This window comes from Salarias fasciatus, chromosome 23, assembly GCF_902148845.1.
Source record: "Salarias fasciatus chromosome 23, fSalaFa1.1, whole genome shotgun sequence".
Taxonomy (NCBI): Eukaryota; Metazoa; Chordata; class Actinopteri; order Blenniiformes; family Blenniidae; genus Salarias; species Salarias fasciatus.
Genome location: NC_043766.1, coordinates 27,632,802 through 27,776,980, shown reverse-complemented (window position 1 = coordinate 27,776,980; position 144,179 = coordinate 27,632,802). Strand labels below are relative to the sequence as shown.

General features: G+C 42.1%; 5 protein-coding genes across 7 annotated transcripts; 2 read left to right on the top strand and 3 right to left on the bottom strand.

Annotated features, from left to right (window-relative positions):
* Positions 1-33,150: 33,150 nt before the first annotated feature.
* hps3 (HPS3 biogenesis of lysosomal organelles complex 2 subunit 1) lies at positions 33,151-50,521 on the top strand. 2 transcript variants are annotated; one of them, XM_030083681.1, is made up of 25 exons: positions 33,151-33,271; positions 34,216-34,388; positions 34,463-34,534; positions 34,705-34,798; positions 35,244-35,317; positions 35,752-35,964; positions 36,110-36,164; positions 38,602-38,684; positions 39,163-39,280; positions 39,620-39,773; positions 39,884-39,966; positions 40,708-40,882; positions 40,986-41,067; positions 41,239-41,396; positions 42,112-42,213; positions 44,362-44,470; positions 44,691-44,953; positions 46,087-46,264; positions 46,430-46,663; positions 46,741-46,938; positions 47,236-47,433; positions 47,731-47,835; positions 48,838-49,044; positions 49,410-49,497; positions 50,234-50,521. In XM_030083681.1, the coding sequence occupies exons 2-25, from the start codon at positions 34,338-34,340 to the stop codon at positions 50,362-50,364; spliced, it is 3,225 nt and encodes a 1,074-aa protein (XP_029939541.1). In that variant the 5' UTR covers positions 33,151-33,271; positions 34,216-34,337; the 3' UTR covers positions 50,365-50,521. The 2 variants fall into 2 exon arrangements, with proteins under 2 accessions (XP_029939541.1, XP_029939542.1); XM_030083682.1 differs by lacking the exon at positions 42,112-42,213.
* A 12,258-nt stretch (positions 50,522-62,779) lies between these two features.
* Positions 62,780-105,163, bottom strand: LOC115381864 (uncharacterized threonine-rich GPI-anchored glycoprotein PJ4664.02-like). 2 transcript variants are annotated; one of them, XM_030083491.1, is made up of 21 exons: positions 105,084-105,163; positions 104,642-104,746; positions 104,369-104,536; positions 104,164-104,283; positions 103,375-103,629; positions 74,710-74,814; positions 74,437-74,604; positions 74,229-74,348; positions 73,438-73,692; positions 73,017-73,121; positions 72,744-72,911; positions 72,536-72,655; positions 71,747-72,001; positions 69,276-69,389; positions 68,635-68,844; positions 68,278-68,382; positions 67,990-68,154; positions 66,959-67,075; positions 66,037-66,234; positions 63,674-63,759; positions 62,780-63,596 (listed from the first exon to the last, which is right to left on the bottom strand). In XM_030083491.1, exons 1-21 carry the CDS (start codon positions 105,148-105,150, stop codon positions 63,516-63,518), a joined length of 3,087 nt encoding a protein of 1,028 aa, XP_029939351.1. In that variant the 5' UTR covers positions 105,151-105,163; the 3' UTR covers positions 62,780-63,515. The 2 variants fall into 2 exon arrangements, with proteins under 2 accessions (XP_029939351.1, XP_029939352.1); XM_030083492.1 differs by lacking the exons at positions 103,375-103,629; positions 104,164-104,283; positions 104,369-104,536; positions 104,642-104,746; positions 105,084-105,163 and adding an exon at positions 75,127-75,236.
* A 15,803-nt stretch (positions 105,164-120,966) lies between these two features.
* Positions 120,967-124,245, bottom strand: LOC115382088 (ly6/PLAUR domain-containing protein 3-like). The gene is made up of 7 exons (XM_030083733.1): positions 123,623-124,245; positions 123,439-123,540; positions 123,182-123,343; positions 122,986-123,108; positions 122,555-122,830; positions 121,450-121,541; positions 120,967-121,371 (listed from the first exon to the last, which is right to left on the bottom strand). Exons 1-7 carry the CDS (start codon positions 123,693-123,695, stop codon positions 121,306-121,308), a joined length of 894 nt encoding a protein of 297 aa, XP_029939593.1. The 5' UTR covers positions 123,696-124,245; the 3' UTR covers positions 120,967-121,305.
* Positions 124,246-124,320: 75 nt separating this feature from the next.
* On the bottom strand, positions 124,321-126,273 carry LOC115381276 (keratin-associated protein 4-4-like). Its single transcript, XM_030082562.1, has 4 exons — positions 126,250-126,273; positions 125,120-125,454; positions 124,994-125,038; positions 124,321-124,756 (listed from the first exon to the last, which is right to left on the bottom strand). Exons 1-4 carry the CDS (start codon positions 126,271-126,273, stop codon positions 124,489-124,491), a joined length of 672 nt encoding a protein of 223 aa, XP_029938422.1. The 3' UTR covers positions 124,321-124,488.
* A 1,893-nt stretch (positions 126,274-128,166) lies between these two features.
* Positions 128,167-139,078, top strand: ttc14 (tetratricopeptide repeat domain 14). The gene is made up of 12 exons (XM_030083487.1): positions 128,167-128,700; positions 129,790-129,917; positions 131,593-131,792; positions 131,906-131,990; positions 133,022-133,151; positions 133,350-133,505; positions 134,632-134,703; positions 134,853-134,972; positions 135,117-135,239; positions 136,039-136,156; positions 137,125-137,231; positions 137,339-139,078. The coding sequence occupies exons 1-12, from the start codon at positions 128,567-128,569 to the stop codon at positions 138,234-138,236; spliced, it is 2,271 nt and encodes a 756-aa protein (XP_029939347.1). The 5' UTR covers positions 128,167-128,566; the 3' UTR covers positions 138,237-139,078.
* The last annotated feature ends 5,101 nt before the right edge of the window (positions 139,079-144,179 follow it).

Genomic DNA, 144,179 nt, shown 5'->3' with positions numbered 1-144,179 from the left:
GTCCTTTCGGTCATGACCCAAAGCTCATGACCATAGGTGAGGGTGGGAACGTAGATTGACCGGTAAATCGAGAGCTTCGCCTTTCGGCTCAGCTCCTTCTTCACCACAACAGACCGATACAACGACCGCATCACTGCAGACGCTGCACCGATCTGTCTGTCAATCTCACGTTCCATCCGTCCCCCAATCGTGAACAAGACCCCAAGATACTTGAACTCCTCCACTTGGGCCAGAGTCTCCACCGACCTGGAGGGGGCAGGCCACCCTTTTCCGGTCGAGGACCATGGCCTCGGATTTGGAGGTGCTGATCCTCATCCCTGTCGCTTCACACTCGGCTGCGAACCACCACTGCATGCTGTAGGTCTGGGTTCATGACGCCAACAGGACAACCATCTGCAAAAATCAAAGATATAAGATTGTGCAACAGACCTTGCTGAAGTGCATTTTATTAGTTTGTGGTTCAGTTATATTTTCACTCTTTATGGATATGTCTGATGTATGTTACATACTGTGTGCTACTGGACACCTGCATTTCCAGTCTGGGATTTGTTAAAGGACTTTTAACTTAACTTAGGTTAGTTTTTGCTACTCTTTTTGATGTCGCACTTTGCAGTTTGCATTGCCTGCAGCCAATTACTTGTTAACAACAACAACAACAACAATAATTTTTGAGACTGCAAATGAAACAAGTAACATGACTGTAACAAGAAGAGGCATAAGGACTGGTGCAAAGTGCACACTTTTCAGAATGAGCTCTGCTCTCCTCTTTCTACTCTTCTAATATCAACTCTCTTGTTCCACTCTGCTCTCCTTTCTCACTGTCTGTATTTCTCTTATTTTTGCAGGGCCTCTTCCACATCTTTACATGATGTCCAGGGAAAAAACTGAAAAATAACAGATATGCAAACTTCTGCATGGTTTTAGGACATTAAATTGAAGGACTCTAAATTTGGCCCTGTGCCATTTGGGTCTCTTCTTTTTTACTAGAATTCTCCTGAACAGTAGTAAGACATAATTCGACACCCTGGTGATCAGGGGCAGACAGTAACAAAGTAAATTTATTTCAAGTACACATTTTAAGGATCTGTACTTGAGATCATTTTTGGGGGAAAGTTATGACTTTTACTGCAATCCATTTGAAGACAAATATTGTACTTTTAACTCCACTACATTTCCATGACGAGTCTCACTACTCGTTACTTTTAAGAATAACTTTGAATTTGATGAGACTGAATGGTGGAAATGAGGCTGCTAATGAACAATGGGAGAGTTTTAGAGATTTTGTGTATGTAAGGAGCTGAAAAGTGAATATTACTGTGAATATGAGCATATGAAGAATGTGGCACACCTGCAAAACACCCACTATTTGTTAGACTCTCAGCTTTTCATTAGAAACTTTGTGATGGATTTTGCCTGCCCTTTTTTTTTTTTTTTTTGGGGGGGGGGGGGGGGGGGGGGGTCCCTTTCTGTTTTTTGTTTTGTTGTGAATGTTTGTTCTTGTTCTTGTTTGAAAAAAATGAAAAAATCTATTTAAATGTGAATTATAAAAAAAGAATAACTTTGAAGTTACCAGATGAAATTTATTTTCTTTTCTAAAATGTGATCCTGTGTGATTTGTCCATGTGGAGTTGCCATACCTGTACCAGACACATCCACCACTTGGAAAAGACGGGCAAATATTAGAAACCTGGTAACACTAAAAATGGCGACAGCAGACACAGATGACAACTTAATACAAGATCACCCAGTCCATGTTTGAGTTCTTCGAAATTAAGAATGATTGTGTCATTTCAAATGTTTGCTATGTTTGCTCGGCTCAAACTTCATGGCCTCCTACATAAACTCAGTGGTCATCCTGAGAAAACATGTGGAGGTAAGATAACACTGTCTAAACATTTGTTGAATTCCAGATGAATATTTTAAATGAAGTCACGGTATTTGTTGTAATTACAGTTTCATCTCACAGTCAGTGAAATGATATTCTATACCCACTACTTATACTGTTGTTTTGGGGCCAGTCCACTGTGAATTAACAAGTTAGTCAACATTAGGTAGCCGACATACCAAGTTAATTACAATAATTAACAATCAAGAGACCACCAGTTTTCAGGTAGTGAAAATCCTGAGTGATTAAATATCTTCACTTTCTTCAATTCAGCATTTCAACTCAATGTGTGATCCGGCATCTTGTCTGATAGTGTTACAAGCTGTTACATTGAGAGCAGAAGTCAATTCGTTGGACTTTAAAATTTCTTTTGGAATTTAAAAGTGGGGTTTCTGACAACATTAACCTTCAGAGTTTGAAATTCATGTTTGATTTGAATAAATGGAGAAAAAAAAAAGGTTTTCAAGTGAGAAAGACAATAGTTGTCCTTTTGTCAGTTCAGTTGTGTTTCAGTAGGCATCTCTCTGGGATTGGCAGCATATTCTTCTAGCTTTTATCTGACAGGTCATTCACCAGGTCACTGTAGTCAGTAGATTGTGTCAGTCATACTTCAGTTGCATTAATTCATTGCTGCAAAATGCAATATTGACATTTGAACAAAAATTTACTTTTACAAAGTACATTGACAAAGAAGGCGTTTTGAAGGTAGTACACAGTGGTTAGTGTTCTTGCCTAACAGCAAGAAGGTACTGGGTTCAAGTACAGGCCGGAGCCTGGGACCTTTCTATGTGGGGTTTGCATGTTCTCCCTGTGTGTGCGTGGGTTCCATCTGGGTACTCTGGCTTCCTCCCACAGTCCAAAAACAGGCATGCCAGGTTAATTTGTCACTCCAAATTCACACCTAACCTCATGTGTACTATTGGATTTTCTTTTTTCCTTCTTATTGAAGGTGAAACAGGAGATCTCAGCTGTTATTGAAGCTGAAACCAGGCAGTCAGTGCCAGCTACTGATCCGGGTACGCAAACCCTGACTTACAGTCAGCCGATTCCACGAATGTTCAAATGAAAACTTCTGCCTAAGCCTTGGGATCTTGCATCCTGAGAGGAACTTCTCAAACAATTCTCATGAAAAGTGGGTTTCACCTTGAACCTCGGAAACTGTGGCATTTTGTTGATTTTATTTTTAAGTCTCATTAACATCTTATGAAGACATTGTCCACCCAGATGCCCTTCACCTTGGGGCTACACTTGATGCTAAAATCTTCAACCCAACAGAAACACCACTATTGAGGCAAGAGTTGTGATGACGAAAATGTTGCACAAGTTTAACACACCTGACTACAACAGTCAAAGCAAGTTCTATTATCAGGTTTAAGGCCAGCTAACAAGTGCAATGGTGTGATTTCATCATGGATACACACAATGACTTCAGAGTTGAGGGAATCTTTAAGAATTTAGACATTATCACTCACGTGCCAGAAGCTTGATGATTTCTACCTTAATATGTACATGGGTGACTTCCTAAGTAAGAAATCCAAAAACATGACTATATATATATATATATAGATAATATATATATATATTATATATATAATATAATATATATATATATAAGTAACACCATTTAGTCTCGGTCAGCATTTCAGAAACTTTTCTAGGCAACATTATTGGAATAGGAGAGTGAGTTGAGATGTGAATTCCTTGGTTGTGCACAGACAGCAGTGGTGTAATGATGTCTGAGAAGGTGGGAAAATCATTTGGGAGAAAATGGAACTCATACTCTCTGCATTATTTCACTTCCTTATGAAAGCCTTAAATATGAAACTTTAAATATAGTCTCAATTTTACTTTTAGAAATCATTTTTAGTTTACTGAGTGCTTTCTTGTGTTCCCACATTTTCGCTTTAAATGGGTCTAATCGGGTGTAGTGATATCCTGTTTCATTGAGGGGGAAGTTGACTGATGTTGCTGTGAAAATGATTTTCTGTGCAACAATCGAAGCTGCTTGATTGTTGCTGATCATATCTTTTTGCATTGGAGTCTATCGAGCGAAAGCCAATGGTGTATGGTGTGATACTGCAAGTTTTTGACACTTCTGCATTTTGGAATCAGTTGCTGCATGTACATCCAAATTTATATACAATCGAGTTTGAAAATTTTGAGAACTGGTTTGGAATGTTTAATAATTCAAGAATATTTGATAGTTCTGATGGACTCTGTACAAGTGGCCTCAGGGAGGAGGATCCAAGGTCCCAGGTCCATCCTATACAATGACTGTCACTCTTCCATTATATCCTGGTCAGCACCAGGAGCACCTTCAGTAGCAAGCTCACACCACCAAAGGACAGTATAGTACCACAAAAAACCTTCATTCCTGTGACTAAAAGACAATCATTGTAATTGTAATAGTGTTTTGTGCTTATCCCTAAATGGTAAATGGACCACAGTCGGTATTTGAACCCAGCACCATCTTGCTGTGGGGCAAGAGTGCTGGCTGCCTCCCATGGTCAAAAAACATGCATGTGAATGTGCATGGTTATCTGTCCTTTTTGTTGGCCCTGTGACAGACTGGCAAACTGTCATGGTGTGCCCTGCCCTCGCCCATATGAAGCTGGGATTGGCTCCAGCCCCCCATGACCATGTAAAGGACAAGTGGCTCAGAAAATGAATGAATGGACTTTATAGTGGCATTTTTTAATTTCACTCCTTTTTTTTCCTGTATGGAACTGTTACATTATAGGTAACACCAACCACCCCCTCCAGCACACCCTGATGGTGCAACGCAGTAACTACAGTGGGGACTGAGCACCACAGGTCCTTTGTCCCCAAGGCCATTAGGATTTTTATCAGTGCAGTGGTGAATAGTAGCCTCGTAAACCAGCCCCGCCCACTCCTCATCCAAGTTTGGATTTTGGAGTTGGGCTCAAAAAAGCACTAAACAAAAAGCTACTGCTTCTCTGTCTACATCTTTGTGTTTTTTTATAGGATCCTAGCTCACTTTTATCCATAATCCATTTCTTCATTTACCTATGTATTCAATGTATGTATTGTGTGTGTATTTTTATAGTGTGAGCTTTGTGACAATTTAATTTCCCTGAGGGGATGAATAAAGTATCTATCTATCTATCTATCTATCTATCTATCTATCTATCTATCTATCTATCTATCTATCTATCTATCTATCTATCTACCTATCTATCTATCTATCTATCTATCTGTGTATGTAGTCTACAGTATAGTATTACTAAATATACCATAGTGGTTAGCCTTATCAGAGGAATGAAGAATCAATGTAGGGATAAGGTGTTGTGCAGAGAAAAGAACCTGCTACTCATGTTGATAAAATGAAGGAGATATTCATCGTCTTCCTGAGGTCATGACCCGAACATGCTCAGCTCAGCATCCGAGGCTACGACGCAGTGGAGACAGGGAAGAACATCAACTTCCTTGGAGTGTGAAGTTCTCACATGGCATGAGATAAATGAGAACACCTCAGCTATCATCAAACGGTCCCAGCAGGGACTGCACTCACTCTGAGAGACTGAAACAAGCCTCTCTCTCCACCATCATCATCAGACCATTTTTAGAGGGGAGTGCTGGAGAGCGTTGTAATATACTGCATCTCCACATGGTACAGGAGCAGCTGCAGGAGCAGGGCACTTAACACTGTCAGGGACTCCTCACGTCCTCACCATAAACTCTGAACTGCTGCCACCAGGTAAATGCTTTCTGGAGCATCTAATGCAGAAACAAGTCTATTAAACAGTTTAATTCCACAAGCTGTTAGAAATAATCACTTGTCACTTTAACAGAACATGTACTTATGCTGCTGTGGCAAACTTGTACTTTACAATCCTGCTGCTGCTCTACTCACTTAAATAAGATTCCCTGATGAAGTCTGTCAATACATCTCGGGGTGTGTATGTGTGTGTGAGCAAGAGGGTGGGTGGGCATGCATTTGATTAAAAAAAAAGATACTTGATAGTTTCTCAGGTGGTTCATACTTTGAAAAGTTTGAGAACAATTGCTTTTTATTGTTGTCAGGGTGGATTTGTTTTTATTAGTCTACTCTACTCTGATATTTAACTTAACACTGATGTGAAAATTTGTTTGATCGAAGCCCAAAACCATGATTAAACATCGCATGTATATACAGTCAGTGCAAATAAACCGCATGAAACACACTCGAATGACTTTTTTCCCACGGTCTGAAGACAGTCCTCCAGGGCGGGATTACTAGAGGTAGATTGGCGCATGCGCTGTTCATTATCCCTCTGGAGGTGGAGGGGTGAACGCCTCCTGATCGGAGTTCATTTACTACGGACCCAGAATCGAGCAGTGGACCACCCGGGAGAGCTTTAGGATTCGTGTGTTTTTCAGACATGCGCAGAACGAAGGTTTTCACTCCAAAATGGTGGAAAGATTCAATGTTCACTTCAAAATGGTGGAATGATCCAGTGTTCACTCCAGAATGGTGAGTGAAAAAAAAGTTTTAACGTCAGGGTTTTTAAAAACCTCGTATACTGTAAGCATCACTGAATGCCAGAATATAGCGGCAGTTATGTTGTTTTGGTAACTCATTGTAAAAAATCCCCGAAACATCATGGCTATGATATACTATGATTATTGTTCCACCATTTTGGAGTGGACACTGATGTTTCCACCATTTGGAGTGAAAACCTTCGTTTTGCGCATGTCTGAACACAGGCGAGTCCAAAAGCTCTCCCGGGTGGCCCAGTGCTCCATTCTGGGTCCGTAGTAAATGAACTCCGATCAGGAGGTGTTCACTCCCCCACCTCCAGAGGACCAATGAACTGGGCATGCGCCAACCTACTTCTTGAAATCCCGCCCTCATGAATGTCAGCAGACCGTGGGAAAAAAGTTATTCAAGCCGTATTAGTGTCATTTAATTCCTATTTCAGGGTCCAGAATGAATGATGTCTTAACAGTGGAACTCGGCCCTTCTCACTCTGAGAATTAAACGAACCCCCTCTGTTCCTAATACAACAAAGCGCATATTAGAAAGAATGAATGAACCCTTCCTCCATTTTGGAGTGAACACTGAATCTGTCCTCCATTTTGGACTGAAAACCGTCCTGCGCATGCCCAGAGGAGACACGGGGTTCACGCCCACCCTTTGTTTGGTACACACGTGCTCAGAGCCAGGCCATGTGTGCCGGTAGGGCGTCGCCATCATGGACATGCGCGATCGAGGTTTCTCTTTCAACATTCGTTTCGGTATCTCACTATGGGACACGCCCCCAGCGCTGTTCCCCAGAAGCAATATTACACTACGCCAGTCCTGACTGGCAGACTGACGTGACGTCGGCTCCGCAGGGAGGGGCCTCCCCCTGCTATAAGAGCCCCGCGTCGACGTCATCTCCTCAGTCTTTCACCTCTTCTCGCTCCCAGAAGCACCTCTCAGATGCGTTTTGTGGCTAGACAGGCTAGCTTTACCGTTCGCAGAGCGAGCTCACACCTCGGTCGCCGAACGCTACCTGTTTTCCACATTAGCAATCTGGGATTAGCAGACGGTCTGTCCCCAAACAGCGGCTGCTATAGCTTGTTGCAAAACTCGCTAGCTACGGAGCTAACTTGTCGGAGTTTTTTACCGCTTCCTCACCATGGACGGGACAAAACCTCCGACCAAGACCTGCACATGCGGAAAGAAGATTTCGGGCGCAGATACCCACGCTGCTTGCAGCGCTTGCCTCGGGCTGCAACATGCCCAGGAAGCGCTCGCACTCCCGGCTTCTTGTGAGCATTGTGCACGTCTTTCGCTGAAGACTCGCCGACGCAGGCTAGCTCGCCAGGCTAGCCTGTCGGAGGTGGACCCTATGTTAGGGGTAACCATCCCCCCGACACAGGTGTCGCTGAGTTCCCGCGAGGACACCATTCCCGCGGGAACGAGCTGGGGCGAACAGCTCGACGCTGTGGCCCCGCTCACCGACCCCGACGACGACGCTATCAGCCTAATGGCCGAGCAGTGCGACTTCGGGGCGGCGGACTTCGAGTCCGGGGACGAGCCCGTCAGCCTCGGCTCCGATGGAGATGAGGAGGACGACGGGCCGTTTAACCCCTCTCCGGCTGCAAAGCCGATGGCGGAAGACAGCACGCGCAGCGGGTCCCCAAACCCGGCCGCCTGCATGGATTTGCACGCCGTCTGCCGCAGAGCAGCTGCAAAGCTTGGCATCGCGTGGCCTGAAACCCCCGCCGAGACCACCACGTCTCGTTATGAGGGAAAAAGGCTCCCGAAGCCAAGCCGCGGCCAGACAACTGCTGCCAGTCTTCCCTGAGTGCCTGGAGGAGGCGACCCGGTCGTGGAGCAATCCACTTACCGCCAAAAACCCCGTCCAGGGAGGGTCGGCGTTAGACTGGGAAACATGAGAGGAGAAAGGTTTTTCCCACCTTCCCCCTGTTGAACCTCTCGTGGCATCTCACCTCCACACCAGCCTGAAATCCACCATGACGGCAGCGGGACCCTCCCTGCCTTCCAAGGCCGAATCTTTTCAGTCTTCCCTGACTGAAAAGGGCTACAAAATGGTGGCGACAACGGTGAGAGCACTGAATGCTTCTTCCTGCTTCTAGCCTACCAGGCTGAATTGCAGGACGAGATGACGTCCTCACCTGCGCCAGACCTGTGGGACGAGCTGTGCGTGGTCACCGACCTCTGCCTCCGTCTTCACAGGAGCGCTGGTTCAGGCTTCGGGACGAGCCATGGCTCTCATGGTTGCCCAGGAGAGAGCCAGGTGGCTGAACCTGTCCAGCCTCTCCCAAAAAGAGAAGGCGAACCTCCTCGACGTGCAGGTGGACCCAAAGGGCCTGTTTGGCCCAGCCGTGGCCACCATGCAGAGACGATGCGAGGAGAAGAAGAAGGAGGGAGAAGCACTCCAACTGTGTCTCCCCAGAAAGATGCCTCCCCCTCCTCCTACTGCACCCAGACAGACTTTGCGCAGGCCGTGGCCAGGTCGGCCTACCGGACCCCAAAACGTCAGTCTCAGCCGACAGGCCGTGTTTCCAAACAAGCCTCCTGAGCTGAAAGGTGCTTGGCTGAAAAAGCCTTCTGCCACCAGTGTGACGTCAGGGGACCAAGCTGGCCCTCCTGCCACTCTGGGGGCCAAAAAGAAGCGCCGCGCCACTAGAGCGCAGCCATCGAGGGGGGAAGACGGGCTCCGCCAGACGCCAACGTCGTCCCTCCCGAGTCATGTTCTGGCTCACATGTTCGAGGCATGTTCCAGCCCACGGAAGAGGCGTGCAGAGGCCATGGAGGCACTCACAGTTCACGGCCCAGTGAAGAGAAGAACACTCGGACCCTGCAGAGAGCTCAGAGGAGCCACAGCGGAGTCCCACATGCACACACCAGTGCACAAGCACACACCAGTGCTCATGTTCTTCAATAAACTTTTCATTAAAGATGTTTCAGAGCGCGCATCCAGGCCTGAGGCCAAGGGCGCAGCCAAAAACATTCAAAATAATGAAAAATCATATATGTGTGGCACAGGACACACCTGTGCAATCGCACAGGGGGCCTTAGAGGGAGCCATTGCTCCATCTATGAGGAAGCAGGCCAGCACACCTGCTGTGGAAAGCAGAGCTGCTGTACCGCTGTCCGCCTCTGTCCAGCATGGCGCTCACACAGAATCCCCGCTCGGCCCGCTAGCGGTCCGAGCCCAGCAGTGGCGGGCATGTGGAGAGCAGCAGATTGGGTAATAAAGACCGTAACCAGAGGTTACAGGCTCCAATTCGCGTCCGCTCCTCCCCGGTTCAACGGGATATTGCAGTCGCTGGCTCGGGGAGAAAAAGCTCGTGTTCTGCAGGAAGAAATCACTTCTCTGCTGATCAAAGGAGCTATTGGAATAGTGCCGCTGGATCAGAGCCAGTACGGTTTCTATTCGAGATATTTTCTGGTCCCAAAGAAGGACGGGGGGTTACGGCCGATTCTGGACCTGCGCTCTCTGAACAAGTACATGAGAAAGTACAAGTTCAGGATGCTGACGCATGCAGTCCTAATCCGCCTCGTGCGTCCAGGCGACTGGTTTGCATCCATAGACCTGAAGGACGCTTACTTTCACATCCCTATTTACCCCCCTCACAGAAAGTATCTCAGGTTCGCCTTTCAAGGCGTAACATACGAATACCAGGTGCTCCCATTCGGGCTTCCTTAAGCCCGCGGGTGTTTGTCAAATGCACCGAGGGCGGCCATCGCCCCCCTGCGGCACAGGGGCGTGCGTGTGGCAACTTACATCGACGACTGGCTTCTCATGGCGCAGTCGTCACACCAGGCCCAGGAGCACGTGAGGCTGCTCACGTCACATCTCACTGGCTTGGGTTTCACAATAAACCGGGAAAAGAGTGTTTGACACCCACTCAGAAAATCCCGTTCATTGGCCTGTCACTGGACTCAGTTGCGTTCACGGCTCACCTGTCGGCGGAGAGAGTGAAAGCCTTTCAGGCTTTGTCTGGCACAATTCCGCAGAGGCGCACTTCTGAGGTTCAGGACGTGTCCTCAGGACTACTAGGACTGATGGCATCAGCACTGGTAGTTCTTCCACTTGGCCACTTGTACATGAGACCGTGTCAGAGATGGGTGACGTCACTGAGGCTGAACCCGGCGCTCCACGGTCGCCGTCACGTTCTTGTTTCCTCCGCGTGCGCTCTGGCGCTGCGCCCATGGAAACGCAAAGGCTTTCTCACTGTAGGCGTTACCATGGGGACGGTCCTGGTGAGGAAAGTGATCACTACAGATGCCTCTCTGTCGGGCTGGGGAGCCACGCACGAGGGCAGGATAGTGAATGGCACATGGGGCACGCAGGTGCGCGGGATGCACATAAACTGCTTGGAGCTCCTGGCTGTCTCTCTGGCACTGAAACACTTTCTGCCTTTCCTGAGAGGGCAGCATGTGCTGGTCAGAACGGACAATACCACGGTGGTGGCATATATCAACAGACAAGGGGGACTGCGCTCGCATCACCTTCACAGTCTGACACACAGACTGATCGTGTGGAGCAGCTCCCACCTGTTATCGCTGAGAGCGACGCACGTCCCCGGCATCCTGAACCGGGGGGCGGATCTGCTCTCCAGAGGGAATCCTCGCTACAGGGAGTGGAAACTCCACAGCGAAATAGTGTCCCAGATATGGCAGAAATATGGACAGGCAGAGGTGGGACCTCTTCGCCTCGGGGGAGAACGCCCAGTGTCCCCTGTATTTCTCCCTGTTGGACCAGAGTGCTCCCCTGGGTCTGGACGCTTTGGCACACGAGTGGCCGCGCGTCTTGCTGTACGCGTTTCCCCCGTTAGAGCTGATCACTCCTACGCTCGCCAGGGTGCGGCAGAGGGGGCTGGCTCTGATTCTGATAGCTCCGCGCTGGCCAGGGAAACACTGGCTGTCGGAGATATTTCAGATGTTGTGCGGTCAACCTTGGCCCCTGCCCCTCCGCAGGGACCTTTTGACGCAGGCACGCGGAGAAATCTTTCATCCTCACCCGGAGCGCATGGCGCTGTGGGCTTGGCCCGTGAAAGGTTTAAACCTGCTGACAGGTGGGCTCCCGCATAACGTCATCGTAAACTATTCAGAGCGCCAGAGCCTCGTCCACCATCGTGCGTATGAGGGAAAATGGCAGGCTTTTGAAAAATGGTGCGTAAGGGCAGGTCTGGTGGCTTTTCAGAGCCCCGTCCCTGCTATCCTGACGTTTCTGCAGGAGCTGCTGGATAACGGTCTGGCTTTCTCCACCGTCAAAGTGTATTTAGCCGCTATATCGGCTTGTCACGTCGGTTTTGGGGATAAGACGGCTGGCCAGCATCCTCTTATCTGTCAGTTCATGAAGGGAGCGCGGCGGCTTCGCCCGGTATCCAGGAGCTTGACTGCGCCCTGGGAATTTATCCTTGGTGCTCGAAGCTGTGTCACGCCCGCCTTTGAGCCACTTCAGCAGGTGGACCTGCGGATGCTCTCCCTGAAAACGGCTTTATTACTCGCGCTGGCATCTGCGAAACGCGTGAGTGATATCCATGCGTTATCGGTGAACCCGGCCTGCATGCAGTTTTTCATGGGGGGAAATAAGGTTTTATTGAAACCTAACCCCGCATTTGTGCCTAAGGTTTTTAACCAGGCAACTTCGTATCGCCCTATCGAGTTGGCGGCGTTTTATCCCCCTCCTTTCGCGACGCAGGAGCACGAGACGCTTAACGCGCTCTGCCCTGTGCGCGCGCTGAGGGCGTATGTTGACAGGACAGCCGGACTCAGGAAGTCCGAGCAGCTGTTTGTGTCATGGGCCGCATCACATCTGGGAGATCCGCTCACTAAGCAGCGTTTATCTCACTGGATCGTGGACGCTATTAGCGTAGCTTATAACAGCAGGGGGTTGCAACCCCCTGCGGGGCTGCGCGCGCATTCCACGCGTGGTGTGGCCGCGTCTTGGGCGCTTTTCCGGGGGGTTTCTGTGGAAGAGATCTGTGCGGCTGCCAGTTGGGCGTCGCCTCACACTTTCACCAGATTCTATAACCTGGATGTTACTGCGCCATCAGTGTCTCATGCTGTGTTAGGCGTGGGTTCTGTACCCACTGTGTCTGCCTGACCGGCTGGACATATGCGCCTGGTCTTCGAGGTAAGCTTGTCTGGCAATACGGGAGTCTCTATATCCCATAGTGAGATACCGAAACGAATGTTGAAAGAGAACTTTAGGTTAAGAAGTTAACCCCGGTTCTCTGAAACATGAGTGAGGTATCTCACCAGACCACCCTCCTTGCCTGGAGCGAGGAAGAGGTGTGCTTACAATGACTGAGGAGATGACGTCGACGCGGGGCTCTTATAGCAGGGGGAGGCCCCTCCCTGCGGAGCCGACGTCACGTCAGTCTGCCAGTCAGGACTGGCGTAGTGTAATATTGCTTCTGGGGAACAGCGCTGGGGGCGTGTCCCATAGTGAGATACCTCACTCATGTTTCAGAGAACCGGGGTTAACTTCTTAACCTAAAGTTTTAGTCCAAAATGGTGGAAAGACTCAGCGTGCACTCCAAAATGGAGGAACAAGTCAATTTATTTCCCATACATGTACACTAGGGGGCAGTGACGACTCGACATGGAAACAAACCTTGGCCAGTAGTTTGGCTTTTGCCAGGTTAAGTAGTTTCTGTCGTGTGTCGACAGCATTTCCCCTCACCCTTTTACACGTGCCACCGAGTCTTGCTGTACATGAAATGTGTGATTCTGAGCTTTCCAGTGAGATGTCACTTGACTAAAATCACAGAAAAAGGCCATTTTCTCACGGTCTGAAGACGGTCCTCCAGGGCGGGGTTACAAGAGGTAGATTAACGCATGCGTGATTTATTCTTCCTCTGGAGGCGGAGGAGTGATCATCTCCTGGTCGGAGTCCATTGACTCCGGATCCGGAATGGACCACTGCACCACCCGGGAGAGCTTTAGGACAGGGAGTGGCCCAAGACAGTTCCTGTTGCTCTTTGAAAAGAATTAAACTATAAAGACTGTTTACACATCAGAGTAACCAACAACATCATTAAATAGAACCACACGCTTAAAAAAAAGACCTTATATAAATCTTATAAATCTTATAAATCATTGAAAGTATTGCTCTCCATTGATTGATTTTTTTCCTCAGCCCTGTAAGTTCTCTGAAAGTCTTGTTTATTTATTTATTATTATTTATTGTCTTTTATGTCTGTTTTATTGCATTTGTGACGAGAGCGTTCTCTCTCTCTCTCTCTCACTCTCTCTCTCTCTCTCTCTCTCTCTCTCTCTCTCTCTCTCTCTCTCTCTCTCTCTGTCTCTCTCTGCTCTGTTTCATGAGCCAATCACAGTCCTCCAGGGCGGGATTACTGGAGGTAGATTGGCGCATGCGCTGTTCATTATCCCTCTGGAGGTGGAGGAGTGAACGCCTCCTGATCGGAGTTCATTTACTACGGACCCAGAATCGAGCACTGGACCACCCAGGAGAGCTTTAGGACCGGGCTGTTTGTTCACACATGCGCAGAACGAGGGTTTTCACTCCAAAATGGTGGAAAGATTCAGCGTTCACTCCAAAATGGTGGAATGAGGATCGATTCCTTCTCTCATCATGTCCAGTAGGGGGAGTCGAGAGTTCTGTCCTTTCTCTCAGACACGTTGTTCAGGGCTGTTTCTCCTCACTGCTTTGAGATGCTTCACTTGTGCTTTTCGTCTTTTTGACTGGGACATTCAGAGGTTTCCATGAATTTGTTGAATGGTACACTGTCTGGGCCCCAAAATATCATCTAAAATTAGAAGAATCTCTTTCCTTCGGGTTTCAGGTCATTCCTCTAGGGCGGGAGTAGAGGAGGTCGTGTGGCGCATGCGTGATTCATTCTTCTTCTGGAGGTGGAGGAGCGAACACCTCCTGGTCGGAGTCCATTAGCTACGGACCCAGAATCAAGCGCAGGACCGCCCGGGAGAGCTTTGAAACAAGAGAAAGACACACTGCAGCACCTGCTGCTCTTCAGAAAGAATAGTAAACAAAATCAAAAGTTTTCACAAGACCAATTGCACTAGAAAAAGGTGTGCACTTAAAAAGAGCCCACTGTATCTGACATAATCAAAGTCAAATTACACATCTCTAGAGGCATTATTGGTTTGTTAAGATTGATTTGTGTTTTATTAAAAAAACTGCAACCCTAGAGACATTCAGTGAATCATATTAAAATGTATGCTATCCAGTTACATGTGTAGCACACTACATAGAGACAGAAAGACTATTCCACCATTTTAGAGTAAACATTGAATCCTTCCACCATTTTGGACTGAAAGCATCCCTTTTGCGCATGTCCGCATGACCGTCTGTCTGCACACGCACAGTGCAAACGGAGCTCCTGTACAAACCACAGTGGCACAGACGCCCGTGTCCTGTAACGGGACCGATCTGACGACAAAACGATAGAAATGTGAAATTATGTCAATTACAAAGATATCAAGAGTGGAAAAGAGGCTTCCAACAGAGGAATGCTTCACACAGAGGCTATATAATAACAGAATAGAGAGGCTGTGACAGCATATTTGCACACACTGAAAGACTGTCTCACAGAATGATCACTTGTACCTGAAAAATAATTTGCATAAAAAGAAAATAAGGTGTGTTTCAAACTATTCTAAACCCTTTTGTGCCTCAGTATCACCCACCCCAGTTCTCTTTCAGTTTCCCCGTCCGGTACACTCAAACTGAACATATTCACTCCAGGACGTCCAGAGCGCGAATGATCTGCGCATGCGCGCAGCAATCCCGCCCTGGTATTGAGATCGTTGCAAAAAATATTGAATTTATCTTTTTACAGTTTGATTGTAGTTTGTTTGGCTACCAGTACAGCACATTCCAAATCAAGACTGGTGCGATGTCCAGCGTTATGTTCAAACTTATATAGAAAATGTACTGTAGTAATCGCTCTCTCTCTCTCTCTCTCTCTCTCTCTCTCTCTCTCTCTCTCTCTGTTTCATGAGCCAATGACAGTCTTCCAGGGCGGGATTACTGGAGATAGATTGGCGCATGCGCTGTTCATTATCCGTCTGGAGGTGGAGGAGTGAACGCCTCCTGATCGGAGTTCATTTACTACGGACCCAGAATCGAGCACTGGACCACCCGGGAGAGCTTTAGGACGCGTCTGGTTTTTCAGACATGCGCAGAACGAAGGTTTTCACTCCAAAATGGTGGAAAGATTCTTCGTTCACTCCAAAATGGTGGAAAGCTGGATTCCTTCTCTCATCGTGTCCAGTAGGGGGCAGTGCTGGTCGAGAAGTTACAACAGACCCAGCACATTCCTCTCTCACAGACATGTTGCTCAGAGATATTTCTCCTCGGTGTTTTCAGATACTCACCTGATTCTTTTTGATTTACAACCAGGACATTCTGAGCTTTCAATTGAAATGATATATGTCACACTGAACCCCAAAATAAGATCCAAATCATAAAAAGGGAGAAGAATCTCTCTCCTTCGGGTTTCACGACAGTCCTCCAGGGCGGGACTAGAAGAAGTAGATTGGCGCATGCGTGATTCATTCTTCTTCTGGATATGGAGGAGTGAACACCTCCTGGTCGGAGTCCATTCGCTACGGACCCAGAATCGATCTCTGGACCACCCGGGAGAGCTTTAGGACAGCGAGTGGTGCAGGACAGCTCCGGCTGCTCACAGTACCTCTGGACAAGAGTTCTGAAAATCCAGTATACAGAATCCTTGAATGTTATATTGTCAACTCTACTCTTTATTTATACTTGTGGAATCATATAAGCAGCAATAATGACATCAAATGCATTCAATTTTGGGCTTGCAGGCGCTCATTCATTCTGTGAGCCACTGCTGCCCCCTGGTGTAGTCGTAAAAGAATGTCTTTTTTTTTTTTTTTTTTTTTTTTTTTTTTTTGCTCGGCCATTTCGGAGTGAATACAAATCTGTCTGCCATTTGGGACCGAAAACCTTGCTCCAGCACATGTCCGAAGGAGCAACGACCTTCCGACGTCCATTATTTTGGACATATGCGCAGCAGAAACTGGATTTCCTGTTCACAAGACAGTGACAGAAGTGTCAGATGTTGTGAGAAACAGTGGTCAACACACCCTGAACCCTTAAAAACATTCCTAAGCTAGTTTTACTCCACACAGAAGCGGCAGGAGTTTAACAACCAACCCCTTTGCAAAGTCATGTTCCTTTTAATGATACTTATCGAGGATAACAAAGTACATTTCTATGGAGCTCTCATTAATAAATCAATTATAAGTTGACAGAACTAACTTCAGTGATGGCATTTGTTTAAATCTAAATCGAAATTGACTGAATAGTAAGATTGTAGATTGTTTTTTCTTCAATTTTTTTTCTTTTTTTAAAACCTGTCCTGTCCAGCATGGAAGCAGCAGAATCGGAGTCTGGCTGCTATTATATACTTGACAGATTTGCTTATCCAAGAGGAGCTTACAAGTGTAAAGCTCCTTTTGTTAACAAGTTTTTTTTATTATTATTTATGTATTACCACCGCCAAGGAGGTTATGTAATCACGTCGGTTTGTTGGTTGGTTTGTTGGTTTGTTGGTTTGTTGGTTGGTTTGTTAGCAACATTACGGAAAAAGTTATGGACGGATTGCAATTAAACTTTGTGGAAAGGTGGGTCTTGGGCTAACTTAGAATCCATTAAATTTTGGTGATGATCCGGATCACTGTCTGGATCCAGGAATTTTTTTTAAAGGACTCTTTATCATTGAGAGATAGGGCAGTCTTTCACATAGTTGGGCAGGCCTGCCAAGAGGGGGGGGGACAAACGCCTGGTTCGCACAGGACGCGCCGCGCGTGGAAGCGGAAGTGCTGCACACCGAGTTTCAGATCGGCAACCCTGTTAACCTATCTGACGGTTCATACAGGAGCGTAGGGGAGCCGAGCATGTAGTGGCTCGCGCCGTGGACCGCAGGCGCTTCGCTCCTCTCTGTTTTCTCTGCAAGCCACGCGCACCGTGGGCCGCGAATTGTAAAGCTGAACAGAGCAGATCGCACCAGACAGGAAGTCGGGAATGGAAAATACGAGAGAATCCGATCAATTTTCAAATTAAAATAAAGTAAAATAACATAAATTATGTTGCTTTTCGGTTTTCCTTTTCAGATTAACACACACACACACACACACACACACACAGACACAGGGAGAGAGGGCGAGAGAGAGAGGTGCCACACGCCGCAGCGCTAAGCTCCGATCACACTCCCGATCACAATGTTGTTTTATTATAAATGGTGTTCTTATGGTTGTTGGTGACTGATTTGAGCTGTGGTGGAGGTCTGCGCTCTCTGAGTGCCAAATTCTAGTTTTATTTATTTTGTGTTGATACATGATATTGCTGGACCTGACAGGGGGACAGAAAGTGAAAGAAACAGAAAGTGAAAGAAACAAACAAGCAGATAACCTCACAACAACAAAAGAGGGGCAGAGAAGAAAGAGAGTGTGAGGACAGACAATCTTTTTTTTTTTTAACTCCAGACAATGGGCTACTGCTGCACCTATTACAGACTTTTTTTTGGAGAATTTAACTGGTAGTAAACTGGGATGTGCAAACTGAGGATTCAAGTACAAAATTACACCAGAGCATCAGGAGAGGCCTATTACAGATCACCATTGGTCTAACCCACCACAAGAAAACGAGGTAACTGAGTCCACAGGTAGAATATAAAGAGCAATTAGAGATCATTGTGTTCATGCAAATGTGATAGAGATAGTGATCATGCATATATGACCTCTGACCCCTGAGAAGACCAGAAGTAGGCCAGAGAAACCCTCAGGGTTCAGATAACCGGCGGCCACCCCAGAGCCCATATCCGATAGCCCATGGCACGCCAGACTGTCTCTCCATGATCAGAGATACATGTCTTTATATGTATGTGATACATAAATAAAGTCAGTCTGACATGCCAGCCGACAGATCCGAGCCACTCCCCCAGTCAGACATCCAGGTGCCAGTTCAGAAGAGGACAGAGGAAAGCCCCGGCCGGGAACCCCGGCGGCCCCGGGAGCCAAGACCTGCAGGAGCAATAGGGTAGGGTCATAACCATACCCAGGAGAACCAGACGGCTACCCGCCCCAGGCCAGTATCCCCCAGAGCACCCAAGCCACGTACCAAGAGATCCAGGGTATCACCCCCCCCACCCCCCCACCTCCCTTGCTTGCTTGCTTGCATAGTGCTCCAGCAAGGGTCAGGGTATCCCGTCCCAGTGCATTGAGCTGACCAGATTATCCAGGTTTTTCCCAGTGCTGGCGACCTTGTGCCAGCTGCTCTCCATCCTCCACAGCAACTCCGTGTTGATGGAGGTCGCCCCCAATGACGTCAAGCTATCGGGTCCGGGGTTTCCCTCGTTGTCGTCTCCAGCCTGCGGCCTTTGGGTTAAACTGAAGAATGGCTCATGTCGGATGTTCTGGGGGAGACGAAGGACATGGCCGAGACAGCGGGTGTGACGTTGTGCGACCAAGGAAGATGCTCGGGGCTGGCCTGTGCGGGCTCTAAGCACTTCATTGGAAACTCACAGGGGCCACCTGATGTTCTTGGTTCTAAGGGTCCTGCTATCACAGCCTTCGATTCTTGCAGCCAGAGTGTCGTTCAGGGGCCTCATTTCTGAGCCATAAAGCAGGATGGACAGTACAGCTAATTTGTAAATCTGGAGATTCATTGTGCGTGAGATGGTCTGGTGCCGCCAAACTGGTTTCCAGATGGACTGCAGAGCAGATGCTGCCAGGGCTTGTCTGCAATCAATCTCTGGTTTTAGGTCCCCCCTGTCTGTCACCATGGACCCCAGGTACACAAAGTTCTTGACAGGCTCTACGATGTCGCTCCCGATTTGCATGGGAGGTGGATCTGGTCCACCTGGTCCACCTGATCTTGTTTGGATGTTGAAATGACATTTTTTCAACTGATATATTTCAGCAAAATTTTTATAAGTCATGATTGTAAAAATACTGATGATTAGTTATAGATATAATGTGTTGAATCCACAGTGAGTTAACGACACAACTTCAACCAATTAGTGCCAATTTTGTTTTGATGTTGAAACAAAGTTTTCATCAACTGACATTATTTCAACTAAATTTCAGATGATATTCTCTCTCAGTGATCAAACATACAAATATAACAATTTATTTTTATTCTCAAATGAATCATCCCAAGTTGGATCGATCTCCACAGCTATGCAGCTGTGCTAATAGGTAACTCCAGGTCTGACACAAATGGCACGATTGAACAGAAATGCATTGCACCCATTGCAAAAATGCTCCAACTGGAGAAGTTTTATAGGAACATCAATGTAACATCATTTCAATGCCTTGTTTCTAGACATCAAATCAATGTCAATTTGTGACAAATATATTTATTAACAGTGCATGATGCAGTCATTTAACATGAGATTGATTCTTTGGTTGGATTGTTTAACAACCATAAGAAGGTCAAAGCTTGTAGGCTCTTTTTGATGGACTTCAAAATGTTGACCAGTCTTCAACATCAAATTGATATCTCGTTGCCCGCTGGGTATACATCGTATAAAGTCTGTTTTTTGTTGTTGTTGTTTTTTTTTTTTTTTGGCGTCTGTTTGGGTTTAATCGATCTAAATTCAATTCACCACAAAATATTTGCATTTTTTAATTATTTGTGTTGCTACATATGGCAGCTAGATTTTCACTGAATGCACTAAAACATGATTCCTGTGTTCTATAAATACAATTTATCATTGTGCTTTGGATATTATGTTGCTTGGGTTCCTTTTTTCTTCTTCTTCTTCCAAAGTACCCCTGGCCCACTGAAGAAAAACAGACCATTTAAGCTTCAAGATCCTCCATAGGACCACATGCATCAAAATGCCTCTGAGGTCCATAACCCATCATTCGTGGCAAACAGGAAATAAAGTGTGCCACAGGTTGGATGTTGATGTTTCACGCAGAACACAAACTTCTGCTTTCTTTTGTCCACACTTGGTCTGCAAAGTAGTTATTCATACAGAAATCCTTGGATTTTCTCTTAAAGATGAAGATCTTTTGTTAAAAAAAAAAAAAAAAAGTTTTGAAGTTGTTAAGTATTTGTAAACTCAAACCATGAGTTTATTTGGGCAAATTTACTTCTTTATTGCTTTGCACTTTATTCATTTTGCATCTGCATTGTTGTTCAGAAATGACCACATCCCTGTTTACTTGAAATATTTAATAATATGAAGTTGAAGTGCCACATGTCCCAGTGCAAACCCAAAAGGCCAGCGGTGACTGAATCATATCACCACATGTCCCTTCTGTTGAAGAAAACACAAATGAATGTATTATGAAATCATTGATGTTAAACTGCTTCTATAACTTTTCTTTTCTATTGTTCTTTATAAATTCACTCATGAAAGTTGAGTCTCAGGATTCATCTGCTGCTATTGTAACAAGTTTCAAACAAAATCGTCTTTTCAAAATGTCATTCAGTCTGTTCATCATTGGTATCAGAGACTTCTTAGTTCCTGATTCTACATTTGAACAGTTTTCTCAGTTGTTGAAAATGTCACATAAGGCCGTGGCTCATCTCTTGCAGTTGATGCCTGCTCAGCATGTTCCATATTCTCACTGCTGTTCAGTCTTGGCTTAACTTTAACAACAGCTGATCTTTGCCCACATGTTGCTATTTCCTTTCTATCTCACTTGGTCATCAGGTTGAAATTCTGATTGTGTGTTCCTTGATCATGGTTAAATTTTGGCACAGACTAATATGAGGTGTGCTGCGGAAATGCTCCCCTCTAGTGGTGGAGTGTAGAACACAAACAATCTCTGGTGAAGCTCTCCTCCACTCATCTCCTGTTTTAAATTCATCTAATTGTTTCTCCACATAATATTGAATAATATTGAATATTGCTTGGTTTTGTGGGCCTCTAATAAGCTCAGGTGCTTTCCTCCTGATTACCTAACTGCACCTGAATATGCTACAACACGTGGAATAATGATTCCTTTTGTTCTTGTTGTTGCAAATGGCAACTTGTGGGAGCATGTGTCCTTTGGTGGATGTTCCCTGTTTGTCCCTTCCTTCTTCTTTTTTTTCTTAACTCCATCCATCCTTTTCATTGGCATCCACACTGTTCAATCAACTTCCTTGTCTTTCACTGTCTTTGCTGCTGACAGGACTACTGTATGGCTCTCTGGATTAAAATCTTGTTGTCCTATAGCTTGTTTCTTTGACTTTTAACTGGACGACCTATTTTTACTCAGTCTGTTGATGCACTGATCAGTTCAGTTCAGTTCAGTTTATTCATTTGTCCCTTGGAGGGCGATTCAATGTGCAGTAAGTTCACGTTCATACATAACATAAATATACAAGACAACATAAAAGCATAACAAACCTCGGTGCATAATCAGCTCCAGTACAAATAAAAAGCAGATCAGCAAGGTGGACCCATAAAACCCATAAAATGCATCTTGCTTCTGTTGTTTAGGCTGGTGATCCTCTCTATGATCATGTGTCTGCACACATGAAGGACCTGTGCCTCTCACAGGTCAAATCTTTATCAGCATAAATTGAGATTGGGTTTGTTGGAAGGTTTTAACGGAGCTGTCTCCTATAGGTCTTATTTAACCCAGCTCCACTAAACACTGATGAAACAAAGTTCCCTGATGACCCCAGAGATGTCTCAGTAATCTCTCTTACCTGGTAAAGGTTTTAGTTTCCTGTTAATTGATTATCTTTCCATAAATCACATGCTTCTTTAATCTGTTCAAATTTGGATACAGAAAGCCTCAATCTGTTATAGCCAGAAAAAACATGTTTGCAGTATTACTTAACATGAAATCATTTACAATCTCCAACGCTGAATCATTGATTACAGGTAAGAGTAGTGAGAGTTCCATTATGTTATTCTTCTTGTCATCGCTAGAAGTGGCTCAGTACTCCTCGAAATATCTGACTCCAGTATTCTGCAACATCACTGTTTGTTGGTGATGTTGCAAAAGAAATGTAAACAAACAATACTTTTAAACAGCTTGTCTATTTTTCCAAACCTTATGTGAATATTTTAGTTTTATTCTGTATTCTGTACTTTCATATCGTCTTAAATGACCAAAAAAAAAAAAAAAAATACATATCTATCTCTATATATATATATGTATATATATATGTATATATATATATATATATATATATATATATATATATATATATATATATGTATGTATGTATATATATATATATATATATACATAATATATATATATATATATATATATATATATATAGTATATATATATATATATATATATATATATATATATATATATCCATCCATCCATCCATCCATTTTCTACCGCTTATCCGGGGCCGGGTCGCGGGGGCAGCAGTCTCAGCAGGGATGCCCAGACTTCCCTGTCCCCAGACACTTCCTCCAGCTCCTCTGGGAGGATCCCAAGGCGTTCCCAGGCCAGCCGAGAGACATAGTCTCTCCAGCGTGTCCTGGTCTCCTCCCAGTGGGACATGCCCGGAACACCTCCCTAGGGAGGCGTCCAGGAGGCATCCTAAACAGATGTCCGAGCCACCTCAGCTGGTTCCTCTCGATGTGGAGGAGTAGCGGCTCTACTCCGAGCTCCTCCCTGGTGACTGAGCTCCTCACCCTATCTCTAAGGGAGCGCCCAGCCACCCTACGGAGGAAGCTCATTTCGGCCGCTTGTATCCAGGATCTTGTCCTTTCGGTCATGACCCAAAGCTCATGACCATAGGTGAGGGTGGGAACGTAGATTGACCGGTAAATCGAGAGCTTCGCCTTTCGGCTCAGCTCCTTCTTCACCACGACGGACCGATACAACGACTACATCACTGCAGCCGCTGCACTGATCCGCCTGTCAATCTCACGCTCCATCCGTCCCCCACTCGTGAACAAGACCCCAAGATACTTGAACTCCTCCACTTGGGCTAGGGTCTCTCCACCAACCTGGAGGGGGCAAGCCACCTTCCTCCGGTCGAGGACCATGGCCTCGGATTTGGAGGTGCTGATCCTCATCCCTGCCGCTTCACACTCGGCTGCGAACCGCCCCAGTGCATGCTGTAGGTCCGGGTTCGATGAAGCCAACAGGACAACATCATCTGCAAAAAGCAGAGATGAAATCCTGTGGTTCCCGAACCAGACCCCCTCCGGCCCCTGGCTGCACCTAGAAATTCTGTCCATGAAGATTATGAACAGAACCGGTGACAAAGGGCAGCCCTGCCGGAGTCCAACATGCACCGGGAACAGGTCCGACTTACTGCCGGCAATGCGGACCAGACTCCTACTCCGGTCATACAAAGACCGGACGGCCCTTAACAAGGGGCCCCGGACTCCGTATTCCCGGAGCACCCCCGACAAGACACCACGAGGGACACGGTCGAATGCCTTCTCCAAATCCACAAAACACATGTGGACTGGTTGGGCAAACTCCCACGAACCCTCGAGCACCCTATGGAGGGTATAGAGCTGGTCCACTGTTCCACGACCAGGACGAAAACCGCATTGTTCCTCCTGGATCCGAGGTTCGACTATCGGTCGGATCCTCCTCTCCAGTACCCTGGAATAGACTTTCCCGGGGAGGCTGAGGAGTGTAATCCCCCTATAGTTGGAGTACACCCTCCGGTCCCCCTTTTTAAACAGGGGGACCACCACCCCGGTCTGCCAATCCAGAGGCACCGTCCCCGACCGCCACGCGATGTTGCAGAGACGTGTCAACCAAGACAGTCCCTGCACATCCAGAGACTTAAGGTACTCAGGCCGAATCTCGTCCACCCCCGGTGCCTTGCCACCGAGGAGCTTGCCAACCACCTCAGTGACTTCAGCTTGGGTGATGGACGAGTCCACCTCTGAGACCTCAGCCTCTGCTTCCTCCACGGAAGACGTGGCGATGGGATTGAGGAGGTCCTCAAAGTATTCCTTCCACCGTCCGACAATATCCCCAGTTGAGGTCAGCAGCTCCCCACCTCCACTGTAAACAGTGTTGGCGGAGACCTGCTTTCCCCTCCTGAGGCGCCGGACGGTTTGCCAGAATTTCTTCGAGGCTGACCGATAGTCCTCCTCCATGGCCTCCCCGAACTCCTCCCAGACCCGAGTTTTTGCCTCCACAACTGCTCGGGCTGCAGTTCGCTTGGCCTGCCGGTACCCGTCAGCTGCTTCGGGAGTCCCATGAGCCAGCAAGGCTCGATAGGACTCCTTCTTCAGCTTGACAGCAGCCCTTACTTCCGGTGTCCACCACCGGGTTCGGGGGTTGCCGCCACGACAGGCACCGGAGACCTTACGACCACAGCTCCGAGCAGCTGCTTCGACAATGGAGGTGGAGAACATGGTCCACTCGGACTCAATGTCCCCAGCCTCCCTCGGGACATGAGAGAAGCTCTCCCGGAGGTGGGAGTTGAAAGGCATGCTGACAGAGGGTTCCGCCAGACGTTCCCAGCAGACCCTCACAACACGTTTGGGTCTGCCAAGTCTGTCCGGTTTCCTCCTCCGCCAGCGAATCCAACTCACCACCAGGTGGTGATCGGTCGACAGCTCTGCCCCTCTCTTCACCCGAGTGTCCAAAACACGCGGCCGGAGGTCAGATGACACGACAACAAAGTCGATCATCGACCTCCGACCTAGGGTGTCCTGGTGCCAAGTGCACTTACGGACACCCCTGTGCTCGAACATGATGTTCGTTATGGACAAACTGTGACTAGCACAGAAGTCCAATAACAGAACACCACTCGGGTTCAGATCGGGGAGGCCGTGCGATCCAATCACCCCCTTCCAGGTCTCACTGTCGCTCCCCACGTGGGCGTTGAAGTCCCCCAGTAGAACAATGGAGTCCCCAGTTGGAGCACTGTCCAGCACCCCTCCCAGGGACTCCAAGAAGGCCGGGTACTCTACACTGCTGTTCGGCCCGTAAGCCGAGACAACAGTGAGGCACCTATCCCCGACCCGAAGGCGCAGGGATGCAACCCTCTCGTTCACTGGGGTGAACTCCAACACATGGTGGCTGAGCTGTGGGGCTATAAGCAAACCCACACCAGCCCGCCGCCTCTCACCGCGGGCAACGCCAGAAAAGTGGAGAGTCCAGCCCTTCTCGAGAGGTTGGGTTCCAGAGCCCAGGCTATGTGTGGAGGTGAGCCCGACTATATCTAGCCGGTACCTCTCAACCTCCCTCACAAGCTCAGGCTCCTTCCCCGCCAACGAGGTGACATTCCATGTCCCTGGAGCCAGTCTCTGTGTCTGGGGATCGGGTCGCCGGGCACCCTGCCGTCGGCTGCCACCCAATCCACACTGCACCCGGCCCCTACGGTTCCCTCGGTGGGTGGTGAGCCCACCGGAGGTCAGGCCCACGTCGTCCCTTCGGGCTGAGCCCGGCCGGGCCCCGTGGGCAAAGACCCGGCCACCAGGCGCTCGCTTACGAGCCCCAACCCCAGGCCTGGCTCCAGGGTGGGGCCCCGGCTGCGCCATACCGGGCGACGTAACGACCTTTGTTCTTTTTCTAATCATAGGGGGTTTGAACTGCTCTCAGTCTGGCCCGTCACCCAGGACCTGTTTGCCATGGGAGACCCTACTAGGGGGCATAAAGCCCCCCGGCAACATAGCTCCTGGGATCATACGGGCTCTCAAACTCCCCCACCACGTCAAGGTGGCAGTTCTAGGGGGAGATATATATATATATATATATATATATATATATATATATATATATATATATATATATATATATATATATATATATATATGAACTGAATGAACTGAACTGAACTAAATCCAGATTATACTTGTGCGTGATGTGGCTAAATGAAACATCCCCAAGTCACAGTATGAAGATAAACAATATGAAAAAAATCGTAAAATCAGTTTCATGAAGGGGTAACCCCCAAAAAACTTGCCCTAAAATGACTCAGGTGTTTGGTTTAGGGAGTCATTAATTTATTGCATGGTTTAAATATATGGGTAGAATTTTCTTTATATTCTAGTTCAATGACTCAGCACATGTTTTGTGGCAAGTGATGAATGGACAACAGAAACTTTTAAAAGGGCTGTGTTTGTACGGTACAACACATATTTTGCTGATGCCCAGTGTTCAGTGACATGTTGGCAAAGTGTAAGTATGCCTGTCATTTGTAATATTATTGAAAGGAAATATTTAGTTTTGTGTTTAATGTGCTTCGCTTTTGCCTCTTATACATTTACCTTTTATATTTTTTATACTCATGTAACTTACATTTGATGGGTTCTACTTTATGGTAAGATAACTTAGGGCCACGTTTAAACAGTCAGCTATTTTCAAAAAACAGATATTTCCTCCTCTACCCTTTCATAAAGAATTTCAATCAAACAAACGTGCTTAATTTTTTTTTTTTTTATAAAAGCTACTATGAGTCTGTCAAACCTCTAGGTAGCAGAGTGATGAGAAGCATGAAGTCGTAGCCACTCAATATCTTAGAAAACTGTTAATCTCTGTCTATCCCATTGTACATTCAAATTCAAAGATGGACTTTTTCTCCACTTTGGTCAGAGTTTTCAGAGATAATCATTTTCAGTGACTTGTTGCTTCGATTGTGTGAATGAAAGATCCAAATGCACTTTTGTTGTGTTTTCTTTGCTGCATGAAGTCAAAGGTTTGTTCATGACATATGAGACAGGAAGAAAGGAGGACTCAGGCCTTGAAACATGCAGCTGTTTGGTCCTCTGGTACAAGAACACATCCCTCCTTATCATATGAGGAGAAACAATAACTCATTATGTTCTAAATAAGACTCAAGGTCTGGCCAACTCCTCCACTGGCAGACAGGCCTAGACAACTGTTCTGTTTTTTGGCTGAGATACTCTCTGTGGGATCTTTGCAATCATGAAGTTTCATGGGTGTACACAGTTGAAAAAAGACTTCAAGGTCCTCGTTTGGAGTGGTGATTTGACTTATAATTACCTCCACCAGGGAGGTTATGTAATCACGTCGGTTTGTTGGTTTGTTGGTTTGTTGGTTGGTTTGTTTTTTAGCAACATTACGGAAAAAGTAATGGACGCATTGCAATGAAACTTTGTGGAAAGGTGCGTCTTGGGCTAACTTAGAATCCATTAAATTTTGGTGATGATCCGGATCACTGTCTGGATCCAGGAATTTTTTAAAGGATTCTTTATCATTGAGCGATAGGGCAGTCTTTCACATAGTTGGGCAGGCCCGCCAAGAGGGGGGGACAAACGGATCTGTTGTCCCGGGCCCAGGGGAGAACGCACTGGACGCAGAAGCGCTGCACACGGAGTTTCTGATCGCCTCTCATGTTAACCTATCTGACTGCCCGCACACAACGCCCAGGGAAGCGCCGCACGTGCCGCGGCTCGCGCTCTGCAGCGCGCCCGCTCCGCTTCGTTCTATTTTTCACGTGAGCCGCGAGCGCCGACAGCGCCATCTGTCAAGCTGGATCAAGCAGATCGGACCAGACAGGAAGTCGGAAACAGAAAAGGCAAGAGAATCCGGTCAATTTTCAAAATAAAATAAATTAAACTACGATTAGTTACGGACGGTGTTGCTCGTCCGTCTATAATTTGTCACTTTGGTCTAATCACAAGAGAGATGGACACACACACAAACAGATATACGCACGTACGCACCCAATCAAACAAACAAAAACACATAAATACACACACACACACACACACACACACACACACACACACACACACACACACACACACACACACACACACACACACACACACACACACAAGCGCACTCAGCGACAGAGATTCACATGATGCAGAAAAAAAGAGGACAGGAGGAGATAAAGTCTCTCCACAGGTCACCAAAACACACACATCCATACTGGCAGATTGTAGAGTATGGTTGTTGGTGACTGATTTTAGCTGTGGCGGAGGTCTGCGCTCTCTGAGTGCCAAATTCTAGTTTAGATTCTAACCAGATTCCAGTTTCATGCAAGTGATGACTGTATTTTCAAATCAGCCAGAAATTCAAATACAAGTTTAGAGCTTTAAAAACACATGAATATTTGGCAAATACTGAATAGCTCCCTGGCCCATGCCATCTCCTGGGCATGGTCATGGCCTTCTGGCTGAGTTTTCTGGGCAACTCTTGGGCTCTTGGGGCCCTGGGCCCTCTGCTCTGCCCACCCTGGCTGTCCGGTGCCCGGTGGGGATGGTGTCTGTCAGTCTTGGTCCTGTCCTCTATTCTTCTGGACCAGTGAATGGACATCTTCCTGGTTTGATGGCTGGGACCTGAGCTCTGATATTGCTGCAGATCGTCTAGGTCCTGAGGGCCTCGATTGCCTGCTTTTGATCTTCTCAGGGACATGAACATTTTTGCATGATCATGCTGATCTTTAATCACTCTGCACACTTCATATTCTGCATGTGGGCTCAGTCACCTTGTTGTCTTGTGGGGTGTTAGACTAATGGCTGTCTGTCTTATGTCTCTCCTGCTGCTCTGGTTTGTAAATTTGATTTATGTATCCTCAGCTTGCACGTCCTGGACCAGCTATGTTTCCCAACAAAATTCTGTACGATGTCCTTTGCTGTATCTCTGTGCAGGTGTTGTAGCCCGTCTCTCAGGCAGCTGAGTTCCTCATCCTGTCACAAAGAGTGATGCCCGATACTGTGCGGAGCAGAGAAAACCAGTTTTAGCCACTTGTATCTGTGATCTCATTCTTTTGGCCAGGACCCAAAGTTTACACCGGTATTGTAGGGGTGTAGACCAAGCGGTAAGCAGAGAACGTTGCTTTACAGCTGAGCTCCTTCCTCACAACAGTCTGGTACAGTGACAGCTTTACTGCGGCTGAATGTGTCAATCTCTGGCTGATCTAACCATCCCTCCTCCCATCAGACAAGATTGAGACTCCTACGTACTTAAACTCCTCCTCCATTTGGGGAAGGTGTTGACCCCCCCGGAGAGGGCATACCATCCTAACCACTTCACATTTAGCAGCAAACTGTTCCAGGGAATGCAGGAGACCCTCATGCAACTGCAACAGGAGGATAATATCATCCACAAAACGTGGAGATGTCATCCTCCGATAGCCCACATGATACCCTCCTGGCCTCTGTTGCGCCTCAACACACTGTCCACTGTTAACAATACATGTATTTGTATTGAACTGTTTCGGTACGAGATGCTCGGTTCGGTACAGGGCTGTGCATGAGTGAGTTCATGGGCCGGAAGTTTCTTTTTTGGCTCACAGGCAGGACGTTGCATGTGTGTACGTGAGCATAATGGCTACTGAGTGACTGTGTGAAGCCAACAGGCTGTAGTGGAGTGCAGTAAAACTGAAGAGGGCTTCATGCTGGAACTGTTATTGCTGCACTTTACTTGTTAAAAAGTTTTTTTCAAAGCTCTTTACAAGGAATTTATTTTCTTGATAATATTTTAAACATTTGTTGTTTATTTGAGAATTTTATTCAACTTATTAGCAGGTAGCACGTTACATTTATTTCATTTTCCTGTTTGTATTAAAGAGTAAGTTGTTCCAGTATTTTGTTGTTTACAAATAATAAACACCCAAATGAACAACAAGAAAATTCAGGTTTCGCATTTTGTTCCCGTACGGTATCGGGACCGAACCATGAGCTCAGAACCGAGGTATGTATTGAACCGAGATTTTTGTGTATCGTTACACCCCTAGTCCATGAAAATCATGAACAGAAGCTGTGACAAGGTGCAACCTTATCCGATGACCAAGTTCGTCTGAAAATAGTAAATAATAATATATTAATAAGTTATTGAAGTAAATTAGAGTATGGGACAGAGGGAGAAGTCAGAATGATATTAATGCATATACAGAATGTGGAAGATAAAAGCAAGATAAAGAGAAAATAAGGTGTAAGCATGTTGAATTAAACACTATAACAATAAAGACCCTTCAGGATCTCACGATATTGTGATCCTAACAGGAACAGAGAGGAACTGCTAATCCATCTCTGGTTTGACGAATCAGATCACTGAATTTGTGATAATAGATGAGTGAATTTGTGAATTTGACAGGAAATCAAACTTGTCCGACAACAATCCATTCATCGTGTTTTTTTTTAACTAAAATACATCTTTAACTTAAGTTCGGAAAAATGAACAAAAACAGAAGTACTGTTGCCACAATGAGTATCTTCTGGTTTGTCATTTGAAGATAAATCTAAAGCTATCTTGTAGATCTAATTAAAGTTGTGTTCCTTTTTCTCTCTCAAGTGGGAAAAAAGGCACAAAAATATCAGAAGGATCTGAAGCCGCGATATTGTCACTTAAATCAGTTAAAAGCACCTGACTTTGTATTGGACTGTTTTCATTTGTTTCTCTGATGTCGAGTGTCACAAGTAGTATTTCTCACGGGTGACCAGCAGATGTTCCCATCGAGCTCTCATCTTAAATTTCTTCAATAATTAAGCCTTTCTTTTGTAGAGGCCAAATCTTCACGTCTGAAAAGACAGAGAAGTTTCACTGCACAGTTAGTGCTTCTTAGTATGTTTTTATTTTAAGATCATCATCAAATCTGATATTGCTCAGTCACAGTGAAAACAGGCATATTTGAGTCACCTACTTTTTTCTCAGAAGTAAGTCAACACATTGTATGAGTGATTTGGGAGTTTGTATACCTCCTCAGGAAATCCAATGACAAATATTTGTTAAAATTCAGGTGCTGTTTTGGTCTGTGTTTCATTTAGTTCACAAATTGATTTAATGTCTCCACAAAGTTGCTCCGAGAGCATACTGTAGTATTCAACTTTTCTCACAAATTTTTTTTTTTTTTTTAAATGTTGGATCTTGTGCAGTTTACAACTATTCAAATAATTTAGAAAGTAAAGAATAACTCATTACCAGGTAATTTTCAAAAATTGTTCTGTAACAGAGAAAATGGTTATGCAGTTTAAAACTCATAAGATCTGCTGCAGTTTATAAAGCTTCGTGTCACAAATTGATGCGTAAAAATGTGGAACAAATTATGTGTTCAGACAAGACATTTTGTAAAATGTGTTTCAATTAAAAAAAAACGTTATAAACAGCTGATTCTAGCAAGGTACATGATTTGGTGATGACTTGAGTATTGTTTTTTTATGGTGCTGTTTGAATGATGTGTCTTTTAACTGTTGACATTATATTATATTGTAGCACTCTAATATATTGAAAGAGACTATAATTAATAAGATATACTATTTTGTAAATCAGCATAATTAGCATAACTTCAGTGATGTGAAAGGGTAGGAATAAATAAGTACATCTTCCTACTCCTTTTCTGGCATGTGAACAACATGGTCATACATGGTGTCAATTGCTTTATATTGTTTGTTTGATGGATGATCTGTTGTATTTACATATTCTTTGACAGTTCACTTGGTTTTTACATGTTTGAAATAAAGTTGCTAAACTAAACTAAGCCAAACTACACTAAGCTAAACTAAACCAAACTGAACTGAACTGAACTAAACTAAACTAAACTAAACTAAACTAAACTAAACTAAACTAAATGTCGTTGATTACGTTAATAATTTACTTTTAGACTAGACACTTGGGGCTCAGAAATATGGTGCTTCTATCACTAAGTGAAAGATTGTCTCAGCAATCTGCTCCACTAAACAGCTGCCTTTGCACCCAGTAAAACTTCAACAGTTAGATGGCCTCATACCTAACATTCAACAAGAATGTACTGGCATTTGTATTTATTTTTTATAAATTGCATTGTATCAAACCATGTAGAGTAGAAGCCGTACAAAGAAGTCTGAAACAAAACTTTTGTAACCATCTATTCATCAAAATACTTGAAAATCTAAAAGAGAATGTCATGACTTACAAAAAAATCATGATGTCCATTTATGACTGCACTCCTTTTTTCATAAACATAACACAAAAACTGTTAAAAAAAAGTTGCTTCTATCAAAAAAAAATCCTCTTGCAACAAGCACATGCATTTCACATTAATTAAGTTAGAAAAAAAAGAACAGAAAAAATGGGGAAGTTACCCTATATGTGCCAGATGAAGTCAAAGTGTTGTGGGAGCCTGTTATTGAAGGTGCTTTCACAACCAGTACTGTTTGTTCCCTTCAGGGACCTTCTGGGAAAGTCCACTTCGTTTGTGTGAAAGCTCACTTGAACTCCGATCTGGGTCAAACAAGCGATTTCAAACCAGATTTGATCACTGCCATATGATGAAAATAACAACTGGCTAGAGCATAGCCTGCTGGAAACAGGAACTCTTGTCTTTATGCTTCAATCACACTGAAACTTCATGTGAGTTCACAGACAGGCCCTCAAGTCGAGTCACAGTGACAGAGCTGTTTGGGTGGTGCCTGGGTGGGCAGGAAGTGGCACGTGCTTCTAATCGCTCATGTGAGGGCCCATTCAGTGTTGCTTACAACTTTAAATCTTACATCCTTTCTGCTATCCCTTTTCCTTATTGGTATTAGAGTGTATATATTGTATGTCTGAATATTCATTGCACTATTTCTGATATCTATCTATCTATCTATCTATCTATCTATCTATCTATCTATCTATCTATCTATCTATCTGTCTGTCTGTCTGTCTATCTATCTATCTATCTATCTATCTATCTATCTATCTATCTATCTATCTATCTATCTATCTAATGTTTACCTTTAATTCAAAGTTTTAAAAAAAAATTGAAACTACATTCGAAGACCACTGTCTTCACTTTATGATAGCTTGACAGCCAATCAAAAGGCAGAACACAACACAAGCCGGCCCTTTCAGCCAATCATAGGACAGAACACAACACAACACAAGCCGGCCCTGTCAGCCAATCACAAGGCAGAATACAACATAGGGCGGTGCTATCAGCCAATCAGCGTCCAGAGGGGGCGGGCACTACGTTTGTTGTAGGAATCATTCACTTCCTACTCCGACTGGTCGAATCAATAAACCGTATCAGCGACAGTCGAGCAGAAAAAGGAGAGAAAACGGAACTTCTCCCGCTGACACAGGTACTTCTCAAAACAGTGTGTATTGTATGGATTAAATCTGTTTTGTTTTGTTTTTATCTGTGATTAAAATGAGAGTAAACATGCCGGGAACGCGTCTGTGGTGGAGTGAAACAGCAGGAGCTGCTCATGTGATATCGATTAAAAGGACCACAGCCCTGTTTCTGCTCCTCGGATACAGCATCCAATCAAGCGGTTTTTACGAGGCAATCTGTTTCACAAGCACCGCTGTTTTCCTATTTCCCCCCAAAACCGTCTGTATCCGTACTTTCACTTTTCTGCGGGAGAAAGTGTCACAGGAAAGTTTAGAGTTAAAAGATTTAGCGGAAGACCCACAACACGAAGTAAAAGTTCGCTGGATACACTCACACATGCAAATAAAGCTCCTGCTGTTTTTATAATTAGTTTTTATAATGCGTTTTAAATATCGAACAGGGCTGTCCAAGGTGAGTGTTTGCTCACTAGTACAAAAAAACTAAAGCTGTAGTTGATTTATTTATCACACGCAAATGATGTCAGATGCTGATATCAAAAAGTATTTTAAACAGTATATGATCCAAAATTCTCATGCATGGAAGAAACTGGGAGATAAGTGCTTGAGAGAACTCTCCCTACAGCAAAATATCATATGATATGACTGTATTATATTGTTTTTTTTTTTTTTTTGGTGCATAAAATGTGCAGAATTGTCCTGCAAGTAACAATCAAGTCAACTTTAGATAGGTTTCACATGAGCAGTTGGTTCTACTTTTCCCATTTATTTTTATATCTGCCCATTTGCCCTGTGTAGTACAATGAATAAAAATAAAAACATTCCATACAAGTAAGAAAATATGAAATAAAACGCAAAATGATGTCGATGCATTGAAAATATTATCCACCAACAGTTTGGGTGCTTGGTGATTTTTTTTTAATGTATTTGTTGCAAAATGTGATTTTACTTGCAGCATCAACATGTTTTCAGTCTCCTGGGAACTCAGATGAAGGAGTGGAGTGGAGAGGAGCATGCAGCTGTAAACAGTGACATTGCTGGACTGAGTCCTCTTGTTTCAAACACCAAGCAGCGAACATGGTGCATGTTTACAACTGCCATCCTTTTGCCTCCCAGCAGATTGTGCAGGTATGTTTCATCATTTGGGCTTCAATGACTATTTGAAATCTTGATGTGATCACAGGATCTTTCCCTCTGTACAGGTGGGGCAGGAGCCTGGACTGGTCTGCTGTGGAGGCGGAGCTCTGTTTGTGGTTGCGACTGGAGGATGCAAGGTTAGACTAAAGGAATGGGAGATTTTGTTGACACAGTTTGTTTCCATTTCCACTTTATGCAACTTTTTCACCTGTCAGCAGTGCAAGCCATCTCATTGTAGCTAAATCCTCAGCATACTGTGATGTTATTCAGTTTTTGCATTATGCTGTTTGTGTTGCTCTAAATGAAGGTGGAGTCCTACAGTCTGGAGCGAGAAGGCTGCCCTCTCATCTGCCGCTTTGCCACCATGGGCACTGTGAAGAGCATTCAGCATAGCAAGATAGGTGACCACACCTCGTCTTGACTTCAGCCAGCAAACGATCGAAGCTGATCCTCACTTTCAGGAGTTTTTGTAGCAGAGAGAGAATCATCCCAGAGTACTTTAATCAAAAGGAATGCTTAACCATAACAAATTCATCATGTAATGTGTCAGAAAAGAATGTCGAGATTTAGTTATGTCTGAAAGATGTAGAAGAGTGAAAGTGTTCTGTGATGGAGGACCCTCTTGCATCCAACCTGTCAAAGACAAGCTGAGAAGAAGCAGCAGGTTCCATAGAAACAGTAGAAACTATGAGCGTCACACTTGTATGTTCTCTGAAAGCCATGTCAAATTTTTAAAACAATAGCACTACTACTGCTAGTGAGTAAAATATGGGCATCAGAAAGAAAAATAATAATTAAAAAAAAAAAGATTTAATGGCTGCCTTCTTGGTGTTTCTGCACCTCCAGGGGATTACCTGGTGACCATTGAGGAAAAGAACAGCGCCACCTACCTGCGAGCCTACACCAACTGGAGATATCAGGTACAGACGGATAAGTTACAAGATTTTATTTGAAAACCGATGAAACAAGTGTCTCCTCACAAAGAAAGTCCATAATCTTCACTGCTACATAACACGTCAGAGCTGTGTGACTGAAAAGAGCCGTTTCAAACTGAATTCAGATCAGAGGCCCTGCAGTCCAAACTAATCTGAAATGTGCCAGAAATGAAAACACAATAAAACATAGAAATATCCACAATTCAAATTGTTCCCTTTTGTTTCAGTGCATAAAGAGACAAGTACACTGTGAACATGTCTGCATTTATTAAACCCTCATGCCTTTGCAGCTCATCCTGCAGACAGAATTAAAGCCTCTAGCAGCCGTTTGTAAACCATGTTTGACACGACTGCTGCATTACGTGTAAATCGAATAACCAATTTTTAACGTATGTAATGAATCGGTTCTTTGTGTTCAGGCAGAGGAGAAGTCTCGCGTCGGGGTGCGTTTGTTGGGCCATCTTCTGCGTGGGGCGTCTGTGGGGGGTGGAGTTCAGATGGAGATCATTGAGATCCCGCTGTCAGAGCGTCCTGTTGCTGTGGCCTGCTGCCCCATAACAGGTGACCTTCTGGTGGGCTGCGAGAACACCCTGGTTCTGTTTACGCTGAAGACCCAGAACCAGCAGAACCTGGTAGGAAGCTTCAACTAAGTCACATTGTTCTACTTTATAAAAAAAAAAAAAAAACTCTACAGTTTCTCCAAAAAGCATAAGGATTAATTTTGCTGAAATATGAATTATAGTCCTTTGCTTTTTTTGTCTCCCTGGAAAAACACAGAGTCAGCAGAACCTGCAAAGCTCCTGGTCCAGCACTCAGCAGAACTCCAGTCAAGGTAATGAACATAAGTCTAAACCCGCTTTACATGATCTGCCAAATGGTTAACCTATTCACCAACCACAAGGTGCTTCACTGTCTTACGCAAGGACATGTCGATTAATTAATCAATAACTTACTGGTAGAACTATTTCTTAGAGTGATTGTTAATCTTCTCATACATTACACGTTGCTTTCACCAGTATTCATTTGTTTTAGAAGTCCATACAGCACAGTGTTCTGCAGTACAAGGTGAAGTTGACTGTTACCGGTTTTATCCAGTTGTAATCCTGTGGCTCTGGTGGATTTTTGTGAACTGTGAGTGGGAAGGATGCCCTGATTGAAGATTGTGACGTTACTTTAGAAAATACGCACAGTGACTGCAGTATGTTTCAGGAAGCTGTGAATGACGGAGCGAGTGTCATCTGAAATGGAAATACTTGTTTCATGTTGACAAATCTGTACTGTAGCCAGTTAAAAATGCAGCAGTAACTTAATTTTTATGAGAGATTGTTCGGTCAGTCACAATGTTCAGTTACTTTTCAGTCTTATGAAAGACACCAGTATAGAATTTTCTGAGCTGGAAAATTTTAATTTTCACTTTCTGCACTCACTCTGGCAACTCTTATTCCTTACACAGTGTTTCACAAGATCAAAAACTAATAGTGGAATTTATAGATGTGGGGTCACCAGAAATTTATGGTTTCAACATAAGATAATGGCCTGAAACAGTCTGCTAAACAACAATGCTTCTGAGTCAAGGCTGCAGGAGGAACGAAGATATCATGTCTCCTTGTAGTGAAAGTTTGGTGAGCTCTACTCTCCTGGAGGTAATAATGATAGAGTGCTTGAACGCCCCCTGGTGGACGACTTGCACATGTACGCTCACATTAGATGTCAATCTGTCAGACTTCTGCAACATTTATGACTAAAAGGCCCATTTTAGCAAATTATCCACCAAATGAAGTTTTTATGGAGCTGCCAAAAAAAAATCAAAACATCTCAGGAAAAAAATATTTGCATAAAAAAAACCTACTAACTTGTTTCTTACATTTTACATAGATGTATTAGTGTTGAATCAAATAACAGTGTATTTAAAACAAAAAAAGGCTGATCTCACAGGCTTGAGATGTTTGATAAAATGTGTGCTTTTGCAGTTTGATTAAAGGGGAAAACTTCTCCATCACGTGGATCTGTTGAACAATGTTTATCCCGTCCCCATTGTTGGTGGCTCGGGTTCAAGCCCTCTCATCATATTGGCTTTTTTACATGCTGTCAACAGAATAAAGGAGCAATTTCTTGTCCTTGTAGTTAAAGTTGTCCCGTGTAAACATTACCCGTTTGTGAATCTCAAACCAATAATCAGGAATTGCTTGGCAGTCCTTAAAGACATGACATCCCCACATCTCCAGCATGCATCAACACCCCCGATACCTTTTCTGAGCTGGTGTGAGGGGGAAAAAAACACATTATGTTTTTACAGAAAAACTCACACCATTCATTCCATTCATTTGTTCCAGTTTTATCTGACATGTTTGTTCCCCGTTCTCTTCTGAAGTACTAAACGTCCCCTCTCTTTCCCACTTCTCTTTCACATAGTTTGTGCTCTCCCCTTCAGGCCACTGCATGCTGACCCTGACTTAATTAAAGATGTAAATGTTTGGATTTTTCAGCGTCAGGCACTTTAGTGTTCTCTGTAAAATAGTTTGTAATTTGTAGTGTGGGTACCCTATAGAAATCTTCAGGACCCAGTCTGTTTGTGCTTTAGATTTTCAAATCTCTGGAGTGCCCCCTTGTGGACAAATATATAATTATTAGTTAAGCCTTTTGAGATCCATTTCTTAAACCTGTTTTCATAATGTTCATAATTGTTTTGAGAAAATTCTAAATCATATGCATGAGATCATGAAATTTTATAATGATCTCCAATATGACAAAGCTTGATTGCCTGGTTAGAAGTTGAAAGCGTCACTTGTGAATCGAGTTTGTCTAGTTTGGAACCAGTGATTAAAATCAATTGTTTTAGCCAGTTCTTAATGAATTTAACATTTTAACTGTCTTTTCCTTTAAATAGATTTTGCTATTTTTATCTGTTTTTAACAACAGTTTAAACATTTTTTTGGTATGCACATAAAATAAAATTGAAAGGAAAATGTTTATTCACATCGTATCATCTGAAAGTTTCACAGATCCACTAGAGAGGAGCTGAAGAGCCAGACCTCTGGTTCAAACCACATCAAATCAATAACATGATCACAACCACAAATTATGTACATACATATTTTCATGTTAGATTGTCAAAGCTAGACAGTGTTTTAAGCATCTTGATGCTTTGAACTCAATTAAATCAGATGAATTTTGACTTTAACGAGAAAAAAAACAGCCACTCAAAATTGACTTGGTCAAAAGCATGTTACATTATTTTATGTTTTTACTCAAACCTTTTCTACTCGTAGGTCAGACTTCAAGTCAGCATCTTTCCATCCTGGATTTTGAACGTTGCGTCATCTTTCATCTTCCAAAGATGACTCCCAAACAGGTAGCGGCGATCAATGGTTTTCCACCCTGGTTATTCAGACACGGCTCTGTTGCTTATTTCTGTTGTCATTGCTTTGTTGAACTACATGAGCTGAGCCAGCTGTGAAAAGCCTCTCGTGTTGACAGCGAACAGCCTGTAGAACCTGGTAGAACCAGTAATTCTCATCCCTCCTTAAAACAATCCCCCCATTCTGATGGTGCTGCGGTGTTTCAAGTCAGTTGAAGATGTTTGAAGCTTTTACATCGCATCTTACTGGGATTATAGTTAATGGATCCTACTTTTTTTTTGACTTAACTGCGATTAATCACTTTTCTTTCATGATTCTGTGGTTTTGAATTTCACCTTCTTTTCTTCCAGAAATTATGCAGAATGTGTTAATAAACTAATCTCTGAAGAGGAAAAAACAAGAGATGAAGATTTGCTTTTGAATCTGAAAATCACAGCACTGAAATGTCTAATTGTGACTGTTGTCCACCAGGTGGCGCTGTGTGGAGGCTATGTGGCTGTGCAAGCAGAGCTGGAGGTTCTGGTACTAAAACTGGAAACTGTGTCTGAACTTAAAACCCTGGAAGAATCATCGGACACCAACAAGAGTGGTAACAACACGCTAAACCGTGACATTCTCCTCTTTTAAACTTTATTCATCGCTCAGACGTGCTGTCAGGATGGGTTTGAGTTCTGGTTTTGATTTGTGCAGATCAAACAGATCACTCTGCACTTCAGATTCCACAGCTGGAATCAAGACCTTTTTATGAATCATTTGCTAAACAGAGACTTTATTCTGTAGCTTAGCCAAACATGGGTTAACTTTCAGGTAGTGTTGAAGATCTCGCAGCTTTTAGAAGAGAAGATTCAATGTGTTTCAACAATACGATCCAAGAGGATCTACTTTATTTTGACATGGTTTTTTTTCTTTTTTTCTTCTGTATTTGCAGCAGATTGCGTCGACGAACAAATCGACTTTCTTCTCATTCCAAGACACCAGGAGTTGCTCGGCGATCGAGCCAAAGACTGCGACCTTCCTGTCAGCATTGAAAAGACCGGGCTGGAGGACAGGCGGCAGTACTCCCTGTCTTACGTCCTCTTCAGGTGTGTGTATGTGTGTATATGTGTGTGTGTGTGTTTTCATGTAGATCTCCAGAGCGGGAATCCTTCTGCCAGTTTGAGTGCAGTTGACCAGTTTCCTATCTCTCATGCAGACGTTTTTCTCCTGAGTTCTTCCAAGGCTGCAGCGTGGAGGAGACGCAGCTTCACTCCCTGCAGCTCTACCCGCTGTACACCAGTGAGTGACACACACACTACAGTCAGAGGGGCTGTTTTCAGTGTGTGCTGCAGGCACGGGGAGAAGGATGTGCTGCGTGACATGAAAAAGACACAGAGACTTTACAAATGTAGAAAAGCATGAAGTTTTCTGCAAATAAATTAACAAATCAAATTAACTGTGTTAAGACAGAATTAAATCAGTTATGCCCAGTGCATGTTTGAGGAGAGTTCAGAGAAAAGGCTGTTTCCATTTAGTGAAGTGATCCAAAGATGATTATCTTTAGTTTCAGCCTAATTTGAAAAAAAGCTCTCCACCCTCTGAACTTCAAATCAGCAAACAAGTTTTTTTTTTTTTAAATTTTCCTCTATTTTTGCCAACTTCACTTGAAAGGAAATGTGGTGAAGTGCAGACAGAGGAGTGAGTCTGAATCCATCAGTTGACTGTCAGCTGCCACTGAACGTTTCCCTCATATTAAATGACATGGTGCACCAGTGCTTCTGACCGAGAAACTAACTCTTTCCCGAGAACAAAAACCTGAACGATTTGTAGTTTTTAGACAACACGTTGAACAAATTTCACCTTTGTCAAGTCTTTCAGAGGCCATTGCTGTTGTCGTTGTTGTTTTCATGCTTGTAGCAATGAGAGGTCAATTTCCACCTGAGTGTTTTACTCCATTAAGTAATATTTTTGACTTTGAATTTTCTCTAATATTTCATTGCTGAACGACTATCTTACTTTTCTCTTCCCGTCGCTCTGCAGGTAACCAGTCGGTGTCGGCGGACGACCCGGCCTGTATGTTCTGTTTCTTCTCTCTCCCCACCGCCGGCTACCTCTACAGCCTGAAGGGCGGCGTCGAGCCGCTCTCAACCTATCAGTATCCAGAGAAGGTGCTGGAGGCGGTGCTGACCGACCATCTGCTGCACGTCATAACCAAGTATGTTTGCTGTCTTGATGCAGACGTCGTCAAGTCTTTTCCAACCCTCATGTTGGGATTTTGCAGCACCTGTAATAGCTGCTCGCTGTTGTGTGTCTGGTAGGAGTGCACTGCAGTGCTTCACCGTTCGCTGTGCAGCAGTCGCAGCCAGGATTGAAGACCCCTACATTGACACAACCATGAGGGTACGGACTTGACATTTTACAAGGAATTCCTGACATTCAAGCTTCTTTTGTTTCTCGTCGTCATTTTTTTGATGTGCTTTCATTAGGATGTCCAGTATGTGTCAATCCTGAACGCCATGGACTGCAGCGGTGCAGTTATTCCTGTTTAATGTACATCTGTGTGTTTGTAAGGCGTGTCCGCCCGGCAACCTGGAGGTGTGTGCGCTCAGGATGCAGTTGTTCATCGGCCTGCGGTCGGTGTGCGTCTATGGCCGCCACGTTATCCTGCTGTCCACTGCTGACACAGAGGTGCCAGACGAGCCAGAGCGCAGCACACAGCGGAGAGGCCTGTAAGACACACACACACACACACACACACACACACACACACACACACACACACACACACACACACACACACACACGCAGCTGTGATTGTGGCTACAGTCGTGTGCCAGCCTCGAGTCCTCTCTGACGTAATTTGCTTGTTTATCGAGTGTCCCTGTGTGTGAGCCAGAGTGTGTGTGTCTGCACTCGTCATGGGACGATATTAAAACTTTATGTCACTCTTATCGGGGCCAAAATTATTATCAATAGTATCACGATGCTCAAAGCAAACTTGCAACTTTGAAACTGTCAACAAAACAGACTGGAATTACTTTATAGAACATTTTTGAGAAAATAATTGTTTTATTGCGTTTTTCTCATCAGTGACTTTTTTTTAAAAGAGTAAATAACATGAATTGTACCTTAACTAAAAAGTCTAATTTCCACTGTGGTGTAAAATATATGAACTACCTTTTTGGACTCCCTCGAATTAAAATCAGGACAAACACAAACAGTATAAATTAACTCAAACAACACTGTTTTGACAGGACTGCACTTCAGCGTGTGAGCACTAAAGCTTTCTGAACTCGCACATACCGTACGAGGATACTGGCAATTGTTTCAATAACGATTATCCCTGCAGTCACCTGAGTACTCGCAGGAGAGTTTTGTGAGTGCTGCTGATGTGCGTACAGATGTCTACAAACCGCCTGTTCACTGTGTGTGTTGTTATTTTAGCGATATGAAAGAGCACAACACGCTGACTGGTATTTTCCTTGCGGTGGGAATCGATCCCGCCACATCGCCAGCTCTGGAGAGTCTTCTGTCGCGCCCCTTCCTGTAAGACAATCCCAAACCCCCCACCCCCCAGACCCCGTCCACCCCAGTCTATGTTAGCACTTTCTGGTCAAGCTACTGCGCCAACGCCTTAGCAAATACTCGCCATGATGCATGGACCAAAATTTAATGGAAAAAAATAGAGCTGCCTGATTTCTGGTCACATTAATGTGATAACAAAATCACAAATGAACGAATGAGTGAGTTTTACATTCATGTATAAAATGAATACTGTTGACTGCGGTCTCCTCAGTGTCTCTTGTTTCAGGGACTGGAGTTAGTAACAGTTTTATGTGCATCTTCTGTGAACTGCAACTTTTCCCAGTAATCACCTCAGTTTTTAATGGTCAATCACACATTTTTTGCTGTCCCCCAAAATGAAGGCTTTAATTACTCAGATTTCCCTTGTCATTCAAGATAATCCCAGAAAAAAATCTTTTAAATCATGCTTTACTTCTTATCCACAAGAAAAAACAAAAGCCTGTGAATGGTTTTAGTTTGAGTTGACTGAATGTAGCTTGATCTGAAAGTGACAACACTTTGTGTTTTAGCACCTAAACCTAGTTAATCACAACCTGCCTAACTGCCCTGTGTGTGTGTGTGTGTGTGTGTGTGTGTGTGTGTGTGTGTGCGTGTGTGTGTGTGTGTGTGTGTGTGTGTGTGTGTGTTGTTTGCTCACAAACTAATCACGTTCAGACTGAATAACAGGTGTATAAAAGTCAGGCTGCTGTTGTTGAGTTAGATACGCACTCACTGAGCCTTCCATTGAGTTGTTGTGTAATCTAATGTGATCCAGTTCTACAATAATATCTGCCTTTACAGATATTAAAGACTCCATCTTGAAGTTATTGGGCTTTTAATTTACCTTTGTCTTAAAAACAATCACCCACAGTTCAGACGGCGTTGAACTGGACTGCATTATGTGTCGGGAGGCCGAATGTACGAAGCACCTCGCTGAGCGGTCGCCAGTGTGACGCTGTGTCAGTCTCCTCAGAAACAGCTTGGCGATATTTACACCGAAGAAATAATTTGGATGAGTGTGCTGGAGAATGAAGCGTCAGTGGATCGCACAGGATCGGGACAGCGAACTAATAATTAAAGAACAAAACCTTAAAAAGTTTTTTTTATGTATGTTGGTGGGGCTCAAACAAGTAAGACCTCTTTATTCTGCATAACTTTATGAATAAATTAATTGAAGCAACGGTCCTACTAAAGTCAGATAACCTGACATGCAGTAAGTGTATGGATTTATTTATTTGCACAGTTAATGTGTGTTGTTTGTTTTAATTCATACATTAATCTCATGTTCTGTTTTTCTTTCTCTCTGACTTTTCTTTAGTTCTTGTGATATTTTCATTTCTTGTAATATTGTGTGCCGTTGTTTAGTTGACAGGACCGTGTAAAGTTGTTTCACTTCACGTTATCCAGCCAGATGTTCCATCCAGTGCACGGCTGTAGCAATCAAAAGCAGGCGACACATCGTTTCACTGGAGGGACAATGCTCATGAAAAGTAGAGATTTTTGGAATGTTTCACTTTCTTTCCCAACCTTCACTTGACACTTCTCATGTGTGAAATTCTCCACTATCCTTTATGGTTATCGTCAGTTTCTTCATAAACAGATTTGCAGTGGTTGTGTGAAGTGCTTATATATACACTGTACACTGAGCATGACTAAACATGACTGACTCAAGTGTGGTTTTAGTGGTCACAAGTCATTTCACAATCGCTGTTGTCGATATTACCGATTGATTGATTGGTTTTTGTTTTTTTTTCCCAGCATTTGTCAAATATCTCTACAATGTGTCAAACTGAAATGTTAAACAACAACCTGGCTTTGAAATGGAGTTTTCCATCAAGGGTTAACCTGTTCACTAACTGTTTACTAACCTTTTTTAGAAGTTTATTATTTCACAGCTGCTGTTTTATCTGTCACGACACTCAAGAAGCTGTTAAGTTACAGAAATATGATGATCCTGTAGCACCCGGTATCATCGCAGTGAACATCCGGAACACTCAGTAAAGTCCAGTAAACTGTTCGTTTACGAGAACGATGAAATAGTTCCATCTGGAAGGATGTTCAAGAAAGAGCTGCAGCCGTTTCTCTCACTGTGCTGTTATTGTCACCTCTCTGTGCTTCGTTTGACCTCAGGGGCAGGAAGTGGACGATGTCCTCTGCCAAAGAAACCAGTCCAGCGGGACACGGCTGGAACATCTATGTGGTGGACACGGTGTCCCCCTTCACGCTCTACCAGGAGATGGTAATAGGACACACCCGGTCACACCGACTGTCCCGGAAATATACTAAAAATATAATTGCATTTTGTTTTGGCTGGTGCATTTTTCTATCAAGACTTGAGTTTTGTTGTTCTGAAGGTTTTTGTCTTTTTTTTTTTTTTTTTTTAAGTAGGAGATCATGTTTAATCGATCCAGTGACTGTTGATGAGTTTGTCAGTGAACTTCTTTTTCCGTGTGCGTCAGGATGAATACAGTCAGCGCTACGTAGAGACCAACCCGCAGGCCCAAAGCCACCGCCACCTCCTCAGTGAAGCCCACCTCCTCCTGCGAGCCTCCTTAGTTCAGATGTCCAGACAGCAACAGGACCGCGGAGGGGAAGCCGCCGCGCCGCCGCAGAGGGACGCCGACGGACCGCCAGATAATGATTGTTCTGCGGAGACGACCAGACAAGAACTGGATGAAGCGTTCAGGCACAACTGCGCCCTGCTGGGAGACAGTTTCAGCAGGTAGCACACAAACAGCATGTTTCTCTGTGATGATTTCATTAAGCTTCACGTTTGTGAACAGCTCGTTCATTTAGCCCTGGAAGGAAAGTGGAGGCAGAAAACCACAGCTTTACTAGATTAATCCATTCATAGAATTTTACCTTAAACTGCTGCTGAAGAAATAATGAGAATGTAATGAGGCAGCACCACAACAAAACACATAGCTCAACGCAACACAGTAAGAACATACATATTAAGAAGACACACAAACAATTATGTGTACTTAAGCCTTGCTTTAACCTGTATTTATTTCATGAATGTGTTCTTCTTTGTGTCGATATCGTTTCATTGGGTGGATTCGACCCACAGGTGACTAGTCCCTCTCCTATATGATCCGTCGTAAAGCACATGTGAAACCAGGACTTTATCCTCCCTCTACATATTAACACTATTAAGTCACTTAAGACTCGTCTGTTTATTCAGCAGGCAGAAATGACAGATTGAAAAAGGCCTTTAATGTTTTTCCGAACCTTTGCGTGGAAAAACACGCATCTTTCTTTTGTTCTTAGTGCTATCACTTTGAGTTTCACTTTATATTAATACCATAATGCATTTACATTACTGTATTTAAAATAATTAATTGTGCAGTTAAGACTGTTATTGTCTTGCGCACATTTCCCTGCAGTATTCTATTGTCATTATATATTTATTGCTATTTACCTTTTTTTTTTTTTTCTCAAGCCAGTTTCAAATTCAGTTAGACGTTGCAGATCTGTTCAAAATTTAAACACTCCGTCTGTATCGACCGACTCCGTCTGGTTGAAATACGATGGGATTGAAAGAGTGGTCCTACCCAGTGAATAGTCTGACCAGTCCATGTAAACGGTACATCTGATTGCTTACCGCTTCGATATTGTAGTTGTTAGCGCTACTTAACGTGACGCTTCATGCCTGATGTTTTGTGAAAAATGCAGGCGAGAACGCCACTCTTCAGCAGGTGACTTCACTTCCTGGTCGGACTCGGAGTGTTTCCACTAAATGAAGCAAACCTGCACATCAGTTTGATAGTTTTATTCAGTGCATGTCTGGGTCAGATTGAAAATAAAATGTGATTTGGTTTCAGTGCTCTCTGTCTTTTGTTTTTGCGCTGGAAGGGGCAGTCAGAAGGATTGCCACCTGGCTCTGCCGTACTACCGGATGTCCGGCCTGTCCATCACAGAGATCATGTCCAGGAACCGGCCACATCCAAGCAGTCCTCATTCCTTCGGCCCCGGCTTCCTGTTTTATCTGAAGCACTTCCTGTTGGAAGAAACTGACCAGACTCTCAGTCAGGTACCCAAAAAAACATCACAACCAGCGACAGCTTTACGTTGTATTTGTGTCATGAATGTCTCTTCCCTTTCAGCTTTTTCCTGAACTTGTCTGGTTCATTTGATGAAAACGAGTAAAAGAAAAACTTTGCAAAATAATCCAACACACAACTTTGTGCGCCTGCAGGAAGCGGCCGATGAGATCGTCCACATTTTCAGCCAATCAGAGCCCTCGATGCTGGTCAGCGTGTGCGCCAGCCCCGCCATGTCCCACGTCAGCCCCGACCGGACGCTGCAGATCTTGCAGCGCCTGGAGGACACGGCCAGCGTGTCGGTGCCCATGACCATCGCCATGGCGACCATGGTGCTGCGCCTGGACGACCTGCCGCAGTACACACAGCTGATGGAGAGACACGCTGAGGTGACTGTGCAGTTCGTTTAGCGTTAAGCATCTGTACTGCTGAAGCTGTGCTGACCTCCGGTCTCCTCGCCGTTCAGATGATGCTCGTGTACGGCTTCATCGAGGAGCCGAGGCTGCTCCTGCACGGCGGAGGAGGTGGCCACAACACACACGTCCGTCCCACAGCTTTGTCCCGGCAGCTGGCGAGCTCCCAGCCGGGCCTGCTGGTGGCTGCCATGGTCGCTTTACACGAGAACAACAAAGTTCAGCTGGAGCAGGCGGATCACCTGTTCAAGGTGTGCAAACGTCACCCAGTCAGTCCACTCGTCTCAACCTCCAGTGGAGACAGTGTTTATCAGACCTTGACTATGCTGTGTGTGTGTGTGTGTGTGTGTGTGTGTGTGTGTGTGTGTGTGTGTGTGTGTGTGTGTGTGTGTGTGTGTATGTGTATGTGTATGTGTATGTGTATGTGTATGTGTATGTGTGTGTGTGTGTGTGTGTGTGTGTGTGTGTGTGTGTGTGTGTGTGTGTCTGTGTGTGTGTGTGTGTCCGTGTCCGTGTCCGTGTCTGTGTCTGTGTGTGTGTGTGAGTAGGAGCTGAGCTGTGCGAACAGCTTGCAGGTGGATTTCTGGGAGGCGATGCTCATGGCGTCCTCACAGGACGCCGTCATCCAGGAGCTGTTGTTCCGCCTGTCGTCCGTTTACATCGACCGTCTGACCAACTCGGACACACACTCCAGTCTGACTCAAACCACTCCAAGACGCAGGTCGCTGAAGAGCGCCGACGATCTGGTGAGGCGAAGCAAAGCACGGCACAGCCATCTGCACAAGACGCCAGAACGTTCACGTCTGATTTTTAACATATCATCCAAGAAAAGTTTGAAACTGCAACAATTATTTAAAGAAAAAACACCACAGAAATTAAAATTTAATGAGAGGCTTTACCAAACATCCATTCATCCTCTGTAGCAACTTTGACCAAATCAAGACCAGTCACTCATTCCAGCTGACCTGAGCTAAAGTCTATCAGTGCTTCTTCTTTTTTTGGCATGTCTTCAGAGCCATAATCCACAGCTTGGTGTGTTTCAGATCAGCTCCTGCTCTCACTACGGCGCTCTGTACCCGTGGCTCACTCTTCTCAGTGCTGCTCACACTACCAGCCCACAACACCAGGAGGCGCTGCACAAACTGCAGGTTTGTTTTCAAGTGATTGTTTTAGCATGAATCAACCATTCAAGAATGAGAAGTCTGCTTTTCGCTGTGTAGAAAAATGTAAAGAGCATAATTGGCCCTCTTCTATATCATGGAATGTCGCTCTCCCATTTTAACGAGAAGTTGATGGCTTGAAGTTTGTTCCTGGACTTTCTGTGGGGAGTTTGCATATTCACCATGGTGGATTTCTCCCACTTTTCTTACAAATTTCTTCTTACACCATGATGTTTCTCTCCCAAAACTCCAGCTGTTGGTTTCTTCACCTACAAGATGTTTAACATCAAATTCAAAATTGTTTAATATTTCTCAGTTGCGGAAACATAGAATTGCCACAATACAGAAATATAATTCTGAGCTGTTTTTCACATTAATCACACAAAGTTTTGCTGTTGCTATTGGTTATTTTATTGTAATAATAGTATTAAAATTTTGTAATTTTGCCGAGAGCCGAGAGGCCAGCCGAGGCATAATGACAACATTTTTAATATTTACTATTTCTCTTGGGAGAGACTATGTCTCTCGGCTGGCCTGGGAACGCCTTGGGATCCTCCTGGAAGAGCTGGAGGAAGTGTCTGGGGACAGGGAAGTCTGGGCATCTCTGCTTAGACTGCCGCTCCCGCGACCCGGTCCCGGATAAGCAGTGGAAAATGGATGGATAGATGTTGTCATTATAATAAGTAAACCATGTGGTGAAAATGATAATCAGCTCAGAAATGCTTCTACTGACTTCTGAGGTTTGCGTCTTATTGCAACATGTTTTTGTTTGTTTTGTTTTTTTACATTCAACATGGCAACCCAAACCTTTTAGCATTCAGTGTTGCGCTGTACATTAAAGTGTTTTTGTTGTTGTCAGTTCTTGCTGCTCCTCTGGTATTTACATGTTCAAGATCAATATTAGATGGAATGCCTTGCTCAATTACATGAAGGAGGGTTTCAGGAGACTCTGAGGTGGTGTAAATGAGGTTGTGCCCCCTGTGTCTGCAGTCTCTGCTGTGTGGTCCGTCGCTCTCCGTGGGGTCCGTGGTGCCGCTGTTGGAGCGCCTGTCGGAGGAAACCATGTGGGGCTTCAGCCTGCACCTCCTCTGCACCACCCGGAGGGGGCAGTACGGCAGCAGCATCGAGAAGCTGCTGGACCGGTGTCCCCAGGCCATCATCGCTTTCGCCAATCACCAGTTACAAGACGAACACATGGTGAGATCCTCACTCCCTCTGGACGGTTTGAACCGCAGGGGTCAAACATATGGCTCACGCCCCGAAACTGGCTCAGCAGAGGCTCCGTCATGGTCTGCATGCTCACACTACAAAGTGTGACAATTACTACAAAACACAACTGTTTAATTGAAAAAAAAAAAAAAAAAAGCACTCTTAATATCGGCTTCATGTTATAAATGGCTTCTGCTGTTGTGTAAAAATATGTTCATTTAACAGTTATTCTGCTCCCATTTTACTGGTCCCGTCTACTCACGAATGAATTAGTTTCTATTTGTACCCTGAACTAAGATGACTTTGTATTGTTTGTGCTGTATTTTTATTCTCTTTCTATCACATGTTTTCAGCCGTTATGGTGGCAGAAGCTGCTCCCAGAGCTTTGTAAACGCACCAGAGCTTCCCCGGATAACAGCATCCTATTAGCTGCCCTCAAAGGTATGAACACGACCCACAGTTTCCCGCATCGCACCTTCAAACTCTGTCTCTCAGTGTGATTTCAAACCTCGGGGGTATTGAAGACAAACTGTGCACTTTTTATTTTTTCTGGATCGTTCTCATTACTTAATCTCTTGAGATTCTGCACAGAACTAATCGGCCTATTAAATTTGATTTAAAAGTAAATATAAAAGCACAGTTTTATTTCTGCATCTGGATCTCACTCAAAATTATGTCACTTATTCCTCTGTATATTATTTAACATTAACTTTATGTATTAAAAAGGATTCAAGAATATTCAAACTACAAATAGCTAGTAAAACAAGGTACAATAGAAAAAGTAAAGAGATTAAATATTTACTTTTTTGAATATAAACTGAATTTGATAAATAATGATTGGAAACATCATGATTTTGTCCAATACATGTTGATTTAAAGGTATAATGGACGATTTTCTCGAAAAAGTCAAAGCCAAACGTCTGTTACTCGCTTTTTGAAAACGCGCACACGCCAGACCATCCTACCTGCTCTGCTGCTCCTACAGGCGTGCTTGACGGCGTGACGCAAGCATTTCTCCAGCGTGATTGACATGTCGTAGGACCAATAGTTGAGACTCGCATCACGCCATTCACTGGCTAAAACATCGTCCATTATACCTTTAAGTGTTTATTTCTAATGAAGCTGGGAGCATCAGGACGTCATGTGGTGATTTCTTCTCGTTGGGTTTAATCCACAGAGACGCTGGTGGTGGTTGCCATGGAGATGAGCCCAGCAGAGTTCCTGGAGCTCATACCCGACGACGGCGCGGCTTCCTACTTCCTGCCTCACCTCATGACTTGCACTCAGAGACACCTGCTCGCCAACTGAGCACTTTTAAATTGTATTTATTGTTTTTCGTCTTACTGAGCAACTTGATGTTGATTTTACCCAGAGGGCCATCCGGCGTGATTCAGCTTCCACTGACCTCAGGCAATCATTTTATTCATTTTATTAAAGCGTCATGACAATAAAGAAACAAACCATGGCTCTTGTGTTGTGTGTTTTTTTTTTTACTTAGGTAAAATTCATTCAGTTCTTCTCATTTGGTTTGAGATTTTTCTTTTAATACAAAATAATCGGTTGAAATGTCAGAGTATTTAATTTATTCCTCATAAGACTTTGTCACCTGTCATTGCAACTATGCAAATTTGCACGTTTTGTTTTTAATGTGTTTTAAATGTGTTCACAATCATTTCAATGTCTCACTGTCAAAACTGACGATATTTAACACTTTCTCATTCCCTGACCAGATTTTTTCTCTCCATTATCTTGCTGTGTCGCCACTTTGCAGGAGGAGGGAATGCATGGATGCTATCAGACACACTCATAATCCACACATTCAGAACATTCGCAAGATCAACATTGATTTCAATTCACATAGGGATAATTGAATATATCATCTATTAACCACATTCAAGTGTTTGGAGTGTGTGAGGTACCCCGGGTACAGGAAGAACATGCAAACTACACGATAAAAGTCCTTGAGCCCAGAGGAAGCTGCTCACCCCAACACGGCTGTCTGGCCTGTTTTCATGCAGTTTGCCTTTTTCTGTTGCTGCCATCAAAATCTAACTGAGCTAATTTTCTGGGAGGCTGGGAAAACATTTCATTCAGCAGCTGATAAATTTTTTTTTGTTCTTTTGGGAATAAAATATGAAATTTGCAATCCCGTTGCATTCCGATCTCTTTAGGGATGTGAGTGAGGTTCAAGGTGTTTTGCCACGTGATACATATCCTGATTGGTGCAGAAAGTGAAGGGTTTCTTTCATGTTTTTGTTGATATATCCAAGAAAAAAATCGCAATAAATAAGTTTTAAATGTTGGATTGAAGTAATATTTATTCATGAATGCTGTTTTGAAAGTGAGTGTTTTAGGTAAAAGTAGTGTATCATTTTGAAAGTTATGAAGTGGGCTGTAAAGTAAAGGCCATGAAGGTTGACCAACAGGAAATAAACACCACTGTAACATGGCGTGACTGTGACACATGAGCTGGGCTGTGAACACTGTCCATTTGGATGAGTCCACTTCATAATTCAATATGAATCACAGCAGCAGCACAAAGACAGCTGCTAAGTGGAGACAATGGGACGGCTGGTGCTTAAGCAGGCGACATGGAAACAAAAGCTCTGAAGCATTATTTACTGGTAATTAAAATCAAAACAAAGGCGAGGCAGCAACAAAGCATAAGTCTATTGTTGCATGGAAAGTCCCATGTACGTTATTGTCAGAAAGATAAAGGTGTGTCTGTTGTGCAATCCTGTAAACATAATAACAGTTTGCGAGTCGTTTTCTGAAGATAAAATCAAAGTCAAGTGAATACTAACCTGCAGTACAAACATGTTTATGAATGACATGGGCCAAACAGTCAAAGTTTATTTACAAGGAAGCAATATCAAAATACAAACATAGGTTCTTTAGTAATGAAAGAGGTCACTGTGGACAGGCAAATCAAAGTCTATCCTAACAAGAAGCCTTGGATGACTAAAGAGGTGCAGTCTCTGCTCAGGGAGAGGAACACCGCCTTCAGCTCGGGGGACAGAGAGCTCAACAGTGCAGCCAGAGCTAACCTGAGGAGGGGAATCAGAGTGGCTGAGGCAGCATACAAGAGGAGGATTGAGGACTGCTTCATGAACAACGACTCCAGACAGGTCTGGCGGGGGGTCCAGCCTATTACCAACTACAGCCCCGGGATGAACACCAGGTGAGGAGCATACTGGCGACGGTGAATCCAAGGAAAGCTGCGGGCCCTGACGGCGTCTCTGGACAGGTGCTTCAGTGCTGTGCGGCTCAGTTGGCGGAGATCTTCACCAAGATCTTTAACCAGTCCCTGAGTCAGGCCACTGTCCCCCCCTGCCTGAAGTCCTCCATCATTGTCCCCCTCCCCAAGACAAGAATCATCAGCAGTCTAAATGACTACCGCCCAGTAGCATTAACATCCATCATCACTAAATGCTTTGAGAAACTGGTCCGGTCCCACTTCACCTCCATCCTTCATCCCAGCTTAGACCCTCTTCAGTTGGTGTACAGGGCGAACAGGTCCACACAGGACGCTGTAACAACAGTCGTTCACACTGCTCTGTCCCACCTAGAGCATGAGGGGACCTATGTTTGCCTGCTCTTTGTGGACTTCAGCTCCGCGTTTAACACAATGTTACCAAACAGACTGGTGTCGAAGCTGAACCACCTGGGACTATCTGACTCTGTTTGCTGGTGGATCAAAGGCTACGTTCACACTGCAGGGCTTAATGGTCAATTCAGATTTTTTTTTGTGAAATCCGATTTTTTTGCGAGTTCCTTCACATTTACAATAAAATGCGACTTGTATGTGATCTCCCGTCTGAACGGAATACCAGTCAGAAGTGTCCCGCATGCGCAGAAGAAGACATAACGACGTCACGCAGCAGCGCGCTTCAGTGTTTGTGGAACTCACAAACAACATACAGAATCTGTAGCTTTTCAAGCGTCGATGATTTATTTAAGAACTGATCAAACACGCATTCTTACAATTGAACATTGAGCAATCATTTGAGCGCAGTGCTTCTAATCAGCCGCGCCGCACTCCAAGTGGCCTGGGTCGCATTTGAAAAAAATCGGATCTGTGTCGTTCAGACTGTCATGAAAAGATCCGATACAGGTCGCATAGGGGCAAAAAAAATCGGATTTGGGTCACTTCAGCCTGCAGTGTGAACGTAGTCAAAGACTTCCTGACGGGTCGTTCTCAGAGGGTGAGAGTCGGCTCCAATGTCTCTTCAGCCATCAGCCTCAGCACTGGCTCTCCTCAGGGCTGTGTGCTGAACCCCCTGCTCTACACTCTCTACACGCCCAACTGCACATCCACACACCCCAGCAACAGCATCATAAAGTTTGCTGACGACGCCACCGTTGTGGGGCTCATCTCTGGAGGGGATGAGTCTGCATACCGGGGCGAGGTGGAGAGGCTGTCTGCGTGGTGTTCAGAGAACAACCTGATCCTGAACACCAAGAAGACAAAGGATATGATCGTGGACTTCAGGAGGAAGAAGGAAACGGATCTATCTTCCCTCTTCATCGGTGAAAATTGCGTGGAGAGGGTCTCGAGCTGCACATGGGCGTGCACATGCAAGAGGACCTGATCTGGAGTGCCAACACCACAGACATCATTAAAAAGGCACAGCAGAGACCCTATTTCTTAAGGACTCTAAGAAACAACTCCCTCAGACAGGATCTGCTTGTGTCTTTTTACAGGTGCTCCATACAGAGCAACCTCACGTACTGTTTCTGTAGCTGGTACTTCAGCTGCATAGCAGCAAACAGGAAGGGGATCATCAGCACAGCTGAGAAGAGTTCTCACTGCCTCAGAAGAGCACAGAAGCATAATAAAGGACAAAACCCACCCTGGACACGCACTTTTTGAACTGTTGCCCTCAGGCAGACGCTTTTGAACATTAAAAACCAAAACAAACAGACTAAAAAACTGCTTCTATGCAAGAGCCATCATTACGCTAAACACGTCCTGATGCAGCTGTGCCATCAATGTAAATTTTGGCAATTTTGAGTTGGTCATTGCATGAGTGATGTAAATACTTTATTTTATTATTATTATTAGGTTTTGTGTGTGTGTGTGTGCGTGTGTGTGCGTGTGTGTGTGTGTGTGTGTGTGTGTGTGTGTGTGTGTGTGTGTGTGTGTGTGTGTGTGACATGTCTCTGACATAGCAGCACATGCTTCAGCTCAACAGGTGGTCTCTCTCTGCCACACCTTTTGTCATTTCAGGATGGAACCTCCCACCAGCAGGGGAACTCCAAAGAAAACACAAACCGAAAATGTAATGACAGGTGTCTTCAGTGTATGAATGTGTGCACTCCATTGAAACAGTGGAAATAAATGAATTGTAAAGCAAATAACATGTGTGAAATGAAAATTTTGGGGTGTGGCTGTAACTTAACCAGGAAGAGAGATGAGTGAAATGTTTGGGGTGTGGCTGTCCGCAGCTTAAAAAGAAATAGAGTGAATGTCTTCAGCCTCGTGCTTAATGTGTGGCCTTGGCTGTCAAAATCGCCATGAAGCCGATTCTTCTCCTGACTCTCCTCTGGACCCTCTCAAGTTCAGGTAATTTGATTCCTTCATACAATTCAGTGTCTTTATAGAGTCTGAAGCCTTTAATTCATCTTTAATATTACACTGATTTTACCGTTTGGATTTCAAAGCTGTTGCGCTGATTGCTTCTCTCCTCACAGTTGGAGCACTCCAGTGTTTGAACTGCACGGGGACAACCTGTGTAACCCCAGAATCTGTCGCATGCCCCCCGGGGACCATGTGTATCACAGCTTCGGTACGAGGTACTTGTTCTTCACTTTGTGATGTGATATTTCTCAAAAAAGCACATGCACCTCAAAATTATGTGTAGTTCCTCTCAGTGGTAATAAAAGACTAATTAACTATATTTTACCTCTGTAGTATTTTCAGTTTTAGGAATTACAGCAACAGAATTCATCAAGAGCTGTGCTCCAGCATCCCTGTGTCCAGCTCCAGGAAATCAGATATTTTCAGCCAGTGTGAATGGTTCAGGGATTCTAATACCTGCCCTGTGCTGTGACACAGACAACTGCAACTCGGACATTCTGCCTGGTTAGTACACATGGAAAATTTTCACATTTAACATAACAATAAGTTATTTCTCCGTGTGTGTGTGTGTGTGTGTGTGTGTGTGTGTGTGTGTGTGTGTGTGTGTGGTTTGTTGGTGTTTTTTTTTTTTTTATCATGGAGTTATCTTTGCTGAAATTACACTTAAGTATTTCTCTTTCAGTGTCAAAACCTCAGCCAAGTAATCTTCACCGGTGTTTCAGTTGTTTCGCTGGTTCTGGATGCTCCAGTACACTTCTGTGTCTGGGATCGGAGGACAAGTGTTTTCAAGGAACCGGTAACACATTTTTATTATTTCCACCACGGAGGTTATGTTTTTGGTCGGGTTTGTTTAACTCAAAAAGCTATGGAACGACACATTTTGACAAACTTAACAAGGTTGTTTGCCTTGGAATTTCCAAGGCAAACAACCAAGTTGGTAAAATTTTTATATTTATGATGATATTCATCAAGATAATTCAGAAAAGGAATGTGCTCCAAAAGAAAAAATGAATGGCTAAACTTAAAAATGAAACAATTTAGTCCATTTTTATTTGTTTCATATTTTGCAAAAGAAAAACATTTTTTTCTTTCACAGTGGAAAGTGGTTCCATCGCTACACCCGTTTTTGGTTGTATGTCTGGAAACATGTGTGAAGCTGCTCCAACCCTGGAAAGACTGCTTTCACCAACATTAGGGCCGCTTATCCGAGGACCCACCTGTTGTCAGGGCGATTTATGCAACACCATCAACACAGCAACCATTGTAACCCCACCCATGGCAACTACACCCTCTGCAGATATGTCACCTTTCAACACAAACACTGTAACGCCACCTGTAAGAACTACACCCTCCGCAAATATGACACCTTTCAACACAACCACTGCAACCCCACCTGTAAGAACTACACCGTCTGCAAATATGACACCTTTCAACACAATAACTGTAACCCCACCCATGGCAACTACACCGCCTGCAAATATGTCACCTTTCAACACAAACACTGTAACCCCACCTGTAAGAACTACACCCTCTGCAAATACGACACCTTTCAACACAATAACTGCAACCCCACCCATGGCAACTACACCGCCTGCAAATATGTCACCTTTCAACACAAACACTGTAACCCCACCTGTAAGAACTACACCGTCTGCAAATATGACACCTTTCAACACAACCACTGTAACCCCACCTGTAAGAACTACACCCTCTGCAAATATGACACCTTTCAACACAACAACTGCAACCCCACCCATGGCAACTACACCCTCCGCAAATATGTCACCTTTCAACACAACCCCTGTAACCCCACCTGTAAGAACTACACCCTCTGCAAATACGACACCTTTCAACACAATAACTGCAACCCCACCCATGACAACTACACCCTCCGCAAATATGTCACCTTTCAACACAACCCCTGTAACCCCACCTGTAAGAACTACACCCTCTGCAAATACGACACCTTTCAACACAATAACTGCAACCCCACCCATGGCAACTACACCGCCTGCAAATATGTCACCTTTCAACACAAACACTGTAACCCCACCTGTAAGAACTACACCCTCTGCAAATATGACACCTTTCAACACAACCACTGCAACCCCACCCATGGCAACTACACCCCCCGCAAATATGACACCTTTCAACACAACCACTGCAACCCCACCCATGGCAACTACACCCCCCGCAAATATGACACCTTTCAACACAACCACTGCAACCCCACCCATGGCAACTACACCCTCTGCAAATATGTCACCTTTCAACACAACCACTGTAACCCCACCTGTAAGAACTGCACCGTCTGCAAATATGCCACCTTTCAACACAACCACTGCAACCCCACCCATGGCATCTACACCGTCTGCAAATATGACACCTTTCAACACAACCACTGCAACCCCACCCATGGCATCTGCACCGTCTGCAAATATGACACCTTTCAACACAACCACTGCAACCCCACCCATGGCAACTACACCCTCCGCAAATATGTCACCTTTCAACACAACCACTGTAACCCCACCTGTAAGAACTACACCCTCCGCAAATATGTCACCTTTCAACACAACCACTGTAACCCCACCTGTAAGAACTACACCCTCCGCAAATATGTCACCTTTCAACACAACCCCTGTAACCCCACCTGTAAGAACTACACCCTCTGCAAATACGACACCTTTCAACACAATAACTGCAACCCCACCCATGGCAACTACACCGTCTGCAAATATGACACCTTTCAACACAACCACTGCAACCCCACCCATGGCAACTACACCCTCCGCAAATATGTCACCTTTCAACACAACCCCTGTAACCCCACCTGTAAGAACTACACCCTCTGCAAATACGACACCTTTCAACACAATAACTGCAACCCCACCCATGGCAACTACACCGCCTGCAAATATGTCACCTTTCAACACAAACACTGTAACCCCACCTGTAAGAACTACACCCTCTGCAAATATGACACCTTTCAACACAACCACTGCAACCCCACCCATGGCAACTACACCCCCCGCAAATATGACACCTTTCAACACAACCACTGCAACCCCACCCATGGCAACTACACCCTCTGCAAATATGTCACCTTTCAACACAACAACTACAACCCCACCCATGGCATCTACACCGTCTGCAAATATGACACCTTTCAACACAACCACTGCAACCCCACCCATGGCATCTACACCGTCTGCAAATATGACACCTTTCAACACAACCACTGCAACCCCACCCATGGCAACTACACCCTCCGCAAATATGTCACCTTTCAACACAACCACTGTAACCCCACCTGTAAGAACTGCACCGTCTGCAAATATGCCACCTTTCAACACAACCACTGCAACCCCACCTGTAAGAACTACACCCTCCGCAAATATGACACCTTTCAACACAACCACTGTAACCCCACACATGGCAACTACACCCTCTGCAAATATGACACCTTTTAACACAACCACTGTGTCCCCACCTGTAAGAACTACACCCTCTGCAACTGCAGAACTGACATCTTCTGCTCCTAATTCAGCTACTACACCTAGGCTTTCACCAGGTGAGATCAGATTTGGATATCTATTTACTCTCCATATCTCTCTCTCTCTCGTTCTCTAGCGATTATTCACAGAATTTCTATATTTCTGTACTCAAGGGTGATAGTCATTCACATTTTGAATTGCGTGTTTAAAACTGTAATATTTCTATTTCAAGGCTGTTCAAAGCCCATCGTGTAAAGCATTTCTTACCAGAGTGTCTTACCTGGGAATCAAATGAAGACAAAGAAATAATTTCTTTTCTTAACTTTTTGTATTTTCTTTCAAAAAAGTCCCACATAGACACACTCAATACAGAGTCTATGTCACATACAGTTTTCAAATAAAAAAACAAAGTGCCATGCGGACTCACTTGTCTAAAACTTTTCTAATGTTAAACAAAACGCTCCAACACTGTGGCAATGAAACTAATGCTAATAGAGAGGAAACAACTTCCAAGTATCAAGAGGAATAAAATATATCAGGTCGCTCACTTATGCTACTTTAACAAAAATAAATAGTGTCACCTTTAGCAAAACAATCACACTAATCATAATTTCAAATAACAACACGCAAGTGACACTGTTGTAAAAGTTGTTGTAACAAAAGTCTATCAGCTATTTTTTTTCTTTGAGGCATTTGCTAACCGTAACCCTAATTCTGTGAGTAGTCTTGATATTAAAAATGTATATTTTGTCAGCCCTGCATTAATTAATCAGCGTTTTGAATTCCTGACAGACCTCGAACCAGTCTTGGGCCTACGGATAAGGATAGCTGCCTTTCAGGGCATCAGAAATGCAACAATCATTGATGCTGTGGTGAAGGTGTGTAAAACAGTAAGTTTACTCATGAAGTCATTAACAGAAAAACTGTTAATCTCTCTTTCATCTCAATTCTTGATCTCAATCTAGTTTTTGAAAGACCAGATTCTGAATGGGACAATCCACACGGTCAATGTCACCTCCATTAGAGAAGACGGATCCACCTCATAGAAGAACCACGTTGAAGGAAACAGGGTGTGTGCTTGGTACTGTTAGTAATAATATAGTATAAACTGTTACCAGGTAACAGCCGGATAGTTCCAGCTTCCTGCCACCTTTTATAAGAAGAGGTCATTTAATGTGGACAAACACAGACAAGACTTTACTCACATAAATTACAGCTATGACTTGTATTGCTAACCTTAAAGACATGAAGTTAATGAAACTGTATGACTCCATAAATGTTATTTTGATCAGCAGAGAACATTAGAAAAAAAATCTCTTGGCTGTAAAGGTTGCAGACCCCTGTAAAATAAATTTATGCGAGGCACCCAACTATGATGTTTTGTTGTTGTTGTTGTTCTTCTTGTTGTTGTTGTTGTTGTTGTTGTTGTTAATGGAGGTTGTTTTATTTTATTTATTTACCATTATTATTAAGATTAATTATTATTATTATTATTATTATTATTATTATTATTATTATTATTATTATTATTATTATTATTATTATTGTTGTTGTTGTTGTTATTACTATTATTTATATTCATTATCTCAGGTCTCAGATCTACCCCACCTTCTGTAGATTTATCACTTCATTTTGTTTCCCCCTCCAATGCAATAGAATAATCATCTATTGTTCAGCTTGAACTTGGAAAAACTATTATTTATGAGGATCTTTAGTGTCGATTTACTAAAAGAACAGAATTGTACGCAAATAAAGACAGAGAAGTCTGTGAAAAAAAGCAGCAGAGGATGAAAAACTTTGACAGTAGAATAAAAGGGGAACATGTATTTGCACTACTTATCATAGAATAATGTGAGTATTTTTAATTTGTCAGAAACTGCAGTGTCAGATATCTGACCAGAAGAAAGTGATATGCTTTTGTCAACTTTTGGGCTGAATCCTTTCTCCTTCTTTACCAGCTGCCCTTCCTTCTTATTTTGGAATTTTAATATTTACTTTTCATATTTTAATTTTAAAGCTAGGGTTGGCAATCTTGGAAAACTAGCGTTAGCATGTAGCATCTCCCCAAGGCTCCTCCTAGCTAGCTTCGCCCAGCTCCCACCCCATTGGAGGAGCTCCCGTTGGGAGCGGAGACGCGGAGACGTTCGCGGCGCGCGGCACTTCCGCGCCCAGTGCGTTCCTGGCGTAACCTGTCCTCAGCGCTTCGTTTCTTCGTTTTTCTTTATTTGCACTACACCAAGTTATGGCGCACTCAACGGTAAGTAAACCCCCAAACATTCGTCTCCGCCATTCTGCAACGACTCTTCGTCCTTCTACGCGCGTACTGAACCAGGGTCAGTGCACGCCAATGGCATGTACGCGCAGGGGGCAGGTCGAACGGTGAAGGGATTTAATTGGTTTAAAAAAAGGTGTCCCCTCAAGACTATTGGTTGCTGTTTTTCCCGTTTTACTCCGGCTGTAGATAGCGGATATTTTCCAAACTACTTTAAAAACATGCTATGAGTTGCTTCCCATCGGGTCATAAAGATCATTTTAACCAGTATTTAAAAAAAATGTATCTCATTCAAATCGCCAACCCTAGCTTTAATATTTACTTTCTATTAGAGCAATCCATGTCTTCTCTTTTTAACAGCTCGCTGCTGGGGTTATGGGAACTAATCTTGTCAATAATTAGCTCAGCCCCAGGATGCTACATGCAGAGGGAACTAATCAACATTACTAAAAAGACTGACATGGGTGTTGAGTTTCTCTGCTTTCCCTGTTTCAGTTACTGTTTGCATCCTGTTGTCGGTTCCTTGTTCCCAACCTGCTTCAGTGACCTCCACCACTAATTTCTCTGTCATTTAATAATTAGAGTGCTGTGTCAAGCCTTTTTGAGTCCTGAAACCATGTCAGATGAATGTAGCTCACTCTGAATGTCACACACTTTGTGTGGAATCCATAGATCGTAAATATAATGGATAGAGCTTCCGTGACGTCACCCATAGAGTTACATAATCCTGTTCTGAAGATTTCGGAGAGTAAAGCAGGATGTCTCCATATCGAACATTTGAAACCGGATGTAAATGTGATTGGTCCAGCCTGTCATGTGACCGCCTCAAATGGACAGAGGAGGCGCTGTGATAGGGCAATTTATGCAAAACTTTAACTCGTAATATAAAATCAACACATGATTTATGTGAAAATCAGAGTTTGGTGAAAACATGTTCTGAAACTGGGCGCTTTATATGTTTATTTGCACTCTGAAAATCGGCATTTTTGAATGGGTTTCAATGAGACCGGGGCTCTTTTTGAAACCAGCATCATCGCCCCCTGTTGGAATAACCCCGGAATTACATCTTTTTTGCACTTCCGCATTATCTTCATGGTTTATGTGTGGAGGTTGGCACCTGGTAGAGTCTTCGTGTGGAGTTTGCATAAATCGCCCTATCATGGCGCCTCCTCTGTTCACGTGATGCGGTCACGTGACAGGCTGGACCAATCACATTTACATCTGGTTTCAAATGTTCAATGTGGAGACGTCCTGCTGAACTCACTGAAGTCTTCAGAACGGGATTTTGAAATGCTATGGGTAACGTCAGGAAAGCTGTAACCACTGTATTTACCATCTGTGGGTCAGACATTACCTCCTGCTCTTCTCTTGCTCAGTGATACTAGTCTAACTCAGTGGTTCTCAAATGGGGGTGCTGGTATCCTAGGGGTACTCGAAGATATGCCATTGGGTACAAGAGATTTTTTTCATAATAGCAGCAATTTAAAAATTCTTAAAAAAGTATATTTATTAAGTAAAACCTCAGTAACGTCATCAACTGAATTCCATATTAATTAAACACTTCCATTTCATGCCCATAAACCCATAATTTCCCCCATGAACCGACCTTGCATCATACAAATATTCACAAACAGGTGCATGAATCCAGATGGTTCTTTATTAAAATCCCAAAAAGGTGCACATTAAGGTGATTACTTCTACATGTAGAAATCTTTATCTGTAATTGAATCGCCTATTTGTTTTAGTTGAAAGTTATTTTTCATCTTTTTTCAAATTGTTCAAGAAGCACCACTGCAAATGAGCTTAAAATTCAGTGCATCATAAACTAATAACCTCATGTTGCATTTTATTTCTTTATCTGCTTCTTCAACCAAAAAACTTTTGCCTTGATGAATGAAAAAAAAATGTTCGAGGTAAAACACTTGAAAAAGGTTGAGAGCCACTAACTCATGCCACTGCCATCAAGTGTCCAAATACTTGAACTACAACCTTATTGATGACTATTGCAACATCTCTCCACAAATCGTGCTCAGTACTGTCCAAGGAACATCACAAAGCTACGATTTTTTGTTTTATATAAGATAAGATTCAGTTTGTGAAACATTTGGAGATATTGATTCTGGTGACTTCCCATTACATCGCCTGATCGTCTGCAGCATGAGGCCTTCTTCATTGTTTTCATTGTTCAAATAGTAGTGAGATTTTAAAATGATGAAAATAAAGCATAACCATGAGGAATTCACCAATTTATATCTGAACAGTTCACCAGTCTATCTCAAGATGAACACGGATGGACAGATACACTCACATGCCAAAAGAGTTGAGACATTGAGCTAAATGTCTATAAAACCAGAAAGCAATGATTTTCAGGGCTCATGTGCTCAAATTTTATTCCCAAAAGAACACAAACACCATATCAGTTGTTACATAACACATGTTTTCCCATTCCAGAAAAATGATGAATCAGTATGTTTACCAGTGGTTTACCTTTTTTTTTTTTTACACGAGCACCTCTGCTTGTGTGAAATATAAAATTGCATTAATTCAAAACAAGAAACAACAAAACGACAACAGAAAAAAAAACATCTTTGAATAAACAACAAAAAAAAAAAATTAATGTGAGATATAGTTTAATCTTATCTGTCAAAGCCTCAAACCTGGTCTGAAGAATCAAACAGCCCTGAAACAAAGTTTCAAAAGGAAAGAAGATTTAAGAAGGAATGAGGCTCCATGCCACCAAAACCACAACAGTAAAAAGACGTGGCTCACTGGTTAAAAACAGGCCAGTCAGAGGCATCTCACAGCAATCTGGGGTCGACGCTGTTCAGTGTGGAGTTTCCATGTTCTTCCTGGATACAGACGTCCTCACACATTCCAAGCACATGAATGTGAGGTTAATGTGTGATATCTTAAATTACCCATATTTGCATGAATCGATAGGAATCAACATTAACATTTGATAAATCTAAATCCTTAATCAGAGGGTGTTTTTAAACAAACTTAAATGATGAGGATCACTGCTCGCAAATGATGCACATTTTTTTCTCTGCATCATGTTCCATTACTGATGGTACGAAGCACACATCCTGTTTCCTTTAATCTGGTTCCTCTATGTGGTGGATCCGTCTTCTTTAATGGATGTCACGTTGACTGTGTGGACTGTCCCATTCAGAATCTGCTCTTTCAAAAACTAGAGTGAGGATAAAGGCAGACATTAAAAGGTTTTCCTTCTGTTGACTTCATCGGTAAGCAGATTGTTTTACATACCTTCGTTACAGCATCTATGATAGTTGTATCGTTGATCCCTTGAAAAGCAGCTACCCTTATCCGTAGGCCCAAATGTGGTTCAAAATCTGTAGGGAATTAGAAACATCACATAAACCTCAGTGCTCAAATGTACTCTCTGAGCCAAGTGGACGGAAGTATAAATTTAAGACCAAGTTGTTATTACCTAAAATAAATACTTTCTCAGGGACCCACAGTGGTGCAGCAGCAAGATTCAAACCAGTGAACCTCTAATTACAAAATGGCTTCTCCAAGCTCTGGTCCACCACTGGAGAAGCTCCCAAAGATGAATCTCACTATCTTTTAGTTGTTTGGGTGGTCACACCACTTATATATCAAATCATATAGATGTGACAGTATGACACTGGAAAGCTGCTATATGTACCCCCCGAAAAACCTCTGTGACTAATATATTTAGCTGAGAGAGCAAGAAAAATTATGCCAGAAGAAGATACAGTGCAAAATTTGAAATAGATTAGTAGAAAGACTTTACGCTGTCTGAGAAACTTGTGTGACTGGAGAGCATCAGGTAAACTGTTAGTGTGATGAAGAATATAAAGACGGTTCACCGTGGACTTAAATTACGATGGTCATATACAAATATACAATCATATACAAAAAATGCATATACATTTTACACAGTGGCGTATTTACCTAACACTGGGCCCTCATGCAGAATTGTTATATGTACCCCCAATGCCAGAAATGATACATTTTTCAAAAAAAAAAAAAAAAAAAAAAACACTCTCAGATGAAGGTAAAAAAAAAAACGCCCATGAAAGTCAAATATCTGTCAGTCATTAGAAATGGTCTTGTGTGGAAAAAAAGAGAAGAAAAAATAAAAGAGGTTGAGCATTACAGCTCAGCTTCCTAACACAATGTGGCGACGGCGCACCAGAACAACAGATTAAAAGCTCTTGATCATTTAAATACACAACAGCTCTGCTTGCCTCTGCTTATCTTACAGCTGCACCTTCCTGGCTTTTCTCTCTGCAAACTCGTCTATCAGGGTCCGGGCGGCATGAGGCTGAGCCAGTGTCTGCCAGGGAGAATCTGGTCTCCTGAGTACAGGAACTACTTGTGATACAGCTTAACTGCTACTAAGTAAATAAAATGTGCGGAAACGATCGTTCAGTTCTTCTCTTTTACTGAAAAACGCTGCATGGCATCACTGAACATATTACCACGTCCTGTCGGCTTTTTCTCATGACATGCAGAGACAACCTGCACTTCAGGGGCCCTTCTTCTTCTGTGGTGTCTGTGTAATATAAGGCCTAACATGCAAAAAGCACACCTAGTGGCATGAAGTGCAAATGCAGTTATGGCCCCATTAGGTAGGTTCCCGACGTGTCAGTGTAAATTATACGGGGGATTTCAAGTTGTGTCGCTGATATCCGCCGTCTGCTGCCTGCTCACTGTTCGTCGCAGGCCGTACTTTTTGACATGTGAGTTTTCCAACAATATCATCGTGGCCGTTTATATTCCTCCCTCTGCTGACCCTCCATCTGCCTGCGACACCATCCACTCTGCAACAGCTCGGCCACAGACTCAACACCCGAGTTCCTTCGTCATCATCGTCATCTCGGGTGACTTCAACCACGTCACTATGGCCTCTGCACTCAGCACCATCATACATTATATGAGCTGCCCCACCAGAGGTCCAAGCATCGTGTGGATGTCCAGTGTAGTGTGGGGCATGGGTCTGTGGCTACAAACACACAAGTGTAACTCGTGGACCCCACAGCAGTCAGTGTTTCTAGTGAAGCTGAAGAATCCTGGGCTCAGTCGTCCCAGACCTGCCTTGTTAATTTGCTGGGTTGCAATCATGGTTGAGTGGTTTATTCCATGTCTTGTAAGAGAGGATTAATTATTTTTTTAACCTAGATATTCAAGAGTTACAGCACAGGGCTGTAGGAGATAATCAGTGGGGAGGGCAGTCGTCTCTCAATCGGAAGGTTGTTAGTTCGATTTCTGTCTCCCCCTGTCTGCATGTTGAAGTGTCCTTGGGCAACACACTGAACCCTACATCGCCCCCAGTGGATAGACGCCACATGGCAGCCACCTCCACTGGTGTGTGAATGTGAGTGTGAATGGGTGAATGTGATATTGCAGTGTAAAGCGCTTTGGGCTCTGTCAGTGCAGGGTAAAAAGCACTATATAAGTGTAGTCCATTTAGCATAATGCAAGGATCTTTGTTTATCAAACATTTGGTTTTTCAAAATATTCACTTTTTAATGTGTATTTCTTAGTCCCTCTCATCCTCTGTCTATCTCTATGTCTCTTCGAGTGTTGGAAAACACTAAAATAAAGTATGGAGTAGGTTAATTTTCACAACTGGCACATACCTGGAGTTGGAGTTGTTGGAGTTGTGATGGTTGTTGAAGTTGTTGACTTGTCATCATTGCACATGTCGAAGTCACAACAGGTCAGTTCGCTGGCAAGATAGTACTTTCTCCCAAACAGCAGGTCCTGAAAATCTAGTCCCGCTCCACAAGCGTTTGCAGATATACAGCCAGCCACTGGACTGGGAGCCTCTGCATTCTCTGTGGAAGACACCAGGAACAGCGTTTGAAGGAAATATTGAGAATTCTTTCTGAAAAGAAACATAGATTGTGACATGCTATCGTAATGGAGCCTCCAGGTTTGAGAGCGTTGGGTTGTTCACCCACTAATAGGGAACGTGAGCTGGGTTTAGACTGTCGTAAGACAGGTTAGTTTTACCCTACTGATGATGTGTTGTTGCAATAGTAATCCTGCTCTGGACTGCTGGACTCTGACTGACTTGCTCCAACAAATTTCATTCGACATATGCCACTTTGCAACATAGAAATTACAAAATTAAAACTGATTTTCTAAGGACAGAGTGGTTTTCTTCATTTTGTGTATTTTTACTGTAAATAAAAATACAACTGTTAGTTTGGGAGACACAAATGGATATGTAGAACTTACTAATTGCAATCTATTGCTCTCTGAATTCTTCACTGGGAACATACGACCATGGTGATTTATCACAACTGTGCATCAGAATAACATTTGAGATTAATAAGAGTGTCGTAATTCTAACAAAGGAAAACTGTCTGCTGAAACATTTCTCTTGATAAAATTATTTTAAATTTAAAAATCTCAAAAAAATATTTTTTGACAAACACACACACACACACAGAGAGAGAGAGAGAGAGAGAGAGAGAGAGAGAGAGAGAGAGAGAGAGAGAGAGAGAGAGAGAGAGAGAGAGAGAGAGAGAGGAAGATAATGATAGAAAGTCTTACCCATTCCATAAAAACACCTGTCGTGACCTCCTCTACACTGCATTACACTGGAGCAGTTTCCATCACCAGGCCCACAAAAGAAACAAAGCAGTCCATTTTCTGTCTGATTGACTCCCACTGAAATTGAATTGATTGGAATAATTTACACAAAAACATCAATCTAAAAGGTTCAGTTCAGAATTTCATTCTCTTTGAGAATTTCAATTTGGGGAAATAAGCAAAACCACATTGTCTGTTATAACTGCTGCTATGGGATAGTTAGAGTATGTTTCTAATACTTTAGGATGTTTTTATATGATGTTTGACAGATTCTGGATGTTTCACAGATTGCAGGTGTCTCAACTTTGGTTCCAATTTTGATGTGAATGAACATTTTCAAAATTCTCAAATTATTTGACATGAAAACATATCTGGCATCAGGAGGGAACATGTGGGCGCCCTCGGACCGACAGCCCCGCACTCTCATTCAGTAATCATGGGCAGTCAGAAGCACTGAATTGTAATTTGCACTCAGGTTGGTTGCTTGTTGTATACTTATCACAACATCATGGCACATATTCCAGCTATCAGTGTGACTGTACTTTTTTTTTTTTTTTTTTTTTTTTTTACAGTGTTTACTGGAATGTAATCTGGTTCTTTATTCAGACTTTTTCTCAGACTGTGTCTCAGACTATTTCACCTCAGCACTAGCTGTGCCATGTTTTATGGTTGGCTTTGTGTGGAAATTCCTATCTGGGCTATACTGCCGCTGTCTTGGCCACGGCTTTTGTGGTTTTGTTGATCCACCCCCTCCGTCACCTCCAACATCTATCAAAAGCTGCATGAATATAGTTTAATTTTACATGGACTGCACATAAAACAAGTTTGGCACATGCTCAGTATGTACAAAAGCTGTTCACGGGACATCTTTTTTTTTTTAATTATCACAAAGATATATTCAATGTCAGTGAATAACAGTTATCAGTGATTAGGATTTATCATGCCAGACAGATTTTTCATGTTGATGCATCACTACTTATTTACATACATACCAAACAGTGGAGATAATCTGTTGCAGTTATCAGTGTTGCAGCACTGGGTATATACAACTGTAGTTGATGAACCCACACTGGCTCCAAATAATTCATTTCCAGTGGTTGGACACAGGGAGGAGCCTGCACAGCCTCTGTCGACGACTTGAAGGCGCTCTCCCATGGCTTAACCCACAGAGAACATAGTGTTAAAAAATACTACCACTCAAGAAATCTTAAGAAAATTACTTCATATTACACACAAACAATAATGTGAATAAAAATGCCATCATATGATGGGATGAATACATTGAGAAGAAGCAGCTGCGAAACACATGGTCTCTGAGGGACATGCGGAAGATTCATCAGAAAGACAGTCTTCATCTGTGCAGTGCAAACACTGAAGAGGTTGAACTGCAATGAGAAGAAAAACAGTCAGTGAAGCAAAATTTCATCCCAAACATTACGTCAATATCCAGTGGTGAGATAGTCGAGAATGTAATGTGAAGAACGACACTGAAGTCACTGATCATGACTTTGAATGTCAAACTATGAGTGTGAAGAATTCAGCATCACAGAATTGTTGATAGGCTGACATTGTTATCTTGTAGTCTTATCTTCTTGTAGTATGAGTTTAATCAGTTACTGTGGTTCATCAAATCTTACCTGGGAAAGTGGATGTCACATTTGTTATAGGTGGGGTCAGAGGAGTTGTTGTGTTGAAAGCATTGCACAAATTGCCCAGACAACAGGTCGGTCCACTGATAAAAACCCCAATGCCATCCAGAAATGGTAGCTCTACTTGAACTTCTACAGCTTCACATAAATTTTGAGAAATACAGCCAGCAACTTGAACTTCACTGGAACCATTTGACACTGCAAAAGAAAAGAAAAAAAAGAAAAGAAAAAAGTCTATTATTTCATTTTAAAAGCATCAAAAATATCGCAATGTCCTGCAGTGAGCTGCTGACATCGCAGTTGATTTTCTTATAACACACCTGTCCAGTACAATCTGATCTCCTCAAATACAATACACTCCTAAACAAAATTATTTTAATCTAATGTGATCTAATTTTATCTTCCCTAACTGATCCTCATCCAATTTAATCACTCTAATGGACAGAGAGCACCACTGAATGTTGTTATCATGGAAAACAATGTCCTCCAAAAGAGGAATAGGAAGACGTCTGAAGTTATTTCTTTTGTTTGGACCACATCATTTTGATTAATTTTATAGCTGAAACCATATATGCATTTTTTTTTAGAATTGAACTGGAATTCTAAAATTAAAATTAATGAAGTCTTACCGATCCCAATAAAACACATGCCCTCCACTCCTTGACATGAGAGTTCCCCAGAGCAGTCTCCACCAGGGACACAAACATAACACGTCCGATCATTAGCTGACACAGTGTCCGGCCCTGAAACACAAATGATTGGAATCATTTAGCTCAAGATAGAAAAAAAAAAAAAAAAACTATTTGCGATAGTTCTTTTATGTGTCATTGTTTTGTAGTTCACTTATTTTTTTATCTTTGGTAAGTGAGACATGTCAGTTCTGTGCACTGCTCATCTCAATTAACAGAATTTTCTTTTTTTTCAATGAAAGAGTCCCGGATGTGCTGAAACATAATTCTATTCAAAGAGCTCTGCCTGATCGGCCAGCCAATCAGGAGCATGGGGGATAAATGGACAATGTCAAGCTTTTTGAGGGTTTTTTTGTTTGTGTGTCTGTTTGTCTTTGCAGAGGCTGTGAGAAGAACCCAGGTGATTTGTTACTTTGATCCTGCTGTTGAGTGAAATGAAGATTTCACTGCACACTCTCTAAAGTACAACATTTCTCTCATTCAAAGTTTTTTTTAACTGGTTCAGTAAAAATATTCGTCAGAAGCAAGTGGACAAGATGATTTAGAGGATTTAGAGGAGTGGTGCTACAGAAATATTTGACAAACAAGAATCACAAGAAAAGAGGGCGTGCCGTGCACAGGAAGTCGTTCAACTGGATAGTCACTGCTGGATTTGTATAAAGAGATACTGAAGTAGTCTAAGCCATGGAGTAGGAGACTGGTGTGACAAGCCCAGTGGGTGCCTGGGTAATGAGAAACAGTCTTTCATGAAAAAAAAGTATGTTCACCCTTTACAGCACCACCTTTATGGTCCTATTTTGTCTTCAAGGCTTTTTTAAAATGTTGCAGAATGTTGAAAAATGCAGATGTTGCCCTGAAGTAACAATACAGGTGTGATGGACTGGACAATGAGCAACTTATCCAATAACAAACTTGTGTGTATGTCTGTGCTCGTACATGTGTATGAGCAAACAGTGAAATGGAAGAAAATGAAGATGTAGCTTCTGTTCCCGTGCCCAGCATTCCAATACTCAAAATGAATCAGGAACAGAACCAGATCCTCTGAGCCGCTTGTAGGTCATCTCAGCTCAAAGATGAAAACTGCCCCAATCAGTGAGAAGCTTGTTCTAGATCAGGGGTGTCCAAACTTCGTTCAATACCCAAGCAACAGGATCAGAAATTGTTCTTTGACAAGTGGTCCATAAATGTCCTTCCTATAGTTGCACTTGCTGAGAAAGTAATCAGTCAACTGGTACTTTATTGGAGCAGCAGAATATCAGGGGTCAGTCTAATGTCTGATGCTGAGCAGAAGAAAAACAGACGAGGATGATGCAGACAGTCAGGAATACAAGAGGAAATAAAGCCACCCATGTCCCCCGTCCCGTGGGAGTCAGAGAGTACCTTTAAGATATGGTTAGATTTGCTGGGGCAGGTGTGGTTTAGTGGAGGGAGCAGTCATCTCACAATCGGAAGGTTGTTAATTCGATTCCTGTCTCCTCCTGTCTGCATGTCGCAACCCCCAGCTATGGGTAAACTAGCACCACTGCCTTGTGGTCATCACGGGAGTGACAAAGGCTAAGGGAGACCCCTCCGACAGAAAAATCCGGAATGGAGTCCCGAAGGCGGTTGGTCGTCGCATTGCAGCACCTTCCAGCAACTCCTGTAGCCATGTTCGTACCAACTGCATGGGCCAGTCCCTTCCGTTGGACACGACCAGCGAGGCTGAGAAGGGGGATCTGTCGACTGGGCATCTCAGTTCCTCCTTAACTTTGCCCTGGCTTCAAAACCCATGGTCTTTTGAGATTGATGGAGCCAAAAAAAAAAAAAAAAAACGAATTTGCTGGACTCCCTCATTGAAGTTTGTACCGTGACTTCGTTGACTACCATAACTCCATGTACCGTGACAAAACCAGATCTAAGAAGTGTTGCGATTGGCTTGTGTTCCACCTTAGTGATGTGATGACTGTGATTATCTGGTTGTTATTCAAGAGAGATCATATCGACAAAAAAAAAAAAAAAAAAAAGCGCACAGAGAGTGAAGGTTCAGACATTCGTGTTAGTTAGTGTAACAGAGGAAAGAACATGGAGCACAAGAACGGTCATCCAACTCCTGTTATGTCTGGAGGACAGAACACCAGGAGAGGAGAACCTGCAACGCCTCTCCCAGTCCCTGGTGTGGCCTGGATGCCACAGCCCACTGGATTATCATGGCTTAAAACAAAGGAGTGAGACTTTTTCAATTTTTAAATTGTACCAATGTGAGAAGCTTTCTCTTTATGAGAAGGTGTAATATAGTAAATATCAGTACATATTAGTTATTAACCGTGAGAGGAAAATGAATATTGTGCATCAGTATTAGGCTTTTTTTTTCATATAGGTGCAGCACTGCTTATTTATCGACTTGTGATATCAGGTGAGTCGTCTCCTCCTACCTGATGGCGCCTCAGTTGTAGCAGCTGATGTCGGGGTCGTGGTTCTCACATTTGAAGAGGGAGTAACTGCTGCAGTTGTTGTCATAGCAGTTGTTGTTGTGAAAGCGTTACACAAATCACCCTCACAACAGGTCGGTCCACTTGTAAAATTCCCAATGTTTTGTAAAAATGGTAACCTTTTGACAACTGATGCAGCTTCACATGTGTTCCTAGAAATACAGCCAGCAACTTGAATGGCTCTGGAACCATTGAGAACTGTGGAAGGGGAAAAAAAGCTTTTGTTGAGTTTGCAAGTATGACACTGTTTTTCCAGAAATATTTTCCTTTTAAAAGATGTGGACTTTAAATGAAAACCTGTGTTGCAGTGTAACGTCTGCATGAATGTCCAGCAATAAGCTGCACACTCTCTAAGCTGACTGAACACACCTATCCAAGAAAATCTGATCCACCCAATACGTGTTGCAGTGTTAACGAAAACTTTCTAACCTAAACTAATTTATTCTAATCTTAATCTTATCCAATCCATTCTAGTGCAATTCAGTCGACTCTAAAGGATGGAGATATTTTGCCATTATTATGGAAAGCAATTTGAAGATCTTAAAAAAAAAAGTTCTATCAGATGATTTCTATAGTTTGAACACAATAGTTCTATTAAGTTAACAACTAAGCCCAAGATGTTCCAAAGTGACGACATTTACTCAAACACTAGCTTGTATTTTTACACCACAATGAGATTTAAAATCTGTGACTTTCAGTAGCCATATTTTAAATTACAACATCAAATCTTACCAATTCCATTAAAGCAAAAGTCCTCAACCCCTCGACACGGCTGTGGGAAGGAACAATATCGGCCTGGGAAACAGCTGAGACACTCTCGACCATTAGGTAGAGCTAATTGAATGTTCGGTGCTGAAAAACAAAAAAGAAGTCATATGATTTTAGATTATCTTTTTTTTTTTGTAAACCTGAAATAGATATTTCATGCATTTGTGCGTACCAGGCAGGGCTTCTGAGTTGCAGTCATCAGTGTTGCAGCACCGGGCAGATACGAGTGCACTTGCTAAACCCACATTGACTGAAAATGTTCGATTCCCAGTAGTTGGACACAGCGAGGACGGTGCACAGCCCCTGAAGATTGGTTGTGATGAATTTTGCCCAAAAATGACTGCAGAGTAACAGTTACCATGTACGCAAACAACACGTAAGTTTATGCTGCATTATGGAAAAACATGTAATTTATTAAAACTTTATTTGATGCTGAAGTGATTACCTAAAGCAGCAGTAGCTGTGATACACATGGTCTCTGAGGAACATGTGACAGATTGTGTCGGTAAACAGGCTGAATCTGTGCAGCTCAAACACTGAAGTGCTCCAACTGTGAGAACAAAAACAGACAGTGAAACAAAATTTCATTTCAAACATTGAGTCAAAATCCAGAGGTGAGATGGTCCACAACACGAGAAAATCCTTCTGAACCTCAGGTAAGAAACCCATACCTATTAGAACAGCACATAAAAGCTGAGTCATTCACAAAAAAATACAGCTGGTTTTATTGATTTGGTTACATTTTTTAACTATTAACCGTGAGAGGAAAATGAATATTGTGCATCAGTATTAGGCTTTTTTTTTCATATAGGTGCAGCACTGCTTATTTATCGACTTGTGATATCAGGTGAGTCGTCTCCTCCTACCTGATGGCGCCTCAGTTGTAGCAGCTGATGTCGGGGTCGTGGTTCTCACATTTGAAGAGGGAGTAACTGCTGCAGTTGTTGTCATAGCAGTTGTTGTTGTGAAAGCATTACACAAATCACCCTCACAACAGGTCGGTCCACTTGTAAAATTCCCAATGTTTTGTAAAAATGGTAACCTTTTGACAACTGATGCAGCTTCACATGTGTTCCTAGAAATACAGCCAGCAACTTGAATGAGTCTGGAACCATCGAACACTGTGGAAGGAAAAAAAAGCTTTTGTTGAGTTTGAAAGTATGACACTGTTTTTCCAGAAATATTTTCCTTTTAAAAGAAGACGTAGACTTTAAATGAAAACCTGTGTTGCAGTGTAACGTCTGCATGAATGTCCAGCAATAAGCTGCACACTATCTAAGCTGACTGAACACACCTATCCAAGAAAATCTGATCCACCCAATACGTGTTGCAGTGTTAACGAAAACATTCTAACCTAAACTAATTTATTCTAATCTTAATCTTATCCAATCCATTCTAGTGTAATTCAGTCGACTCTAAAGGATGGAGATATTTTGCCGTTATTATGGAAAGCAATTTGAAGATCTTCCAAAAAAAAGTTCTATCAGATGATTTCTATAGTTTGAACACAATAGTTCTATTAAGTTAACAACTAAGCCCAAGATGTTCCAAAGTGACGACATTTACTCAAACACTAGCTTGTATTTTTACACCACAATGAGATTTGAAATCTGTGACTTTCAGTAGCCATATTTTATATTACAACATCAAGTCTTACCAATTCCATTAAAGCAAAAGTCCTCAACCCCTCGGCACGGCTGTGGGAAGGAACAATAGCGGCCTGGGAAACAGCTGAGACACTCTCGACCATTAGGTGGAGCTGATTGAATGTTCGGTGCTGAAAAACAAAAAAGAAGTCATATGATTTTAGATTATCTTTTTTTTTTTGTAAACCTGAAATAGATATTTCATGCATTTGTGCGTACCAGGCAGGGCTTCTGAGTTGCAGTCATCAGTGTTGCAGCACCGGGCAGATACGAGTGCACTTGCTAAACCCACATTGACTGAAAATGTTCGATTCCCAGTAGTTGGACACAGCGAGGACGGTGCACAGCCCCTGAAGATTGGTTGTGATGGATTTTGCCCAAAAATGGCTGCAGAGTAACAGTTACCATGTACGCAAACAACACGTAAGTTTATGCTGCATTATGGAAAAACATGTAATTTATTAAAACTTTATTTGATGCTGAAGTGATTACCTAAAGCAGCAGTAGCTGTGATACACATGGTCTCTGAGGAACATGTGACAGATTGTGTCGGTAAACAGGCTGAATCTGTGCAGCTCAAACACTGAAGTGCTCCAACTGTGAGAACAAAAACAGACAGTGAAACAAAATTTCATTTCAAACATTGAGTCAAAATCCAGAGGTGAGATGGTCCACAACACGAGAAAATCCTTCTGAACCTCAGGTAAGAAAACCATACCATACCTATTAGAACAGCACATAAAAGCTGAGTCGTTAACAAAAAAATACAGCTGGTTTTATTGATTTGGTTGCATTTTTGTCTTTCAACTCATCTGAAGCATGGCTCAGAATAAAGTGACTCTTGTTGATTTTAAATCAGAAGTTTCAGACTCTGTAAAGACATTGAATTGTATGAAGGAGTCAAATTACCTGAACTTGAGAGGGTCCAGAGGAGAGTCAGGAGAAGAATCAGCTTCATGGTGATGGACGAGTTCATACTGCTGGTTAGTTTTCACTTCACTTTTGATTTTATCATGAGGTGCCCATTGTTCTCTTGTTTATAGGATTCCCGGACAGACACACCCCTCGGCTCTTTGACGTGCCTGAAACTTTCCATGCAACAACAGATTTAATCGATGGCGCTGCCTTTACCTGTACTACCACATAAAATGAAGAATTTAACCCACAATAGTTTGTATGGAGTCTGCATGTTATCTGCGTGTGTTCGTGGGTTCCCTCCAGGTCCTCCGGCTTCCTCCCACCGTCCAAAAACATGCATGTTGGGTTAACTGGTCACCCTAAGGTGTGAATGTGAGAGTGAATGGTTGTGTGTCTCTATGTGTTCGCCCTGCGACAGACTGGTGAACTGTCCAAAACCCCACCCTCACCCAAAGTAACTGGGATTGGGTCCAACCCCTCCCCCCCCCCCCCCACCCCCCGTAACCCTGAAAAGGACGAAGCCGCTTAGAAAATGGATAGATAGATGGATGGATGGATGGACTCAAAACGCATTTTTAAATCAGCGACTGTTTCAACTCTAAATTATTCTAAATTTTTCTCAAATTTGACTGACTCACAGAACAAAAATTCATTTGCAACATTCAATAATCATAGAAATATACACATCATTTTTTTTTACATCGGTGAACGAAGAAATTACTATTTCACTTGTTATGTAGGGACCTTTTGAAACAGTCATATTGATCCTAAAATGCATCGTAATGCTGTCTGATAGCATCACATGTTTAGGATGTAAAGAGTGAGAAAAGTCATTATATGTGACATGTAGTGACAACAGAACTTCGCTACTCTGCTGTATTAAGTTACAGTGACTAACATTTCAGTTAGCTTGTTATATTTGCCCTTCAGAAAGCTGCAGTGCCGCTGTCTCTCTGTCCTACTCACTGAGCCACATAGCCTCGGTATCTCCCATTGTCTTCAGCAAAGACTGGTTTACTGTTCAGAAATCTTTACAGAACAGGACTCAAGTTGATGATCGATCAAGTCTGAAGACATTTAGTCTGATTGAATGTTGAAACATGGGGTCAGTGGGAGACAGAATGGCCCTGACATTTTTAGTGAACTCCTGTTTACTGTTGGAGGCAGGTCTGGGCACCTGGACTATTTTAGGTCTCAGACAGGAACATGAAGTCGTCATACTGTGAATAACAACACCCTCATTCAGCTTACTATTAGAAGGACGTGTCAGCTGTCACTGAAAGCAGTGAAAACAACAGAAAAATCAACAGAGGAAGCATTACTGTAGTCAGAAGGAGGAATAATTCTGATTAAAGTTCATAACCTGCATGCATTCTTAATTATGAGTCAGCCCTCATGTGTTGACATCTCACTGCCTCAAGCAAAATGTTGTCTGCTGCCATTACAGTAAAATGTTGATCACTTAACAAACTGGTTCTCCTGCTTGTTTTTGTCACAACGATAATTCCTGTGGCATCAAACATTTTTAACGATTCGTTGAACATGTTCTCAATGTACTGCAACAAACACTTGCAATTTTATTTTCATTCGCACATTTTTACAATAACATTGAGAAGTTGAACACACAAACACAAACTAACAGGCCTAGTTTTGTCATGGTGTGAATTTTTCTGTTTTCTGTGTCATTTTGTTTTTCAGAATCTCATTTCAGGCTCCTCGGTGTCTCTTCTGCACGCGAGTGTGTGATTGTCTTTCTCTGGTAGTTGCAGCTACTTTTGTGTGCCTGGTTGACCGATTCGGCCATGTTTCAGTGCTGGTTGCTCCCCTGTGATCTATGTGCTCCTCGTGCTCCAGGCTCGCTGCTGCTGCTGTTGTTAAAACCTCTGTTTGTTTTGTTCTTCTGTCAATCTTGAAATATAACACATGACATTAAACACAACAATTCAAGTACTGATGCTTGGTGATAATATTGAGGATGTGAAGATTATATGCATTGTGTGTGTGTGTGTGTGTGTGTGTGTGTGTGTGTGTGTGTGTGTGTGTGTGTGTGTGTGTGTGTGCGCACTTAATGGAAGAATTGTTGAAGAATTTGTTATTGAGGTTTGCTTTAGAGGAAAAAGTCATTAGCATAGAATAGACTTAATTTATCTCACCATGGACAAATGCACAATTACAAAGGCTCATAAAACACACAGGGGGTGCAAAACAGTGTGCAAATAAAGAATAAGAATAGGTAATAGTGCAAATATTAATAATAATAATAATAATAATAAGATGATAGAATAATCTAACAGAAGAAAAGAACCAACTTTATATACAGCATAAATCTAAAACATACCAGGAGTTTTAATATATATACAAATATGGACAAGTATGTTTTAGTGTAACAGAATGAGTGTATAATAAAGTGACCATGATTGATAATGGGGGTTATAAAGTGACCATGATCACAAGTTTTACGTCCAGAGTTATTGCACATATCCTACACAGTAGAGTTGCATAGTCTGACAGCGGTGGGAATGAGAGTCCTGCTGTCGCGCTCTTTCTTGTAGTGAGGGAGTCTCAGTCAGCCACTGAAGGAGCTGCTGAGCTCCTCTACCGTCTGGTGCAGGAGGTGAGAGCTGTTGTGTTGTCCATAATGGATGTGAGCTTGGCCAACATCCTCCTCTCCCCCACACCCTCCACAGGGTCCAGTGGGCAGCAGCCCAGGACAGAGCTGGCCCTCCTGATTAGCTTGTTGAGGCTCTTCCTGTTCAAGAAAAGGTGAAGACCGTTTCCTAGTTCAACAGAATCTACAACTTCACCCGTCCTCATTCAGGTATTGTTGATCAGTAAATCTCATGACTATACATTTAAAAAAAAATTGAAATAAGTGCACTTATGTTCTGTAAAAGCTGTAAAAAAAATTTGGGGGGATGGCTAGAATCAAGGCAGGTTGCTTGACAGTAAACAGACTAAGAACATAACTAATTCATCTGCTTTTCTATTCTTCCTTTATTCTTGAAAATTTCAGTTTTAGTCTATTTATCCTAGTATTCACTCCCCCAAAACCTACTGTAAGTCACTATTGTCTAAGTTATTTTTGCAAGGTATGCCAAGGAACCACACTCGTTAAACTAGCCGACAGATTTGCCGCTGTAACTTGACATGCAGCATAAAAATGCATTTTAGGCGGGTTCTATCCATGTGTTGTTTCTGTAATATTTTTCAAATGAATATAAAAATTATTCCAAATATATTTTAATTTACATGATTTTTTTGCTCCTGCTTTGATCATAGAATCATCAGGCATTAATACCACCTTGCTTTTTATTTATCCAGTCTCACGGTGAAGGAGAAAAACTTGAAGGCCAATTTCTTGGTGGGCAAGTCTTTAGAGATACAGCTAATGCGCCAGCCTGTAGCAGAACTAGAGCGAAGGCCTCAGGGTCGCCTCAGGGCACACAAGGTCATAGGGCCCCATTTCGTGATGTGTTCACATTTAATCGTAAATAAATTATTATAATAAAATGTGCAGTGTGTGCGAGAAGGTATACGCATATGAGTGTGGGCTCCAATATGCCAATTCTTACATTACGACTGTCCATGAATGCATCAGAGCTGTAAGCCAGCGCTGATTGGCTGTGCGGCATGAACGAGTTCTTTCCTTGCACTTGATCTGAACTCTTTGGAGGGAAGTTAAACAGTAAAGTTGGGGAAGGAAAAACACCAATCTGGCGCATTCAAGAGAAAAGCAAAAGAGAGAAAAGAGAAGTTGGTTGCTTCTTGTCATCAACTAACCTCTTACTTTTCATCAACACCGCACCATGGCCGCGAGAGCCCAACAACGCCGGTCGCGGTGACTGAAGAGGAGGCTATGCTAGCCGCTAGCGGTAGGAGAAAGTGGTAGGCAGGTTTGCCGCCATGAAGCAGAGGAAGGCAGACCTTTTAAAGACTACCACAGCATGTACAAAGTTCTGAACATTGTTTTCCATGTTGCCTGGATTGTTTTGTTCGAGGATGTTCAAGGAATATGGAGGAATCAACTGAACTGCGGGCACCAGCACAGAGAGAGCCACTGGTGAGTCAGTGAAACCTTCAAAAATATTATCTTTATCAGAATGCCGTGGTCTTGAACCTCTGCTGAAGTGTCTTGTGTTGCTCTCAACTATAAGCGCGAAAACCATATATTTTCTATGTAAATCGGCCGCACTCGCCGCGCTACTCGCATCCGGTGTGAACGCAGCAGAGACCGCCCTCTGCTGAGTCTATTATTTTTTTTAAATTATACGTGAATTCCAAAAGATATAGATAGCTGTTTCAATATCTATCTGAATAGATTGTGTAATTTTAGACCAGCTGTGTTCATTTTATTTTTAAGCTGTATCAAAGATGGTACAGATTTAGCCTGTGACTTTTTATCTGAGCTTTCAGCACCATGGACAGCGGACGCTCTGAGATTGACACCTGTCAGGCTGAATTTGTGTGTGTGTGTGTGTGTGTGTGCGTGTGTGTGTGTGTTGGGGGGGGGGGGGGGGGGGGGGGGGGGAATGTGTATTTGTTCTTCAGAACAAGTTTTTTTTAACTGGTTTGTGACTTTATTCTGCTTTCTGAGGCATAGGCTATAGGTTTGCTTGGCTCAATACAAATGAGCATTAGTGTGTTGTTTGACAGCAGGATGAGGTATTGTTTGAATGGTAAAATGACTATCATAAGGGCCGGTTGAGAATGCTCTGCCTCCTCTGTACTGAGACCTAAGCTCCGCCTCTGCCACCAGCCATCAGATTCAACCCGGTGACCTTCAACCCCTCTGCTGCTTCTGGTGAATGGCAGTTTGGAGGGTGGAGGAGCCAGAGGGTGGAGAATCAGGTGCAGGAGCCAGCCTCCAGACCGTCGGGACTCCAAGCATCTCGGCAGCCCAGGTGCAAGAAATGACTGTCTGGAGTTTTACAGACACTACAAGGTCTTATGCAGTGGAAGGAGGGAAATATGAGGGCTGTACTAATTCATTTTAAAATTAAGAATCCAGTCAGAAAAAATATTTAAATACAACAATCAATGTGAATAATGTCTGAAATGCCAAACAAACAAACAAACAAATAAACAAACAAACAAACAAACTGCTCCTTAATCAAACGACAATGGATGTGAGTTACAGTGATGTTTATTGAAGTAGGCAGTATGTGTAAAGGCCTTTGTATGATTCCGTGTCACAGCTACACAGAACCTCCACCATCGACGCAGCCCCCTACGCCGCCCCTACGCTAGGGCTTGACACGCATCTCCCGAAAATCCTAACCATGCGTCATGTCGATACGTGGTGACGTGAACGTCGAGGGCTGTGATTGGTCCGCTTTCACGTTGTTTATAGAATGAAGTAGAACAATATACTCACCCCGAATACTTTTCTGATACGAACAGTGATTTGGGAGAAATTTAGATCCAAAATCGAGCGGCGGACATCCGTATACGGCTAGCAGACGGGGCATGGGTAATGACGCCACTCCTAAAACAGCTTTAATCGTCCAAAAACTCTAGATCGTCTAGATATCTGTGTCAAGATAACTATGTGTATAGATCTATGTCTAGGTAAAGCCGGAGCTACGGAAGCCGTATTGTTGTTGTGACTGCTGATTGCGAAACAAAGACACAGCCACGCCCGCCCAGCGACTTGGTGGTGAAATTGCAGAGGAGGGCGTTCCCTTGACGCAGAAGCAAGATATGCTCAGTGACGGCGTAGGGTTGCCGGCGTAGGCGTCGCCGTGATGGAGAACCGTAAATCAGGCTTCAGAGTACCGTTTCCATGCCAGGCCAATAACACCCGTTTCTAATGGCTTGTGCCTGTCTGTCGACACATTCCTGTTAAGATGTGAGCCGTGGTGTCACCGTTTCAGTCACACTGCTCTCCCACATATCCTGCTCCCCCTGGTGGTCAAACAAAGAAATGATATATGGCTTCAACAGACTCAAAAACATATGGATTTTCTTTTCATTGGGATCTTAACAGATTGCATTTCTTTTAACTCAACACACTCATTTGGAGATTAAATATATTCGACTTGTTAACAATTCACATTTCAGCTGTGATCTGGATTTGAGCTGTATTTGGCCACTGCCAAAAAGGGACTGAATGAACGGCTTTAGCTTCAAAAACAAAAAGACATTCTCACACTTTGAACCATCAAAACAAGAAATAAAATCAAACATCAACAAAGAGACTCAATTTGCTTGGTGGATGGCCAGGAAATAAAGTAAATCAAATATTAGATACTGCAGATTGACAGCCTGCAATGACACAGCTGATCAATTAGTTGCATTAATAATGGGAAAAGGACAAAAAGGAGAGAGTGTGGACTATGAAAAGTTTTGCAGCACAATTTGTGTGATTTCAGCACCATGGACAGTGAACGACAGTGCCATATATTTATCAGTAAATAGTGAACTGTTAATAATCTAATACCACAACTGTCGATTGGCTATTCAGCACCATGGTCAGCGCCTTGGGGTTTACCAACACTTTGCTCAAACCTGGTCAGATAAAGGCTAACAAGTCAAGCAGACTAAATCAATGAAGTGGAAAACAAAGGACAGAAGCTCAATGACATTCAGCCATGATACCACGATACATCTTAATGGCCTAATCAAGTCACACATGATCAACCCAGTACAACAAACAACAGTCCAAGCAACATGTGTGGCCTGTCGTTAATGCAATAACCAAGCAGACAGGCAGTCCACAACACACAATGCAATGAAAACAATGCTATTTAAGAAAAAGGCCTGGCAGCCAGCATCTATGACCAGCTTAGCCTATGTTATCACAAATATTGAATATGGAATACCTTACTGATGTTTGATCCAGCAGTGGGTAGTTTGAATCCGATCCACAGTCTTCCTCTCCTTCATGCTTCCAAACCTTTCAGCCACCTTGTGCTTATTAATGACATTGTCCCTCTCTATGGATAGCAAAGTGAGGTTTGAGAGTCTAGCCTCGTTCATGCATGCCCGACATGTCACATTACCCATTAATCTTATTTTGGATTTTTTTTATTTCCTTTTTTTTTTTTTTTTTTTTTAAAGTGGTTCATTTTTTATTTTGATGTGTGTGAATATTATAAATTGCTATCTGGCAACCAGATTCTGGTTAATTATCAATAATACATCAATTAAAATTGGATGTCTTTAATTTATTTTTGTGACTGAAATCCACTGTGTGACCAGCTGAACTTTAAGGTTCACGTGGCCTCAGTTTCTTGATCTTGTCGTTATGCCCTCTACAACATCAGGAAGATCAGACCCTTCCTGACCCCAACAGGCCACACAACTTCTGGTTCAGGCTCTCTTTTCTGGCAACTCTTTTCTGGCAGGTCTCCCTGCATGTACAGTCAAACCTCTGTTGATGAACGAGAATGCAGCAGCACGTCTGGTCTTCAACCAACCCATAAGAGCTCATGTCACTCCCCTGGTCATCTCGCTTCATTGGCTTCCAGTTGCAGCCAGAATTAAATTCAAAACTCTCCTCCTGGCTTACAAAACATTTATAAAAACGGCTCCAGCCTCCCTGGATTCCCTGATCCAGGTCTACTCTTCTTCACGCCCACTTCACTCTGTGTGTGAGAGACGCCTGGTGCTTCCAGCCCAGCACGGCTCTAAATCTCTTGCCAGACTCTTCTCCTCTGTTGTTCCCAAATGGTGGAACAAACTACCAAACTCTGCGTTCTGCTGAGCCCCTTCCTACTTTTAAGAGACAATTGAAGACTCAATTGTTCAGTGAACACCTAGGCACTTAATCCAACTCCACCTTAGGGGTAGAATAAGTCAGGTGGTCCAAAACTCAGCACTTATTTAGCACTGACTAAGTTGACAAAAAAAAAAAAAGGGGGGGGGTGGTTTACACTTCTGGAACTTGATGGCAACTCCTTTGCCCAATCGCACTTGAAGCAGTTTTGTACTTACTAAAGGTTTTTCCTTATGTCTGAATTCTTGCTTGTGTTGTGCGTCGTTTTGGACAAAAGCGTCTGATAAATGAAATTGTAGAATTGTAGTGTTCTGAGGCAGCCAATAGGTGAAGGTCATACAGTGAGCGTTCCACTTACCACTTTTTTGTGCTGACTGCTTCACTGACTGACAGTAATAAAACATTTAGCTTATTGATCAAATGTTGGTCAAATATTGAAAATGGATTAATAACTTTGAATAGCAGACGAAACCAGAGGAGCAGGACAGGAGAGGTTGGGGGAGGGAGGTGACCGGTGTGGAGGTGTAGGGTTAATGGTGCGAGGGAATGGTGCAGGTGTGGGGGAGTGATGCGGCAGCTCGGTGTGTGTGTGTGTGTGTGTGTGTGTGTGTGTGTGTGTGTGCGTGTGTGCGTGTGTGCGTGTGTGTGCGTGTGTGCGTGTGTGTGTGCTTCAAAGTTTACTGTCATTGCGCTGTTGTGCTGTAGCTTATGCATAATGCTTTTATTTTATCAGACCTTGAAAATATATTATTTAAAGATGTAAAGATTTTAAAACGACTTTTTATGAACAATTTAATGCACACCAAAATAAATGTATATATTTATGCTAGAGGCGGTTCCTGTTGGGCTTTTTGAGTAGCTTGATTCCACAGAGATGGTTACTTTTTTCTATTGCAAGATCTGGTAACACTGACTCAGTATCATTGAAGGTAACCTGTGAGAATGGACACTTGTATTTTCCTATATGCAATACACACTGCATTGTGAGAGTGGGATTAGCCCCTCTTGTGCCCCAAAACGGTGCCCTCCTCTCCTTCATGGCGGCAAACCTGCCTACCACTTTCTCCTACCGCTAGCGGCTAGCATAGCCTCGTCTTCAGTCACCGCGACCGGCGTTGTTGGGCTCTCGCGGCCATGGTGCGGTGTTGATGAAAAGTAAGACGTTAGTTGATGACAAGAAGCAACCAACTTCTCTTTTCTCTCTTTTGCTTTTCTCTTGAATGCGCCAGATTGGTGTTTTTCCTTCCCCATTTTTGCTGTTTAAAACAGAACTATGCAAGATTTGCTTGAGCGCTCCCCCTACTGGTCTCCTGTGAAAAAACTCACTGTCGTAAATGTTCTCCGCATTTGAGATGCTTTCAGCTCAGTGCAGCGAACTCACTTGCGCTCACGTCTACGAGAGGAGGTGCCACTCCTCTTTATTTTTCAGTTACCACACGGAAATTAGAACCAATCAACACATCATGCAAAGATCGTCTATTGCAACACAATTACAGATATCGTACTCAAACAGCTTTTATACTTGTAATCCCGTATGAGTGCCGTAAAGCAGGTTTGTTCTCGCGAGATGTTGTCGGGTCCGCTCCTCTGAAATTGCAAGCGCTGTTTTCAGGACTCAGACCCCGGGGAGAGTGAAGGGACAGGCGAATCACCGTGACAAGTCTTTGTTTACCCCCACAGGGATTCTGAAACACATTTATTGAGGTAAAAAAGTTGCAAAGTTCTGCTTTAACTTCTCTCCAAAGAGTTCAGATCAAGTGCAAAGAAAAAAGTCGTTAATGCCGCACAGCCAATCAGCGCTGGCTACAGCTCTGATGCATTCATGGACAGTCGTAATGTAAGAATTGGCATATTGGAGCCCACACTCATATGCAGTGGTGGAAAGTAAATATTTAAGTACTTAAGTATTTTTTGTGTATCTGTACTTTACTTGAGTAAAAAAAAATGAAGGGGTACTTTTACTTTTACTTCACTACATTTTAGAGCAAGTATCTGTACTTTTTACTTCACTACATTTAGATTTATGGCTGTGTTACACGCTACTTTTCAATTTTCTGTAAATCGACTGTTTTTTTTTTCTTTTTGTATGCGGCAAGCACGCAAAAATGAAAGTGAAACTGTACGCACCACCGTAAACGAGCGGTAGAGGCAGCAAATGAGTAGGAGCTTTAGCTCCCGTGAAGCAGTATCCTGCTAGCAGAAGAGATTGGCAAATGGGAAATTGTGTGGCACAACGGACGAAATCAGCCTGGAGGATGAGCGCAGCCCCAGCAGCAACGACAGACACAATGAAGAGTCCGTGGAAAATGAGTACGCTCACCCGTGGCCCTGCTTGAAGGAGCTATTCCTATGTCTGGGGAGGAAAATTGACTCTTGGCGGTTTCAGTGCTGTCTTTGCTTGCCTCGAAAAACTGAGCTGCTGGCTTTCAAAAACTCGCCATCAAATCTGAAAAAGCACGTTCAGGTGAGATTTTCCTTCATCCTTTTTTACATTATTGTTCTATCCACTCTGAGTTATGGTATTACCCTAAGGTTCAAGATCAGCTGACCGGTGAAAGATCTTTACATTTAGTTTTGGGCCTTTCATAAGTCCAATAATTTGCTTTCATTTTTAAAACTCTATTTATTGGTCAAAGCAGAGCATAGAAAACAATTCATGATCAACTAAACTTGCACACTAATGGCCAATGGTTTAGTGTGATAAATCAATGGTCATGATTTGAGATAAATAATTCACGAATAATAAATAAACAACTGAAATTATTATACTTTGTGTGTTTAACGTAATTTGCCCTCAACGTTCCAATGTAAGTCACAATTTATACTACTTAACAATAACTATACTTGTAATATAGTACATGAAATGTCTTTGAGCAGTAAATTTAATCGATAATATTGTTTGCAATATCTATCTTGCAGGTTTATTCCAGTCGAGCTCTCGTTCCTGACTTAATATGTTGCCGTTATGACCCCAGCCGGGAAGGATCTCAGCATATTGCAGACTGAAGCAGGTGTGCACGTGGGATGGCTGGTACCAACCATTACAGTTCTTACCCAGAAGCCTGAGTGCCTCCAGCTGTCATCAAAGCTGTGTCAGCCCCTGATCAAGGCACTCCAGGCTTTGATTGAGCAGAGATTTTCAGAAATATTAGCTGATCCTGAAATGATCGCTGCTACTATCCTGCTCCCAAAGTTCTGAACATCATGGACAAGTAATAAGGATGTGCTGAAAGCAGGATTTTTTTTTTTGTTTTTTTTTTAACAATTGCCGTTTAGCCACTTTCTTTAATATGAGTTATTATAAGATGCTAAGTCACTAAATCATTGCAAATGTATGTTTTTTGTATAGGTTTGGACTACATCAAGATATATTTGGACCAGGTACCAACACAAAGGTTTGGCAACAGCTCTCCATCATCAGATGATGAGGACTTCTTTTGCTCCATGAAGGCCAACGTCCAGGAAAGTACAAAGCAGCTAAATGCCTACCTAACCAGCGCAAGCACAGCATTCAACGTTTTAAAGTCGTTCCCCATTGTGTGCAGTCTGTCTCTCGAGTTAAACACACCTTTACCTGCATCTGCAGCATGCGAGAGACTGTTCAGCTGGATTGATCTTCTCTCCTAAAAGAGCACGTCTCCATTCCAAAAACTTTGAAAATCAACTTCTTTTGAAGTTGAACCACAAACACCTGTAAAATACTTGCCAAGAGAATTGTCTGTCTTGTTAAATATTATGCCAGAATTGTAAATAATAAACAATTTTTGAGCTTGTAAAGCTTTTGTTTACAATGCTCTGTTCTAAATGAATTTGAGCAGATAGTGTTTTGCCTGGTTCTTATTTGAATATTTACTACATTCACAATTCACCTTCAATATTTTCCATTTTTGCATTTTTTTCATCGGAAATAAATACTTTTACTTTTTACTTGCAAAGTAAATTTTAAAGCAAGTTCTTTTGTACTTTTACTGAAGTAAGTTATTCCTTGGGTACTTAAGTATATTTTTGCCCCAGTATCTGTACTTTTACTTAAAGGTAGGGTAGACGATGTTGTACAAAAGCACTTTCAGTCATACTGAGTGAAATGCTCCTTGCCCCCTGGGAGAAGTCAATACATTATGTGGACGGAAAAAGGTGTGGAAAAAATCTGACAACTGTAGCGGCCAAAGGACAGTAAAAACTCCGACCAATCGTAAGGCACGGACCGCTCTTAAGGAACCAATCAAATCCCTTCGCCGTTCTACCAGCCCCCTGCGCGTACATTTCAATGGCGTGCACTGGCCCTGGTTCAGAGTGCGCGCGCGTTGCCAAGGCGCTCTCGCCGCTCGCGGCCCACGTGAAAAATAGAAGGAAGCGGAGCGGGCGCGCTGCGCTCCTAAGCGCGTTGTGTGCGGGCAGTCAGAAAGGTTAATAACATTGGAGGCGATCACAAACTGCGAGTGGCGCTCGTGCGCACGCGGCGCTTCCGCATCCAGTGCGTTCGCTGCCAATGGGAGTTCCTCCAATGGGGTGGGAGCTGGGCGGAGCCTTGGGAGATGCTACATTCGTGCTACATGCTAGTTTTCCAAGATTGCAGACCCGAGCTTTAAGTAAAAAAAAATGAGTACTTCTTCCACCGCTGCTCATATGCATATACCTTCTCGCACACACTGCACATTTTACTATAATAATTTAATTACGATTAAATGTGAACACATCACGAAACGGGGCCCTATGACCTTGTGGGCCCTGGGGCAACCGCCCCCTTGCCCTCACTCTGGCTCTGCTACAGCAAGCAAAGCATGGCACTTTACAACCAATAACTTAATATTGCACATACCCAAAGTCAAATTTCAAACTGAAAAAACGTCAATGGCACTGATTTTGTTCAATAAAATTTAAATCAAGATTATATGCCTCTTTTTAATTGGCAACCCTCTGATATAATTTTCACCAGTAACCTTTTCCCACAGGTCAACAATAAACTTCAAAATAAAATAACATTAATAAACTGATTAACTAATTTTTTTTCTCTTCACACACAAGGTCACATACTTTCTACATGCACTTTTTAACAAACTCCCTCGCTGAATTTAAATTCCAGAGTACGTCAGAGAATTCTCTCATTCGATTGACTCTGTCTTTCAGAATTAAGAAACAAATCATATTATATTTCTTCATCAAAAATAAATTACTTATATTTCATTGAGAAATTGTCAAATATGTTTAAGAAAAGCCTTGTATTGCCAACAGAGTAATGAAAGTATGTGTGTTGGAGATCATCACATGTGTATTTATTATTTCCAGTGTCTATAATATAAGTCTCCAGTGTCTTGAATTTCCCTTGGGGTTAATAAACCATCAATCAATCAATCTATCTATCTATCTATCTATCTATCTATCTATCTATCTATCTATCTATCTATCTATTTATCTATCTATCTATCTATCTATCTATCTATCTATCAGTTTGAACTACAGTACCATAAACCCAGAGTTTCCCCCATACTGTGATGGTTTGACCCGACCAGGCATCATACACATGTTCATAAATAGGTGCATGAATCCAGATGGTTCTCTATTAAAATCCCTAAACAGTGCACTTTAAGGTGGTGATTACTTCTACATGTAGAAATCTTTATCTATAATTGAATCACCTATTTGGTTTAGCTTGTAGTTATTTTTATATGTTTTTCCAAATTGTTCAAGGAGCACCACTGGAAATTAGCTTAAAATTCAGTGAATCATAAACTAATAGCATTTTTGTTGTGTTTTATTTCCTTACCTGTTTCTTCAACCAAAAAAGTCCTGTACGGAACCCCGGACATGACATGGTAAAAAAATAAATAAATTGTGGTCAGTAAATAATAAATCGTGCGCACGAATTATTGTTCCCACAAAATAGGAAGTTTCATTCACTACAGTGAAGTTATTTGAATTTCATTATTCACAAAAGCCATTCAAACTTGATCCTTTTTTTAATATCAGTGTTTTTCAATTTGATAGGAGACAAATGAAGGTTGTAGGGATTATGGTGGCACTGCAGTGAACCAGTGGTGGTATTACTTTTTTCTTTTTTTTTTTTTTGTGGTATTTGTCTTCACTGTTGCAGCATCTTGTAAATTGCAGACGTCCCTGATCCCCGCAGCACTACCGGCTGCTCATAGGAATCTTTTCTTTCTGCTACTTTATAGACAGATACTTTTAATAAAAATGAGCTTGTAGCATATCGCCCACCTCACAACGATGGGATGGAGGCGCCTTTTGTGTGTTACTGACGTTTTGTTAAAGAGTTATTGAGACCGAAAGTCCGTATCTGTCAATATGCTACCAACTTTACTGGACTGTTCAGTATATGAACCTAATTCGTGGCCACGAATTAGTAATTCGTGCGCACGATTTATTATTTCATGGGAACGAATAAGTAATTTGTGCTCACAATTTATTATTTAGTGGGAACGAATTAGTTTTGTTTTTTGTTTTTTTGTTTTTTTAAGTTCACGGGTACATCACTGGAAAAAGGTTGACAGCCACTAACTCATGCCACTGCCATCAAGTGTCCAAATGCTTGAACTACAATCTTATTGATGACTATTTGTAACATCTCTCCACAAATTATGCTCTATACTGTCCAAGGAACATCATAAAGCTAAGATTTTTGGTTTTATATAAGATTCAGTTTGTGAAACATTTGGAGATATTGATTCTGCTGCCTTCTTTATTGTTTTTATTGTTCTAATAGTAGTGAGATTTAAAAATGATGAAAATAAAGCATAACCATGAGGAATTTTAGTTTGAAAGAGATTCAAGATTAAAAGTGTCCAACAATTTTTAAAAAATGTGAAAATTCGAGTCCAGTGATTACCTACAATATTGAGTAGTATTGTTAAAAAAACAAAGAAAAAGAGCTGGAGGTGATGGAGCTGGAGGGATGTGCCTCCCTGCACACCTTTTTTTGTGTGTGGACATGAGTAAAAATATAAAGTGCTTTGGACACTGCTCAAGTGGAGAAAAAATGATATATTTAAGTAAAAATGATTCACCAATTTATACCTGAACAGCTCACCAGTCTATCTCAGGACGTACACGGATGGACAGATACACTCACATGCCAAAAGAGTTGAGACATTGAGCTAAATGTCTATAAAATCAGAAAGCAATGATTTTCAGGTCTCATGTGCTCAAATTTTATTCCCAAAAAAACACCAACACCATATCAGTTGTTACATAACGCATGTTTTCCCATTCCAGAAAAATGATGAATCAGCATGTTTACCAGTGGTTTATACATGAGCACCTCTGCTTGTGTGAAATATTTCATTGCATTAATTCAAAACAAAACAAAACAAACAAAAAAAAAAAACCATCTTTGAATTAGGGATGCACGATAATTATCGGTCCAATAAATTATCGGCCGATTTGGGGCAAAAATGAAGTCATTTTTATCGTTTTGATAATTAATTTAATCCAATAAATTAAACCGATAAATTAGTGAACGCTTGGGCTTTGGGGGTGTTTTTGATGAGTACATAACTATATAACAAGGTTAAAACATACAAAAAGTGAATTTTGCATGATACAGCCCCTTTAATTTATTTCATAGTTGGAAAATATTTCACTTCTTTTTTTGGCAGACAAACAGTTCTCAGTTCTGTGGAACCCTTTTCTTAAAGGATGCAATTTTTGCTTAAGTTGGGATTTGATGTCATTATATTTGACACACTGAGTTTTGAGAAGTTTGACAGCCTGTGTAAACAATTACAGGAGATTTTATTTAGATTTGGAAAAAATAGACTCATTGTAACTGTTTGATATTTTCGCAAAAAAAATAAATGAAGAGTCTGTATTGTTGTTTGCTGTTATAGTCAGGCCAGAGCTACTAAAGTATTACTTTTTTCATCACTGCATCTTAAATGTTTTTATTCTCCTTGGTACACAAACTTCATATTATTTTAAGATTATATTGAATATAAAAATCTGAATTTATCGGTTATCGGTATCGGTATCAGCCATGAGAAGTAGTTAATTATCGGTTATTGGTATCGGTTAAAATTTTCCATATCGTGCATCCCTACTCTGAATAAACAAACAAAAAAAATTCATGTCAAATATAGTTTAATCTTATCTGTCAAAGCCTCAAACCTGGTCTGGAGAATCAAACAGCCCTGAAGAAAAGTTTCAAAAGGAAAGAAGATTTAAGAAGGAACGAGGGTCCATGCCACCAAAACCACAACAGTAAAAAGACGTGGCTCACTGGTTAAAAACAGGCCAGTCAGAGGCATCTCACAGCAATCTGGGGTCGACGCTGTTCAGTGTGGAGTTTCCATGTTCTTCCTGGATACAGACGTCCTCACACATTCCAAGCACATGAATGTGAGGTTAATGTGCGATATCTTAAGTTACCCATATTTGCATGAATCGATGGGAATCAATATTAACATTTGCTAAATCTAAACCCTTAAACAGAAGGTGTTTTTAAACAAACTTAAATGATGAGGATCACTGCTCGCAAATGATGCACATTTTTTTCTCTGCATCATGTTCCATTACTGACGGTACCAAGCACACATCCTGTTTCCTTTAACCTGGTTCCTCTATGTGGTGGATCCGTCTTCTTTAATGGATGTCACGTTGACTGTGTGGACTGTCCCATTCAGAATCTGCTCTTTCAAAAACTAGAGTGGGGATAAAGGCAGACATTAAAAGGTTTTCCTTCTGTTGACTTCATCAGTAAACAGATTATTTTACATACCTTCGTTACAGCATCAATGATAGTTGTATCGTTGATCCCTTGAAAGGCAGCTACCTTTATCCGTAGGCCCAAATGTGGTTCAAAGTCTGTAGGGAATTAGAAACATCACATAAACCTCAGTGCTCAAATGTACTCTCTGAGCCAAGTGGACGGAAGTTTAAATTTAAGACCAAGTTGTTATTACCTAAAATAAATACTTTCTCAGGGACCCACAGTGGTGCAGCAGCAAGATTCAAACCAGTGAACCTCTACAAATTGACTTCTCCAATCTCTGGTCCACCACTGGAGAAGCTCCCAAAGATGAGTCTCACTATCTTTTAGTTGTTTGTGTGGTCACACCAGATTACATTGATGTGATAGTATTAGTACAGAAAGCTACATAATATCCCAAAAAAACCTCTGTGACTAATGTATTTGGCTGAGAGAGCAAGAAAAATTATGCCAGAAGAAGATACAGTGCAAAATTTGAAATAGATTCGCAGAAAGACTTTACACTGTCTGAGACACTTGTGTGACTGGAGAACATCAAGTAAACTGTTAGTGTGATGAAGAATGCAAAGACGGTTCATCGTGGACTAAAATTACGATGGTCATATACAAATATACAATCATCTACAAAAAATGCATGTACATTTTCCAGCCTTGATTGTGTGAGTAAGTAAACTAAATTTAAACCATTGCTTCTCCTGGAGCGTCTGCTGCAGGTGGTAATAGGAGGTCTTCCTGGACTCTTCAAGCACTTATTGAGGGCTGAGTAGAAGGAGAACCAACCATCGGTGTAATCCCACTCATATTACCATTGGAATTTCGTCACTTCCGGTTTCGCAACCCTGTGTCACTGGAGGGAACACTGCTGAGCTGTGCTGCTGATGGACTTTTTTGCTGTTTGGATTAATTTTCTTGCTGTTGGATTAATCCTACTTACAATGATCTGTCACGAGAATATTGCGACCTGCCCCTGGCCTGGATGCACAGACAATGCCACCAAAAAAGGGCCCGGCACCGGAGGAGTTTGAGGAAATTAAAAACTCCTCGACTTCCTTAGCGGTAGCGTGAGTGCGATCAGAGCGCAACAGGAACAGCTCCTGGAGCTGTTGGAGGAAGTCAAACAACTACGCCTCCAAAACGCCGAGAAGGAGAGGAGGATTGTGGATCTGGAGCGGCGCGTGGATGAGCTGGAGCAGTATTCCCGTGTTAATGATGTGGTCGTCACTGGCATTAAGATCCGGCCACGCTCGTACGCTCGGGCTGTGGCCGAGCAGAGCGGGGAGCCGAGTGACCTGGAGGCGAGCTCGGTGGAGCAACAGGTGGCTGCCTATCTCCAAAATAAGGGGATAGAGCTGGACCTGGAGCACATCGAGGCTTGTCATCCCCTGCCCACCAAGACCGGGAGACCGCCCGCCATAATAATGAGATTCACAAATCGAAAGAAAAAAACAGCTCTTCTCAAACAAGGACGCAAATTGAAAGGAACAGACGTTTTCATCAATGAACACTTGACACGACGGAATTCGGACATCGCACGGAAAGCTCGACAACTAAAGAAACAAGGCAAGATTCAGCATACATGGATTGACAACTGCAAAATCTTCATCAAACTGAACGGGACGCCAGAGGATGCCAAAGTTTTGGTGGTCAAAAACATCGAGGACCTGGACAAATATTGAGGTAACTGAACTCAGTTATTCAACATACTCAACACTACTTCTATAGTACGGCCTATAATGGACATGGACATGGTGCACACTATTAACGTTGACGAACAAATGGAATTGGAAACCGACGAATATCATGAAAACGCTATATATGATGCAGAAAGAGACCCGGACAATAATTTCCTTGTTTCTCTTACCAATAACTGCAACTATTTTACACATGAACAATTTGAGAACAACGTAAAACCAGATACCAAACTATCAATCATACACTTCAACTCTAGAAGTTTGTACGCAAACTTTGAGCCGATCAAACAGTACCTAGAAACTTTTTCTGAACCATTTAAAATTATTGCTGTAACTGAAACCTGGATTAACTGCGAAAAAGGTGCACCCTTTAGTCTTGATGGATACGAATTAACACATATGGATAAAGTAAATAAAGCTGGAGGGGGGGTTGCTATGTTCATTCATAAATCTATTAAATTTAAAGTTGTACCAAGCATGACGCTCGCCATAGATGGTTTAATGGAATGTCTAACAGTGGAAATACTTAATGATAAAAGGAAAAATACAATTATCAGTTGCATGTACAGGATGCCTGGATCATGTATAGTTACATTTAATGATTATATCGAAACATTGTTTTCCACTGTCAGCCCTAAACCATTGTTCGTCTGCGGGGATTTTAACATTGATTTGTTGAATCCCTCAAAGATTAAAACTATTGATGACTTCACTGATACTATGTACACTTTCAGCCTCTATCCAGCTATAACAAAACCGAGTAGAATAACCGCACACAGTGCGACAATTATTGACAATATCTTTACTAACATTATAGAAAACAAAATCACTAGTGGCCTGCTTGTTTGTGATATCACTGACCATCTACCTGTGTTCACTGTATATGACTACTATTTAAAAAAACCAGAAATCCAAGAGACAACTTTCTCCAAAAGACTGATAACTCAAGAATCTATACACTCCTTAAATTCTAGTCTTGCATATCAAGATTGGACTACAGTCCTCAGTGAACCAAATGTGGACATTGCATATAATACATTTCTGGATTTATTTACCTCCCTGTATGATAAACACTGTCCGTTGATCAACTATTCCATGAAAAAAAAAAAATTGAAAAGTCCTTGGCTCACAAAAGGTATAATCAAGGCATGTAAGAAAAAGAATAAACTTTATAGAAATTTTATTAAACTGAAAACTAATGAAGCTGAGCAACAGTATAAACAGTACAAAAATAAATTAACCGACATCATAAGAAGTAGCAAACAATTGTATTATAGAAATAAACTGTATGAAAACAAAAATAATATGAAAGGGACCTGGGATACACTCAATAGTTTAATTAAACAAGGATCATTTAAGTCATCTTATCCGGAATATTTTATCAACGGAAATGGTGAAAATTATAACATGAGGGATGTTGTAAATAAATTCAATCGGTTCTTTGTAAATGTTGGCCCTGAATTGTCAGCACAAATTCCTGACCAAGGAAGTGATGACTATGGTGCATATATTAAACATAATTCCATGTCTTTTTTTCTGTCTGCTACAAATGAGCAAGAAGTTATGAAAACTGTTCACAAGTGTAAAAGTAAGTCATCTGTTGATTGTCACAATATTAGTATGATGATAATAAAACAGGTTATTTTGAATATTGTCAAACCCTTGACCTACATCTTTAACTTGTCATTTCAAACTGGTTGTTTTCCAGAAAAAATGAAAATCGCAAAAGTAATCCCTCTATATAAACAGGGAAATAAACACCACTTTACAAACTATAGACCAATCTCACTGTTGCCACAGTTTTCAAAAATCCTGGAAAAACTTTTCAATTCTCGCTTAGAATCATTTCTTGGAAAACATCATATAATAAATGAAGGGCAGTATGGATTCAGATCTAAAAGGACAACATCAATGGCAATAATTGAAGCACTTGAAGAAATCACATCTGCACTCAACCAGAAACTGCATGCAATTGGCATTTTTATCGATTTAAAAAAAGCATTTGACACTATTAATCATACTCTATTACTTAATAAATTATATAAATATGGAATCAGAGGTATGGCGGGAGACTGGATTAAAAGTTACCTGACTGGAAGAGCACAGTATGTCCAAATGGGACAGTTTGAATCGGATGTGTTTGGAATTGCTTGTGGTGTGCCCCAGGGGTCTGTCTTGGGACCCAAACTGTTCAATATTTATATAAATGATATCTTTAATGTATCTCAGACTCTGAAACTCATCCTTTTTGCCGTTGATACAAATATATTCTATTGTAATGACAATTATAATGAATTAATAACTGTAGTAAATAAAGAACTCAAAGCGATAAAGAAATGGATGGATATAAATAAGTTATCTTTAAATATTGAAAAAAACCAAGGCAATGATGTTTGGGAATCTACAAAGGAATTCAGAGATGCAACCTTCGGTTGATAATGTACCTATTGAATTTGTTTGTGAAACTAAATTTTTGGGTGTTGTAATTGACAACAAGTTGTCATGGAAACCACACATCAAACACATTAAAACTAAAATTTCAAAAAGTCTCTCAATTATAAACAAAGCAAAACCTTACCTGGATGTGAATGCACTTCGCACACTTTACTATTCTTTAATCTTTCCTGACCTGACATACTGTGTTGAAGTATGGGGAAACACCTACCAGAGCACAATTAATCCTCTTGTTCTGTTACAAAAACGAGCTGTGCGTATTATTCACAAGGTGGGTTTTTTAGAACACACACATAATTTGTTTACTCAGTCAAAGTTGTTTAAATTCAATGATCTCGTAAAATATAACACATCAATCATTCTCTTTAAAGCTTTCAATAAATTATTGCCATCCAATCTTCAACGCTTCTTTATAATTCGAGAGCAAACACATGATTTGAGAGGTTATGCTAATTTCACATTACCCAGAATTCGAACTACTCGTAAAAGTTTTTGTGTGTCTGTGTGTGGGGTGAAACTCTGGAACAGTTTGGACTTACAGCACAAGCAATGCCAAAGTATTAATAGATTTAAACTGTATTATAAACACCAGATCTGGTCTAAATATAGGTACAGCATCTTGTAACTCACCTTGTTATTTACAGTTACTGATCATTGTGTTATTCTTCACCATAATGTACGTTCTCCTACTGTCGCTTACATGTCGTCCATTATCCATGTTGGTTTATCGTCTATATTAGTGTTCCATTACCTTCAATTGTATTCTGTCCTTCACCTTGCTCAATTCTGGTATTTGTCCATTCCAGTATCTGTCCATTCTGCTATTAGTCCGTTATCATTCCTGCTATTTGTCCATTCTGCTATTCTGTCCGTCATAATAGCTGGTTTTTGTTAATTACCATTGTCGGTATTGTCTAATTGTTATTGTCTATTGTTTACTGTATATTGTCTTGTAGCATAACCATGTGCTCATAGTGTTTCCATTGTTGAGCTTGGGGGTAGGATTAAATAAGATTTCTTCCTCCTACTCCCTTTTTTCAGGCATTCTGTGTTTATGTTATTATATTGGAATATTTTTGTTTTGTTTTGCAGTGTTAATCGCCTGAAATGAATGAAATAAAAAAAAAAAAAAAGACCATCACGGACAGCGTCTGCCGTCCCACTCACTAAACTGCTCACTGTTCGTCGCAGGCCGTACTGTTTGACATGTGAGTTTTCTAACAATATCATCGTGGCCGTTTATATTCCTCCCTCTGCTGACCCTCCATCTGCCTACGACAATATCCACTCTGTAACAGCTTGGCCACAGACTCAACACCCGAGTTCCTTCGTCATCATCGTCATCTCGGGTGATTTCATCCACGTCACTATGGCCTCTGCACTCAGCACCATCATACATTATATGAGCTGCCCCACCAGAGGTCCAAGCATCGTGTGGATGTCCAGTGTAGTGTGGGGCATGGGTCTGTGGCTACAAACACACAAGTGTAACTCGTGGACCCCACAGCAGTCAGTGTTTCTAGTGAAGCTGAAGAATCCTGGGCTCAGTTGTCCCAGCCCTGCCTTGTTAATTTGCTGGGTTGCAATCGTGGTTGAGTGGTTTATTCCATGTCTTGTAAGACAGGATTAATTATTTTTTTAACCTAGATATTCAAGAGTTACAGCACAGGGCTGTCGGAGATAATCAGTGGGGAGAGCAGTCGTCTCTCAATCGGAAGGTTGTTAGTTCGATTTCTGTCTCCCCCTGTCTGCATGTCGAAGTGTCCTTGGGCAACACACTGAACCCTACATCGCCCCCAGTGGATAAACGCCACATGGCAGCCACCTCCACTGGTGTGTGAATGTGAGTGTGAATGGGTGAATGTGATATTGCAGTGTAAAGCGCTTTGGGCTCTGTCAGTGCAGGGTAAAAAGCGCTATATAATTGTAGTCCATTTAGCATAATGCAAGGATCTTTGTTTATCAAACATTTGGTTTTTCAAAATATTCACTTTTTAATGTGTATTTCTTAGTCCCTCTCATCCTCTGTCTATCTCTATGTCTCTTCGAGTGTTGGAAAACACTAAAATAAAATATGGAGTAGGTTAATTTTCACAACTGGCACATACCTGGAGTTGGAGTTGTTGGAGTTGTTATGTTTGTTGGAGTTGTTGGAGTTGTTATGTTTGTTGAAGTTGTTAGGTTTGTTGGAGTTGATGTGGTTGCTGGAGTTGTTATGGTTGTTGAAGTTATGTTTGTTGGAGTTGTTGAAGTTGTTATGTTTGCTGGAGTTGTTATGTTTGCTGGAGTTGTTATGTTTGTTGGAGTTGTTGTGTTTGTTGGAGTTGTTATGGTTGTTGAAGTTGTTGACTTGGCATCATTGCACATGTTGAAGTCACAACAGGTCACTTCACCAGCAAAATAGTCATTTATCCCAAACAGCAGGCCCTCAAGATCTGGTCCAGCTCCACAAGCGTTTGCAGATATACAACCAGCCACTGGACTGGGGACATCTCCATTCCCTGTGGAAGACACCAGTGACAGTGTTTGAAGGAAATATTGAGAAATTCTTTCTGAAAAGGAACATGGATTGTGACATGCTATCGTAATGGAGCTTCCAGGTTTGAGAGCTGACGCCCCTGCTTGACTGTGGGAATCTGACTGACTTGCTCCAACAAATTTCATTCCACATATGCCACTTTGCAACATCGAAATTACAAAATTAAAACTGATTTTGTAAGGACAGAGTGGTTTTCTTCATTTTGTGTATTTTTACTGCAAATTAAAATACAACTTTTAGTTTGGGAGACACAAAAGGAATTGCAGAAAGAACTTAGTAATCGTAATCCATTGCTCTCTGAATTCTTCACTGGGAACATACCACCATGGTGATTTATCAAAACTGTGCATCAGAATAACATTTGGGATGAATAAGAGTGTCGTAATTCTAAGAAAAGAAAACTGTCTGCTTAAACATTTCTCTTGATAAAAATTTTTCTGTAAATTTGAAAATCTAAAAAAATATTTTCACACAGACACATACACACACACACACACACACACACACACACACACACACACACACACACACACACACACACACAGGAAGAAAATGATAGAAAGTCTTACTCATTCCATGAAAACACCTGTCTTGATCTCCTTTGCACCGTATTACACCGTTTCCACCATCAGGTTCAAAAACGAAACACAGCAGTCCATTTTCTGTCTGATTGTTTGGCGCTGAAAATGAATTGATTGGAATGATTTACACAAAAACATCAATCTAAAAGATTCAGTTCATAATTTCATTGTCTTTGAGAATTTCAATTTGGGGAAATAAGCAAAACCACATTGTCTGTTATAAATGCTGCTATGGGATAGTTAGAGTATGTTTCTAATACTTTTGGATGTTTTTATATGACGTTTGACAGATTCTGGACATTTCACAGATTGCAGCTGTCTCAACTACTTTTCAGATTTTGATGTAAATGAACATTTTAAAAAGTCTCACATTTTTGAAGTGAGACATGAAAACATATCTGACATCAGGAGGGAGCATATGGGCTCCCCCAGATCGACAGCTCCGCATTCTCATTCAGTAATCATGGGCAGTCAGAATCACTGAATTGTGATTCTGACTCATTAGTTTGGTCGAATGTCATATACTTATCACAGCATCATGGCACATGTGCCAGCTATCAGTATTTAAGTAAATTTACTTTTTACTTAAATGTTCACTGAAATTTATTCAGGTTCTTTGTTCAGATGTTTTCTCAGACTCTGTCTCAAACCTTTTCACCTCAGCAATATGCTGTGCCATGTTTTTGTTTGACTTTGTTTTTTTTGTCTTTTTTTCAAGGTAAGCTCTTTATTTATTTATTTATTTTTAATTCTTACTAAGATATATTCAATATCAGTAAATAACAGTTATCAATGATTAGCACTTATCATGCCAGACACATTTTTTTATGTCGATGTACTTATTTACATACCAAACAGCTGAAATTCTGCGTTGCAGTTATCGGTGTCGCAGCACAGGACAGCTACGACTACACTTGATGAACCCACACTGGCCGAAAATATTTGACTTCCAGTGGTTGGACACAGGGAGGAGCTTGCACAGCCTCTGGTGATCCTTTGACCTTCAGTAACTATTTAACCCACAGAAAACACAGTGGGGGGGGATGTCACCACTTAAAAAAATCACACCTTACTTCATATTACACACAAAAAATAACGTAAATTAAAAATGCCATCATATGATGGGATGAATACATGGAGAAGTAGCAGCTGCGAAACACATGGTGTCTGAGGGACATCTGAGAAATTCAGTGGTAAAACACTGAAGAGGTTGAACTGCAATGAGAAGAAAAACAATCAGTGAAGCAACATTTCATTCCAAACATTACGTCAATATCCAGTGGTGAGATAGTCGAGAATGTAATGTGAAGAAGGACACTGACGTCACTGATCATGACTGTTAGTGTCAAACTATGAGTGTGAAGAATTCAGCATCACAGAATTGTTGATAGGCTGACATTGTTATCTTGTAGTCTTATCTTCTTGTAGTATGAGTTTAATCAGTTACTGTGGTTCATCAAATCTTACCTGGGAAAGTGGATGTCACATTTGTTATAGGTGGGGTCAGAGGAGTTGTTGTGTTGAAAGCATTGCACAAATTGCCCAGACAACAGGTCGGTCCACTGATAAAAACCCCAATGTCATCCAGAAATGGTAGCTCTACTTGAGCTTCTACAGCTTCACATACACTTTGAGAAATACAGCCAGCAACTTGAACTTCATTGAAACCATTGAACACTGCAAAAGAAAAGAAAAAAGTGTATTTAAAAGCATCAAAAACATTTATTTTCAACACTCTGCATTCAAGAGTAACATGACTTGTGATGGAAACCTGATAGTATCTACATGAATGTCCTGCAGTGAGCTGCTGACATTGCAGTTGATTTTCTTATAACACACCAGTCCAGAACAATCTAATCTCCTCAAATACAATACACTCCTAAACAACTTTATTTTAATCTAATGTGATGTAATTTTATCTTCCCGAACGGATCCTCATCCAATTTAATCACTCTATGGACAGAGAGCACCACTGACTGTTATTATGGAAAGCAATGTCTTCCAAAACAGGAATAAGAAGAAGTCTGAAGTTATTTCTATTGTTTGGACAACATAATTTCTATTAATATTATAGCTGAAAACATATATGCATTTGTTATAATTTTACTGAAATCAAAATTAATGAAGTCTTACCGATCCCATTAAAACACATGTCCTCCACTCCTTGACATGAGAGTTCCCCAGAGCAGTCTCCACCAGGGACACAAACATAACACGTCCGATCATTAGCTGACACAGTGTCCGGCCCTGAAACACAAATGATTGGAATCATTTAGCTCAAGATAGAAAAAAAAAAAAAAAACTATTTGCGATAGTTCTTTTATGTGTCATTGATTTGTAGTTCACTTATTTGTTTATCTTTGGTAAGTGAGACATGTCAGTTCTGTGCACTGCTCATCTCAATTCATAGAATTTTTTTTTTTTTTTTTTTTTTTTTTTCAATGAAAGAGTCCCGGATGTGCTGAAACATAATTCTATTCAAAGAGCTCTGCCCGATCGGCCAGCCAATCAGGAGCATGGGGGATAAATGGACAATGTGAAGCTTTTTGAGGGTTTTTTTGTTTGTGTGTCTGTTTGTCTTTGCAGAGGCTGTGAGAAGAACCCAGTTGATTTGTTACTTTGATGCTGCTGTTGAGTGAAATGAAGATTTCACTGCACACTCTCTAAAGTACAACATTTCTCTCATTCAAAGTTTTCAAACTGGTGCAGTAAATATGCATCAGAAGCAAGTGGACAAGAGGATTTAGAGGATTTAGAGGAGTGGTGCTACAGAAACATTTGACAAACAAGAATCACAAGAAAAGAGGGCGTGCACAGGAAGTCGTTCAACTGGATAGTCACTGCTGGATTTGTATAAAGAGATACTGAAGTAGTCTAAGCCATGAAGCAGGAGACTGGTGTGACAAGCCCAGTGGGTGCCTGGGTAATCAGAAACAGTCTTTCATTAAAAAAAAAAGAAAAAAAAGTATGTTAACCCTTTACAGCACCACCTTTATGGTCCTATTTTGTCTTCAAGTTTAAAAAAAAAAAAAAAAAAACATTGCAGAATGTTGGAAAATGCAGATGTTGCCTTGAAGTAACAATACAGGTGTGATGGACTGGACAATGAGCAACTTATCCAATAACAAGCATGCGTGTATGTCTGTGCTCGTACATGTGTATGAGCAAACAGTGAAATCGAGGAAAATGAAGATGTAGCTTCTGTACCAGTGCCTGGTATCCACACCAGTCCAGATGGAGAACCGTCACCAGTAACAACTGCAGTAAACATGCAGAACGGAGGGAAGCCTCCCAAGATCAATAGAACTTCTATCTCTCCATCAAAACTTTAAGCTGCTTTTTTGATAAGATACCACTGAATTAACTTCAAATCTGTATTTTAGTCAATGTGACCCCAACAAACACCCAAACCTCACAACACCTCACTGTATGGATTATCAGCCACCATGAATTATCGTAAAGCCAGCCGAGTGTCCACTCGGTAGCTGACACCATGAATCTGAATATGTGGGAAACCACCAAGAAAGCCCAGCACTCCAATTCTCAAAATGAATCAGGAACAGGATCAATCAGATCCTCTGAGCCACTGGTAGGTCATCTCAGCTCAAAGATGAAAACTGCCCGGATCAGTGAGGAGCTTGCTATAGATCAGGGGCGTCCAAATTTGGTTCAATACCCAAGCAACAGGATCAGAAGTTGTTCTTGAAGTGGTCCATAAATGTCCCTCCCATAGTTGCACTTGCTGAGAAAGTAATCAGTCAACTGGTACTTTATTGGAGCAGCAGAATATCAGAGGTCGGTCTAATGTCTGATGCTGAGCAGAAGAAAACACACGAGGATCATCACCGAGGAGAAACCACTTTTCATTTGTTGAAATGATGTGATAAAATGTCAATCAACTTTTTCAGTCAGGAAAAAAGCCACACATGTCCCCCGTCCCGTGGGAGTCAGAGGGTACATTTAAAATTTGGGTGGATTTGCTGGACTCCCTCATTGCAGCCGTTACAAAAAACAAAACCAGAGCCGTTGAAAAAACCAGATCTAAGGAGTGTTGCGATTGGCTTGTGTTCCACGTTAGTGACGTGATGACTGTGATCATCTGGTTGTTGTTCAAGAGAGATCAAAACGACCAAAATAAAAAATAAAAAAAGACAGAGAGAGTGAAGGTTCAGACGTTCATAGAACATGGAGCACAAGAACGGTCATCCAACTCCTGTTATGTCTGGAGGACAGAACACCAGGAGAGGAGAACCTGCAACGCCTCTCCCAGTCCCTGGTGTGGCCTGGATGCCACAGCCCACTGGATTATCATGGCTTAAAACAAAGGAGTGAGACTTTTTCAATTTTCAAATTGTACCAATGTGAGAAGCTTTCTCTTTATGAGAAGGTGTAATATAGTAAATATCAGTACATATTAGTTATTAATCGTGAGAGGAAAATGAATATTGTTCATCAGTATTAGGCTTTTTTTTTCATATAGGTGCAGCACTGATTATTTATCAACTTGTGATATCAGGTGAGTCGTCTCCTCCTACCTGATGGCGCCTCAGTTGTAGCAGCTGATGTCGGGGTCGTGGTTCTCACATTTGAAGAGGGAGTAACTGCTGTAGTTGTTGTCATAGCAGTTGTTGTTGTGAAAGCGTTACACAAATCACCCTCACAACAGGTCGGTCCACTTGTAAAATTCCCAATGTTTTGTAAAAATGGTAACCTTTTGACAACTGATGCAGCTTCACATGTGTTCCTAGAAATACAGCCAGCAACTTGAATGGCTCTGGAACCATTGAGAACTGTGGAAGGAAAAAAAAGCTTTTGTTGAGTTTGAAAGTATGACACTGTTTTTCCAGAAATATTTTCCTTTTGAAAGAAGATGTAGACTTTAAATGAAAACCTGTGTTGCAGTGTAACGTCTGCCTGAATGTCCAGCAATAAGCTGCACACTCTAAGCTGACTGAACACACCTATCCAAGAAAATCTGATCCACCCAATACGTGTTGCAGTGTTAACGAAAACATTCTAACCTAACCTTATTTATTCTAAGCTTAATCTTATCCAATCCATTCTAGTGTAATTCAATCTACTCTAAATGATGGAGATATTTTACCGTTATTATGGAAAGCAATTTGAAGATCTTCAAAAAAAAAGTTCTATCAGATGATTTCTATAGTTTGAACACAATAGTTCTATGAAGTTAACAACTAAGCCCAAGATGTTCCAAAGTGACGACATTTACTCAAACACTAGCTTGTATTTTTACACCACAATGAGATTTGAAATCTGTGAATTTCAGTAGCCATATTTTAGATTACAACATCAAGTCTTACCAAATCCATTAAAGCAAAAGTCCTCAACCCCTCGGCACGGCTGTGGGACGGAACAGTCCCGGCCTGGGAAACAGCTGAGACACTCTCGACCATTAGATGGAGCTGACTGAATGCTCGGTGCTGAAAAACAAAAAAAGGAGTCATGTTATTTTATATTATCTTTTTTTTTTTACCTGAAATAGATATTTCATGCATTTGTGCGTACCAGGCAGGGCTTCTGAGTTGCAGTCATCAGTGTTGCAGCACTGGGCAGATACGAGTGCACTTGCTGAACCCACATTGACTGAAAATGTTCGATTCCCAGTAGTTGGACACAGCGAGGACGGTGCACAGCCCCTGAAGATTGGTTGTGATGAATTTTGCCCAAAAATGGCTGCAGAGTAACAGTTACCATGTACGCAAACAACACGTAAGTTTATGCTGCATTATGGAAAAACATGTCATTTATTAAAACTTTATTTGACGCTGAAGTGATTACCTAAAGCAGCAGTAGCTGTGATACACATGGTCTCTGAGGAACATGTGACAGATTGTGTCGGTAAACAGGCTGAATCTGTGCAGCTCAAACACTGAAGTGCTCCAACTGTGAGAACAAAAACAGACAGTGAAACAAAATTTCATTTCAAACATTGAGTCAAAATCCAGAGGTGAGATGGTCCACAACACGAGAAAATCCTTCTGAACCTCAGGTAAGAAACCCATACCTATTAGAACAGCACATAAAAGCTGAGTCATTCACAAAAAAATACAGCTGGTTTTATTGATTTGGTTGCATTTTTGACTGACTCCACATCTTGAGACCCTGCTTTGTGTTGTTCTCTAACATCTGAAGTATGGCTCAGAATAAAGTGACTCTTGTTGATTTTAAATCAGGAGTTTCAGACTCTATAAAGACATTGAATTGTATGGAGTCAAATTACCTGAACTTGAGAGGGTCCAGAGGAGAGTCAGGAGAAGAACCAGCTTCATGGTGATGGACGAGTTCATACTGCTGGTTAGTTTTCACTTCACTTTTGATTTTGTGTTCGGGAAATGAGTTGCCCATTTTTCTGATGTTTACAGCATTCCAGGACAGACACACCCCTCAGCTCTTTGACGTGCCTGAAACTTTCCATACAACAACAGATTTAATTGATGGCGCTGCCTTTACCTGTACTACCACATAATTATCAATGAAGAATTTAATCCAAGGGACTAAAAATCCATTTTCAAATCAGTGACTGTTTTTAAAGTAAGTTATTCCAAATTTTTTCTAAAATTTGACTGTTTCACAGAACAAAAAACTAAATTGCAAGATTTGATAGTCACAGAAATATACACATCATTTTTTTAACATCGGTGAAAGAAGAATGAACGGGCCCTTTTGAAATAATCATACTGATCCTAAAACGCATTGTAATGCTGTCTGATAGCGTCACATGTTTAGGATGCAAAGAGAGAGAAAAGTCTTTATATATGACACGTCGTGACAACAGAACTACTCTGCTCTGCTGTATTGAATTGAATATTGAAACATGGGGTCAGTGGGAGACAGAGTGGCCCTGACATTTTCAGTGAACTCCTGTTTATTGTTGGAGGCAGGTCTGGGCACCTGGACTATTTTAGGCCTCAGACAGCAACGTGAAGTCGTCATACTGTGAATAACAACACCCTCATTCAGCTTACTATTAGAAGGACGAGGCCGTGTGCCAGCTGTCACTGAAAGCAGTGAAAACAACAGAAAACTCAACATCGGAAGCATTACTGTAGTCAGAAGGAGGAATAATTCTGACTGAAAGCCAGAAACCAGGAACCAGGTCAGTAACCTGCATGTGTTCTTAATTATGAATCAGCAATCGCGTGTTGACATCTCACTGCCTCAAGCAAAATGTTGTCTGCTGCCATTACAGTAAAACGATGATCACTTGACAAACTGGTTCTTCCGCTGGTTTTCGTCACGATGATAATTCTCTTCAGTTCAATGTTTATTTCTGCAATGTGGTCATTTCAGCATACTTTTAGAAAGGGAAAAACCCAACCTTCCTCAGGAGGAGGCAGTGCAAAGGAACACTCCCTTTGAACAGGAAAAACCTTTGCAGAAAAGTGGAAAATTTCCTAGAAACTAATTACCATTGAGAAACATGAATGTTTTTAATGATTCATTGAATGTGTTCTGGATGTATTGCAACAAACACGTGCAATTTTATTTTCACCCGCACATTTATACAATAACATTGAGAAGTTGAACACACAGGTAACAGGCCTGGTGTTGTCATGGTGTGAATTTTTCTGTTTCCTGTGTCATTTTGTTCTTCAGAATCTCGTTTCAGGCTCCTCGGCGTCTCTTCTGCGTGTCTTCCTCTGGTAGTTGCAGCTACTTTTGTGTGCCTGGTTGACCGATTCGGCCATGTTTCAGTGCTGGTTGCTCCCCTGTGATCTATGTGCTCCTTGTGCTCCAGGCTCGCTGCTGCTGCTGTTGTTAAAACCTTTGCTTGTGTGTGTGTGTGTGTGTGTGTGTGTGTGTGTGTGTGTGTGTGTGTGTGTGTGTGTGTGTGTGTGTGTGTGTGTGTGTGTGTGTGTGTGTGTGTGTGTGTGCTTCAAAGTTTACTGTCATTGTGCTGTAGCTTATGCATAATGCTTTTATTTTCTCACACCTTGAAAATCTGTTATTTAACAATGATCTAAAGTTTTTAAAATGAGTGTTTATGGACAATTTACTGCAAAATAAATATATATTCATACTAGAGGCGGTTCAGCTGTTGGGCTTTTTTGGGGGACTTGTTTCCACAGAGATGGTTGCTTGATACTGAAAATAAAAACGTTAAGCCTGATTTACGGTTCTCCGTCACAGCGACACCATATCTACGCCGGCTTACCTAGACATAGATCTATAGACATAGTTGTCTATACATAGAAATCTGGACATAGATATCTAGACACACGGGCACTTCTTACCAAACATATATCTGCATATATGACATATCTCACGACACCGGGCTGTCGTGGAGGAGTGGCGTGAGCGGACCATGATGAAATATTGGTGAAACTAATGAGCTAATGAATTAATGAACTAATGAATTTTGGACGATTAAAGCCGTTTTAGGAGCGGCGTTATTACCCATGCCCCATCTGCTAGCCGTGTACGGATGTCCGCCGCTCGATTTTGGAACTAAATTTCTTTCAAAGCACTGTTTGGATCAGAAAAGCATTCGGGCTGAGTATATTGTTCTACTTCATTCTATAAACAACGTGAAAGCTGACCAATCACAGCCCTCAACGTTCACGTCACCACGCGTCGCCACAACACGTTGTTAGAATAGGTGCATTCGACATGAGAAAGCCAGAGGCAGACCTTTAAGACTTTTGAGCCACCCCACCCAGATTTGGCCCGGCGTCACTGATACGTAGGACCTACGTAGGGCATCGAAAACTCGGGAGACCCAAACGAGATCGGTCACAGAAGTAGCCGCTGTGAGCTGCTGGAGAGCAACTCACCGCGGCTACCTGGCCCACCTCTCTGTTTCATCCAGGCAGGGGATTGGACCCGAGCCCACTCGTGGGGGGGGGGGGGGGGGGGGGTGGGGCGGAGAGAGTAACGGAGCAACACAAAAACAGCATCCACAGATCAGAGGCGCTGTTCTACCATGTCCAACGACGTATGATCATTAACCACATTGCTAAAAAGCACAAATAGTAAAAAAAAACAAATGATAAAATAAGCAGCTCTCACCTTTAGTAGAGCTAGAGTCTCCTCTTTTTTTGAATTTTGAATAGCACAACACTTCATATTGATTTGACCCAACCAGCCGAGTTTGCTTTTGTTTTTTAAGGGCATAATAGACTGAAAACTTAATTTTTTTTTTGACTGCGGGTTCGAGGCGGTCTGCCCCCCCAACCCCTTCATGCCTGGTCCGCACTTGCAGCAGCATGCACACTTCACATGACAGAAGCCGAAACGTAACTTAAAATTATTGTTTTTTAAATTTTATTTATTTCAGTTAACTGAATATGAATTAAGACAACGTGACACACACAAAAGAAATTATGAATTCTTTTGCTTTTAATAAGAAAAAAATTACCCCTCTGACAGCCGGGGGGGGGGGCAAGGAGGCACAGACCCCCCTAATTGACCCCCTGACGCCGTGCCTGTAAACACCCCCCACGGTGGGAGTCATGAGAAACACAAACATGGAGAACATAGGGTTGTCCGAGTTGGAGGCAGACATATAACTCTGCCCCACGGCTGCGTCGTCTGCTTCGTCTAGCTCCGTCTACCTCTGGCTTTGCCATCGTGAACGCACCTGATGTTTGGGAGGTGTGCGTCAAGCCCTAGCGTAAGGGCTGCGTAGGGTGCTGTGTCGACAGCATAGGTGCTGCTTTGCTGCAACGCAGGAGCATACAAAGGCCTTTACTATCGCCACCGACAGTCACAGATTCTGATGGGTGACAGGTTTTGGTGTAGCACCTGTCTTTATCAATTCTCAACTCAACTCAACTCAATTTCTGTAGCACTTTAAAAACAGCGACTGCTGGCACAAAGTGCTGTACAAAGTCATGTAAATGCATAAGTGCAAGATAAAATGCTATAAGAACACGGCAAACAAAAACAAAAGAACAAAAAGACATTCAATAAAGTAAAAAAAAAAGCTGAATTTAAAACATGGACAAAGTTGTGTACCAACATTGATATTTAATTAAAAAAAAATCTTCCTCCAGATATAACAATGAATTTTTTCACATGGAACCTATGGAACAACAATAAACTGATTAACTAATATTTTTTTCTCTTCACACACAACGTCACAAGTTTTCATCATACACTTTTTTAACGAACTCTCTCACTGAATTTAAATTCCAGAGTACAACTCTCTCATTCAAGACAATCTGTCTTTCAGAATTAAGAAACCAGTAATATTGTATTTCTTCATCAAAAATAAATGACTTACATATCATTGAGAATTCATCAGATCTGTTTAAGAAAAGCCTTGCATTGCTAGCTGAGCAATGAAAGTATGTGTGGATGATGGAGGATTTATGGAGATCATCACATATGTATTATTTCCAGTGTCTATAATATAAGTCTCCAGTGTCTTGAATTTCCCTTGGGGTTAATAAACTATCTATCTATCTATCTATCTATCTATCTATCTATCTATCTATCTATCCACATTTTCAATTATATTCCCTCTACACCAGATAAATGTGACTGACCTTAAAAGAAAAAAAAACAAAGAAAGATAAAGGTTAGACCACAATTTGTTTGGAAGAAACAAACAGCGTCAGTGAATCACATTGCTGAGCCAATCATAGCCTGAACACACACCTGAGCCAACCTGAGCCTCAGACTCTGATGGAGCTCAGCTGCTTTCCTGTTTGGAGGAAGACCTTCACCTCAGGGAAGTCAGGAGGAGACGTTCACACTGCGAGTTTTTAAAGCAGTGAAGACAATGAAGACAAGGTGAATTTCAGGGAAAGGAGCAGAGGGAGGCTTTTTGGACAGGCATAGCTGAACGACAAAGAAGAAACTGAAAAAAGATGGACTCCAGGAAATCAGGGAAGATGAAGCCGCGCATGAAGTCGGCAGCTGTGTTTGTCATCAGAGAAAACATTGAGATGAAGAGATTTTCTTCAGAAGAGACACTGCAGGTGGTGACAATGTCCGAGAGGCAGGAACAACACTGCGTTTACAAGGTGTGTTCACCACAGATCTGATTCCATCAGCCTAAACGTGATCAGTCAGTGATCATTCCACATTTCATTAAGTCTTCTATTTTCTGTTGAGGTTTCAATTTATTATATTTATAGTCTTACAGGAAGACTAGACCCAATAAACAGAAGATCAATACCTCCCTAAATTTCTGTATTGTGTACATAAGTTGTTCACACACAACTTTCCATAACTTAGATTGATTTTTTTTAAAAAACAAAAGATATAACATGTACCTGTAAACCTCACCTATAATCCAACTAATCGTGCTTTATTCAAGAATATTTTTTACCTCTATCACTCGTCCATTTCTGTGTTTGTCTTACCTCTTTACAGTTGAAATAAGACTGATAAGAAATGTAGTTTGTATTTTCTTAAATTTTATAAAGATCAACATTTGACCCCAAAAAATATGGAAATTCCACCATATTTTACTTTTCAGAGCAAATTTACAGCAGACACCTGTTCCTTATGCAGTTATTTTCCACCCTTGTGTGTTCTTCCACAATAAACCGCCTCTTCCTCCACCTTCTGAAATGGGGGAACCAGGATCACCCTCTAGCCCCTGTTAGCTGGGAGGATTCAGAGCAGCAGGCCGTTGGCGGTAAGGGCAGCGTCCAGGGAGACCTTCAGCAGTGCTCTCTCAGTGTCAGCTCCTCGGAGAAGGTTGAGATAGAGATGAAGGTGAGTGATGTGAATTACAGCAGACGAGCCACTCCTTTGGTGTGGACTGTTCTTCACACTGTTCCTGTGTCATTTAACATGGCAATGGTAATTTTCTTAGTTAAACTGCTGTTGGTTTTAGGAAGCAGCCCTCATTGCACTGAAGCTTTGTCCTGTGTTTCTACTCTCACACTCAGGGTAAACCTGGCATGTCAGTGACTGGCCCTCTCGTGGAGTCTGTGCTTTCTCGCCTCTGTCTCTTTCTGTCTGTCTGCAGCGCCGGAGCTGGGATTCCTGCCTCTGACATATTCCTTTCCTGGTGTTTCTTATGTCCTCTAAAGCGAAAAGAAAGCTGCTGCCTTGGAGTCTGGGGCTAGTCTTAATGTTTTATTTGAGTATAAAGTACCTGAGATGCTGTAACTGCTACTGTATTGGGCGCTGGGGGGGGGGAAATAAGAATATAAAAATTAGTCATGACATGCTGTTTGGGAAAAGACATTGGTTATAAAATTGTACTTTTTGGTAAACTGCATTAACGTTTCTTTCCTTTTTATCCATGCAGATTTTGTCACCAATCAAAATCCAAACAGATGACCTGGTTGAGATAAAGTCCAGTGATTCTTCTGTCTTGTCGCCGGTATTTCTCCTGTTTTTCCGTTGTTATATACTGGTTTAAATACTAATAAACTCCATAAAGCAGAAGTTGTTCAGGGAAACAAGCTTCGCCGTAGTGAAGATATGCGTATGTGGTGCATGTGTGTGAAACCACATTTTGATATTATTTTATTATTAATGTTCTGATGTCACAGTATTATTATTTATAGTTTATGCATCCATTGTTGTGGAATAGAAGTATTTTGTGTTTATAAAATGGGGTCCTGTGTTATTGTGGGTGAGAGATTGAGAGATGGAAAGCGGAAGCCACTGTGCCCGCCCCGATGCGCTCCGCGGACAGACTTCCGGTCCCAGCCTCAGATGTGATTTGGGGAACGGCATGAGTGCGCCTGTGATTCTTTCTCTCAGGTTCTACCTCTGTTCCACAGAAAAAAACAATTCTTTTTGTTCTTGTGGTCACCAAGCCTGGGGCCCGTAACACATACGTATAAAAGAATTAGAAAAAAAAAAAAAAAAAGAAGATTTTGCTTATTAATATCTGATTGGGAAAATATAATTTTGTTTTCTGCTCAGTTTACATTCAAGTAGTCATTTGTTTATTGTTTGAAGGAGGGGTCACTTTCAAATATCTAACAAAATGGGCCTTCAAGGATGTTGCAATCTTTTTATGTGCTCACATTTGTGAAATTACCCAGTAATTTGTATTTGACAAATTGACTCAAAATATCTGAAGGTATCGTGACAAACCTTTTGCATTACCTGCTGAAGGTTTTTTTTTTTCTGTTTGTGCAGTTCATTGCAAAAATAATTTCTACTCCTGAGCAAAATTACTGACAAGACCAACTGATTAACTACCCATCAGGTATTGAACTGTGTGTCTTTATACTGAACTGTTTATTCAGGCGTCCTCAAACAAACGGAACCGTCTCAGATGGAGGCGGCTGATTCCCCAGAAGTCCAGACTGGTGGTTAAAGACGTGCTGTGTCTCCCCAGAGGTCAAGACCTGTCACAGCTGGAGAGGTGAGTGTCTGGAAGGCCTCGTGTCTTTAAAACCAGGAACATGATTTACTGCAGTGATGAAGCTGTGAGTAGTGTAATTGGTGAGGGTTAGGGTTAGATGAGGGTTTTTTGTTTTGTTTTTTGACACCCACACAGTCCGGACAGCCTTTAATACAGAAGAAAACAAATAATTCAGAAACAAGTGAACCCAATTAAGCTAAATAACAAAACTAAATGCAGCAGCCCAGAAGAAAACAAATATTGTTTCCTCTTTTTAAAAAAAAGACACACAAACAAAACACACACAGTGGATCCTCAAAGTGGGAATTTCATCTTTGTTGTGGAATTTTTGGTGAATCAGAGCCAAAGATGATGAGTCAAGGTGTAGACGCTGCACAAGGAGGAATTATTGAGGACGGCAGAGGAAGCACACACAAATCAACTGATTGAGAGCAAGGCTGCTGCCCCGGGGAGAATCCAACCCGACTCTGGCATGACTTCCGGCCACGCCAGGTCATATAGCTAGATCTCACGAGACTAGCAGACGCTGTTTCCAAGTGACTTCAGACAAAACGGAGCGGCCTTCACACTGTGTTCCTGAGAACTTTGAAAACAAAGCATTATTCCATATCAATCTTTCTAAACTGTAAAGTTGCCAATATCTTTGCGCAAGGAAGGAAATCAAGACCATAAGTGTTACAGAAGCACACATACCACTTTTATTGCTCTGACGCTATACTACATTTACAAAACGGAGATGATCACCCTCCAACTTCTTCCCTCCGTCAAGGACTTGTACAGCAGTGGGTTGGAGCTGCTGTTCTTTTGTTGTGCAAATGTTGTTTGTTATTTACAGAGGAGCTGACTGACATGCACCTCAAACATTGACAACAACTGGCACAGCTGTATTAATTCAAATTAAAATGTTATTTACATCAAAACTAGGAGGAAAGTGTTTCCAGCTTTGGACAGAACGAGAACAAACAGATCTGACTGTGGCAGACAGATAATTAGATTTGCACCGAGTTTCTAAAGATGAAAAAGCAGTTGATGATTGGTTTTGATGTCCTGCTGATGGTGAAAGTTAAAGTAAATATCGCTACCTGTTATTTCAGACACATCAGTCGTCAGAGTGAAGAGGAAGGACCGGTGGAAGTGATTGGACTCTCGGCCCGCATCACTCTGGACTCCAGCTGGTCAGCCGGTCAGATGTGGAGCCGCCTCGGGATGCTCTTCCAGGAACAGTTCGTCAGACGGGACGGAGAGAGGTTCTCCTTCACGTATCTACAGGTACGTGGTACGGCGTCTCACTCCTTCGTCAGACATACACCAGTTCAGGCTGCTTTCAAACGAAGCGCTACTTGTGTTGATGGAATTTAAAACCACATTGGCCGCAGAGTCAGATGAATGTGTGTGGCTGTGTGTCTTCTGAGGCGGGCGTTGCAGTGTGTGCAGGGCTCCAGAGTGCTGTTTGTTCCAGACGCTCCTGCAGAGGGCTGGACGGGAGAGCAGGTGCTCAGGATCTGTGAACATGGTCTTCTCTACATCCTGAGCCACCATGACTATTTGCAGGTATTGTAGGATGACTCCACTTTGCCTTTTTTTGATTACTGTACTTGTTGTTATATGTATCCAAACAATTATGATTCTTTCCATTTGTTAACAGGAATATATAGTCTTTCTAATTCAAATCAAATGTTTGAACCTCCTCATACATGAATGTAGTATGTAATGTCTTCCTATGCTGTCTGATGTCTTTCTGCAGTTGTTGAAAGTCTTTTTGCTTTTTTTTTTCACTTTGTCAGCCACACGTTTTAAGTAAATCCACTGTTGGAAATTATTTGTTTATGTCATTGTCCTGTCACGTTGTAGTGAGATTCTTTGATAACAGTTTCATTCTGCAACTTTTATTCATTATTCCAAACAGACCGTAACTGCACTGTTTATAGACTTGATTGTATCTTTTCTGCTTGGGCCTGTTTTTTGTTTGACTTTTTAAATATTTCCGAAACACTGTTCCAGCCAGCCTTCTGCTTTCTTGTTGGTATGACACTTAAAGCCTTATATCGGCATACATTTCAGAGGTTTGTGGTTTAAATGCCATTGGGATGCATTATATCAACGTTGTTTGCCTGAAAACAGACTTAAGTTAACAATATTGATCTTCCCACAGCCGGAAACTATGAGATCAACAAATGAAATACGTGTGATGAAACGGCAAGTATCTCTCTCCTGTGAGGACACATTAACTGATTTATTGAGAGATGCAATGAGTGTGTGTGTGTGTGTTCAATTATCAGGACTAAAGTTTGTCAGAGGAGGTGGATGAAGATGAAAGAAGATGGAAGCGGTCCACAGGGTCAGGCTCATCCCTCCTCTGGTCTGGTAAAGCTATCTCGGTCTCAGTGGATTTTATTCATGCTAAATTCAGTCGGTTGACCTCCACTTTAACTGTTTCAGTCATGGACCGTGGGATTAAAGCTGTATCTCTCATAGTTACTCCACCTGGACGCCTTCCTGACGCAGTTCATACAAGATAACGAGGATCCAGGGGAAATAAAGTACGTCCGGGGGAAGAAAGCTGATTCACTCAAGAGTGCTCTGGAGATAATCAGGAGGCCAGACTTCTGCTTCAGCAGCGCCCTCAATGTTCGGTTTGTTGGGGAGAACGCCGAAGGCCCGGAAGAGTCTCTCATAGAGTTCTTCAGGTTCTGCTTCCTTCATCTGACATTGTGGCTCAAGTACATTTATAGTATTTGTAACTATGGCTGTCTTTACCTCTAAGGCCAGACTTCATACGTTATCACTGACAAATGAACAGTAATGAGAATACCAGAACAGTAATGAGAATACCAGACTCTAGAAGCGATCTTTATCTTAGCTTATTATGCGAGAAGCTGCTCAATTCCCTTTACATTTCATCACTGACTAGTCATTAGCTGTATTTCCACTGCAGGAAACTTTCCCAAGTATCAAAGGAACAAGAACTTTGTGCATTTCAACCACTGAAAACGAGTCCTCGCTTTAGTTTGGGGGATTTTTCTTTTTCATTATCTAAGATTAGGGGCTAGTACATCCAAAAGGTTTAGAAACGTTTGGCATTCGGTCAGCAGTGTTGAATATCTCTGGATGAATCATTACTGAGGATTTCCTTACCTTAATATTAATATACAAGTTTTTTTAAGAGGTTTTATCAAAACTATTTAGCATTTTTCCAGTCTGTCGGCCAGTGACAGATGACAGAGCAAAACAACAGGGTGAAATTCATTTGATGTGTATTAATTTTATGGCCTTTTTTTTTTTTTTTGGTTTTTTTTTTTTGCATTGAACTAATCAGTAATCATTTGTTGTGATTGGTTATTGTATCAACTCATTTTTATTTTTCCAGGGTGGTTCTGCAGGATTTGCAGCAGAGCTGTGTGTTTGAGGGTAATCCTGGATGCCTGTTCCTGACCTCTAACCTCATGGCCCTGAAAGACAGACAGTATTATGAAGCAGGAGTCCTGACCGGCTGGTCGCTGGCTCATACTGGGGACGGACTCCGATGTCTACATTCTGCGCTATACATGGTTTGACTCTCACTAAAACCGTGCGGATGTTTGCATGATTCATGCAGTGTTGATGCTCCTGACATGTTTGCTTCTGTTTATTCCACCACCACTTCCACAGGCAAGGCACAAAGAATTCTAAAAAAAAAAAAAGATATATAAAAATCACTTGTTTCTATGTTTATAATGAACTAGAAAAAAACATATTTAAAAAAATTTAAAATGTTAGCCTTTGTTTTTGCGTGAAAAAGGAAAACAATCTGATTTTTAACATTTTTTTAATTGAATTTTATTGATCCGCATCCTAGAATTATAAAGAATTGATTACAAATCTGTTTAAAATAGGAAACACTTTTCTGGGTTTTACTGGTTGCACATAATGAGAAGAAGTGTATATATCATCGTTTTTGTATGAATTCATTATTATTTGGATCTATGCAGATAATTCATCATAAAAATGTGTTTCATCATCACAGCTGATGTGCGGCCAGAATCCGAATCTGAAGGAGTTCAGCTGGAGGGATGTTGCAGATACGGAAACACAGATGAGACTAAAAGAGGTAGAGACGACAAAAAAATGCTTCATACATTTGTTGCTGTCCTGCTCTGGCGAGGTTCCATTAGTTTGATGCTCTTTGTTTTTCTTACCTGTGAAAGACCTGGGAGAATAAGGATGTAGGCGGGAGGTGTAGCAGTTTATATAAGCTTAGCCAGCCCAATACACACTCCTTTGTTTTAACAAATAACTCTGGACAACCAAAACTTAGTGAGAATCAGTCCTCCAACTCAAATGACAAACAGTGGCTCAAATTTTATGGCCATGATGTACTTTTTTATAATCAAGCGCCCCCTAGTGGCCATGCAAATAATGTCACTGGCATCAGATGCCCATGAGGATAAGTTTGGCAGTAAGCACACTGTTGAGATTATATCACAATGTGATCATTAATATTGTTGGGTCTCTATACTGATGTATAGAACCTTCTGAAGTCCCTCACCACTGCAAACCATGTCTCCTCCGCCTCTTGTTGCAGCTGCTCAGTTGCAAGGATGTGAAGCTGCTGTCTCCCAGTCTGCGTGAGTGGATTTCATCTCGTGGGATCTCTGAAATTGGTTCCACTGGCACCGAGGAAATGTCAGACATCTACGTTCAGGTGGTGAAACATCACATCTACGACAGGTATGACCCACAAGCTCTCACACACTTTTCGCTCATGAGAGTTTAAAGACTGCTCGGACATCTTGAACTGGAGGATTTGCTTCAGTCTTCTTCTGGTTCTGTTTTGTTTTTGCATGTCAGGGATGCTTGATAGCCCCAGTGCCCTCCCAACCTGTAAAACCTAATCAAATGAATATGGTATGTTGAAGTTCTGCTGAAAACCTGGGATTACTGTCAAGTGTCAAATGAGGAGAACATTTAAAACTCATTGACAACCAGGATTGGAAAACACATATGGGACCACCGACATCTGTTGTGTGATGGCTGCTTCAAGCTGTCTTACGGCGCTGCCACTCTCTACAGGCTTGTGTTTTTGTTGTAAGTCAGAGAGTCAGATCATAAGTTTATTTCTTCAAGGTGGCAGGAATAAAGTTTGTTCTGATATTTCAAACATCAGGAGAAACGGAAGAATGTGATCAAATTTCTCTACTCTTTGCAAAGTATGTAGGAAACTCTTCACTCGGTCCTTCTGCTTCCTTCAGGGTGACCAATATGATCGCCCAGTTCACCGAGGGGCTGAACTCTTGCGGCAGACTGTGGGATTTGATCCGGTCCCACTGGCAGGAGTTTGAACCACTGATGACGAATTCCCAGCAGCCGCCGCTGCCGCCGCGTTTTGCCCTGGAGGAGTTCAAACAGCTCTTCACTGTCTGCCACCACCAGGCAGACTCACAGCTGAAGGCAGCGGAGGAAGTCACAGCGGGACACTGGGAAACGGCCCTCCACATGATCAGCAGTGAGTCACTGAGTCGCTTTATTTATTAGAAAATTAGTCAAGTGAGAACATAACTTAAGTTGTTTTCTCCTTCTGCACAATCAGATGGTCAGGCTGATTTCTGCTTTGAAGACCTCCTCGCTTTCATCACCAACGCTTATCTTCTGTCTCCGGGGAACCAGAGATTGATCTCACTACGTTTTTACTCACAGGTTAGTACTGAACACATCAAAAAAAAAAAAAAAACGAAATCCCTAAACATCAGCTGCCACAAATGAAGAATGATACAATATAAGCTCAGAGAAATTAAGGTTAAGTTAGCCTAGTGTTTAAAGAGTACCTAGACAGTGGAAAAAGTTTCTTTATATGTAAATTAAGTATATTGTTTCCACAGATTTGTTCTGATTTGCACTATATTGAGGAATTAAATGTCTCCATGTATATATAAGATTAATGTGTGTAGTGCTGCTTCACTGAGAACTTCACATTCACTTCATTTCTGTGGTATCGTGACGTCTCATCGTTTCCACTGGGGCTTTTCAGGATGTGGACAGACGTGACGAGCAGCTGCCTCACGCCTCCATCAGCGCTCTGGAGCTGTACCTGCCAAGGGGAGTGGCCGGGCCCGAGGACCTGCTGGCACAGCTGAACCTGGCCGTACACAACGCCCTGCTGCCCACAGGCTGAAGGCACACGGCAGGGACAGCTGGAGTGATTAAAAAGCTTCTGTTCAGAGAGAAAGAGGCGGAATTATGAGATCAGCTGGTTTCTCCAAGTTGTCTGTGTGGAAGTGAAAGTATGTGATTCTGTCTCCCAGTGCAGTGTTGTCTGCCGGGACAGATTCTTTACATGCTTTACACCCAGCTGGCTTTAACGTTTTGCATCATGCTATTTGAACTGGGAGGAAAGTCGTCCTGCACGTGGGGTGGGTGGAGTTGGGGGTGAATTTCATTGAGAAACATTTCTGTTGAGATCCTGGTGCACTGGGAATCTTAGTATCGTTAGGCCTTCACTGATGTTTATACCTAATCATGCAAAAATCACAGCAGTTTATCCTAACTTAATGTTTTTTTCCTTGGACAAGTGGATTTACAAAGATTTTCTTTTTCTTTCCAGTTGTTATGATAAGCATCAGTGCGCTTAAGAAATTTCCCTTCATTGATTTGAACGCATGTTTTAGAAGAACAGGACGGTTTCGTGCTGCGGTTTCAGAGATCAGCCATGATGGATGATGTTGAAAAGCTGGACTGACTTGACAAACACAATGGCATGGCTTTCCAGCTGAAAATGCAAGGCCTAAATTATTTTGAGTTCTGCCAGTGACCTCTAAAGCCAAGAGTTGTTTCTATCATGCGTTTCTTTTTTAGGTATACTTCCAATAGGAGATAATGTTATTGCTTTTAGATTTTATTCTGTTCTGATATGGAAAGGATTTCCCTGCTTTTAACCTCTTCATATTAATTATTTGTAATATTGTCTTGAAGTATTTTTGCAATGGATGCTTAATAAAATTTGTTTTGTTAAAAAGTGTTTTAAAGAGTACATTTTGGAACTCTGATAAATATGTACCATTAATTATATTTTGCTTTTATGTCAACTCTACAATAAAACATTACTTGTGTTTTGAATGTAATGCTGAATTTAGCAAATGTTCATCTTTTATGCTGTCAAAAATGTCTGATAAATCAGCCCAGCTATTGAGGAAGCAGCTAAAAAAAAAGGTTTCGCCTTTCTTTTTTCCCCTCTAAACTCCCGAGTTACCTTTAGCTCTTGTCCCATGTATTTGCTGCTTAGATAAAGTGTAATACAGCTTTTTTGCATGTACATTTGTGTCCCTGGAGATTGTTCTGGATGGTGCATGAATGCACTGAAGGCCACACAGACATCGACTGATGTGTGACAGCGAGTTCTGCCTTCATAACAATTCTGATGTGACTGGTTTTCTCAACATTACACACTGAAGGTTTGGTCAACCTGCATTTTCCATTTTTCCCGAGTTCATTAAAAAAATTAAAATTCTGGGGCATCTAGGGATTGATTTCATCTCATTGCATTTATCAGACCAGAGTCACCGTCTCAAAAGTATAGATTTATACGATCTGCATGATTTTGATCAGTTTTATATGGTGTCCAAAAGGTGAGCTAGCAGTAGTCTGGACAGGATAAATAACCCCTGCAAACTTCATCCATCCATCCATCCATTATCAACCGCTCATCCGCGACCCGGTCCCTGCAAACTCCATGTTATTCATGCAGTGTAGGATTTATACCTGTCAAAGTAAAATGATTTCCTTTCACTTCTGACAGATTACTGAAAATTGACTAGCTTTGCACTCAGTGTAGTTTTTTTTTTTGTGTGTGTGTGTGTTCAGTGGGAAGTCTCAAAAGGTATTACTTGTTTATGCCGCGAGCAAAACATATCTGCAACCGCTTCCTGTTGAGCAAAAAACATACTTTTGCATTACGTTATGAGCTTCTAGCATGTTGTCCACCTCGTGCTTCAGGGAAAGAGGCGTCCTTTCTTTGTTTTGTTGGAGTTACTGATGCTTAATCATCACATCTGTGAATAGGGTGCCAACTTTACCGAACCAATCAAGTTGTACACACAAGATAACTTTTTCCTTCAAGATAATATCTTGCATGCACAAGATAACTTGGTGCAAGCAAGATAAAAGAAAAAAAAAAATCACCTTCTGTGACTTTTGGGGCTCCGGAGGAAACAGGTGTATTAAAAGGAGAAGTTCTGTTACTTTAAAGTGAATAAGAAAACATAGATAAGAAGTGGGCACACTGAGGTGTTTTAATTTTTTTGTTTTTGTTTTTGTTTTTGTTTTTTTTTTTTGTTTTAACATGCTTTGGATAAACGTATCTGACAAAGGAGAAATCACCACTTTTTCACTTCGTTATTCTACAGACTTAAAACTGGCATTGAGGTGTGCGTGTTTAAAAATAACACGTACCCACAAAAATGGTCTGCTGTGCTGCTCAGGCTCATGTTTCCAGCCTCACATCTTACAACACACTCACATGCCTTTCTGTCTGTCTCGGTTTCCACTTAACTGGAAAAACAAGACAACAGATTAGATCTGCGCGTCACAAGGAAGAAAGGGACTCCTGTTTTCAGGTAGACGTAAATTTTGCCAGGAACACCAAGAGATTTCTCCGACTGTGACTGAAGCGGTCACACACTTGGATGTTAAAGTTTAACGTTCCTTGTTGTGTAACAGCAGTGAGTAATACATGCTTCAGATTTTTTTCTGTTCTGATGAATTATCAGCTCTGCGCTTGTTCCACAAACATGGGAATGAACAAACACTATTACTAATGTCTTGGACAGAACAGGTTGCTCGATGGGTTTTTTTATTATTATTTTGAAGCAATCTGACACTCAAGCCTGCTCCAACAATGAGAACAAATGATAAAATCAGACAACAGTTACCCGCTGTTTGACTAAATAAAAACACATATATGCATTCAGTTTGAAAACATCACAAGATGAAGGCTATGAGTTGGTCTGAGGATTTAGGTTGAACATTATAACATTTAATGAGATCAAACTGAAAAGAAAAAAAAACTTGTTTCTAAAATTATTTAAATAAATGATCTCAAATCAGCCAGCACGTCCTTACTGTCGTCATGCTTTATCGTTGGGTTGCTTCTGTCAACTTGGTCCCTGAAGGGTCATTGGTTGGTCGGTCACATTCTTTGAATCTTCCTAACATTCACTGCGTGTGGGATGTCACCCAGGACTTGAGCAAAATACTAGAGAGCAAGAGGAGATTTAATGTAAAAAGGAGGCACTGCATTATCTTATCAGCAATCGCTTTCTTCTTTACTTACCTGGTCAATGATTTCAGTCACAGATGCATCGCTGAGGCTTTCGATGGAGGTCAGTTTTAACTGCATTCCTAAATATGCAGATGATCTTGGGCCTGTATGGATTTAAGAAAAGTATGATTGTATATTTCATCCTGCAAGGTTTTCTGAAAGTGTTTGGTGATTTAAAAAATTTGTAATCATTGCTATGAAATTTACATTTCACAGCAGTGATGTTCGTCTTTCACTTCTGAGAATCCCATTTGTTTTAATTTTAAATGGAGCTTCACAATTAGAGAGCATGCATATTATAATGAGCTGAGCAGTGAAGCTGTGTATGAAATATGATGAGATTTAGACACTCTTCCATGTTTGAATCTTGATTTCAGATTCATCTCAGATTATACTCTACCCCCTTTTCTTTACAGCAGTTTGATCCATTTTGATTGCTGTGGATTGGTGGAGGTGTTTCAGTGTGTAGTTTGAGTCGTTACTGGGCAATGATCCACTTAAAGCGGAAATACAGAATATTACATTTTGAGCCTTCTGTGTTGATCCAGTTTGAGTTCTTATTATGTTATTTATTATATTGTATTACACTATGGCAGTACAACTGTATGATTAAGCATTATTACAATTGACAGCTGCAGTTGGACAATTGACAGTGGTAATATTGCATGTACTTTTGAATATTTTGAATATTTGCACTACAATTCTGGCTAGCTTCACCTGATTAAGCAATTAGAAACAATTTCCATCTGCAATTCTGCAACAAATATTTTCAAACTTTTTGTTTAATTACTACTTAGTTTTAATATGAGACTCATTTTGAGTAATCTGACTGTTCTTTTTGTTGAAATAGGTTCAATAATTCCTTCAGGCCATTCAAGTTGTTTTTGTCCAGATTGTTGAAAACCTTCAGATCATCCTTCCACTGCTTCCCTCCATGTCAGAAAATCACGACTTGTATGTTTGGCTTTGTACAAGTTTGTCATCTGATGAACTTCTTCATGGAAACTTCTTAAACGTGATTCAAACCTTGAACCTCTCGACACAAGCCTGTTGCAAGCAGATTTTTTTTGGGGGGGGGAATAGACCACACTGCCATAAATGGTAAAGAATAACATACCTGATGTTGTTGCTTCACTACTAGTCATTGGCAGTGGTGTTCCTGTTATGTTGTTTGTGGCAGGTGATGTTGAACTTGTAGCAAATGAAGGAGGTTGGTTCGTTGGACGCACAGGAGTTGATATAAAGTTGCACAAACTGGTGTTGCAGCACTCTGGTTCTCCTCTCATGAAGGTAAGGCTTTGCGTAGTCGGTTGAGTCCCAGGGTTAGGTGAAGCTTGACACAGGTTTGAAGATGTGCAACCAGCAGTTTCATAAGTGACAGAATCAAATGTCACTGTAGAAAGAAACAATTCCATGACAGTTAAATCAGTTTTGTATCTAAATAACTGCAGTTCATTTTCATTATTTCAAATTCTCAGGAACCCTTCAAAAGGAACCTGGCATACAAATGTTTAAAGTCTCATAAGAGGGGAAAACAAATATGCTCACCATTTTCCCGAAAGCACATATCCTCCTCTGCTCGACACTGCAAAATCGAATTGCACTGATTCGCAGGAAAACAAGTGTAGCACTGAAGACCCTCTGGCTGAAGCTGTGAGGATACTCTGGGAGCTGGAGGGAAAGACGACTATGAACACATATAGAGCTTTTCAAACATTCCATCAACTCATCCACCTCTGCTTACCAGTTATATTCTCTGAGTTGCAGTTATCAGTGTCACAGCACCTCGCAGATATAACTGAACCATTGTTGTCTGAGAATGTCCTATTGCCTGGGGTTGGACATAGGTTTGCGAGTCCACACCCCTTTGAGATTGTCACATTTGCTGAGTCTCCGGATGAAGATTCTACAGAGTCAAAATACAGATCATTGATATTGTGAAATAAAACATATAAAACCTGAGCATGTGTATTTTATTAAGATCTACTGGTGAAAGACTACCTAAAATGGAAGCTGTAAAACACATCATATTTAAACCACAGAAGGAAGATTCCTCAGTTGAACACTGTGCATCAACGCAGAACAAACACTGCAGTGCTCCATCTGCAACGAGAAGAAAAGCAAAGAAAGTTTCTTTCTTTTTCTTTTTGTCTCTCTTATAATCAAATTGATTTGGTTGATTTACCTCCAGTGGTGGATAAAACAACTGTTGGATCTGCAGATGTAGTTCCAATTGAATGCGTTGTTGATTGCCGCATGATTGCAGTTGTTAGGCCTCCAGTTGTTTGGCTCACAGCTGTAAGATTTGGTGGACCTGCAGTTGTGGAACTATTCAGACCTGCACTTGTAAGCTCTGTTGGACGTACAGTTGTAGGACTTGCAAGGACTGGAGTTGTAGGGCCTGCAGTCTGACCAGTCGGACCTTCATTTAGTGGCTGCGTTGGACCTGCTCTTGGGGTACTTGAAGGATCTGTTGGACCTATTGAACTTGTAGTTGTAGTTGCACTTGTTACAACTAATGTAGTTGGACCTGCATCTGTTGGACCTCCAGTTGTCAGGTGTGTTAGACTTGTAGTTACCAGGCCTGCAGATGTTTGACCAAGAGTTGTGGGATTTGTTGGATCTGCACTTGGGAATCCGGGTCCTCTAGTTGTTGGGCCTGCAGTCACTGGACCTCCAGTTGCTGGGTGTGTAGTTGTACCTGTAGTTGTGATTCCAGGGTCTGAAGTTATTTGACCTGTAGTCACAGGACCTGCAGTTGTTGGACCAGCAGTTATTGGACCTGCAGTTGTGATTACAGAACCTTCAGTTGTTTGATCTGCAGTTGTTTGATCTGCAGTTGTTTGATCTGCAGTTGTTTGATCTGCAGTTGCTGGACCTGCAGTTGTTGGACCTGCAGTTGTTGGACCTGCAGTTGCTGGACCTGCAGTTGTTGGACCTGCAGTTGCTGGACCTGCAGTTGTTGGACCTGCAGTTGTTGGACCTGCAGTTGCTGGACCTGCAGTTGCTGGACCTGCAGTTGCTGGACCTGCAGTTGCGATTATAGAACCTTCAGTTGTTTGATCTGCAGTTGCTGGACCTGCAGTTGCTGGACCTGCAGTTGCTGGACGTGCAGTTGCTGGACCTGCAGTTGCTGGACGTGCAGTTGCTGGACCTGCAGTTGTTGGACCTGCAGTTGCTGGACCTGCAGTTGCTGGACGTGCAGTTGCTGGACCTGCAGTTGTTGGACCTGCAGTTGCTGGACCTGCAGTTGTTGGACCTGCAGTTGCTGGACCTGCAGTTGCTGGACCTGCAGTTGCTGGACCTGCAGTTGCTGGACCTGCAGTTGCGATTATAGAACCTTCAGTTGTTTGATCTGCAGTTGTTGGTCCAGCAGTTGTTGGACCTGCAGTTGCTGGACCTGCAGTTGTTGGACCTGCAGTTGCTGGACCTGCAGTTGCTGGACCTGCAGTTGTTGGACCTGCAGTTGCTGGACCTGCTGTTGCTGGACCTGCAGTTGCGATTATAGAACCTTCAGTTGTTTGATCTGCAGTTGTTGGTCCAGCAGTTGTTGGACCTGCAGTTGCTGGACCTGCAGTTGTTGGACCTGCAGTTGCTGGACCTGCTGTTGCTGGACCTGCAGTTGCGATTATAGAACCTTCAGTTGTTTGATCTGCAGTTGTTGGTCCAGCAGTTGTTGGACCTGCAGTTGTTGGACCTGCAGTTGCTGGACCTGCAGTTGTTGGACCTGCAGTTGCTGGACCTGCAGTTGTTGCACCTGCAGTTGCTGGACCTGCAGTTGCTGGACCGGGAGTCGTGGTTACAGAGCCTCCAGTTGTTGGACCAGCAGTTTCTAAGCCTGTGGTTTGGGGTGGAGCAGTTGTAGAATTTGTTGAACCTAGAGTTGTTGAGCCTGTGGCTTCTGGACTTGATGGACTTGCAGATGTTGGGCTTTGAGTTGCAGGACCTTCTGTTCCCGGACCTTGAGTTGTTGGACCTGTAGTTGTAGGACCTGTTGTACTTCCAGAAGTTGGACCCCTAGTTGTTGCACCTGATGATAGATCTGTAGTTGGTGGAACCATGGATTCTGAGCCTGTCGTTGTCGTGGGTGTTTGTGTCCTTGTTGTTACTGTGAACAAGCAGGATTATGTAGTTATTACCATGCTTTGTTATTGTCAATACTGAAACCTCTTTTTAAAACAAAATTTTCATTGAAGCAGCTACATACAGTGGCTTCAATTAACCAGTATTACATTTTCATGAACTTGATTAATAATTTTAAAATGTGGCGTTCACTTTTCTGGTGGAAAAAAAATCTAACTATGAATAACTATAACTTGATTCTTCTAAAACCAAGTTGTAAATGTTTATGATTAAAAACAGCCTCCTGCTTGTTATGACAAATCTGAAAATATAACATTGAAATTCAAACTGTAAATTCTCTCAATATTTTAATTTAACTCTTCAACAACAGCATATTTAATAATACAATAAGCCTAATTCCACATTGCTTGCTCTCACTTTGATCAGAATGACTACTAGGTGATGTTTTTGTTTTTCTCCAGACCTTAATGCCACTGGGCCTATTGTGATTTTAAATGTGAATGTTACGTAAAGTAATCTCCATCTGTCCCTGATGAATTGCCACAATGTTCAATAAAGTGTGGGACTTTTGAAAAAATGTAAGTTCAGGTGAATTTGTATTAACTTTTGCATAGGTAGTGATTATATGTGTGGATATTTATCAAATACGGCTGGAAAACAATCATTGTTTAGTTTGTCAAACAGTCAAATAAGTCAGAATGAATGTCTTCATGCCTCTTTATTTCATACGTCCGCAGATTTTGGAAGAGGCATTGTCAAAGTTCAGCAGTTGTTGGTTGGATTTCAAACGGCTCCTTTCATTGTGTAGCTTACTGCTACCTGCTCAGGCAATGCCGTCAACTCTTTACTATTCAGAAACAATTTTGAAGAATAAACTGACACTCATTAAGAGAAAAAATAGATTAATTATTTATTTACCTGGTAGTGATGATATGAGTAAGCATCCAAGCATCCATGAAATGATTTTTCTTTCCATGATGAGAGAGATTTCTTTTCACAGCGATCATCACCGGCTGGTGTTCTGCCTGTGAATGAAAAATGCTCTTAGTTTGTGTGTATTGTTCCTGGAGGGAGTGACAGGCTGAAGGAGCAACCTGAAAAACCAGGTCGATGGAAAAAAATGTGAGTATGCCAGCAGATCTGAGACATTGGCCAAGCCGCCCTCCCACCCCCATGAAATCCATCACAAGCTGAAGTCAGATTGACCATTAAACTCCTCGACATTAACTGGTTCAGTGAGTCAGAATCAACCATGAGGAAACTTTAACCTTTGCAGGTCATTGAAACAAAACAATCCTGTAACGTAATTCCTCTTTCCTTGAGTGAAGTGCTCACACTTCACTTCTAACAGAGTCAGCTGATCAACACAGATTTTCAAAAAAAATAGAACCCCAAATTGATCCCAATGGCTGGACCTTTGCGCCTTACTTGACAGCTGCCATCGCTGGTTTGTGACTGAGAGAATGTGATGAACCATGTAAAGTGCTTCGGTAGCTTTTCACTTGGTGGAAAAACGCTATATATGGGAAAACCTTGGCTATTTACTTGCTCTGAGGTTTAGTTTAGCAGCTTTTCCATCATCCTCTGAAATGTTAAGTCATATGTGATTTGAATCACACAACAAAGACACAAGCATGGACGTGATTACTGAATAATTAATTGGCTTGATTGGCCAAGCAAAGTTCTTTCTTTTTTTTAAGAAAGCACTGACTTAATTATTAACTTATCAAAGACGTAACCACAACATCTCTGGGGATTTTCCCACAATGAAAAAAAATGACTGGTTGCAGCAAACAGCATGAGAGTGGAAAATCAATCATTAACACAAGGTTATAATAAAGTTGGGCTCTGAAGATAGGAAGTGCTCAGGAGGATTGTATGAACATCTACATCTAAAAGAAATGAAAACTATGCAATTTATGGTCGTGGAAAGACTGTGACTGGTGACGATAAAGGCTGACAGGAATCCCATCATGTCATCATCATCTTTTCTCTACAAGTGCTTTACTATTATGTATTTATCAAGGTCATGGTGGTTAAAATGAAGGTCATCATGACAGAATTTAATGCTGTTGACAACAGTTCCAGCAGAACATTGACAAAGAAAACAAGTCAATAGAAAAACAAGTCAATAGATATATTGTGCTTGTTCACAATATCTTTACACACATGTTAATCAAATAAGTGCATGTCTCACAACTGTGCTACACTGCATTGTCAACATCTTTTCCCCTATTCTTCCATTCTCAGTGTGATGGGCGACTCTTGTTGAAGATGGATGTACATGTGATGGAAGCCTTCACCTCAAAGTTAAAGTTAAGCTCAGCTTCATGATTAGTTCTGCTGTACAGACAAGGCACCCAGTGGAATGAACACTGACTCTTTCAGAGGCACTCTTGAGGAAAATTGCTTTAATGGAAAATAAGACAGGTATTGAGGCATTTAAAAATACAAATTTTGTTTTAGTCTCGACGACCTAGCTGTACACTGATCATTTTATCCAGAAGAGACTGGTTGCTGTGGTTTGGCCGGGTTGCTGTATAAGGTTTTGACACTGGAGGGCAGCAGCTGGCTCTCAGCAGCTGTTGATCTGCCCCCGTCCACAGAAGAAGAAGAAGAGGCTGCGTGGCAAACCGTGCGCATGCGCGTCGACGTATAGCAGCTTGAAGCAGACTTGAGCATTTCCCCCTTTCTTCTGCGGATAAACTTTGCGGAGTTAATGCATAAAAGTTGGGAGTTTTTTCCTGGAGGAAACTGGACTGTTTACGCTTTGTAATGCACCGACTTTGCTGAGTTTTTTATACAATATTTGTGCAAAATGATGATGAAGTGCTGAAGCGTTAGCATGTTAGCATTTCCCAGCTAGCCATAAATGCACTGCAGTATTTCTTTTAAGTGTGCGTGGAGTAAGGTGTTTACGATCTGATACTTATTCGACTGTACACATTTTTGAGCTTACCGCGTTGCCCTACACGGTGTTGGAGCCACAGGCGTGGCCTTTGTGTGCAGGGGTCGTTTTTCCTCGTTGAGATAATGTGAAAGCAGCATGGACCGAGACTTGTTGAGGCAGTCTTTGACTTTTCACGGTCAGTCACTGTTCAACAAACTGAAATGTGAACAAACCGAGAACCCAGACTTCCAGGCGGTGGTGTCTGACCTGTGCAAAGCCACCTATGACAGGTATGTGAGTGAACGTGACATGTCGACCACCCCTACCCCGCATGAACCACCAGCAACACCCAGACTGAAGCAGGCTCTGCTTTTTTTTTAACATCTCTTTTTAAATCTCCGCCTGAACATTTCATTTCCAGTTTTCACGGTTTTTTTAATCACTTTCTGGTGATTATTTTATTTTGTAGCTAAGGTGCCAGTCTCATCATTTAGTGATTAATTAATGATCATTTATGATTACTGATTAATGTAGTGATGTGATTAATGGTTGATTTTCCATTATTTAATACTTTTTTCTTCATTTACTTGTGCTGCATGCATTTATTCTTAATTTCATTAATCATATTTTTTGTTCCGATTTTTCTTATGTTCAATATTGTAGAACAATCTGATTATTTTTTGTCGTCCTATTGTTGATCTCTCCCTATTGTTCATGGATTTTGTGCTGTTGTCTGGTATTGGATAATTTGGGTCTCTGTATTATTTTGTTCAATTGAATGAAATCCACCAACAGTGTAACAGCTTGGTATTCACAACAGTAAAATTGTGCAAAATTGTTATTAGTGATATACTTCTAGCGGTACATACTGTATGTGCATGCATGGTTTCCCCCAGGTAATCTGGTTTCCTCCCACAGTCCATAGACACACATTTGAGGGTTGTTTGTTGGTGTGAGTGTGGGGGACTGCTGGGATTGAGTGGTGAGCTTCAACTCACGGTCAACCTCTGTGACAGTAGTTTGGATAAAGTAGCACCGAACATGGTTGGAGACATGCAATGCTTTTATTATAGTACCTGATTTTATTTTTCAGTTGTCTCTTTGATGTGTTGCGTGAACGCTGTTCTGCTTTTCACGCTGTTCTCTTATTACTTTGAATTGTTTGTTCTTTCCCACTTTTGGCTGCTGCTTGATGTCTGGTCGTAAAATTGAGATATTCGGCTTTCAGTTTTGCTCCCTTTGCTGATTTGATCGATCAAGAAAGTGTCTGTGATGATCAAGCAGTAAAAGAGGAAGAAATAATTTTTGATTGTGATAAGGAATTTATAATGAAGTTTCAAATTCTGCCAAATGCTAACTGTTGGTTTTCTGTGTGACAGGGCTGAAAGGGAGAGCAACCCACTTGTGGAGCAGTTCATTGCCAGGAAAGCAGACATCTTGTTCTGTCCAGTATGGAAGACCGCCACTGTTCAAGGAGAGTACCACGAGGCGGAGGAGGAAGCTGCAGGTGTCCCTCAGTTCAGCTTCATGTTTCTCTCCCCATCTCAAGTCGTATCAACACACAAATAGGAAATGGGTTCAACTGCAATTTCTTTGATTTTTTACACTCGTGTCAAAACATGTTTATGCTAGAAGACAAACAGCAGCAACCACAAACAGGTCTGAACATCATTAAAAAAGAATGTGTTCGTTAAAGCAATACTTCAACATTTTGGCAAATTGGCCCATTTAGCGCAATTCCTTAGTCATTTCGAACAGCGTACTTACTGTTTTTGTGAGGGCGAGCTGTTGTTTATTCAGAGGTGAGTCGGGGAAGGTTTTCGGGACGGACACAATGGAAGTGGATGGTATTTTTGTTCCCCCTCGTCAAACTCATCAAATACAAAATCCAACAACCCCAAAACACTTTGGTGGACACGTTATAATCCGCACATTCAATACGCTGTGGAACACCAACAAATAATATTATAGCGTTATGACACTGAAGCAAATACTGGGAACTACTTTTTCTTTTGAAATCACTACGCCCAGACGCCATGTTTAGTAAGTAGTTCCGTCTTAGCAATCTTCGCATAAACAACTCAATCTCGTAATTTTGCATTAATATTTCACAGCGTAGTGAATGTGCGGATTATAACGCGTCCACCAAAGTGTTTTGGGGTTGTTGGATTGTGTATTTGATGAGTTTGACACCTCCACTGTGTCCGTCCCAAAAACCTTCCCCGACTCACCTCTGAATAAACAACAGCTCGCCCTCACAACAAAAGTAAGTATGCTGTTCGAAATGACTAAGGAATTGCGCTAAATGGGCCAATTTGCCAAAATGTTGAAGTATCGCTTTAAGTCGAGCTGTCTGTTCTATCTAAAACACCTTTAATGAAAGTACATCTTTTAAACAACTGGAATCCTCAGCATTCATTTCATTAACCTTTCACTGGTTTTCATTGTAATTTCATTTGTCAAGATATTTCAATACTTTGTGGAACATTTTTATGTGCTATTTACAAACTAAAGCATTATATTGACCAAATGTATTATGTTTCTAAATATGATACCTTTCTCATGAGATTTGTGCAAGAATTTACCACATTCTTTTGAGCACTACTGTCCTATTATATATTGTATTATTTGCAAAAATAGGACACACTGACTGTGTCTTTATTGAAAGGGTTGGACATATGTTTGCCCTCAACTAGTTTTCTGCTCACAGTGTCAGGCTTCAGCAGGTTTGTACTTGTTCAGTCGACTGCAACTTGAAATAACGAAAAGGCAAAGTGGTCTAAATAGTTAATGAATTCTATTTATCTTCTTTCTCAGGCTGACATGGTTTGAATATTTTGACACCTAAATTACAGAGAAGCCAAATCCTTGCATTATGGAAACTGGAAGCACCAAAATATTATGAGTTGTTACCTATTTTATCAGTTCACTATCATGTGAAGCTCAATCCAGATTGTAGGAGAGTTTGACTGTTCAGTTTGTGACCTGCATCTTTCAATCACAGTAGAAAAATAGTTCACTTCAGGAGGCGTTTTGTCCCTCAGCTGCCAAACTTGTTTGTAAAGTAATAACAAACAATATGAAACTAAAAAAACAACAATAATGTAAAGTCTGCTTGTTTGTATTTTGCTCTTGTGGAGCGTGTTTGTACATTGCGTGTCTGACTAAACTGACCTTTCCAGAGCCGTTTGCCGTCATGCCTCCACTGGAGTTATTCATGGAGGTGTCGTACAAGGAGAGGAGATCCATGATGTACAGGGACCTGGAGAGAGGAGACATTGTCATCGGGAGGATCAACAACATCAGAGGATACGGCTTCTTTCTAACCCTGCTTTGCATGGCAGGAGGTCTGAAGAGAGACATAGAGGACCTGGAGTTGTCGGTGGGTTGACAAAGCATTGCCAACGCAGCTGCGTTGTATGTTAAAATTAATTTTCTGGTTATTTATTTATTTATTTATTTATTTATTTATTTATTTAATTTTTCTGTGTGCAGGCTCTGTGCCACATAAAAGAAATCCCCTCTTCTGGCAGCCATGACGACCCCCTGTCCTACTACCAGATCGGCGACCTCATCAGAGGTTTGTGCGTTGATTAACCTGCAGCTGCAGACCAGAGACGTCAGCCTCACTTCAGCTCACATCCACCTGAAGCTCAGCTTCATCTCAGTGACTTCTGTAGTCGTTACAAAGAGCCTTTAGCTTTAGCGTATACTGAAGAAAAACAAGATATGTTACTTTTCAAACATTATATGAAGCTCTGTTACAATGATTCCCTCCCAACAGTTTCAGTTTCTTCTGCCAGACTTACTTTCCGATCGCTGGGCTTTATCAGGCTCTGTCAGCTGGCGATTTGACGCCCCTCATCTTGACAGAAGAACTGCACTGTTCCAAGTGATTTATGTCCATTACTTTGTGGGCATGTTCACAAATGCCTTTTTTTATCAGTAGTTGCACTGTTTATTTTACCTCAAGTTGCTGCATCACACAAATTTTTTTAATTTAGTTTAGTTTAATTTATTTCATTTTTTGAGCAGTTTACATTGGTCACTTTCAAGATTTACAACAAAAAAATACATGTTGGCTCAAAAAAAGGAGTAGGCTGAAGCTAAAGCTTATTTGAACTTATATGAATTGTTAATGTCAAAAGTGGTCTGTGTGTAAATACGAAGCAGGCATACGGCTTTAAAAAGCTCTTCAAACAGCCTCATGGCAGTATTTATTTTTTTCTGTCAGGTTGATTTCTTTGACCGAGGGAGCAGATGAACTTGTTTACATGAAGACATGTTTACTTGAAGCAGTTTTAATCACATTTAACATTTAATCATTACTTAAGACCCTTGTTGCTAAGACTGTGAAAATAAAAAATATATATATAAAGAAATCAATAAAAGTAGAGTCATTAGAAATGACTCCTGGTTAAACATACCACTCCAGAATGAAGTTATAGTAGTTGACAGCATGAAATGAAAGAAGTGCCTGTATGAAACTGACGTCGGTGTCGTCAGAGTTTTTCTGTCCTCAGCAGACTTCTTGTTTGGCAGAGAAAACAGTAAAACCTGTTTGACAGAAACGGAGGGGAAATCCTCTAAACTGTGACTTTTGTTCTACAGCCGGAGTGAAAGACATCGACCGCTACCAGGAGAAAATCACCGTGTCTCTCCATCAGGCCTCTCTGTCACCCAGCCTGAGCCACATCAAACTGGGTGTTATCACCCGCGAGGAGCTCCCCGTTCACTACAGGTAAACCACTTTTAGCTTGAAGTGATGCTCAGGTAGGCATGCGGTTTATTGGAACTGGAAAGGAAAAGCTGAACCCTCCATTTATTGCTGATATAAAGACTGCATGATGTTTAGTATTTTCAGTTGCTTTTGTTTGTAGCTAAAACAAAGCAAATTACTGTGACTCAGCGGTGATTCTCATCCCCCGGTGTCTGTTAGTCGAAGCCTCCGTGCAGCAAGCGACTCCACTGAGACATATGAACGTATCCTGGGAGGGTGCCACGGCTATCACAACCCGTCTGTGGTGGATTACCTGCTGGATAAGGTGGGGGTGAAGGACACCCATCCGCCCTCCATGATGCGAGGCCTGCAGAGGTAAAGCTCTCATCTTGCTGGACGCTTGATGGAAAGCATTAAATAATCATCATTTAATCCGCATTGAAAAGTAAACACAGATGCTAAAAGAATCATAAAACACATGCAGTTTGTTTGTTTTTTCTTTTTCTGACTTGTTTATTAATCGATACTTATAGCCAAGCATTGTTAAGTTCGCAAGCGAGGAATTTTCTTTCAAATTAGATGATGTAGAATAGAAATGCTCCATTAATTGAAGGGGAAAATTATTGAACATTTATACAACATCAGTCACAAACAGCAGTTCATTCTTCTCATGTCTGCCGTCCGCTTTGGTCCGTGAGATGAAAAAATGGTCACCAACTCCTGTCCGCCAGGATCCGTGTGGATTCACCATTTTGGTTCGACATGCGCGTCCGTGCAGCTTCTTTTAATAGAGGAATGCATGGACCAGTGCGCATGCACGTGGCACATGTATCGTTGTGCGTTCAAAATGTAGCGTGAGAGGAATCTCGTGGTCTGCATTCGTTCCAGAGCGGAAACTGGAAGCTCAGGAGACCCCTGTGGCAGTGAAGCAGCTCCAGATACATTCTGCTTTTCAGTTGTGAGTTAGGGTGTAAGATCTTTTTAACCTCAGTATAAGCTATTTTCCTTATTTCCATTAGTTTATTTAATAGTTTAATCACTTCTGGTCACATTGTTTTATGATTGGCTTGAATTTTAAAAAATGCAGACGTGACAGATGAACTCAGTGGAGAGGATTCAGTATGACTGTGCTTAGTCCTACTGGAGATAGGTTTTATTATCGTAGAATTTATTGTTTTGTTTGTTATTTATTGTGATAGAAATAAAATGAAACAAACCTTATATCACTTATCGGTGTCTGAAATTATGCTTTTATTTTAAAATGAAGAACATCAAGTGCATCCATGTTTACTCAGAGTCCTGCAGTTGGTTCATCTTATTCATTTGAAATTGTCATGTGTAGTCGTGCTCCGTTGTAATTTGACCTCCATCAACCTGAAACACAGGAACAAAGAAACTTGTGTCAAACTTGGAGTCTTTTGCATATTTAATCTAACTACCCTACGCAGTCTTCGTCTTGTCCTATTTTGTGAAGTCTTATTTGAGCCTTTTCCCTTTACAGTAAACTTTTCCAAGAGGAGGATTTTGCCGCTGCAATCAGGAAGAAGCAGTCTGCATCGTGGGCACTGAAGTGGTAATTAAACAACGCTCAAACAAAATAGTTCCTCTTATGTTTAGTTAGTGTGACTGACGGAACATTTACACTGTGCATCGTCTGTTTTCGTTTCTTCTAATGTGATATTAATGTTCCTCCGTTTCACTCTGTTGATTTTATCCTGTCAGCGTGCGAGCAGGCGTAGACCACTTCAAACACGGCCGCCATGTGGAAGCCATGGTGGAATACAACAAAGCTTTGGAAATCGACACCAACAATGTGGAAGCGCTGGTGGCTCGTGGAGCACTGTGAGTTTACTTTATATTTTCAGCTTAAGTTACAGCATATAAGCTGATGATCCTTTAACTGATATTTATCCATCTTGCTTGGATCAGCAGTCCTCGTATGAAAATGAGGTTTTCTTACTTTGTAGCGTCATTGTTTGTTTCCAGGTACGCTAACAAAGGCAGCATCATGAAGGCGATATCCGACTTCGAACTGGCTCTGGAGAACTGTCCCGACCACCGTAATGCCAAGAAGTACCTGTGCCAGACGCTGGTGGAGAGAGGGAAACAGTAAGCACCGGACAGGACGAGGCCACCGAGGCTTTGGCCTCCGGTGTACCGTGATGAAACCGAGACGAGACGCTCTGAGCCAGGCGTCTGACCACGACAGTTTGGTCTCGGTCACATTGTTTCAGTTCCTTCATTTCTCACTCTGAGCACCAAATCTTAATTTCTCCTCAGAAGAAGCAGTCAGTGTTAATCTCATCACATACCAGTCGTTCCTTTTTTTTATCCGACTGATTGGTGTATATCAACCAATCCTGTGTGAAACTTACAGGAAAGTCTGGGAAAGAAAAGGAAAATGCCTTTTATCCTCCAAGTGAAACAGACATGTGGCCAGTGTCGTGAAGAACTGTCGTTGCTGTAAACGGCAGCGATGGTGTCGCTCCCCACAGGGGGTCTGTCTGGGTTTACATCAAGATTCTTTCAAGTTTACGTCCATTGAAGGTCTGAACTTCGTTCTCCAAAATGTTTGAAACTAAAAACTTCCTTCAAAAACTCTGTAAGTCTACTGAGACGGACGTATACTGCATAATTCTTTAAATTTTCTGTTTTTTTTTTCTTTTTTACTGTTACTGTTTCCAAAAAGTTCTGACAAAGTTAAATATTTATATATAAAATAGAAATTCTTGGTTTCCCAGTATTTATTTAAATAGACTCAATCATTTATCATTGGCAGTAGAAACCTTACCTCCACATTACACTCCAGTCCTGATTCTATAATGAATTGTTTGTGCATTATTCTGCCGTCATTTCACTGAAAACTTTGATGTGGATGTAACATGAAACTATTTGTTTATCTGTGCAGGTTAGAGGAACAAAAGAAACTTGTGACAGCGGAGGGATTGTACCGGAGAGCTCTGTCTCTAGACGAGTCAAACCCCGAGGCCCAGGACGCCCTCACTGAGATCACTAACACTATCCAGGTGAGCGGGATGCACACACACACACACACACACACACACACACAGTAGGCAGAGCAGCAGCCAGGTGAGCTTGGTGTGTGTTTTTAGGAGCGCTCAGTTTCAACAGTAGATATTTTTCCCAAAATGTTTGTTAATTTGTAATTTGATATCGGATCACACACCATCCTTGAAGTCTTTGTTAAACTTAGTTTAACTTGAAAATCTGGACAAAAAAATGAATTTAAGCAGGAACAGTGGTTTGTGTCAGAAGGTTTTTCTCTGTAAAGTAAGTCTGAGGAGGTCTCAGGGTGGGTGTGTGCTTGGTGTGTGTTGGACCTCCTGCAGTGTTTGAATCGAGAGTTGTGGCGTTCGTAAAGCGCAGATGTCCTTCCTCTGTGTTCCCCACTCCGTGGTTTGTAATACTGATGAAGTGTTTTGGTGTATCTGTGTGTGTCTGCGACCCTGGCACTCTCGCCCTCTGACCCTCTGACTGTCGCGGCCTCGTCACCTGCCTCGTGGGCCGGGCTGCCGAAACAAACTTGACCTACACACCGACACTGACAACTCCTCGTCCCGTCCGTCCTGGACACCGGTGCGCGCCGTGTCCGCGGTCCAAATACGGTAACGTCTCCGTCTCGATGGGTAACGAATGCTGCTTGAATTGTGGTCTCGCCTGTGTGCTGCTCCTCCCTCCTTCCATCTGCCTCCATCCTGACCGCCCTGCTCCTGGATCACACCTCCGCCTCCACGGTGAACATCTGGTATGAACCCCCTCACGCTCCCATCGCCCTCCCAAAACTCCGACCTCTGCTCTCCACGCTTCTATCACTTCAACCCCACCGTCTAAATACGTGGATGGTGGTCGTCTCGGGGGGTCCCTGCTGCATGTTTTGGGTCCTGGTGTTTTATGTTTTTGGGAAATCTTGTGGGCGTTTGCTTGCGTGCGTTGGTTATGCCTCACTACACTGCCTCACCCTGCCACTGTAAAGAAATCGATTCGCCTGCGAGAAGAAGCGCTGGCGAAGGAGCAGGTGAAGGCTACCAGCAGTCAGACCAGTGCTGATAAATTACGTAAGATCCTAAAAGAGGAGAAGAAGTAAGTAGATACTTTTTTTTTTTATGTCTGGCAGCTAAATCAGCTGCTGGTGAACTGTTTTTGACTTAAAAAAGAAAAACAAAAACAGGAGATGTTTCTTTCTGTAGGATGAAGAAAAAACGTAAACGATCATCCTCTACCTCTTCGTCAGACTCCGCCTCCTCCAGGCTGTCCTCCTCCTCCGCATCTTCGTCTTCTCGCAGGAGGTCTAGAAAGAAAAAAAAGAAGCGGAGGAGGTCTGAGCGCGGAAGCAAGCGCCATCGCAGGATCTCCTCCAGGGAGAGCAGGAGGAGCTCAGAGAGTAGGAGCGAGAGAGGCAGGAAGGAGAGGGAGGAGGAGGCAGAGGAGGAGGAGCTGGAGTGGTTTCCTGCTCCGTCCAACACCTCCGCCACTTTCCTCAACCAGAAGGGAGACCTGGCCTTCGGAGCGAGGGATGAGGACGAGGATGAGAAGGACGCAGATGACAGAAAGATTAGCCAGCTGTACTCCCTGTCAGCAGCTTCAGAGGAGGAGTCGGACTCCTCGCCGAGAGAGGGCAAGAAGAGGGACGGGAAGGAGGGCAGGGTGAGGAGAAACAGCTCCGTCAGAAGCCCAGAGAGGAGGAGCAGGAGCAGGGAAAGAACGAAGGAGGATACCTGGAGGGAAAAGAGAGACGGTGAATCCAAGAGGAGGATTAGCTCAGATGAGAATCAAACGCAAAAGTCTTTGTGTTCATCAGCTGAGGTGGAGTTTTCCCACAAGTCGAGTTTTCCAAGTGCTGCCTCCAAAAATCTGGGAAGCAGGATGAGGCCGGACGATGGTAGGTATGAGAACAGGGGGAGGGACAGCCTGCGTCTGGAGGAGGTGAAGAGAGAGGAGGGGAGTGCAGGGAGAGCGGAGGCGGGCCGGAGCGCCGACAGCGAGCCGGGGCCGCGGCCCAAGAAGGAGCTGCCCGCTCATCTGCTGAACATTTTTAACCAGATCGCCCAGTTCGAAAAGGAGAAAGGGGTGAAGCCAAAAAAGTAACTCCTGGCCTGTGGTTATCCTCAGTAGCCCCAAACTGGTCCCTGTGCTGTGCGTCAGAACGATTCTCCTTTGTTGTCGATCGAATGTTTCTTGTTCTACTGAGTCAACCTCAGCTTCTGAAAATTAGCATTTTCCCTGAAATGGTCTTATTCTCTGCTGGAGATTGGAAGCTTGTGAGCAGCTGCTATGTTTTCTGGGTTCAAGCTTTTTAGGAATTGAATGAAATGAACATCTGAGTTGAAACTATGATTCTTCTAAACAGTGTTACAGTGACGGCGCTATATAATACATATTCTGTTCCTGGGTGGAAAGTACATTTTCGTCACTTCCAGACCTGGATGCTGCAGCTTTCGGTACACCGATTAGGCGGATTAAGTAAATGAATGACAGAAATTGAGTTTTATCTCTAAAGGCATTGTGCAACAAAAGTTTATGCTTTAGGGCTGACACTTTCAATTTGTTAGGTGGTTTGATTCAACTCGGCACAACTTACTTCACGATTGGATTTTGGGGGGCTGTAATGTACATAGATCACACTTTAAGTAATGCTGGGGAACAATTTGGAGCCAATGAGCAGCAGGTCTTTAGGAAGGTCAGAAGTTATGTTATCTCTCTTGTATTCGGGGAATGACTGGCTGCCTTACGTTGTTCACTGCTGTGTGCCATGTTATATGTTGTTGTGGCTTGTTGAACCTCTGACAACCCGACTGTTGTGCTACGGTGCTTTAATTTTTTTTTCTCTCTTTTTCTGGCTTTATACAGCACAGATATTCTCGCTGTTTTTCAACACATTGTTGTCCTGTAGTGAAACTGGAATGAATCATTAAAAAAATACAACTGTCTTCTCTTGTTTGTGTATCCTCTCTTATCTCTTATCCTCTCTTCTCGCACAACAAACTATCCATACATTAATGTTTCTCATCTAATGTGGTGTTTTAAAGTGAGTAAGTAATTCTTTCTTACTACATTATTGTACCTTTACAACTACAAGGAATAATGGTGAATAAGTGTTTGACATGTATTTCTATTAACTAGAAAAAACCCCAACTGAGATACATAGACATGCTTTGGTTTTCTCTTGGATTATATTTAACCTGATAAGAGTAAAAACAGCGGCATCAGAGGTATTCTGACAAGTTTAAAGCAGAAGTGACTGAAATGCAGCTTCTGTAATCAAAGTTTGGCACAACTTCTGAATGAAGTGTGGAGTCAGCATCAGCTTTCCACAGTTAAGATGGAAATAAAGAAGAAATGCTGAATTTAAAATGAAATGCAGGTCACTGCAATGCACCTGAGGATATAAGAAATGCAGTGTGCAAAAATATTCCATTAACAATTTCAAGCTTTTTTTTAAGTACCTTAATTTTTAATGAATCATTCATTCAATCAGCTGTCTGCATTTTTATTGATGGTCCGGCACACATCAGGTCTCATCCCTCAATTTAACAAATTAAAGCCAAAGTGGCCTTGTGGCTTATTGGGGCTTTAAGCTATTGGTGTCACATATTTGATTTAATAACTGGACACACACACACACACCCAGCAGCAGCAGCGGTGCGACCATCCGTGCGTCCCCGTGCCAAAGTAGCTTACTTCAGGCTTAGCTGCAAACCTCTTCTCCTCCTCTTTCCTCCTCCATCATTACTGGTCCCATCATCAGCCCAGAGGTCTATCTTGTTAGGGCAGATTAGGGACTAATATACAGGCAGAGGAGAAGCCTCTTCATCACACAGATTCCTGATCCCGTCCCTCCTGTCTCAGGCGCCTGACATCTTAATCTGTATAAATACTGACTGCAGGAGGTCGGACTGAGTGTGCACTCTGCGGCCTATTAGTCCCATCAACAGTCGCTGGAGAGGAGTTCATGGTCCTGGACAAGACGCACCGCTGAACACACGGATTACTCCCTCCTAAAAGACTGATGAATGGCTGAGCTGCGGGCTGGCTGCCTCGGCACTTTCAATTATGACTGTCAGACATTTGGATAGATGGGCCGCAAAGTAGAACAACAAAAACACAAATGTCTTTTTGGAATCACTTTAATTAGCTTTGTTATTTACAGATAAGCCTCTTCTGCTTAAGAAATCAGAAATAAAGTAAAGGAAATGTTTTTACTCTAGGAACTTTTTTTTCCACAAATTAAAGGGGGGAAATACTCAGCAACTTTATCTCAGCCAAACAAAATTCATGTCCTTACAGCTGTTTATTTACATGAGCTGTAAATACTTTTTAAAATCTCTTATCTTTCTAATTGTTTGAAGATCTAGAAGTCACAGTCCTCTCTCTCAATCTGGAAAACAACTTTGACTCTCATAGTCTTACAACAACAACAACAACAACAATAATAATAATAATAATGATAAAAATGACGCCAAAGAGAGGTTGGTTAATGAGCAAAAGCACAGTTAGTGAAAGAACACGATAACCATCAATAAAAGGGAAGAAAGTCAAAGAAATAATGTCTCCAAAGGGATTAAAGTAACTAAAAAACAACAACAAAAATGCGAGCAATTTCTTAAAACTATTTTCTGCCAGCTCCGTTCAACAGAAGATGTTCCATCTACTGAGATTAACATCGTGCAACCGAATGGCCTTTACTGATTCATCAGCAACATGCTGAAGTTTTCATGGAAACTCAGGACAAGTAATAGAAATCCGCCCTGCAGCTGCGGGATCTGCATTTCCGCAGCTGTCCACTGGAGGGCAGTAGAACACCGCGTCTATTGCCCCCTGTGGTAGAAACGAGGGCAGGGGTGTCCTGTCCCTCCGTCCTGCAGGTGCTGCCTGCCTTTGTTCGAGTTTGGAATTGCATTGAAAGGAAGGAAAACTTTAATGCGCTCTGGATACAGAAATATTTCCAAAAACACATCAAGGCAACAAATCTGTCTCATCTGAGCCATTGATATGTGTTTTATTTAAATATATTACAATCACATAGTCAAGTCCCCTGATTTCTTTTAATGGTTCTGTTTATAAAACACTGCTCCTTATGTAGGACTTAGTATTGTCAAAAAATATTGACAGATATTTAAATAATGAAAAAATACTATATCAAAAACTTTAAACCAAAAAATTACATTTATGCATTTTTCAAAAAGTAATTAGAACTAATTAATTCCATACAACTATCTAGTCTAAAGTCGCACAGTTTGATGATTCAGGTCAATGAGGGCCGCCATCAAATCCCATAATGCAGAGCAAAAGCAAAGGCACCACCAGGACAGATTTGGAGACTGTATGAGGAAACAAGACCACCTGACAGAGCAACGCTGAGACAAAAACATATAAAAAGCAGATTACAGACCAGACCCTACTGTAGTGAAGCCCAAAGACGAAAAGGGTAGTTTTGCATGAAATTACTGTGAAAACAATTAAACGCAAAATAGAAAAAATGATGGAAGATAACACTCACTCTGGGACTCAGACGTACTGAAACAAGCTTTAAGCTATATCAAGTTTCATGGCCGCCAGTCAGATTTATTTTCTGCACACCTTAAGGACTTATTTCATTGGAAGGCGATGTCCTGACCCCGCACCGTGGCAATAAGCTGAGAGAGAGAAAATGTCAGAGAAAGAAAAGAGAAAATGACAGAGAGAGAGGAGCAGAGGAGGAGAAAATAATAGGGAGACCTTAAGTCCTTGAAGGTGTGGGGTCTTTTTGCTGCGGTTCAGGAGGGCAGCAGCAGCTGTCCTGCTTGACCAACTCTGATGAAGCTGCAGATTTTTGCCTTCATGAATCATCCCCACTTCATCCTCCTCCTCCTCCTCCTCCTCCTCCTGCTGCTGCTCTGCTCCCACCTGGACTCCTTTTCACAAAGAGAGGGGATTCCTCCTCTTAGGCCTCTTTCTTCAGCGCTGAGGCAATCAGACTGTTGAACACGCAGAGGGAGATGAGACATTTTAAATTAGTGTTAGGAGAGGGGGGAGAGAGAGAGAAGGGGAAAATGACATTTTTCATTTTCTACAATGAAAGGTACTACATTGAATTCTCGGAGCATGACAATACAGAGGAGTAAGTAATGGAATAGGAGCAGACGTGGTGTCTGTGTGTTAGTGGATAATGAGGAATTTAAAGATGTATGGTCCTCCACTGCCATTCAATCAGGCTCTCACCCCGTCCCTGTCACTGGCCCTCGTCTCCGCGCTGTCACAATACTCAACAGGGACTTAAACTTCTCCTACAGGAGGACACATTTTTAAAATAATTTCTGTAGTCATCCACAGCCGGCCTTGAGAGGAGGTTAGGGCATCAGCTAATCAAGCAAAGTGCAGCTTTTTACCATCCTGCTCCAGTATTTATCCAGTGAGCTCCGACTCCCACAGACACCAGGGATTGATTGTTTGGACCTTGACTGTGACAGCCCCATGTTTAATGAAGGTGTGGGGTTTCTCCCAAAGAACTCAGACTTACGCATCTGTTTTCACAATGACCCTGAGCCTCTGCTTAACTTTGTTTGTTGTTTCAGGAAAGTTTTTATTTTCTTTCTCAGGGAAAAAGGTCAGAAGCTTGTTTATGCTCAGTCATCAAGTTAATTGACCCTAATGAGTGTTTAATTAATCAATGACTGGAAATCAATTAGGTTAAATGAAAAAAAGACCAAGAATTTTCAGTACAACAGAAACGTAATCCCACAGAAAGTAACCAGGTTATAGCGACTAATATAAACTTGTTGGTTGTGAAATGCTTTCATAACTTACAAAGAAAAGGGTGATTCGGATTTTGTTGATTTACTTATTAAATGGTAGTAAAGGATAAAGTATCTACAATCTGTGAGGAGCTGCTTTAGCCTTTATTAAGCAGCAATAACTTCAGTTGTAAGAGTTCACAGCTGTTTTAAAAACACAAGGAGCAGAGAGGTTTCTGACACAGACTTGATTTTTGCCACCTGCACAGTGGATGTGAGGGAGAGTGCAACGGCCAGATCCAGGCTGATGAGTTGGAATAAATTAATGATGATATTTCTGTTTAGAAAAGCTAAAGCCTCAAAAGTAGCTTCTGCCTCAGACCTGGGACGGAGAAAGGGTCTTCCCTAAATGAGTCAGCTGTAGCAACGATACTTTCAGTGAGGATTTATTTGTCGTCAAGCATTTTCAATATGATTTATTTTGACCCTAAGCGCTGGTCCTTCAGCTAACTCTTCAGTAAGGAATCAAAATCCAACATACAGGTTTGTGCTCAAGAAACTGTGGCTGAAATCACGGCTCAAAAGGCGTCTTTGAGTCACTTGCAGCAGGCGGCAGTCTGTCCTGATCCCTGGCTGATCTCTGAGCCTCTGCAGCCGCTGTGTCGGCTCAGCTTCATGCACACGGCCTCGGGTCACTGTATCTCCAGCCAGAGTGTTGTTGCCTCATATCTCCCACATAATTAAGAGAAAAATCAAACAACTTCAACCAACAACTGCTAACTAACTACTGATATATCCATCACCTGGGCCTGGCCAATTATAGCATAATAACCATAAATGCTGACAAACCAGTTTTCTTTTCTTAATTGTGATGAGGAAAAACACAGTACAAATAAGGTCAAGCTTTTTTTATTCCAACAAAAATGTTCATGAAGAGCCTGATATCTTCAATCTCAAGTCCTACATAGTCCAAACAAGATTTCAGTAGTTTTTCAGCATCTCTTTTTTCGCCTTGGCTGTGATGTTCTTTCAGTAGCAATAAGCAAACTGCCTCCGATCTCTCACTGCATGCATTGTACCCATCTGCTGTCCTCTCCAGTGTCTGGCAGAGGACCGTAACTATGTGATTGTTAGAAAAGTAAAATCACAGTTTCAATTAAAGGGTGTAAATTAACTCTGTGGTACAACAAGCTAAATGAAAAAAAACAGGAGAAAAAAAACTGAGTTGGCTCATAGATATCCACCAACAGTATGAAGTAAATGGACCGACAGCTCAGGTAACTATTAATTTAAATTACTTGCACTCATTGAACCTGTG

Excerpts from the sequence above, each read along its gene's own strand:
- LOC115382088 (XM_030083733.1), bottom strand. The coding sequence starts at position 123,695 with ATGCGGCAATCAACAACGCATTCAATTGGAACTACATCTGCAGATCCA. Across the intron at positions 123,541-123,622 it reads TGTTTTATCCACCACTGGAG|ATGGAGCACTGCAGTGTTTG; the intron begins GTAAATCAACCA and ends TTCTCGTTGCAG. Across the intron at positions 123,344-123,438 it reads TTTTACAGCTTCCATTTTAG|AATCTTCATCCGGAGACTCA; the intron begins GTAGTCTTTCAC and ends TTGACTCTGTAG.
- LOC115381864 (XM_030083491.1), bottom strand. The coding sequence starts at position 105,150 with ATGAACTCGTCCATCACCATGAAGCTGGTTCTTCTCCTGACTCTCCTC. Across the intron at positions 74,815-103,374 it reads TACAACTGAGGCGCCATCAG|TTGGAGCACTTCAGTGTTTG; the intron begins GTAGGAGGAGAC and ends TTGTTCTCACAG. Across the intron at positions 66,235-66,958 it reads CAGGTGTTTTTATGGAATGG|AGAATGCAGAGGCTCCCAGT; the intron begins GTAAGACTTTCT and ends TGTCTTCCACAG.
- hps3 (XM_030083681.1), top strand. The coding sequence starts at position 34,338 with ATGGTGCATGTTTACAACTGCCATCCTTTTGCCTCCCAGCAGATTGTG. Across the intron at positions 38,685-39,162 it reads CAAAGATGACTCCCAAACAG|GTGGCGCTGTGTGGAGGCTA; the intron begins GTAGCGGCGATC and ends GTTGTCCACCAG. Across the intron at positions 39,967-40,707 it reads GCTCTACCCGCTGTACACCA|GTAACCAGTCGGTGTCGGCG; the intron begins GTGAGTGACACA and ends GTCGCTCTGCAG.
- ttc14 (XM_030083487.1), top strand. The coding sequence starts at position 128,567 with ATGGACCGAGACTTGTTGAGGCAGTCTTTGACTTTTCACGGTCAGTCA. Across the intron at positions 129,918-131,592 it reads GGCGGAGGAGGAAGCTGCAG|AGCCGTTTGCCGTCATGCCT; the intron begins GTGTCCCTCAGT and ends TGACCTTTCCAG. Across the intron at positions 137,232-137,338 it reads ATCCTAAAAGAGGAGAAGAA|GATGAAGAAAAAACGTAAAC; the intron begins GTAAGTAGATAC and ends TTCTTTCTGTAG.
- LOC115381276 (XM_030082562.1), bottom strand. The coding sequence starts at position 126,273 with ATGCCTCTTCCAAAATCTGCGGAC. Across the intron at positions 125,455-126,249 it reads CTCTTCCAAAATCTGCGGAC|GGGTCCAACTTCTGGAAGTA; the intron begins GTATGAAATAAA and ends TGCAACAACTAG. Across the intron at positions 125,039-125,119 it reads TGCAGGTCCAACAACTGCAG|GTCCAGCAACTGCAGGTCCA; the intron begins GTCCAACAACTG and ends CAGCAACAGCAG.